The sequence below is a fragment of the Contarinia nasturtii genome, unplaced genomic scaffold, assembly GCF_009176525.2.
Source record: "Contarinia nasturtii isolate CC-2019 unplaced genomic scaffold, AAFC_CNas_1.1 Cnas_scaffold_1500, whole genome shotgun sequence".
In the NCBI taxonomy this organism is placed as follows: Eukaryota; Metazoa; Arthropoda; class Insecta; order Diptera; family Cecidomyiidae; genus Contarinia; species Contarinia nasturtii.
The window spans coordinates 1,173,780-1,317,958 of NW_022198836.1; the positions used below are offsets into that span (position 1 = coordinate 1,173,780).

General features: G+C 33.3%; 1 protein-coding gene across 8 annotated transcripts; it reads right to left on the bottom strand.

Annotated features, from left to right (window-relative positions):
• Nucleotides 1–34,093: 34,093 nt before the first annotated feature.
• Nucleotides 34,094–107,083, bottom strand: LOC116346382. Of its 8 annotated transcripts, none has more exons than XM_031776395.1 (6): nucleotides 106,945–107,083; nucleotides 105,560–106,029; nucleotides 61,573–61,730; nucleotides 37,904–38,797; nucleotides 36,323–37,373; nucleotides 34,094–36,124 (listed from the first exon to the last, which is right to left on the bottom strand). In XM_031776395.1, exons 4-6 carry the CDS (start codon nucleotides 38,651–38,653, stop codon nucleotides 36,102–36,104), a joined length of 1,824 nt encoding a protein of 607 aa, XP_031632255.1. In that variant the 5' UTR covers nucleotides 38,654–38,797; nucleotides 61,573–61,730; nucleotides 105,560–106,029; nucleotides 106,945–107,083; the 3' UTR covers nucleotides 34,094–36,101. The 8 variants fall into 8 exon arrangements, with proteins under 8 accessions (XP_031632255.1, XP_031632263.1, XP_031632258.1 ...); XM_031776403.1 differs by having other exon boundaries at nucleotides 34,094–36,129; XM_031776398.1 differs by having other exon boundaries at nucleotides 105,560–106,051.
• Between the last annotated feature and the right edge of the window lie 37,096 nt (nucleotides 107,084–144,179).

The window sequence follows — 144,179 nt, forward strand, 5'->3', positions numbered from 1 at the left end:
TGGGTCTATAGCGGTCTATTTTGTATTTCAATTTCATTTTGATTACTTGTTCTCTTTTTGCACACTCGTCGCGTACACACAAAGGTCAAAAGGCTAGACCATATTTTATAAATATGTATATTTTGAACGCTTTCGCATTTCACCAATGTGCTTTGAAATTTATTTATTTGTTCAACATCACACAAAACCATTCTGATATGTATTATTTGTATTTGCTGTGAAAATATATTTTTTTTTTTTCAATGTTGCCGACATTTTCTTTTCATTCAAACTCAATTCAAAATATTTCCAAATTAGACAATTAAATTATGTGTGTGTGTGTGTGTTCGTCGTGTTTTTCATCGCATTTTCAACAATCATTTCAAACGAAAAGAGAATCACTAAAATTGTTTGAGCCTCGAAATGGCATCAATAAAAGTAAACTCATGATAGTGTTTTATTTGTATCGTAATAATTAACCCAGAATTGAGTTTCCCAGAATTTTTCGCATTAGGTTTCACATATATTTCAATTAGGCAATGTGATACAAATCATAAGGATAATAATCAAACGTTTTCTAACTGTTAGTAAATAACCTGACGTAAATTCAAAAATCACATTGCGAAAATGGCGTTAAAAATGATTAAACAGTACATTTTTTACACTTTTTGATTTTACTCAATTCCATCCACAGTGGACCACCCAGTTAGATATCATGTCAACCTCAGGGCATAGCGGGTTAAATGTCTTGATAACATTGTTTCAAATTTGTTTTAAAAACGAACGCAATATGGAAGTCAAGAATAAAAGAAAGAAAGTTGCATATCTAGCGTGAGTGCCAACTCAACTAAAAAGATAGTGTGTTGATCTTATCGTGTGGTAGAATAAACACTTCAGAGAAATGATTGCACATTAACTGAACCGATCTATTCGTTACGTTTTAATGACAATCATTTATGAAATCTGTTTTAAAAATCTGAAAATTATTTGAAATGACTACACTGTCATATTTTTATTTCCATACTGTTCGACGGAAGACGCATAACAAATCCATTTGCTTGCGCAATAGAGAAATGTAAAACCGGAAACCAATAAAATAAATCGTAAATTTGCTTTTCATTTTAACAGCCAGTGAATCCATTTTAACTCAGCGCCATTAAAAGTTAATATTCGCCAACATTAAAGCACACACAGAATCAGAAACTAACTAACTACTGTCACTACTTCAGATGGCAAAATATTGATCCATTTTGAAATAAATACCTTCATAACAATTGAAACGAATGCTGTTGAACTGGTCAGTGAAAATCGTAATGGATCATGAAAACAAACTGTGCTATTATTATTCTTATGCGCTAACCACCCATAAATGTATGCTACATTGTTGGTGAGTGTGTGTGTGTGTGTATGCATAAAATGCTAAAAAGCCATGCACCTTCCAAATTGCATACTTTGCTTTCTGATTATAATCCATGTGATGTGGACTGCACAATGAATTTTAACGATAGAAAGTGTTGTTCTGTAAAACTATCGCATTTGTCGTTGAATTTATTAGAGCCACTGATTGATTTTCCAAGCTTAGGCGCTTCGAACCATTGCGAAAAACGAGTGTTACCGGATAACATTTTTTTTTATTCTTCGTTCAACGAAAGGTGAAGCCTCAGCCGTGTAATTAATCAAACACCTTTTAACAGTATAAAATTGTACACAAAATATAAGAGACGTTGTCGTAATCTCTCAGCAAATTATAATCATTCAGTTCTACGTGCAGTGAAACCTGAATACAAAAACAAGAGTGCCACAGCGATAGCTATTTGTGAAAACGAATAACGACAACGACACCACGCTTTCTGTGAAATAAGTCATTTTGTCAGTTTCATTACTCTTTTCAGAATTACCACACCATTGAGCATGTGAATTATTTGGCGTTGAACGAAAAGTGGCAGCAGCAACGACAGACAACAACATCAAGCATTTAACAATTTTCTTTCTCTTTGCTTAATAAAATAAACGGCAATATATAGGTAGACACATATGAAACAAATATAGTAGATTCCACCAAAAATAGAAAGAGAGGAAAACAATGAAAATGTTCGAAATATGCAGGGGGATTGGAAGACGAGAGAAAACTTACAAATACACAAATTAAACGAAACAAATTAAGCAATTGAGTCGACATTGTTTCCATGCTCAAGACCAACAACTGAATATCACGCATTTGCGCATATTCGATTCCAATTTTTCACTGGTTAGGCTCGTTCATTTTATTTTTTACCTTTTTCCTTTTTTACATCTTTTACAGCCAATTGCAGGAACCAAAAATACCACAAACTAAAGCTGAAATAAACCTATTTTTTTTGGACCATTTTTACTTTTTTGTATGGCGCCTTTACTCTCATCTAATTTAAACCATGGATGCTTAATTGAAACTTTTGAAAATAAACGTTGCAATATGGAAGAAATTATTCTTTTTCCGAGTTTCAATTCTCCACAAAAAAAACATCTAATTTTCTTAAAATTCATCATGAGTTTTTTTGGGAGGTCTCTACCACATCAATAATTTTTCGTAATCAAATTTGTTAATTTACACACTTGTAATGAATGATTTTGTCTACTTTTGATGGCGGTGATATTCTCTCATTTAAATTTCAAAATCATGATTCGTTTTTGAAACAATAACATTCACGAAATATGTTTTGATAATATTTGCAACCGGACTTCAAAGTTCCGAACGTCAAATAATGAACAAATTACATGGAGGTGAGTATAATGTGCCAGTGTGAAATCCAATCTACGGCATTACATACAAACAAATTCTCAATAAATGTGTCCATGTGTGCTAATGTTGAGTTCATTTTACGTTTTATACATTTGCATATATTTGATAATTGGTGTTTAACGCTTCATAATTGCTTTGCAACGATGGTTCGAACAACACCAAAACTATGCACGACGTTGACTATTACAAGCATATGGTTCGTGTGCACAAAAATTAAATTAAAAACTAAGTGAAATGCTTAGAGATCTTTTTCCGTTGTTGGTTTTCATGGTTAAAATCACATATTGAATACGAAGTGGTCTTGCTTTTTGGTTTTTTTAACATTTACATTTTCGTTTCACAAGAGAATGGCTTAAGCTTGATTTTCAACAATGCATTCTATACTACTGTAATAACAATAATGTACCAGTCTGCATTGAGTCGTATGAGTTTTCTCTCCATCTATCTCGATGAATTTCTTTGCATCGTGCATTACCATTTTTTTTTCATCCTTTCAAACTTGTTGTTTTTATGTAGCAATTCGTTAAGAATGTGTGAAAAATGGGCATCGTGCGGTGATACAATGCGATCCAGTTTTTGTTCGGAGTAAGAATTTATTTACATTGCAATGAGTAAATTCACAATTACATGCAAAAATAATATTTAATTATCAATGAGAAAATACGGATTTGTGTACATTTTCGACTGGTGAATAATAACAAATTCTTCTGAATATCCAACATGGCTTGTAGTGTGGCAAACTTTTGTTTATCACCATTTATGACTGATTGCGAGGTGAACATTTTGTATTTATACCATATATACAGAAAAATGTTATCACAAATAAGACTTGGCCACATGGAAATGGACTTTTCCATTTTCGTCATTTAATTTGGATTCCCTCATCTACCTAAAACCGGATTTTGGCGTAGAAAACTATTCAATGAAATGGAAAGAGGAAATGAAAGCAGCAAATTACTGTAACTTTATATCAATTATTTGGTTGAGTGGTCACGTGATCGTCCTCTTTATCAGTGCCATTTGATAAAGTCTAATGGTACGTACGACGTACGTATACGTATTGTAGATTTGCCATAATGTTGCATTTCTGAAAATAAGGGCGTTTTTTCTAGATAAAACTAGAATAGGAAATTAGATAAAGTCCGCGCACTAGTATTCTTCCATTTCTGTTTGGGCTGTGAATTAGCAAAGACACAATCAAAATTGCGTGCACGAACAAATTTTATGCGTGCCGATGATTTTTCCACATGATGCCAATTAACTGGTCACATGTCTATTGGTGAGATCTAAAAGAACGCAAGTGTGTTCGACTTTGTCGCAATAAAGGAATGTATGTTTTGCGCCAAGTAAATTTTGAAAAAAGAGAGTATGTATTACGGCTGAATCAGTTATTGGAAAAGGAATGCATGTTTCGCACCAGATAAATTTTGAAAAAAGAGAGTATGTATTTCGGCTGAATCAGTTGTTGGAAAAGGGATGCATGTTTCAGTTTTGTTGGTTTGGATAAAAGAACGTAAGTGTCTTTGTTCTGGAAGTGGGCTTTGGTGGATCCTCAGGATCATCAGAACCGCTCCCAGTTCTGGAAGTGGACCCTCAGGATGGGCCAGGGCATTGTCAAACCATAGTCTGGTCCATCCTGAGGATCCACCAAAACCCGCTTCCAGAACTGGGAGCGGTTCTGATGATCCTGAGGATCCATCGAAGCCCAGTTCCAGAAAAATCATCGTTAAACATGCATCCCTTTTTTAGCAACTGATTCAAAATCACTTACTTTCCTTTTGCAAAATTTATTTGGTGCGAAACATGCGTTCCTTTATCAGCAACTGATTAAGCCGGAAAACATACTTCCCTTTTACAAAATTTTTTTGGTGCAAAACATACTTTTCTTTTAGTAAGACAGAATTGGCAAAACACATACATTCCTTTTCCAAAATTTAAAGCGAAAAAAAAACATACGTTCTTTTAGATCTCACCCATAGATGTGTACTTTTAATTTTGACCAAACAATTTTCTAATTGGATAAACATTGCTATTGCCATTTTCATACGTATAATAAGAATAGTGCGTCAATATAAAGTGAATTTATATAGGTCAATATATACAATATATTATATAGTAAACATTACATCAGACTATGGACACTTCAAAAGAGGCATTTTTCACCTGTAATACGATATTATTGTTATTATTATTATTATTTAAGTTTCTTACAGTGCAGCAAAGAAAGAATTTCCGAGACGGAACACCAAATTAAAAAAGTTTTAACTAGACAAAATGGTTTAAATTAATTTGAACCTATGCCAATGGGAATGCCACAAGAACAACCCAAAGAATCTAAAAACTTTGAACAACAACCAAACTTTGTGCTCACATTTCGGAATCAAATCTGTAATCGAAATCGACAGTTCATTTGGAGTTCAAAATAATCGTGACACCGCCAACGTCTAGAGGAAGTGTAATCCTTCTATTCGTTGAACTTAAAACGAAAAGATGAACCACCACAAGCAATGCGTTCAATTTGACGAAAGTGAAACGTTGCACGTTCAGTTAAATGAGAACCGATATCTATAGACCTTTTTTGTGTTTCGGAAAGACAAAAATTTTCAATCAACTTAACCTTGTCCTAATGGATTTCGTTGTTGAATTGGTTTCAATTGAATTTGTCTCTTTTCACCGTCTCACCAGCAATTGCATTCAAAAGCACTCTGGACACATTTCCTGTTGTCGGAATTAACATCCAACGCAAAACCGAAATTCAATCCGAAATCTTTTGTAATCGCTTGAAAATAACCTGTTTTCATCTATATATTGTTCGCGACTGCAAAACTTTGCGATGTGTATACGTACGTGTGCATTTTTGTTGCTATTGTTGTTGTTGTTGTCAAGAAGAAGAAAGAAGTTTGTAATGGAAATAATAGCAAAATGATTGAATCTGAGGAAACAATCTACGACAGAATAACTTTTTTTGGCAAATGCGTACTTTTGGAGTCATTTGAATAAAAGGATTGAACTGAGGTAAATACGAATATCTATCTAATTGGTCGCATCGTTTGTTCGCTTTCTACAAGACATTACTCGTATTTCATTTCCAAATATGGCATTGAATAGACTGCTACCTTTGATTCAAGCTTCTATAATTCTTTGAAACTGTGCACCGATGTGATTTGCAACAATTGAAGAATGTCTACCTACAGTTGAATCAGACGAAGTCTTCTTCAAGAAAATGCACAATAATTGATTGTTTTCTATGATTGCAATGCATCTGATGTGAAAACGATTTGCTTTTTTCGGTGAAACATGGAAAATAAAAAAAATAAATCAATCTCATTATTTCGCTTCATTTGCTTACGCTCGATTTTTCTATCAATTTTTTTTCTGAATTGATTTGATGCATTTAAATTCCAAGTAAAAACCTTCTTCAATTTGTTACTAAATGGGTGACCATTGATGAGCATCTGAACTATTCTCTCGTCACTGCTAGCCAGACAAGGAAGACATATTGACAAGAAAAAATTCTAGCTATATAAACCTGTTTGTACAAAGTTAGATAAGATGCATACCAACTCTTGCAAATTTTTTTTTTTCATGAGAAAAAAGATCATTGTCCAGCCGTCTGCACATTTTTCTTTTAATTAAATCGAACCGCTATTTTATATGCATAGTTGTTTCATTTTTGTTGACATTTCACTTAATTTTTCAATAGTGATAATAATCGGTGTGATTATGATCAAAAAGCAATAGCACTATATTGAAACAAACCCTGATCATAAATTTTATTGGCATTGATCCTGTGAAAAAAGGTGTAAAGACGATTGTACTAGACTTAAATCACATCCAGACAACGCGTATGTGCTATTGCTGCGGTCAAAGAGTCCATCGTTTCTATCACAGCCAATAAATTATGATTGCTGTGCAATAGTAGATGATTACACAACATAATAACGAACAATAAATGTGGATTGTATAAAGTCAACACGTGAATTAATGCAACAATGTATACTCTGTTGAGCACGCTCACAAGCCGGACGTACTAAATAACTATATTTTATGTTGACGGTGGAAAAAAGATTTGAATTCCTGTTGTTGCGCAAAATGATTAAGCAATTCCCAAGTATAATATTTGTGAAAATATGCTAATTTCTAATAAAATCGTTGTTCGTTATTGGAAACGTGACAATATGAAAGAAAAACTTTAATTAAACACATTTTTTTTATCGTAAAATACTTTCTATTTTGAGAAAATTGATTTAGGTCATTACGGATAGTATTTCCAATATCATCTGTTTTTCATGGAAAAACATGAATTTAGCTAAATTAACACAGATTGTTTTGAGTTTTACTCTATATGTAACTCACTACAGTTACTTTAAATATAAATGTTGGCCGAGTAGAAGCACTCGACGGTAAAAACGGTATTGTTTTAAATTTAGATACAAATAAGTAGAACAGTGAGTTTTGATTGTGATCATTGGCGTAGGTAATGGTTTGAATGTTATAAAATAATAAACGTAGCCACAAAAAAGTCTTGAAGAAGATTTGAGAGGGAAATAATATTTATGCTCAACTAATGCAATCAATTTATCAAAACTCGTGCGTCGTTATTCGTCCGAATAACCATTAGCACCATTCATTGTTGAAGAGTGGAAAAAGAATCCATTTATTCAAATGATGCTGAAAAAATGCTTGCATTAAATTGCCCGTATCAATTTTCGTTTATGGCAGATGACACCTTTTCATCTATTAAATCGATCAATAGTCTGGCTCACTATATGGTGACGAAATGGTGATATGTGCATATATTTCATCGCATACAATCTAATTTGATTAAAAAATGAGCACCAGCTATTTTCAAGAAAACTTTCCATACGCGAACGTGTCATATTAAATTTATTTATCTTTTTTTCTTTTTTCTATTTGGGCACGCTCGCACGCTTCATTTTAACGGATAATTTGAGCCGCGCGCATCGCTCAGTCTTATTTATATTTCTCGCTAACATATTTCATCATCAAATTTTTATTGTTACGTCGAATTTTGTCGTCTATGATATTGTTTTCCGCACTTGTTTTGGTTGGCGTTTCATGGTTTAATATAGCACACTTTTGTCGGCATTTGACTGTGAATCAACTGAAATATTCGCTTCTGTGACGGTTTGTATCGCATAAAGTAATAAAACATAATGCGACACTCGAAGCTGTTGCTGTCGAAGGAAAACCCGCACCAACATGACAACGACATATTAGACGTAATAAAATACATTATCGATATTAAAGAGGTTTTTGTTTCGTTCATTTCATTTGCATTTTCATTTGGGGAAAGTGCTTCGGTGTTTCATCGTTTTGCGCTTTATACTTGGGCTATTATATTGCGTGCGAATGCAAATGTGATACGGTGGATCTAAAGGGGAGAAAAGCTTAAAACACTTTCGGAATGTCGGCACTCGCGTTAAAAAAACACGAATACGTACAAAGTACATTTGCACCCTTTTGTCAATGATATCGATGCCGTCAAAAGCATAAAAAAAATTATTATTTAAATAAATTGGATATTTACTCAATTTGAGACGCGTGCCGCACGGTTAACGCGTTGGAAGTAAAAAATTGTGGCGGAAAAACAAGAAAAAAGGGGTTGGCGAAAAAACAGACGACTGAATCGCCAGTAGTCGAGATAAAATTGCCAGAATACATTTCATTCCGTGTACTACCGATGGTTTCAAGATGGAAGGATAAACATATTAATAAAATATATTACAATAAATTATTATGTGCACTGCTGGTGGGCTTTTTTGAGGTAACGTTCATTCATTTCCGCCTGCCAGCATGCTGATTGTATTTATGGCAGCCAAAGATTGTCAAAATATGAATGAACGCGAACGAAAAAAAAGAATTTTACCAATCTTGTACCCTATATTCCAATCGTTATGGACTAAATAAATATATTACACACCGTTACGATCTGAACTACGGCTCGTTTGATGTTGTCTATATTTATGCAAAAGCGGAACACTCAATGCTTTTGATATGTTAAATGGAACATTTTCTTTTATTTGAAATCTTGCCTTAGTTAGTTTTTCGTCCAACATTTGTCTTTGTAAAATTTTGCACGCCATTTTGAGTACAATAGCTTATCTCTATTTGTGATGGATGATTTACGGCAAAAAAGTGAACAGAACTGCCTTAGATCGTGTTGATTCGTTGTTCACATAATATTTTATTTTTGATATAAATGTAATTTGATAGTAGAGAATAGAAATCGGCTTCTCTTTGCCACCAGAGCTCGAACAAATTGTATTTATTTTGTATCTTTTACCTAATTTATCAATATCTATTTGAATAAACTTTACAATTATGTATGCTATAACACATTGCGTCATTATTAAAATCAATTTAATGAAATTAATCACAGCGTTTTTCGTATAGTTATCATGACAAACGCAAATATACTTAAAACGAAAGATGCAGATGTAATCAATATCAGCAGTTACAGTTGCTATCAAAGCTACCATAATAAATATAGCATTCAATGTAGTGCCATGTTAGACGAAACGTATATGCAGGAATTATCAACAGATTCATCATATAACAGCGCCACTCTTGAACTCACAGACCTTACCATGTCTATGTACAAATTGCTTAAGTTTGAGTGAGCAAATGTATGGAATATGACAATAGTTTCAAAAAGAGTCGTCGTATATTAAAACAGATATTTTAAAATAATTTTTGGGTGGAAAGGGGGCCATTGCAATGACAGAGCACGCTATATAGACTAAATATATTTTATTTTGGCCAGTGAACAATACACACAATGTATTTTTTTACCACTTTTTTGTATGAATTGGCGCCGCTGTGATATCTTACACCTACTACTGAGTCATAGATCGATGCGGTAAAAAAATTTATCCAAATAATCTCAGCACCGATTCATATGAACCATGTATGTCTGTAGCGCCGCCACAAAACTTTGCACTAACTAACAATTTGAATAATTCCAGCCGGTGTATATTTGTATGTGATTGGAGACTTTTTTTTGCGAATCTCGCTAATGAGCGCCATCTGATTTTAGTGTGAATTAGATGCAAAAACTGAATTTAATTCTGTAGCATTGAAATGAAAAAGTGAAAAAACAACAACAATAGCACGGCCACACAGAGCTGTACATCTATGCGTGCTGATGCATACATACACATATACGCTTTCTTCATTCTTTCATTCCATTGCTATACGTATCTCACTGGTCAACAGATCTATGTAGCCATGTTACTGTTGTTGTTTTTTTTCTCTTTTTCGATTCAATTCATTGTAACTAAATTGAGTTCAACTATGGAATACAAGATGGCACAGATGAGGGGAATTCGCATTTTGTCTCTTCATAGGCTTAGCCGGTTGAATAATTCACAGTCAACAGAATATGCGTATATACGATACTATGATATCGTGCACTGCTTACGTACAACATTATAATGAAGATGATGTAAATTGTATATGTAGATAGAAAGGAGAATACATGGCCTGGAAATGCCTATGTAATTTACATATAAACGAGTGAGACTCAAACATGTTCTTCTTTTTCCATCAAATATACCAGTGGCGCCACCAATTTTACATATAAGCGCATACAAAATTTTCAATATGGCTGCGCCCATGAGAGAGAAAATTTCGTCTCATTCATTTCCGCCCCATGGGAGAATATGAAAATTTTCTTTTAGTATTTTCTGAACTCTTATCTTATGTCATAGTTCGTTTCATAGTTTTCTTTGAACACAAAGAGAAAACATTATCACGATATTAGTCGTGTTTGACGACTTCAAGCTTGAATCAGTTTCTAAGGAGATGGAAAATAATGAGATAGTGTTGAAAAATATCGCGGGTGCTTTAATTGTTGAGCTTTTTTTTATTTTGCAAATGCGACTTCAAAATGATTTTAAAAAAAAGTGTCATATCTGAAACGAACTAAAATGAACGAATAAGAAATTCGATATCGTTAAAAGTCAAAACATGACAAAGGATTTGACTTATCTTCAGACAGTTTTTGATGGCAAAGCAGAATGCAAAATAAGAAATGAAATTCAAAGTTTTTGAGTCTTTCTCTCCAATATAACATCCACGCTTCCAATGAATTGTAATTTTTCATGATATTTAATGGTGTATTAGCAATTCTCCGGCAAACAAATACTTTTTGTTCAGAATGTTTCTTCTCATTTAACTCATGATCGATTAGCTTGTTATTTATATGCTGCTTACTAAAGAATATATTTTAACTAAAGTGATAGTATCGATAAACATTTGTTTGCCATTTCGTAACTCATGTAATATCCATCCATTATTCCACATCCATTAACAGCACCTTTACTATGCAAGTCTTCTTTTTCATGTGCATTTTAATTCATGGACAAAGAATATAATATGATTTCGTCCAAAAGTCTACTTGAAACGAAAAAATAATAATAATACTGAAACAGAAAGGCAATTGTTTCGCGGTGGACGGATGAATTGCGCACAAAACTCATGTAAAAATTCCATAAAAAGCGGCAAAGAAAAAAGCCAAACAATTAACTATCGTGATAAATGTGCGCGTGAATGATCACAAATTTCCCTTTATACAAAAAAGTTAAGAAAAGAAAAGAATGTAATGCTCGCGTTGCGAATTCCATACAACAAGGAAACGGACGAACAAGTAATAACAAAATGAAAAAAGAGGTTTTAAGGGGCCTTGCGTTTATTTTTTTTTATTGCATTTATGAAGAATGCTTATCTCTGTTGCATCGCGCGTCGATCGAACTGAATGAGTGGAAACACTTTGGCATTGTTGTTCATCACACCATCATCTCAGTGCACAACATCATCTGTTGTTGTTCTTTTCATTGGCCAGCATTAATTTATATGCGCGTGCGAAAATAGAAATAAATGGAAAAGAATCAAAGGAGAAAAAAAAACATTAAAAATATACTATACCTTCTATTTTCTTGACTCTCTTTTTCTACGAGTCAATGCGCATATTTTGATGTTTTGTACGACTGCATCTCACACACATCAATTCTTATTCGGTGTGCGCGCATTAAATGTATAAAATATGTTTGAGCTTAAAAACGAAGCAACTACGATAAAGACTATAACGTTTGAATAAACAAAAAAAAACTGAAGCGAATCCAAGATTGAGCGAAAAAGTTTGTACTAAAATGAAACACAAATTATCAATAATCTTACATTTGGTTCTTTTAGTAATGTTGAACGGCAAATGGCGAATTGTTTGACTTGATTTTGTTTTAATTTTATTGCATTTTGTTATTTTGAGAAGAGTTTTTCTCTGATTCCGATTACATCTGTTTATTGGCCCCGCTTGAGAATGCGGGAAAAGAGAAAAAAGACCAATGTCAAAGAATTCAGATCAACTAGTGAATTGAACCAAGATCAAATGTTAAAAGTAAAACCAAAAAAATGCCAGTCGTAACCATAAAATCCAATAGGCATAAAATAGAGAGGAAAAATGACTGAACCATCTTATTGTGTCTTTTTTTTCTTTTTTTTTGCTCAGACTGATAACGTCTAGTAAACATTAAATGCTCAACAAAACAGAGAGAAAAAACTAGTCGCGCAACGATTTATTTCTCTCGATTTTTCAACGTGCAGGCAGATGCTGTGCTGCATACAAAATGTCTTTCATGCTACATCATTATACACTGTAATCGTACAACCTGATGTGGCCACATACTTTGGATGAACAAGCAAAACCACTATGGCAATGCCCGAACAGCAACGCACTACATCAATAGATACAAAGACTTTTCTATCCACCACAGATTAATAAGAATTTTGTATGACAAAGCGCAAAATTTTTGCTGCAAGCTGATAAAAAAGCTAAATGCCAACTCTAAATATTTACTTTTCGAAGCATGTAATAAAATAAATGCACTTACAAATAACTTCGAGTGGCTACGGAAGGCTTCCAAGAATACATTCCAACTTGAATCTCCGCTTCCATTTATCCTTGTAAGCAAAATTATTCAAGTCGGGTGCCGTTGGAACCTTATTAGGAGAAAATCGCTAATTCAACCTTTGCAGTTATTTTCCCTTCGTTGTGATTTATAATTACAAAGTGATTATCATGAATCGATTGAGCCGAACTTTCGAAAATTGGAGAATGACTATTGATATGAATATTCTTCGGCATTGAAAGAAAGAAATGCTCTAGACAAATTGAATGACAAAAAGAAGCAAGATACTCATAAACTTTTTAAAAGATGCAAAGATTGTGCTATGCAATTACATTTTATGCGAACACAAGAATCTGATGAGTAAATAAACAAAAATCACATTTCGTTGAAGTCTGATCCGAATCAGATGCGACAAGAAATAAAAAGGAATTCAGAATGAAATTCCAAACCTCGGTTTATTCTATTTAATTTTTCCGATTTCGTTTCTTATCGCTTCGAATGTTGAAAAAATGGCGATTTCATAACATGGTTCAATAATTAAATGAATAAAATAAAAATGCCCTTATCTTGAGGCTCCATTTCGTATTGGTTCGTCTATTTCGTACAATAAAATGCAAACTATATTTCTTTTTTATCAAAGACCCAAGCACAAAACCAAATTGAAAATGTGGATTGAAATTTTTTGTGCGGCTGGTTTACTACAGCGAAGATGAGTCTCAAGTAATGCAGAATAGTACCACTTAAATTGGATAACGACTGCCGCCAATTCAACTAGTAAATGAGATCTGATCGATTGATTTCAGATTTGTTGCTGTTGCTGTTGCTTGTTGCTTGGCCATACTCGAGTGTGTTTCTTTATTCCACAAGTATCTGTTCGTTGATGGCCGTACAAAAACCATTGCGAAATCATTAAACAGTGGCACAAACTTGAAAAGATAAAGAGAGTTACACGATGATGCACCCAACTAGATGTGCACATAAACGAACTATTTGCATACAATTACATTTCTTGAACATTTTATGCGGAGGAAAAGCATTTCGAGTGTTAAAATTGTAGTTTCACCAAATCGATAAAATTGTAAATTTTTGTTCCGTTTGTTTTTAAAAAGACTTTCATTTAATCTGATATTTTGTATACCACGAAATTGTCTCGAGTGCTGTAGCAAAGTTTCCAATTTAATAGCACCCCATAAGACATGCATAGATAGACAAGCAGCGTTGTCAATTTGAAAAAGATACCAAATTGGCGAGTAAGCAAAATTTAATATAGTTAAAAACAAAATGAAAGAAATGCTACTTAAAACATAAATTATCAATTATCAGCCATTTTCGAAAATTGCATTTCATTCAAAATATTCACCACGATCCAAAATGTGCAAATATTGTGAGCACGAATGTTGTTGAAGTTTCAAAATGGTAATAAATGCATTTTTTTTTGGATTTTATCCGTTTTGTTTGTTGGTTCAGTTCAATTCATTTTGATTATCTTGAAAATGAATTAATGATCAATATTCCAGATGTTTGTGTAGAAAACAATCACTGCATTACGTTTTGTTTTCGCTTTCTCTATTCGAATTCTGGGTACTCGAACGTAATACCATGTGCAACATGCAGTCGGGAGCACAGCTGTACACTTGCACAGCATCTCAAGCGAAATTGATATTTTGTGTGAGTATCAATTTTCACATTTTAATTTATGCAAAATTCATTGCAAATGTTACCAGGGTTCTTATTGTTTTTGAATAAGCACATAGTCAATTCAAATAAGCGAAAAATATTTGCACCAACCAACTACATATTTATACGACGAAACATGTCAAGTTAAATACTAATCGTGCACTCGACAAACGTGTATACAAAGTTCATAATTTAATTGCAATTCAGTCGTTGTTTTTTTTTTTTGTAATTTGAAATTGTGTGACTGCCATTCTGTTGGAATTGAAAGTAATTTTATTCGAATCACTTCCATGACTTTAGATAACCTTTATGTGCAACGCGTAATTAGTTTTCAAATGTGTTGATTCATACCATTATTCTCCCTGCCAATTCACGGACCAAATTAAATGAACCCACATTTGAAAAATTCACGTCAAAATTTACTCAATTAATCTAACGAAGTGAAGCGTTAGCACTTCGTATTCAGTCCAGCTCAATTCAATTCAATCGATTCATCAAGTCCATTCTACAAGATCAGTAAAAGGCTTTTACCTTAAATAGCCGCTTCATTGAACACAAGCACACAAACAAACATTTAATAGCTAATTTACTTGGTTTTAATGTCTCCATTTCGGACCCATTAAAGCGAAATTTCCATTTTCTTGTAATTTCGTTCGTCGAATGTGTGCATTTGTTGCTTCAGCAGCTTTGGCATTCCCCGGAAGGAGAAGAAATCCAATAAGTATGTAAGTCAATATATGCGCTGTGCTTATTCTCATTTCACTGAATTCAATAGCCATTTGGATAATAGCTTGAATGTCGTCACTACAAAGTACAGCTCATCCAAATCTATTATGTGCACTAATCAAATAATATCGAATGCAACAAATATAACAAGTGTTGGTGTTGGTGCTGGTGTTGGCGTTGAGCATTCGCTTGTCTTCTCTTTCTTCCATATGTGCGCTGTACAAACAATTCGTTGATGAATGGATACGACAGGAATCAGAGAAAACGCAAAAATGTTCAAATTGAGAAGATCGATCGATACATTAATGGTGCCGTCGTTGAAACTGAAATTCAATAAATGGAATTATGTGTGTGTATTTATATGGCAGCAGCAGGACCTATTACAACATATCGAACTAGATTCCATTTCATTATTAGTGCAATCGAATTGGCGCGTCTATTTGTGAAGAGAATAATAAATCACCCAGCGCTGATTCAGTGTGATTGTGTGTGAACGTGTTTGTGTACATACTTCTATACTTAATGCATATACATTATACATATACAGTGATGAGCGTGAAACATCTATTTTCATTGGTCTCTCGGTTCAAACTGGTGAGTTATTGAATTTTTTTTAAACACAAAATAGCTATAGAAATGTTTTCTTCTCGCCGCATACAAATACTATTCAAGCTCCCTGCTCAACAGATCATTGAACACTATATTTTGCAGTGGCCGATTTAATGAACAAATATCCAAATGCGCTTTATGCAGCAGTGAATGCATTCGAGAAGCAGAATGGAAAAGAACGACATCGAATAAGACAAGCGATCCAAAGAGAGCTAGGCACACAATCTATACATGCATTGATTGAAATACAGTAGCTGAATGTGTGTTTTTGTCTGATATTGATCGTCGTACGCTTGTATAAACAAACATATTGCGCTGCCACAATTAATTTTCGAGCACCAAAAAGGTGCTGAGATTCGTGTAGTTGCCACCGCATTTTCAGTTTTTCGTGCATGAGATGCAATAGAGCACCACTCCATTTACGGTCACATTAAACTACACATTTAAGTACAGTTTCGGTTTGGTTCTGTGATAGTGAGACGGCAACAATTACAACACATTCTTTTTCATGTAATCGTCTAAGATTTCGCTCCATTACACTCGCATCCATTTTGCAAGGTAAATATCAGACTCTTTGCATTTCGTGCGACGAAATTCGATTTCGCAAATGAAAATTGTGTTCGCCGAGACAAAACAAAACAAAAACGGAACACAGAGAAAAAAGTGTTCGGTTCCAACCACACGACAAGTATTTTGCTTTAACCTTTTCTGGTGAAATTTACAAATTATTTTGATAATTGTCAGGCGAAGAGTGTCTGCTATGCTTTTGCAATCGTACGGATTGTGCAGCGTGAAGTGTTTACTACCTTTGCTACCTACTAACTTGCATTCTGTCGATGCCGTCGATAGATTATAAGCACAAAAATAACAAAGTGTGTAAAACGAGAAGAAAAACGACGACCAGCTGAAATCGGAAATCATGATGGGAAATATTTGAAATTGATACCATACCGAAAATTGTGGTCATACACACAAAGTGTATTTGTAGAATGTAGTTTGCGCGTGTGATTTCTTATATTTGATTTGAGCGAGTGCAAAAAAAATATAATTTTTTCGACCGAACCTCTTGGGCACCGCGAAAGAAAATCCCTTTGCGTTTCTATAGCGTGATTGCGGTTCGGGATATGTGCATTTCATTAAAAGAACCGTTGATTTATTCGCTGTCTTGTGGTCTGAGTCGAGTATGTATTACTTCTTCTGCAGCGATACCACAGTTGTTTTCCACGCATATTATTATTACGAATTCTTGAATATAAAATCAGATATTTGGCACACATATTTTACGGTATATTCGTATTTTTTTTTGTTCCATCAGATAAAGATAGGTTTTCAAAGGGACGTGATTTGTATTTTCATTATGCATCCAAATGTCCTATTTAGTACTGGGCATTAATTGCAGCAAAATAATTAAGTTAACTCAATAAAGTCCAGGTTATTCCTGCTTGATATTACACCTTTCATTGGTTCAGTTTGAAAAATCCAATTAACTGTTACACACGCACAAACCAAAGTAAAAAGTTAACAGGGAATAATTATTAAATTTTACAATGTAAAGGCAGAAATTCGTTTCATTTTGATGTTGTCCCATGAAATGATAGTGTTGTCTATGGTGGTTAAATTCATGCCATTCGATTTTAGATCTTGCACATTCCATCAAAACAATTGAAAAGTGCTCATATTTTCTCTAATGTGCTATTGTTTGGGGCCAAAATTGACGTTGTCTCATATGCAGATGTTCGATCTCAAATTTAAGCATTCATACTAACTTAAAACGTATTGGCTTAATTTCACTCAATTGAACATGGAATTTAGTTGAATGCATAAAATGTACATGGAGTGTATGTCGAGTTATAAAGATTGTTGCTGGAACAATAATCGTGCTCCAATACTTTTGAATACAAAGGATTATTACCAATCTAAGTAGTTGTTGTTGCTCGATTAGTATAATGTCTTGTACTTAGAACTGTAATAATAGACCATGGAAAGAAGAATATGTAATCAGTGCACATCAATCTTTTGAAAGCAGAAACACATTTACCACCATTAAATGCGCTATGGTGTTGGCAAACAACTACACGTACTTATATCGACGCACAAAATTCAAATTGAAAACGGTGTAATATTCATAATTGTAAAATATACAGATTAAACCATGTCGTATATTTGGAACCATCATTGCACACACTCCGGCAGAAATATTTAAATATAATTGAAGGTTGTCAAATGGCAACGCAGCTTCGAACTCAATGAAACTAGAAAACAATCGGATAAAACGTGAAACCTCTAAATTACCCATAATAAACATAATATTTTATCATCGGAAATCATAAGTATATACGTAATGAAAGACGCTGGCAGTATATTTAATGTACCATGAAATTTCAAACTTGAAATGCGTCTACAGTCTTGGTGGTGAACAATAGTAATAAGCTGTTGCCGACATTCGGCAGAAGATGAAATGATTGTTGCAAATATTCATGTTGGTAAAATTGGCATGTGGCTTTCATAAATACAACAAACAATGTTTGAAATAAACACATATGTCCAATGATGATCAATATCAAAATTCAATCACCAAGTTTCAAATATGTATTTCATCTGTAAATTTTATTCAAAAATTACAACATTTCTGACATACAAACATTTTGAAAAATAAGTAAACGTGTTCAGTATGACAAAAAATCCAATCCAATAAAATAAATAGCATAATTTTTTCACACTGCGGCCCGACATGCGGTACGTAAATAAATGCCTTCTACCTAATGAAACAGGGCATGGCCATGATGTTCATGTAGCATCTCATATGACAATAAGGCCTTTTTTTACATGTAGTGTTGTAGTTGAGTCCAAAATATTTTTTATACTTGCAATTAAGTTTATTGCAATTTGTAAATTATATGTAAATTGACAATAATAAGACTGATAAGAAATCATCGTTGAAAAGGCAGGCAACCGAGTAACTTTTCTGTGGCTCACTCCATGTACGAACAAAAAACGACAATAAAACAAATAAGCAGACCTATAAATGCTTCACTTCGTAGTTTGTTCGAAAAGTTTTACGATAAATGCACGTTCGCCTGGCTCATGTTGTCGTATTCCAAGAGCTCAAGATGTAACTTTTCGTTACACTGTATGTAGTATTTTTGCATATGTTTGTGTGTTTCGTACTTTTTTCACTTCTTCTTTTCGTCTCCATTTTAAGCCGTCGTCATTTCGTTGCCTGAAATAAAGTTCATGGTAAAGGCGTGGACTTAATTTGAATTAAGTATGAAATATTTATTGTTGGCGCTCATTTTCCATTTCGTTTGTAAGTTTGTATTGTTTTTTGTTCGGTTGATTCGTATTTTTTTCCCTTGTATATTTAATGTCGACTGTTGCTGTTGGTGTTGTTGTTGTTATTGTCGTCATCGTTCGCTCACTTATGCTATCATTATTATTATTACATGAGAGATTATTTTTATTTTCTTCAAAGGATTTATGCACTTCACTTTCGGCCACATATTTACTATGATACAGACAAATGTAAATTCTACATATTCGCTTACAACAAACATACTTTCAACCACGAATAACACAATAAAACCATCGACTCATGGTATTTCTGAGGTTTTCTTTACGATTTTTATTCGCACAGAATATACCAGTTTGGAATGCAAGGAAAGAATGACATACACACATAAACATGTTGTGCAATGTGTGCAAATTTTAAATTTCATAATGTAAAATACAGTGGCAACTGCACGATATGCATTTGGAAATGTGTTGAAAGTATGCTTTGCATGAAAATTCATAAAAATAATAAAAATGCACCGAAATAAGTTGATATGCTTCAACTTTTGAAAATGTTATGCCATTTCTAGATGTATTTTTTTCAAGAAGACTGAAGTCGTTATAAGTAGGATATTGTATAGATTTGATCCATAAGCGAATCAAAAAAATAAATAAATAAATAACACTTTTCAAACTCTTACGAAAATTAAAGTTGAGAAAGAATTTTTCATTTTGGAAAACTTGAGTGAAACTGACATTTCAGCCTAACATAAGCAAGAATTCATAGCACTTACATGCATTAAATTAATTGAATTTATGTGATTTCATCGAATATCATGTTTTTTTCTCTTTCCTTGATTTTATATGCATCATAAAAGTCTTCAATTTAAATGGTCTATTGAAGATTCTATAAAATTAAAACTACTTTTAGAAGAAACTTCAAAAAAAATAAAGTCCATTTTATCATTGGTTTATCACTAATTTTCTGAAATAAAACTCTAATACCATTTTCTATCTGATGATGAATTGTCATTCCGTGGAGGATAAAAACTAATACACCAAGCATAGATCACAACTTTTTTTCCTTCTGAAAATAATTAATTATATATGTTTATTCACGAACGCGTGTGATTCTCAATTATTACATTTATCGCAAATCTCTGCATCATTAATAACTTTGTGTGGTGAAGAAAAAAACAAATAAATCTAATTATAGTATATCAAGAATCATGCATGTGAATGATGATAAGAGATTTCAGTTTGTATTCCATCGATTAAATATCCAAACAAAATCGAGAAACTCATTGTCCAATGGATGAGAGCAATGACATTGGTGTTTTCGTAATTGATGACTAATGAGTTTAGCTATCTACACTTTGAACGCATCGTTTACAACAGATTACATTCACGATGAAAGTGTCTCTGTCATAACATAAAACTATTTCATAGAGTGAACGTTGAACCTCTCTCTGCATTAGATAGAATTTATTTGCTGAAATGGTACGATGGACGATATATTTTATCTTAATTAATTAAAAAGTTTTTACTCAAAAATTAAACAAACCCTTTTTGAAACATGAATAGTATGCAAAACGCGACAACCATTGCATGCAATGCACTGCAACAATACTGACTTTAAACTGAAGTATTTCCGTGCAATTTTCTAATTTTAAAGTTTTCAACCATGGAAAATGTTCAAAATAAAACTACGAACTGGTAAATTAAATTCAATTTATTTTTCAATGATTGCAGTTATGTAGTCATACAAGTAAATTTACTTAAGATGCCCATAAAAACTTGGTTGAGAAGGAGGGACATACACAGAGAAAATGTGATACTATCGAAACAATAGATGAATGTTAATCGGACGTTAAACTGAACATTTTCGAAATTAATTATGTTATGATGGAGAAAGTTGTTTGAGAGAAATTTGGTTGAAATGCTTGTAAAACAATTTGAAAATTACTTCGTTGCCGTTTTATCAAAGGCCCTTCTCATAATTGGCTTGGTTGTTTGTATAAAACGGTGTTAATGTTAAAGTTACAAAGACATAGAGTTTACTATCCATGGATGGCATGGTTTACTAAGTCAATTTGAACCAAATTAAATCCGCATGCTTATTATCTAAACTGTGGAATCTAAATAAGATACAAAGTGAATCATGCAAAATGAAAAAAAAGGATAATTTTAATGATAGAATGAGGAAAAGGTCAACATTTGATGGAACGGTCTCCTTCTTAAGACAATGAATAAAGAGCGATACATTGAATTTCAGAGACTGAAAATTTGGTACGAACTATATACGTATAACAATGCGCAGACATGACAAAGTTTTCAGTTTCCTTCCTTCCTTCATTCAAACGGCCAATATCTCTATTTTGAGGTTAATCAAATGGAAAAGAGTTTTCTATTTTGGTGCTCGAAGCAAAAATAAGCATATGCTTACATATTTTTACTGCTAGCAGTTGATTTTCGTTTATTTTACTATTTTCATAAGATCTTTCAGCTTTGTATGCGATGAGGTCAAGATTATGTGCTTTGCTGCAGACCTCGACAAGTTGACAAGGAAAATGTTGAGAAAGAGCACAGCATAGTTTTAGAAATAGAGTTAAATAATTTTGTTTGATAAAAACACCTCATAGAGTAAAATAAGCTGGTTGGGTCGATAATATCGGTATGTATGTGCACATACTCATGAGTATCCAATGTTTAATGCTTAAATCAGTGAATCCACTGAACTATATATAATTTTATATCAGAATGCAATTATTCTATCCCTAAAGCATTATATACGACAAGTTTTGTTCAATAAATTCACCAAAGGTTTAATTAGATTTTGTGTAACAATCATAATTTTTATCAGCTTTGTTTTACATCGTTGACCATTTTTAAACATTTTGTTTTGCTTTCAGTCATACAATTCAACTTTAATATATGTAATTTTAGAAAATGTCAAGCAAAATTTCAATCTATAATCTGTTAAGTGACTGTGATTTGTTTCATTCACAACACAGAATTCATTCGTACTTTCAGTACCACATATGAAATGATATTAATTTCCTTTATGTCTTGAAAATTATTATATTTATATTTTGTGATAAATGTTACTTTGTTTCAAAGTTAAGCTAGAAAATGTATGACAATCATCGTTCTTTTTGTGATTGTAACAAGGCAAGCAATGAAGAACGCCACGCTGCTTCCAATTTCTATGTGTACTTCTGTTGCAATCCATTTCATTAATTTCCGATTCTTCTTGACGTGTTGGCACCAAAGCTGAAAGCGACATTTCAAAACGTTGGCAGTAGAAACGAGATCAAGAAAAGAAAGAGATAATTGTAGAAAAGCGTAAGTATGAAAAAGTGTTTACATTTACTGATGATGGTGAATCATAAACAATTTGTCACATTTCAAGTGTTCATTGTATATCATTAAACTGTTTAAATGAATAAGATTCACAGCATCGCATGAATACGTGCTTTTATTTAAATATTGTGGCGATGTTGGCATAAAAAATATTTCAAAGCATTCATTCTATACTTTTGAACGCTGTTGGATACATTGCATTACTATAAGAAATACTGATGTTGTTTTTATATTTAAATCTGATTTGTACAAGCATTCACAGTAAAATCACAGAAATGGAAATATTGTACTTGCACAGAGCATAGTATGCATCCAGTTATCAAAATGCATTGACTGGCATTCAAATCAATACACATCATTATGCCACATCAAGAATGTCAAGTGGTGACAATTTAATAGGAAAACACTTGATGTGATGACACGACTTAAATCCAATTATGGAAGCAAATGAATTTTCTCTCACATTTACACATAGAACGTTGTTGTCCACAACACGTACGAATTCATTTCGGTAAAATCTATTGGGTATGCATTTAGTTCATTTTTTTTTCGGAAATAAAAAATCTTCCTTCTGCAAGTGACAACAAAAAAGGGTTGAAATTTAATAAAATTCGAATTTAATTTCATATTGGGTAATCCGGTACAGATGGTCCCTTTTTGCTGGCACATTCACAAATTGTCAATTTTTCAAGTCATGTTAATTGTTATATCGCATATAGGCTCGTTAAAATGCCTTAGATATGTTCAGTATTCATTATAATTTATAACACATAAATATCATGGGCTACGCACTGCAGCTAACATTCGGACATTGGCCGATGTTGAATACAAACACACAAGAGGAAATTATCGAGAAATTAGCAATTATGGTCACGTGTTACTCTCACACACAAACGAATGGCAATGGTATAGTAAGTGGCATGAGTTGCACAGAGTGTACGAACATCATTTTCTACAGACAACTATAATTGCATCGATGCCGATAATGGTCAATAAAATGGTCAGAATCGTTTCAGTAACATCGGTTTGATTCAAGCGTATGTGGAAATAATGCTTTACTCTGTATCAACATATTTTATTGGGCTACTGAATAGTGATTGCTCCGTCTCTGCGGCACCATCGACGAATGAAAAAAAAACCAATTGATTTCGGCCTGAACGAAGGTCCTGATACGATAATAACGATACTAATTTTATGCGAATTAAATGCACAACGCACAGCTGAACCAAATGGGAATGTACAAGAGAACGAACGACACAGATTTACGTTCATCACAAATTTGATGGCGCAGCAACACCAACCAATGAAATTGGTGGAAGCGAATGAATTTTAATCCTTTTCCATTGGAATGATGCAGTACTTGTCCGCTACACACAGCTAGACTTTACCAGTGCATTTCACTAATGGGAACGTTTCATTGAATTTTCAAATTGTAAATTGACTTCAGTTTTGAATTGTAAAATGCTGAAAAATCAACTGTATTTCTATCAAAAGTCTGAAGCGATGTTACTGGACGTGACGTAAATTTAATTAGAACTGAAATGATCACCACTCAAGCGCAGACATTTTGACAATCTATGCAAAAATCGAAGTAAACATGCTGGATTTGAATATGAATTCCAAAAATATTCAGAAATATGTAGAAAAAGGTACAATCAACACTTTCAACCATTTAAATGGCAATTTTATTTAAACAACAAAGTTTATGGTCGATTGTTCGTCTTTTCTTTAAGTTCGCTTGTTTCAAATGAGTTTCATGCTAAAATGGCATCTGAATATGAGGGAAAAAAATGTTATTCTATAGCGAAAAGTCATTGCTATAAAACAAAAGATGTTAAATGAAACCAGCAGCTTTTGTTGCCAAATACATTATAATATGAAAAATCGTAAGTTCTAGGTAACAAGAGAATAAAGCATCATTTGAATGAACAATTGAAAAATGAGCAAATTCTCTCTTGGTCTTGACAGTTAGTGGTTACAAAACTAATCTATTATTATATTTCAACGAATTCATTTGTGTGACACACCTTTTGTATTCCGTATTTGTTTTTTAGCGGGTAAGTGATGCGGATTTGTCATTGTTCACATTAGCCCACAACATCATATTGGATGCTTTTGGTCACAGTTTTGTAGTACGACTGACGAAAACTAGACAAATGTTTGGCAATTTCGAGCGAAAATGTAAATTATTTCTGCTTTTGAAAATGTTAATGTGTTTTCTGGTGAGTGTTTGTACTTGAACTCTGTGCTGATATGTGACAACAAAGATTCATTTACCTCTAGACTGTGCTATGTTTTTCATTAAAGTATGTAGGAGTACTTTTTTCCAAGTATTCGGGCGAGAACAGGAAGACATTCTAACGATATTAATGTACATTTTTGACACATTTAAATTCGCCCGTAGAAACGATGCAATAGTTATTTCAATGTGAACCTTCTTCTTTCTCACTGACGGTTTAACATTTTTTTCTTCTCCCTTTTAAACTGTACCATGTATATGTTTGTTCAGTGAGCTGAAGAGTATAGTGTATTCGGGCCATCGCTTTTCTCCCATGAATATCTACATCTGCTCAACTTATGGTATGATAAATGAAAATGGCATTCCTTTTCGTTGAGTATCCAATGAATATACAGTACAAATATTATACTATCCTTTTCTTCTACAGAGAATGCGTTCAAATTCCAAACGGACAAAATGTGTTGGGTATTTGTCTTCTAGTTGAAATGAGAACAATTTTTCTGCTCATCCCAAAATTCGTTTCATCTACAGCAATTGAGGGAATGAAGTTTGTTTCATTTGAAGTTCACATTTTGAATGCAGGAAAATTCAAGAGTAAATCAAACAACCCATCTTTCTTTTAGCTCATTTTTGACAGTTTTGAGTATGAATCACCATTTTATAGTGCCGTTATTTGAACACCTGAATACTATTTCAGACACAACCAAAACCACAACCAAATGTTAAACGCACTTATATAAACCCTCATATTTCATGCAATAGTCATACTCTAGGACACATTTTACCCTTCTGATCTAACCAATCTCAATTGAATCTGAAAACAAACTTCAAACACAATCAAACACTTTCGAGAGATCCATTACGAATGGTAATTGTGTAACTTTCCGACCAGATTGAGTGTCATTAACCACTGCACATATACAATTTTTTCTCTCTCGAAAGTTTAAGTTATTTATGCAAATGAAATTCTAATGAACGCCTCAAAAGAATTTTGAATGACAAGCATAAACACATATAAATTAATTCCAATGAGCAATTGTCTCATTTTCATTTAATTGAGGTCATATTACGCTAAAAAAATATTTCAAGTTTTAAAAACAATGGGATGCAGATCTTATCTTCGGTTTCGTGCTAAGCGACGAAAAAAATGCTAATTGCCAAACGTAAGTTTGATATGTTATTAGAAATTGTAAGTCAGATGAACATAAGTTGTGTGTCGAAGTGAATCCGATGGATCAATAGGAAATACCTAATAACTGAGGAATGCTCACGTGGTAGTAATAATCACACAATAAAAACGATATGAACGCCTTGGATTTTGATGTTTAACGACACCAACTAAGCAATTAAAACGGTTTTAGAAAAACATTTCTGAACATTGAACAATAAACACCTGAAGTAATGAATGACACACATCTCACATTTTATTGAGATGAGTAAGCAAATTTTTGGTTCAGTAAAATTCATAATTTCATCTCTATAATAATGATATATATCATTCACGGCATAGCATATTTTGATCTTAGACTTATAAAAATTTACTGCGCTTAAATTTTGTGCTGAACATGATACTATCGCTTATTTTGATGAAAATATTTAAAAAAAAAACAAATTCAAAATGCTAGCTCGTGTTTACAATTCAAGAATCACCAACTCACGCTTTTCGTTCGTTACACCGTGAATATATTTTAATATTTTATTGTTTTAACACATTTTCTCCACGTTCCCAGATAATAATTAGCATTTTTAAAGTTTTGTTGAAAAAAAAGAGGTTCCATAAAAAAAGATTCTGAGATAGTGCTCAAACCATCGAAAAAAAGAAACTATACGAATAGATTAGAATCGAGAATAAAAAAAACTCAAAATTAACAGACAATTATGCTGATACAGAACTGGAATATATTAAAAAATAAAAAGGAAATATATATTGAGCTGAATTAGCCAATTGTATATCTCGTAATAGGTGATTCCCGTCATTCCGTTGAAATTTGAATGAAAAATATAAAACAAAGATAGATTTAGTGTTTGTTTCATTGTTCAAAAGGTATTGTCGTCGGTGTAATTTTCTCGCCCATTTCTTCATTTGATCGCCTTTTCTACGAATAATAATGAAATCAAGCAGTAGATTACGGCATAAGATTTTGTAGAGGCGACGTATCAAAGCGTGAAGTCAAGTGCTACATATATTTTTTTGTCTTTGAATTTTGTTTATTTCTATTTTCCATTAACTTCGTTCATGCTGTATGAATTTGAAGCGGAATTGTGTGACAAAATCAAGTTAAATAGAATATTGATTTCGACACATTTTCTTTAGTTCAGTTCTTACCTTGGTCTACTATCTTTATATTCTTCTTTGTTTATTTTTTCAGTTCACTTCCACTCCTTATGATAAATGAATGTTTTGTGATAAAGTTTTGGAGTGGCAATGTGGAGGTGGTATCTCTTGGGTCAGTTGTCATTAGTTGAATGATATTTTTCCCATTCGGTCTTTGAAAATTAATTTTAATTGGATTCAAGGTGAAAAAAGACCGATGACATGATTGATACAAATTACTATCGTGCAAAGATTTGATTAATTTTGTCCCAAAGGATTCAATCTACTGTACAAAATATCATTAACCTTTGCTTTGATAGGTAATTTATTTCACGCGTTTCACAATGTTACTGTTTCACTCTGATGGCATTTCGCTTCATGTATGCTCTTCATGTTCATAATTAATTCGTTAGATTATTTGTCAATTCAAAGCAAACGCAATTAATTTTGTGCCCGACAAATATTGATTCATCATTTTGAAGCTAAAAAAATGTTGAATAGAATACAAAAAATATACAATATATTCATTGGAATCGAAATACCAACTATTGATTTTCCTTTTTTTCGTATATCCGTTTAATACATTTAATACATACAACCAGTTGAAATAACGTTTTTCGAAAGAAAAAAAATGTAATAATGAAAATGCTGTGCGTTTGAACTTGATATAACGTATCGGTTTAATTGTTTTGGAAGTTTATTCAAATTTTTTAGCATGAAATTCATTATCGAATATGATTGAATATATCATTTTTTATAGCTAATGAGGCCTTTGAATAAAAAAGTTGAATCGTTTTGATCATCAATATTGATTGTGCTCATTGCAAATTAAATGGGGTAATTAAATTGAAATAATAATTATTGATACAATTTGAAAACGTTAATTCACCATATTATGTGTCCACATATAGCCAATGCCATATGGTCGTATGAAAAACTGTCCGTTCTTCTTCCAGAGAAAATGTTTGAATGTTGATTAAAAAAAAAAATGTGACAGAAAATCTCTGTTTTTAAATCGATACTATATCAATTTAATTTTAAACTTAAATGAAAATCAGAGTGTTGGGTAATAAGTTTTGGTTGACCCGTCAATCGGTTGAATTCACAGGCATATGAATAATTATGCGGTTACACATTGTGTGAAGTAGTGATTGGATGCGCACTGATAACCCGCCGATACAGTTTTTTACTTGTATCAACCTCAAAATATAGATTTTTCGAGTTGAATGAATAAATTGCTTTTGAATGCAATGGAAACCATACTCGAAATGAAAATAATATTCAACATACATTATACGTGTATATCGGTGAAAATAAATCCAAACAAAACGTGTACAGTACAATGGAAACTAGAGTTCAACTCAATAAAATCGAATATTACGCATTCAGGTGCAATGCGAGCATATTGCTATCATGTTTTTCCGACAGATGAATCAATATTTTCCCATAAAATATGGAAAATAATGGATCTCGGCTTTGTTATATAACCGAATTATGTGCAATTCGATCAAAACCGCATTAACTTACATATTCGATTTTTCATTGTCGCCATCGTGTATGTGTGTGTGTTCGTGCGTGTGTTTGTTCTTTTTTTATTGCAACAGGATTGGCGTTCTGAGCGGTTATCATAAAAAACGATCAGCGAAACCAGAGAAAAATATTTATCAATTGATTTTTGCTCACGGTATTCAAGGGTATTACAAATCCGTGTATCGTTTTTTTTTTTTTTTCGTGGTAAAAAGTATGTTTCTTTAATAAAATTCCATGGTTATTTACATTTTGTCATTCATTTAAATTTCAAATGAATCCTGTTATTAATTTCTCGCTTTGAACGTTATTTTCTTCGGAATATGATGCATTCTGTGTCATTTTTTATCGGTTTCCGAGTAAACGGAATTATTCTGGTAAAAATTAATCCGAATTATGTGTGATAATGACAAAAAATATATTTTTTAAGCGTACAATTCAGACAATTAATTAAATAGATATCATTTATTACATGACCAGTGTTATGTACAAAATACACATCCGATTGGAAAGTAGTAAAATGTTTTTGAATACTCAAATATTCGATTTTTCGCAAAGTTTAATTTAAATTATTTAGAATTTTCCTACTTGGTATTCAGTATGGTACAAGAATTGAGAATTGAAACGCAATGTCATAAAACATAACCCAGCCACATATATTTTTACATTAATACAGCATAGAGTGAATCAGTACATTTTTTAGATTCGAAGTCGAGAAATGCGATTTCTGGTTACACTTGATTATACCACGAAATTTTCGTATGTTCGTAGTACGAAGACATTGTCACACAAAATGTTTGCCATTTGGTTTTTTCAGCCTTTCGCTGCTGGATTTATAGTTCTTCTATCGATTATTTCTACGACATCGTTTAATAAGCCTTGTCTGTAAAAAAAAAATACATAGGATTTTATGGCACTTGAATGATAACAATGACAACAATACCGCAAAGTAGTACATGTCGTTTATTCTCTCTCCTGTCATCTATAGCAGTTTTTTCTATATTTTTATTTATGTTTTACTATGCTTTCTATGCTATGGTACTAGACATTCGTTCGTTATTTCAATACATTTTGCACGAGGTGATGCTATGAATTTGCTCCGTACAATCACATTGAATGCGCTTCGACCGAAGAACAGATATAAACAATAAAACTACATCGAGATTAGAAAGAACACGGATTCCAGTACATAGCGGCCACAAAAACGACTAAATGTTCCATATATGTGTACGCAATACGATATATAACGATCGGGTAAAAATTTATTGAAAAATAAAGACAACAATGGAGAGAGAGAAAGGAACATTTACTACGATTGGATGCATGTAGCGCGTATCGTTTCTTCTATTTTTCCTCAAGAATCCGCACATCAAGACAAAAACAAAATAAAAATCAACAAGATTTATAGTGCAATAATATCTATACAACTCGACAAGAGCCGGACCGACATAGAAAAAGGAAAAGACTTTACTGTATGAACGCTACTAAATTCTTTCCGATAAAAGACAATTTAAACATCTTGCTTACAACGAAAGCGCGCTCATTCAACACATAAAAAGAAACTCATAGAGATTTGGATGTGCGGATATGTGTATTGGGTTGCTTGGCTTTTCTTCGTTTTCACATTCCATGGGATAAATGTGCCATAAATTAACATATCATATTTGCCCGTTTAAGCCCATTGTATGTATTGCTCTTATTACCTTATTTTGGTCAAGTTTGAACGTCGCTTTGGCCAGAATCCGATTACGGGATTCGATCGAGCTATAAGTAAACTTATATAGACCCATTCTCAATTGCATACCCATGACATCTTTTGCACAAATTGATCAGAAACTGTCCGAGAGCCTAATGAATTTCCGGTCTTCGATCAGAAAAAGCCATTAAAAACTTATTACATCTTTGTTTATTTGTGAATTGACCATTTATTTACCAGATTTTGATTGCCATTGTTTCTAGTCTACTGAGAACTGATGTTCATCATGGTGAATATTTTCTGTAAACGTATAACTTAAGTGGTTGTAAGTACCGGAACGCAACAAACAAACAAATTGTTCCGAAATTATGAGACAACACCAAACAATGAGTTTTCTATCGAATCAAAAGATAGCCATTTTCAGACTTTCCGAATGGATATTCGGCCGAAAGCGAAAATAATATCACATACCAATGGATATAATGTTTATAATACCGTGCACCGAATGTATAAAACATGAAGCACTAGATTAACGACAATAATACAATCGCCGATAAATTCTTTGGATCAGCTGTGTTTGAAGAATATATTTCAGTTCGAATGCTTTTATTTCGGTTTTATGGTTATGGGTCACTAATGTAAATCTTCATTTCTTATATACGTAAAAACGATGACCTAGCATAAATCCCAAGCGGACAAAATTCGGCACACATTTTACATTCAAATAAAGCATTCAAGACCTTAAAAAATCCCAAAAATAAATATAAGCTTTGGATAAGCTATCAATTTCAATATTCAAAGTTTATCATAAGGCTTAAAAAATATTTTTTTAATTATTTTTGTTTAAATTAGTTATTTATTAGCTTCATGACTCATAATTGGAGAGAGTAAACTTTCGTTGATGTGTGAACATTTTTTTGGCTTGGAATCGGGGAAGAACTCGAGAATGTCAAAAAAATCATTCACTCTAGTTTTGAGGAGTTTTGGTCGATTTTGCTACTTCAACTTGAATAGGTATCATAATATTGTTGTTTCAAGAGTGAACGCTATCTATAGTTAAAAAATGAAAGCCTAGCCATTTATTTCAAAGTTCCAGATTTTGGAGAAAATTGGATCGATTTTCAAACTTCAATGTTTTCCAACGATACATCAATCGCAGCGGAAGGTCTTTCAGTGTGAGTTTTTTTGATTTCTATGCATAATTGCATATAGTGAACTTTTCACCACGCAAGGTTGGTTTCGTAACTCGCTTTAACTGCCGTCTAAAAATCCATATGATAAAATTGGGGACAATTGAAGATTTTCTAAGCCAAAACTCTCGAAATCAAAGTTGACTCTGAAGCAATGTAAATCGAAAAAATAATAAAAGGGCCTGTCCTAAAATAGACAGAACGTATAAAAATGTAAAATGAATTATACAAATTATCTGCTCAGTCAACAGATTTTCAATGTATATATACATTCGAATAAAGAATGAGAAACAAATTGAAATGAAAAAAAGCTATTGCATTTATTCAATTTACGTGCACAATTTGATTCGTGCGTTTGCATCTGTTACCATATAAATAAATATGTGGAAATATCTCCTAACGAGCGAATATATACTGACTCATGAATGTTTTTACATTTTGTCAACACAGTTCAGCATTAATAGTAATAATAATAACAAAATTTTACGCAAATAGAGAAACGTAAATCGTTGTAGGGTCAGTGGTCAAGAAAATTATATTCGCAAAATATTGCAGAAATCACACATCAGCACAAAAAAAAGATGGATACACGTAAATCCGTAAATCGCATTCCGAACAAAGTCTTTGAAAATGAAATCGGACAGCAAAGAAATAACCTAAACGATATGAAACTTTTGGATTGAAAGCATTCAGCTGGGATCGACGAAAATCAGCTATCGCAAATAAAATTGTCTGCTCGCATAACCAGCATTTGGTCGGGCTGTTCCATAAAAATAACCAACACCCATGATATTGAATATTACGAGTTGGTGATGGTGATGATTCTTTCCTTTTTCTCCACTCATTCATCGTCCCATATAGCAAGTATAATATTGAAGCGAATCTGTGATTATTGTGCTCCTGCAAAAATTTCATATCAAAATATTTGTGTATGCAATCTTTGCACATAGAACCATTTCATCCAGTTTGCTCTGCTCGATATACATATACATAGAGAAAATCTGTTGCACACAATTTAAGCGCTTATTGAACGTAATACGAACATTTTCTATGAATGGTTTCCAAGAGTGATGGTGACACGTTGCGACGATTTCGACCATTTAGCTAGATTGCAACGTAGAATGACTATGTAGTGACCGCTCACCCTATTCGTTTGCTATTGCTGACTGAGTAAGAAAAGCAAAAAAGATTATATCCGATTGAATGCACAACAAATTGCACAGTCCAGTCAATTTATTTATACATGATAATCGATGCATACATGCAGGCAATCACATCGTATCCACACCACCATGCAAATTCTTGAAACTGCATTTATTCCATAATGCATCGCCCAATTACTCACACAAACACAAATAAAATATCAACGTATGAGTATTTTTCATGTGAATTTTGCTATATTTTTGTAACAACCAAGAAAAACGATAACGAGAACATCACTGAAATACAAATTATCTTCAAGGACCAACTATGCTAATATAACTGCAGATTATATTGAATCTGCATTTCAATCAATTTTCGTATTTGATTGGGTAATTCAGATTTTTTTTTTGCTATTTGTTTTGAACATTAGCTTTGTCAGACAAAATGTTGATCCAGACCAGTTCAGTTCAGATTTCTCATTCCATATAAACATTTTGGAGTCTTGTTTCAATCTAAACTAAACTAAATTTTGTCTCCATCACTCAGATAGAAGCGTGCTTCAAAATTTTACATTGATAAATTGCTTGTATTAAATATAAAATTCACGCCAGATTGTGTTTGCTGTACTTACGTTTTGGTAACAAAATTTTATAAAAACAATTTTGGGATAAAACACTTGTATCGATTTGTAGTTTTAAATGTAACATTTGTGTGTGCCATCTATGTCTGTTGAGACAAATTCCGAACAAACATTTTGATACTTACATTTTAAATGCGGCAGCTAAAATCATTCGAATCTGATGTAAATCAAGTGAATTCAAGACAGGAAAAGTCGGTGCGAATATTTTAAATGTTGTAAGAACTCCAAACCTATAAAATTGTAAATCTTGAAACTGCAAGCACATTTGTAGCTGTTCTTTGTCTTTTTTGTGTGTGAGCATGTTCTGCTGCGCAATGTGTACACAATGATTGTATGCTTTTAGAATTTGGTTCAGTTTTTCTTCACAAATGACTTTCACTTCACATTCTACAAAAAAAAAAAAAACTTTGAATAGGAAAATGCTCAACGCAAAATGTGCTTAAAATCCAACCAAACCAAAGTCAACGAAATGTTGAAACATAGTAAATGTGTGTTCTTGTGTCAAGAAACTAAGAAAACTTTCATTAACAGCTGTATCTTTAATGAGGTTTTTCCACGCGTACGCGGTGCATTATCGCTGCACTAATTCGAAACTTGTACGTATAAAATATAACGCCAGTTACCCGGAATGGTTTTTACCAGCATCAGAACGATGTAATTGAATAGCATTGTGTAAATGAACTCAAACACCAGAAGTTTTCACTTAAAGTATTCACCAACCAGAAAGTAGGGAGATAACTTAGATTCGCGCTTTTAACCTAGAATAAAACTTTATCCTCAAAATTCATTTTGAAACTGAATGACTTACTGGGAAAGTGCAACGATGCGCATTTTCTAAGTGAATGTTAGAGTATTTATGTTCCACAAAATAAGAATAAAATTAAAAAATTACGATTAATTTGGTGATTTGAGATGGCATTTCAACATCACTGCAACCTTTTAAATTTAAAAAAATGTACACATAGACGTTTTTTTTTTTTAAATCAATTCATTTATTTTTGTTTATGATTTTAAATTTTTCTTTTCCATCGCATATTCTGGTGTTTACCTCTTAATGTTCGACCAAATATAATTATTATTCCATATTCATATATTATTCAAATAATTGTATTTTATATTTTTTTGTTTATAAACATTTAGATTTTATTATTATTGTTTACAGCATTGGTTGTGATGGAATTTTCTAAAAGAATGCATTTCATTCAATGTATTTCCCTAAAACGCTTCAATCACTAAACTATGAAAATATAAATGAAAAGTGAGTGTGTTTTCAATTGTATGAGGGGGTATGGTGTTTCAATTGGATGGAATGATGAAATGCCCCCACATTTTATCCACAGAAACGTCCACTTTAAAACGCCAGTTAGATGAAAAGTAGTCGCGTTTTTCATTGATACCAATTTGAATAACAACGCCACACAACAAATATCGTTGCAAAGAATGCTGCGGTGAATAAATTAAACTTCATTGGTCTCGAATTCAATTTTATTATTGAATAACGCAATTGCAAATGCAAAAGCAAAATACGTTTAGCTAAGCAAAATCAGTTGTTTATTTTAGTGAACGTGAACTATTGTTAATATTGTATATTAAAATGGCCTGAAATTCTATATTCCGCGGTGGTAAGCTATTTCATTGAACATTTGAATACACATTTTTCAGTGGCTTGATATTTGCGGTCAAAAATATTTTCATTGTCGTGTTTATTATAAACATTTAGTAACATGGCACGATTAGAGAAAATGTCCAATACAATAAAATATCAATTCTTTGCTTGAAAATCAAATATTGTTTAAAAATGTTTTACTTTTTATCTGTTATGTTGCATGTTTTTGGATGGTAAATTTGAAAAAAATTCCTTGTGGAAAACAAAGTGTGCAAATGTAACGGCGTGATCAAATGAAAATTGATGACATGTTTGATATTGATTTATAGCATATATATGAATGTTTTTGTGTGTGAGTGTGTAAAAGCCGACGGATTTTTATTTTATTTACAACGATAGAGAATAAATTTAATAAAAAGCACCGTATTGAAACTTAAAGAAAAACTGACACAACTGCATATAGATTATATCGGTAAGCTGATCCCATTGAAAAACAACATTTATGTCTAGACAAAGATTGTGCAATATACACATAGACTTCTTTAATAAAGAATCATTATGTGTGCTATTTTATTTATTAGAATACGAAAATTGTTGAATTTCGGTTCAACATAAGAACATGAGAAAAGAACCGATTTGATTGATTCAGAATACACACGGATCGACTTTAGGTTCGGACAATTTGTGTCATTTATCATTGATTGATGTATATTCATATATCTTTCTTATGCCACTGGCATGAGATACAGATAAATCGTTCACAGTTTATTTTACTGAATTTTCCAATGCACACGAAAAAAATGAATTGATAGAGAAATTCAATATGCGCTCATCATTGCATTATTCCATTTTGTTTTTCTTGGAGATTGACTTGAAATATTTCATTCAATATATTATATGTTATAACATTTATTTCATTCAGTATACGTTTTTCTGAAATTCAGTTCAAAGTGTTTGTTTCAATCGCTAAAAATTTTACAATTAGATGCGTTCTTTTCTTTTATTTACATTCAGATCGACTAAAAATAAAGACATGCATTTGCACACTGGCATTTTATTTGATTTTCAATTTTTATTTTCCATTTTAATATAGGTATCTACTTATATCTAGTGTTAGTGTTTAATTTTAATGTTTTCCATTTTGTAGCTATTACATTTTTGCGCTTCTAGGCTGTTAAAATATGTATTTTGAATGAACTCACATGCATCGCTGCGCAATCTGTCAATTAGCGCTTCAATAACTTATCTATACGAATTTTACGAATAGGCCATATCTATCATCACGTTAATCACACTCATAATGCGTATGTATCCTAATTATTCAGCGCGCCAATAATAAATAAATGACATGTTGCAATTTTGCTCGCTCTCTGCTCTCGTCGACTTTTTTTTAACCATTACAACTTTCTCATGTTCAGCTATAATTATTTTTCCGATCTAAACTGGGTAAAGGGGTGAAACAAAAACAAAATACAAAACATAAAACTTTAATACCTTTTTATGGATTTTTTTTGCGTGATTGCATTGCGTTCTACTGAATATGCAAATACATATGAAGCAGCGAATAAACTAAGGTTTTTTTTGTGTCTTGTTCACTTTATGTTTCTTCAAATGAGAACAGTTGATTGCACTTACCATTGTTCAAACCGGCTTTATTAACGCTATTGTTACTTGAAAATCCCGGCAATTTTCTCCAACTTTTTCTACTCCAAAAACCACCTCTACTTGCTGTCGCCACGCCATTCACAACTACTTTACCATCTTTATAAGTGGCATTTGGTCCAGGATCTTCAGCCGAACGAAATCGATTTGCTTTTGCAAGTGTATGGGCACCATGGGTACTACCATTTATAATGCCATTTCCATACAGTGGTGATGACCGTGTGGAAATCATTAGTATACCAGGGTCTTCGTTTGATCTTTGTGATGAACGACAACTACTTGCACTGCTGTGCCCATTTGGTGTTGACGATCGTATTGGCAAACCATTTTTATAACGTAAACTACCCAAATAGCTTGCACCTCCACTGCTAGAGCTACCACTAAAGCCACTATCAATATCACCCGTGTTATTATTGTTGGCTGCATTAATGCTGACCGGCGACAAAAGTTCGTCGGTTGGACCAACAACATTTAATAATTCATTTAAACGTGTCGTTGATGCGGTTGTTTCAGATTCTTGCGTTTCGGCCTGTGCTATGGGACTTTCACTCGGTGGAGTTGAAGGCATTAGCATCGCTTCAACTGATAAATTTAATTCACCTAAAATTCGACGATGTCGATTTTGAACACGACGAAACTCCTCTTCAACTGAGCTAGTTTGATGCAATGACATCATTGAATGTCCACCAGACAGCAATCGTAGTCTTTCTTCACTGGAAATTTCTTCATAAATATTTTCTTGAGTTCCGTACCGTGTCGTGTACATATGACGCATTGTTGGTGACATTTTGAAAGCATTTCGATTCGCCGTCATCATTAAAGCGCGCATTGAATTTGGTGGTGGTGGTTTTGATGGTCCAGCAGCGCCTAATGGATGATTCGTCTCAAAATCATATCGTGACCGGGGCGACTCATCAATCTGTTGATAAAGATGATCGGCAGTGGAATTATTGTGCTTTGATGTCGACGGGCTTGGATGAAATCGTTCCATTGTTGCTGAAATATTCGTTCGAACCCATTTCACCTAAATGATATGAAAATGAGCATTTAAAATTAATGGCATTTAATAAATTCAAATTTTAGTGCAGAGTGTCATCAACAATTTTCTAATTTGAATAAAAGGTTTCATTTTCAATTTACTTAAAACGAAAAGAAAAAAAATGACAAAAGAGATTTTCTCAAGACGGTTAATCATTCACAGAAATGGATACAAAAAAACGTCATAATCATTTTAAGAAAAAGCAAAAACATTTCAGTGAAGTCTGCATCTCACTCGATTTTCGTTGCATTTGCAAAGAATTTTACGCAAATGAGAATGGATTTAAATTAAAAGCAGTGAAAGATTAATGTAAGTGAGCAATGCGCTCGTTAAATGATAGAGTTTTTGTGCAGTGAATGTAAAGCAATGCGAGTGAACTGATGATCTTGTTCAATGGCAAAAACAAAATCAAATGAAAAACCCTTCTTTCTAATTTCAGTTGCGAAAAGATTTATGATTCTTTCTGAAATAGTTATGTATACATATACAAGTTTGAAAATCTTCATAAAACTCACCTGCGGTTCAGCGTTAGTATGGAGTTTCGCTTCTCGTGCAAAGCTGGCTGCACTACCACCGAATGGAATTAAATTTTGTTCGAATAACTCCACAACGTTAATGTTTTGGTTGCTGTTATCCGAACGAACGGCATCGCCACCGTGATTCATTTTATTTTTGCTACTTTTCGATAATGAAGTGAGCGTTTTATGTGAAAAGCATTTCTCCTGTTCCGTTGAAAAGATTTCAATGCTATCGAAATCGCTTGTGTTTGTTTGCAGCGGATATCGCATTTGGGACTGTGGCATTTTCATTTTATGCATGACTACGGAGCTATTACTAGAACTACTGGTGCTGCTGAAACTATTATTTGCACTGTGGCTGTTGCTTGTCGGATTCGAGCCATTGTGTCGGTATTGGCTGCAAATTTCATTTCCATCAGTTGTATAACCACAATCTCTATCTAAGCTTCCAACACGGCGCCGACTGCCGCTCATATCGGTTTTACCGTTTTCGTAATAGTAATAACGACTTCGTTGTGGAGTTTGTGTTCGTGCTGTTGGCGGTGGATAGTCGGGTGGCGGTGGAAAGTGTGGCATTGGTGAAAGATTCAGTGTAGCTGCTGTTGCGTCCATTTTTCTAGATTCATGCTCATCACAATCGTTTACATAGCTGTCGTCAGCATCGAAATCGTCCTCACAACCGCTGCTACTGTCACTGGTATTTTTGTTATTATCGCGATACTCATAATTGGGAATTTTTCGCAACATATTAAAACATTTAAAAAAAGACGTTATTCGATTCAATTATCAAGTTCCATTCACTTTGCGCAAGAATTCTCCTTCTTTGTTTGTTCAATGGCGTTTTTCAGTGTATAGTTTTTGTCGGACAAAATACGTCAACGTAAACTGATTCTGAAAAGAAAAAAAGATAAAAAGAAAAACATTAGAAAAAATGTTTATCGATTAAGAGAGAATTGCGTTTCATTTATTATATGCAAAAGAAACGAAGCAAAAAAAGGGGAGAAAATTTAAATGAATTTTATCTTCGTAAATCGATCAAACATTGAATCTATTTAATTTAAATGAGAAATGATTCCAATGAATGCCAATGAGTATTGAGGTCCATTTGAATCGAACCTCTTTAGTCGGCCATTGACAAAGAATTTGCCGCTACCACATTTTTCTTTGGAATTTTTTCATTTCTTTAGAAATTATTTCAAGTATGCATAAATAAATTGACGATACGTAGTGTTGCGGTTATTTTTTTTAATCAAATGACCTAAGATCAAGAAAAGATGCTTAAGATAATGCTCAACGCTCCATTATTCAATTGCTCTAGGAAGATAATAAAAATGGAAGGCCATGTTTTCAATTTTGTTCAAGCAATTACTATTTTTAAAATATGTTTGCCGAATGAAGGTGGAAATAAAGTCAATATTTTCTTTCATTTGTTGTAGTTATCAGCAATCGCAAAATCTATATCAATATCCACAAGAACAATATATTATACAATGTGCATGCAATTTATTTAATGTAATTCAACTACCGATTTGACAAATATAAGAAATATGTCTTGTCAATTCGCTTGAATTTATTCTATTCGCCGGAACGATTGTATGCAACTTGAACATGAGTTATATAAACGATAGACTGGAATGGATAGGTGAATTCTACGAAAACACATTGAACTAAATGAGTGAGAAAAATGCATTTATTTGGATTATGAGCTTGAATTTGTCGTATAAATGCCGGTCAAAATTGCTATTAATTTCGAAAAATGACAAGACATAAGAAAGAAAATTTATGGAAATTGTAACATTCTATTTTGACTATGGCATTAAATTAAATTGAATAAAATTAAATGAATAGCAATTCAGCGACTGCATGAAGTCAGAACTGGAAATGACAACAGATGTAAATTCGAATTGAATTTCGAGTTGATGAACAACAGTATCACAAATGTGACATTTCAGTTTTCTCTTTCAATCGTTCTCTTGTTGATTGCAAACGGTTGCATCTTTTCAGCCAATTTACTATTTATGACAAACAGTAAACTCAGTTTTACTGACACGAAACGCGCACGAGTGATGTGGCACTGCACACGACACATAAGTGAAGCAAATCTTCAACTGCATTGCAACTCAACGCGAGAAGATTTATATGTTCAGGCGAAATATTTTTAGAAATATTTTATCTTAATTTTCATGAGTGTGTGTCTCAACAGCAACTTTTGTGATTGTGTGAGCGTTCCAGTTTATTTGGGGAGAAAATGTGAGTAACGTGAATATAAGAAACACACGAAAAAATAAAAAAATGTTTATGTGCTGAAATATCGGTATCAAATCAAATAAGACTTGAATCGTTGGCGCAATCAAGTTGATTTAAGTGAAAAATACAATTTCGCTACTCTAATTTTCATTGCATTTTTCATTAGAATTTCTACACTAGCAATTTTCAGCACTTATCAAGGTTGTTATAGTATATCGTCAACGGTTCAGATTAATCTTCTGAATCAGTAAACTTGTCGTCAACACGTTCTACAAACACACTTATTTTCATTTACAGATAAAAAAATGTCATTCAAGCTCGTATTATGGGAGAAAAATCAAAGTTTTATCTAAATATGTTTCTTTCTCGGTCCATTTAATGTTCTCGAATGCTTTATTTATCACTAAAACTGTTATGAAAACACACGACTCACGTTGAGAGAATTTCAGTTCAGAACAAAATCGTAAATTTTTAGCGTCGGAAAATTAAAGGGTGATCATTATATTTTAAAAGTTTAGTATACGAAGAATCAAAACGATCATTAAAATTAAAACGATCTGTAAATTGACATTAATCACCTACGTTTAGCATTATGGTGTAACACATTCCATACGTATTTCATTGCATTAAGATAACTCCCATTTTTAATGGAACCATTTGCGAGGAGAATTTTTAAAATATTTTTCCACGCATTTGGCTCGATTGTGATTCATTTGGTCAAGTTTTGAAACTTCTGCTGTCATGAAAAATGCATTTAAAGCATGTTATTTGTTTATACAAGCGAACGGAGGAGGAGTATAAATCTACCAGTTTTAGTAAAAATAGATTCGAACGAAAAATCTTAGTTTGGGTATTTTTGCCGTTTGTAATTTTAATAACGTCCCAAAGTGTGAACTAATGGCCTAGAATAATAATTCAAATGCGCATAGAAGGCAAAATTCGGGCTTAAAATAAAAACTAAAACGAATGGCAAGGCAAAAGGGAGCAGGAATGTATACTTTGCCAAAGCAAGAAAAAAACTACGAATATCAAAAAGCAAATGGGTTAAAGTGACGAAAAGAATAAAATAAACAAGCAAATAATAAGAATATTCACCTTAATGGAAAGTTAAATGGATATTTTATATAGGAGATTTACATTAAGAACATTTTATGTGTAGAAAAAGAAAACGAGTAAAATAAATGTGTGTGACTTGAGAATTTGTATGTGTATGTAGATGAATGCACTTAGCACAGGTTTGAAAAATATAAATAAATAATAAAACTCTCGGCATATGAGAATAAAACTGCACATAAAAATCTGTCCGTGTATGATGACGCTGCATTATCGTTGCTTGATATTAGAGACGGAATTCGGGACTTTAATCAATAATAATAATGAGTATTTTATGTGTTTGGGTGTATATGGAAGAGAGAAGTAAGAAAAAAGACGTAAATGGACATGTCAAAGAAGAGAGAGAGCCGATTTTATTTTTGTTATGTGATTAATTGACGAAGATCAGCCGAAATGGAATTGAGTGCATTGAAAATATGACGGCAATTAAAAAATTTATTGTGCAATAAGTGCCTCAATGATATGCAAATGCATTGAAAGAAGAAACTAATTCAGAGAATACAAATCAATGTCAAATTACCAGAACGATAAGCATTTGTAACCAATTTTCAGACGAAGTTTTTAAATATTTCATACTTAATTCGTATTCTGCGTTAATCATTCTTCAGGCATTTGTATCTTTATTCGAAGTGCCTTATTTAAACTGATTTTTTAAGTTATACTATCGGTTTCATATTAAATTTTATTTGTCGATTAAACGCCATTATTTAAAAATGGACAATGCTTACTCATTAAATGAAAAAATATTTGTATGGGAAAATATGCATTCACTACGATTAAGCTGCGAATTGTGGATGATAACCGCATTTCGATCTCATAAAACTTGGGAAATGAGAAATGAAAATTAAGTGAAAATCATCGTTCAAATAGAACATTTTTCCATATGTCATAAAGCACATACTCAGGTTGCGTAATTTGTGTTTGTGCTATTTTGGTTTGAGTGTGCAGTTCGCGTTTCAATTTCGATGTTTGCTCTTCATCAATGACACGACTAATATGCGAACCCTGCATCAACGCTATAATTTAGAAGTTAAACATGCGGAAACAATTCTCCAATTCGTGTGTATGCATCAAATAGAATGATTTTTTTTCTATTTGTAGGACTGATGCGGTTGGCAGACATTAGCAATGACAACAACAAAAAATCTCATGACGAAGAAAGTTTTCTCAAACAGCGAACATCAGAACGTGAACTGCAGCTGTAATTTTTTGGTAAAATGCACATGTCGTCGCAAATTCTCCATTCGAATTCATACGCGAGGAAAATTCATAGTTATACGAATGAGTCAAGCTTCAGAGGGGCTCCCGCATTTGCAGCATACACTGTTGGGAGTAGGAGTGTGCAGTTTTGAGTAAATTGTGGATACATCTAACGAACCGTAAATACAGCGCTTTCATTTAACTACCGTATTTTCGGGACTCGACTATTTTTTTCTTCTCCTCTTCTTCTTCTTCTTCATTTTCTTTTCACTTGTATGTCGTTTTGTGTGTTTTTTTCTTCTTCATGGTTTATCCACTTTTCAATGCTAAGCTGCATATAAAGAGACACGCTGCTTCTTATAGTATTTTACCAAATAGATGCAGTAGCTTGTTATTTTGGCCACAAGCCGATTTTCACGATGCAGAGAAAAATCACACGTTCTTTTACATCTCGTCGCGAAAATAAACTCGAACGGTAAACAACGTACGTAAAATTTATTGTACAACCGCTGAATTGCCACGTGGCAGCAAAAAAGTCCAACTACTAAATATTTCTTTGGAAACGGTTTCATGGGAAATGCATAAACACTGAATAGAGCTGTTCACAGAATTTGGCGTGAGTTCTCTTTTTTTTCACCATTCTTGCTCAATCGAAAATGTGAGAAAGCGCATATGGGCTTGTTGAAAACATCCGTCGCTTGCAATTTCACCGAACGACACAGTGAACGATAAATACGATAAGTTGCTTTGAATTTTACGTGAAATGCACAATGCTCGCGCACATACATATATGAAAATCGTTACAAATTTTACATATTCAAATTTGTTGCACTCAAAAAGCCGAATTCAAAATGTGTACTTTATTTCATTCCTGCTCACAGTGCACTCGGTGTAATGCACAAAAAGGTAACAATGGTTTTTGTTGCAAGTCTCTCTATTCACCTCGATTGATACTACAAAGACGCATTTGGTTAACATGATTATTCAAATGATTCGCTCGAAAAGAAAAAGTAATCAAGCCTGAGTGCTGCATTACTAAAATGATGCAAGAATTATTTTTCGAGACGGATTCGACAGAACTTGCACATACATAACAAAAAAAATAATCATGTGGCCATTTGAGCTCCGGAGCAGAACAAGGAAATTGTTATGCTATATTGATATAAACATTGTCAGTGTGTGTCTCTTTCTCATGCTTGAAAGCAACCACAAAATGAAGGCAAGAATAAATGGAATAGAAAATGGTCATTCAACCGACAAAACATATGCACCAATTAAACAAATCATCATCATAAAAAACGACAACAACAACTGTTAATGTCATAGTAACCAATGAAAAGTGTGTAAATATGGTCTATGGTATCAGTTATTTCACACAGAGAGTTTGGACACAAAGAACCATTGAATGCACACTTAGAACACCTTTGTTAGAAAATAAACCGAAAATATTCCGATAAAAAGTAAAAAGGCATTGACTTTGTTATTCTCATGGTTCGCTTTTTTCCACTGCTATCGATTGAATGCAGCGCACAGAATGAAAACACGGTATAACGGTGGCACACAAAAATGCGAACCGCAGCCAAATTGAATAACAAAAGATCCATGTTTTTTCATTAGCTGTTGCAGTGGCATTTAAAGAGAGAAACTGCATTTTTATGATAGTTTCTCGTTGCTACCACATGGACATCGATCTACTTTAATTTAACTTTTGTGGTTTCCATTCAGATAGAATCTATAAACAAATTACCACAATCAACAATTACAAAAAAATCTACCTACAAAAATAGGATAGATCATTTAGTGCGCTGTATGTGCTGAATAAACATAGGCCATGGGTCACAGAACACACAAAAACAATATATCGCTTTCGTGTGCATTGCTACCAATTTAAACGTGTTGAAAACGTTATAGTAAAAAAAGAGAAACAAAGTAACGGAATTTCCATCCATTCGAACTTCCATCGAATTAGAATATTGACGGCTAATTTCTGTTCTTGCATTCATTTCAAAGCAACTGGAGCGATAATCGTTGAACATGCGGTTAACCACAACATAAATTGGGTCACAACAAGATTGTGGTTTCATGAAACTTACACGAAACACTCTGCTTTAACTTTACAGAAATCTTTTCAATTTTCATGTTGACCAAAAAAAAAAAAACGAAAACTAAAAAAGTTGAACACGAAAAATCTCTATGAAATCTCTTTCGTCCGTCCCAGTTTTGCTATTGTGCAATCTGTGAAAGCATTTGGTAAACGGAATACTTTTAAAAGAGTGATTTAAGATAAATGTACTGTTTTGAGATCAACAGTCATTAACAATATGCTGTTCCATCCTTCTGTTGAAAAAAAAATTAAAGAGTTATAAGGTTTGCTTGAAGAGGGAAAACATCAATGGCAATGGGGAAAAGATAGGTCGATGGCTGAGCTCATTTGCATTTTTAGAGCAAGCATTTCGTTTTATATTTTTTTTACTTTGACTGGCATCAAGTCATTTCTAAGAAATTTTACATCTTCATTTGAAATTTATTATATAATATGCCAACGTTGCGACCAAATACTTGATTTTGTTCACTTTTTATTTGTTTAATTTTAAATCGTATCGAAAACACGGTTTATTCGAAATAAAAGCCACAACATCTTGAAGACGGAAAGACCTTTTCCATGCCCAAGAGCATTTCTAACGTATTTGTCATAAAGTTGGTGTAATTTTTGTGTACTGAAAAAAAAAAATGGAATGAAAAAGCAACAATAAAATGAGATTCAACAACAAAACGTGATAAGAACAATCGTTTGATATAATAAAACGGTCAAAGCCTTACATCAGAAGTCTTCTTATTATTCGCAAAGTATTTTTCGATAAGCGTGCAAAATGAGTAAATGAACACAATAAAATGGTGACGTGATGCCGCGACACCATTATTATTTTCTATGATTTCATTGTGGAAGTTTGCTTTGCACATGAAATTGGCCAAGAAAATGGAAACGTAAACCATATCTTTAGTACAACAAACATCATTTTGTTATGTATGTGGCGCAACTTTCACTTAAAACCCTGCAATCTTCGTTTGATTATTATTGTTATCATCCGAAGGGAAAAAAACGTAGTATGAGTTTGTGTGTATGTGTGTGTGTGTGCATTTGTTGCAAGGCGATGAGGAAAATAGCAGGACAAAAATAAAAACGGAAAAAATAAAACAGATTACTTTTGTACGTTTCGGTTGGAATGGTGCGCGCGTGTGGGTCAATACAGGCGAACAAAACCATTTTCGTAGTCAAACTGATAAGTGATAACATTATTTATTGTCAAAGTTTTGTCTTTTTCTTTTTACAAAGAAACAAAAAAAATGCACAGAAAAAATGAGAAAAAAAGCAAATAAAATGCTATATTTTATGAGGATAGCGACGAGACGCAGGGCCATTCCATAAATGTGATAGAGTCTACCACTTTCTGCAATCTCTATCGATTCCCATCACATTGGACGATAGCAAGACAAAAGCAAAATAAAAACAGGAAGATTTTTCATGCGCTTTCAAGGAACAAAACTTTGCTTTGTGACGGCAAAACCTCACGCTCTCACAAACATAATTAAAGAAACGCAATAAACTCATGCTTATAAAGAGATTAATTTCTTTTAAAAAGCCATTTCCGCTCAACTTTTTCTTGTGTTGGCGCTGTCTCAGTCTAGATGTTTGTTATTTTTCTTTCTCTTTGTTTCCCTCATTTTCATTTCCTGTGCGTAATTGTGTCTTTCTTCTGATTTTGCATTATGAACGTAATCAGAGCTGTAGAATTTTCTTCTGTCGGCATCTTGTTCAGTCGAAATTTATTCGATGTGATTGAGACAATTGCTTGGAAAAAGTTTTGTCGCCTTCGTATGCATATATATCATTCTTTCGTTCAAACAATCGCATAATGGCTCTTAAACTGAATTTCTTCTACTTGGATTTATCATTCTCATTTCGTCAGCCATGCAGTTGGCAACGAAATTCAAATAAATTAAAATGTTGACAAATTCCAAAAATAAGACCATTTTTATCTTTTTTTTTTGTATCGCACGTGAATGTTCTACGAAGCTAATTAAATGTCGAGACGATGAGTCATACAGCAGCAACATCAACAATAAAAAACCATAACAATGAATCGAAAAGAGGTGATTTTTCGCTGCAATCGCTTAATGTTCAAAGCATTACCTACAAAGTTTTGGGGTAATTTTCTGATTTTCGGTTGAAACTTTTGGAATGACAAAGAAAACCAATGCGGAATGCAAACGTAAATGCAAAAAAATAAAAAAAACAATGGTAACGACTTTATATAAACGCTTGATTATGATGCGATTGTGAATTTGAGTGACACGTGCGTGAGATCTTATTTTCCATCTTCATCGTACGGCTCTTTGCCATGTACGATTTATGTATATGGTATGTTTTGTGAATGTTTTTATAGTGTTTTGTGAATGTTTTGTTTATCACATAGACCCACAACATAATTAATGATCGATGCTTAGTCATTGCAAGGCGCAGAGAGAATAATCATTGTTCGTCATTTGAAGGTGGGGCGGAGCTGACACAATAAATCGAATCGCCTAGAATCAAACAAAGGGATTGAATTAGCAACGCCAATCCGAAAAATGGAAGGTGAACACAGGGAGAGAAAGAGAAATACTTGAATAAAATCCACTTTTGGCACGAAACGATAATTATCTCAAAAATGATAAATGATTGCATACTGTGTGTGAATGTGTACGATTTACTTCATCCACTAGAGATTGAAACAATAATTTGCCGTCGCTCCAAACAAATACATGTACAAAATCGACGCTATTTCTCTATTTAATTGGAGACGCCGCCATTGTGTAATTGTTATCGTCAAAAGAGGACGAAAAAATCGTTACACCGAAGCCAAGCACGTGCGTCTAAGTGTGTCGCCATTGACTATAGTCACATGCTTTTTATGCCTGAATATTTTTCTGGCCCGGGGAATTCATATTTGCTGTTTTTCAATTCACATTTGAAAAATCACAGGAGGTCGTTTTTCTAATATTGTGTAAATTCATCACTTGCAGAGTAAATCATCACACATTTTATGTACAGTGTTGTGATGGGCTTGAATCTTTCAGAGAGATGCGATGTATTAACGGGAATCAAAATGGATAAAATACAAGGTAAAATATCTTGAAAAAAGTCTACATAATACCATATGTAGAATAATTTATTCGTTTTTGCAATTTGAAAAAGCATTCAGCAATGTTCGTCGTTAGTGCAAAACGGTTATCTGAGCGAGTCAACTAAAGATTTTGAATTGAAATGGCAAAAGTCAATAAAACAAGAAAAAAATAAAAATAAAATGAAATAAAAAATCACAACGGCCTAAGCAGTTTGGTGTGAAATTAAGAGAAACGAGTCATGTAGATTCTGAAAACTGATAACATAATTTCGCCAATATCTTTCCATAAGAAAATGTATTCAACGCCTTTTCTGAATGAAACCATGTCGTTGCATATTTAAATTAAGCGTTTGTGTCTTGAATATTGCTGAGTGCGCGCCTGAGTTTTGTTTGTTATTCGATTCGCCATCGTGAAGTGATGACACAGTTAATCCACGCGTGTGATTGTTTGTTGCGAAAAAAAGAAGCATCTGTGTATATCGATATCACATTAAAATTTATTTTCACGACTTATGAACCTATCCCCAAAAAAATTAACACTCACGAAGTCATTGGAAATTTCTGTATCGACTCTCCAAATAAATTAAACATTTGACTATAAAGAATGAACTCGAAAGAAGATGTTTCAAACCAACTAAACCTGACTTGCACATTATCTCTCATTTTCGAAACATTGTCTATCTGTACAGTTCGTTTTCTTTATGTTGTTACGCTGATCATCTCCTTATTTAGCGCATTTTGATTTCGATAGTCTTTTAACGATGCACAGAGCTCGAATTCTTCCATTTCAACTTAATTGAATACACATACTATAAAACTTTTTTGATTCGATTGTAAGCAGAGTTGAGCAAACAAAAAGTGCAACAATTCAATCAGATAATGATTTCGATGGTATTTATAAAAAGGAAAGGAAGTAAGAAAAAACTGTAATATAATTTTATTGCTCGAATCACAAAATTCTTGAAACGTTTAAGACTGACCAATTATTGAAAATGTTCTTATTTTGGTTTCCAAATATTACTGATCCATTGAAAAAATCAGTTCATGAAGTGAACTCCAATACTGGATTTCGACCAAATTTCTGCAACGTTTGTGGTAAAAATCAAGGAAATAATAATATAAAAAGTTTAATTTGAAAGGATTCATCTTCAACAATCAATTTAATACATTTTTCGTGTTGAAATCACTTTAGAAATTCCACTTAATGCGATAAGAAACTCTATCCACTTTTATTTTCGGTTTCGTTCATTTTGGTTTTAATCCACTTAGTTTTTCATCTTGCTTGAATTTCCGCTTTAAAAATGAAGTGGAAACAAGTGGCTTATTAAAAATAAAACGAACCAGAGCTGAAGTTGATAAAGTCTGCAAATATTAGTGGTTGGCAAGAAGAAGGAGAGAAAAACCACTTTTTTCACAGAGCAAAATAGCTGTTGTTACAGTACCAATAACAAATTTGTTTGCAATCAAACATTAGATTATTTCAACTTTGAAAGATGTTTGTACACAATATGACCAAAAACTTTACAGAATTAAGAAAAAAATTAAAGCCATTCTTATTTACTTTATTGTGCTCCAAGACGGAAATGATAACTTGAACAAAGAAATTTACAGGGATTCTGAAATGATTACGCCAAAGGAATAAATTGCTAAAAATAATCCAGAAGATATTAAATTTTATTCCATTTTCCTATCTTTTTGCGCACAATATTGAAATCGTTCCCTTCTTTTTCATTCTTCTTAGATGGAGAATTTATCAAACAAGTTTCTACCTTATGAATCTATGTACTCGACACATGACTCATTTCTGATAAGGTGAACATACATACTCTAATCGAAACATCTTCAAATCAAGTTTAATGAAACGGAATTGCAATGATGCGAAAATGTAATATAAAATTTATGAAGTAGATCATTTATTTAACTTCTCTGAACACATATTCTATAGAGAAGCTTCTTTCATACATAACATGTTGTCGCATGTTTTCGCATAAGCACGTGTATTTTGCATATTCAATAACTTCAATTGGAAAGAACGAGAGAGAAGTGCAAAAGTTTCAGGCAAACAATAAGAAATTCTCTATTTGTCCAATTCAAAGAGGCGAAGTGAAATTTATTTGAACAAAACTTTTATAATAAATAGAAAATAGAAGAATCACTTGCTACACATTGTTTAGATTTAGATTGATGTAGTTTGTCAAATGAATGGACTTTTTTTATTCAAATTTTGTAAATTATGTATTGTACATGTACAGTCAATATACAGCCATTGTTTGAATTTGTAATAATATAGAGTTCATTTGAGTTGGAATTTCCACTTGAATATAGCTACTTGAAAAGACCAAATTTCCAGGAAATATGAAATTATAAACATGGATATTTGAAAAGACCAATGTGGTTTTAGGCATGGTATCAACAAATGCTCGAAACTTCTAGAAGAAAATATGCAAGCATTACATCATGTATGTACAACGTGATGGAACAGTTATGAATAGTATGGATCTTTTAATTGTTTAAAAGTTCACCTTTTTCCAAAAACAGTTTTCTTTGTTATGTTCAAGAAATATCCAAAGATAAGAATAAGATTTTCATTGAACTAAATTTCAAACTTGAAAATGTATGATACACTAGAGAATCATTATTATTATTACACACGTAGTCATTTTAAGGTGTTTATTGTAATGTACAAACACAAAATCATAGCTTGGGTTTCAAACGCATTCTATTCAGCTAAAAGAATCTCTTATCGAAATTTAGACGAAGCATCAACGGTGAACATTTTTCCCCTAAAAGGTAAGCGTATTCAACGGTCTTATCGTATGCTGCGGCATTAAACATTAACACCGGCATTAACATCGCATGAGTTTCATGTTGAAAATTCTTCAGTTTATTGGTATTGCCGCCATTGCACGGATGTTGTCAGTTGTCAACACTGAAACAATAAAATGCAATAAAACATCAATACTCTTAAAATTTTATGTGGATTGAGTGATATGTATTGCAAATTCCACGAGTGTCTATTTCGCGATGTGTGTTCATTCTCCCCTTTTTCTCTTCATATCTACACTTCAAATGACATTCACATGTTCAGTTTGCATTTTTTTGTTTGTGGTGCTCCCTCATACGGTTCGGTTGTGCATGCTTTTGTTTTAGATCATTAATTTTTACTGCAATTTTATCTCTTTGTTGTGTTTTGTCATGTGTTATCAATGGATTTTGAAGGGAAATAGCAGCATATAAATGACATACGCATAACCAATAACACAATGTAAATAACAAACTTTTATCGATATTATCTCGTTTCTACACGAATCCTTGAAAATAATGGTTAAAAAATTCATATTAAATGGTTTTTCATTGCTTTACCAAAGATATTACCTCTTGCTCATGTAAAAATCAAAGAAAGATTAGGTGTTCTGAATGTACCAGCTTATTTGCTTATACTATACTAATAACGATAAAAAAAAGTCATCTCAAACTATGCTTTATGACATTCGAGACTATTTATAATATTTGAAACTTTGCAGACTTTATGCCAATGTAAAGGTCAGAAAGCAGTTCGTCCGGAGGGGTAAATTACATGAATATCTCGAGAGAATGTATGCCTTAGCATAGTTTTTGGATCATGTGACGGCAGTTATATAGTTGAATTTGAAATCTGTAGAAAAACTTATACCAATTTTCCAGCAGAGCCAACGCTATTCCAAAAAAATTAGTTACTGTGTTTATGGAAATACATCCATTTCAGGATCGTCTTAGACTAATTAACTCTATTACTCGCCAAACATTTATCGTAGAATATACATAAAGTGCAATTTAAATATTGCATGAGTAGATTGATGATATATTAACCAACTCTATTTCACTCGCTTAATATACCATCAAATTGTAATGAGTTGTTTGCATGGATTATTCACATATTTATTCATATAAAGCGGACAAATAGTCATTCATCAAATTTTCAGAACATCAAATGATTGTGTTTCATTGGCAGCTGTGATTTCTTTACTCTATTTTGGTTTCAACTCGAATCAAAAAAAAAAATCCACAGAAAAAAGATTTTTTTTTTTTTGAATTTTGAGTAGTTGCGATTTGCTAGCATTAGCTGATATCAAATGTCTTTGTTTATTTATTATTTGTATTTTTAAAGTATGTCAAGTATTTGAATAATTCAAACACAAGAGTGAGCCGTTGCTAAAGTGATGGTATCCTCATATAGGCAATGGCCGATGCTCTAAACCAATTGAAAACTGTAATTGGTCAAAGTGAGTGCATACCTATATTATCTAATAAATGAATCATGTGAATCATTGACAGTATATTCGGAATGTTTTCCATAGCTCCTATAGAATATGAATTTTCAATCATTGAAATTGATTTTTAGCTTGAAGTTGGTTTGAGGAATTTCCACATATACATAACTGTACTCACATATAAATGTCATTGTATATGTATATGCATCATAACTGTCTGAATTGATATTTGTAATCCGAATGGAATCCCTGGTGAGATCAAACGTTCATTCGTTGGCGGCATCACATTGCTTTTCAATTTATTATCCATGTTTTGGGGGAATCGTGTACGAAATGATTATTATGAAACGGTTATGGCATACCTAATAACTACACAAAAGCTTATATTTTACAACAGTGAAACGTTCTGATTTTAATTCAATAGTGACATCAGTCTAATGCAATTTAAACAATTGGTGTCAACTCAATAAAAACGAACATAGAAAAATAATGTACTTATTTACCATCTTACACTCGAACTGATCGATAATCGTAATATAATTATAAAGAACTCGTTCGTTGTCTGCGATTATTAGTGTTTTTCCAACTTTATCACTATTACAAAGTCAGCTCGTGCACAAAGCCAATGTGCAATATGAGTTAAGTTAAATGTCTAGTCGACCACGATCAATATTTCTTCCACATTTATGAGGCTGTTTGTATTTCGTATCGACTTCATATTTTCCACCACATTTTTCGTTCTCTTTTTTTTCGCTCTTTTTATTCCCTTTCTTTCAAACGCATTCGCTGATTTCGACTCGTTATTCTTTTTTTCTTTCTAATTGTCGCCTTTTTCTTGAAGCATTTACTATTAACATTCTTAGCAGTCTCTCCATATACCATATATAGTGAAATTGTTTTTTCTTTGCCCCCCACATTATTATGTTTGCGCTATTTTTTAATGGTTTTTCGCGTTTCTTTTATTGGTATTGTATTCGAATTGTATGGTGAAATGCCATTATGCCATCGTCGTTGAATGCAAATCCTTTTAATTAGCTAATGCAACTCTGTACTCAACAAACAAGTATATTAATATGAATATTGCATATTGCACTTTCCGACTCATTTATAGTGTATAGTTCACTCTATAATTTTTTTCATTCTTTTTGGTTTTTTGTTTTATTTCTTTCAGTCACTCGTTATGTGCAATTGTTATGGTAGATTTTTTTAACTTAAAAAAACACAAAGTTCTTTCAACTCAGTGATTGTCAACTGTATGCATATGTAGGTAATATACATTTTGAACACACTTTTTGCATTTTTTCCGCGGTGTTTGTGTGTAAAGTGTGCATGCTTTTTTTTACACATTCAAGTATACGAACAATGATGTACATAAAAAAAATTGTATGGGTGAGAGCGACAGGATTGTTAGTTAAATATGAACATGAATGAATAAAACAATGATAATTTGAACATAAACAAATGTACCGCTCAAAATGTAAATAGAGGAAACTCTCTCGTACTACAAATCAAAAGAAAAATACAACGATTTTAATCGCGAATCATATATAAACGAGCAGATTATCAGTAGATTCTATTAAATAATGAATATATGACATGAAATAGTGGCAAAATGGATGCAAGAAGCGAGTACATAACATTTTATAGTAAACCGCAGAACGTTATTTTGTATCACTCTAAGCTGACATAAAATAATACGGATTCGCACATCGATAAGTCGATGATGTATGACTCTTTACATTAGGAGTATCAGCTTAATTTACTTTGTAGACAAGTTTGAGGACAGAAAACTGTTCCGCTTCAAATTTATATACATAAGAGTATTATGTGAGTGGGCATAATTCTAAAATAATTTCAAAATATATAACTGATAAATAAAGATTTATAATAATGGACGGTGTTGGATAGAATATACGAAGTCATTCATTATCTATCATTAGGACCATGTTTCATTATATACCATCAAATCAAGGACTTAAATCAATAGGTTGAATTAATTACAAACATTTAATTCGATAAATACGCCTTTTAAATTAATTAGGCGAAATGACAGACACAGTATTAAATAGAAAGATGATAAAAAATTACACCCGGAACGTCAAACCAATCAAGTTGATGTCTTGCTACTTTTTGCATTCATTGAATTTTTGCCCCTTTTTATAGCCACTGATTAAGTGCTCACGGTTTTCTTGTGATTTGGCCGTTTTATATACAGTTCAATTCACTAAATACACTTAAGCTTCGAAATGACGTCGGTTATTTTGGCTTTTGTGTAATGCCATTGAAAAAAAAAGAGAATACGATAACTTTGGACGTACATTTCAATAAAAGTGGAACGCTAGGAGCATGTTTTTGGATATGGTGGTACTCGAATGCGTCGCTAAATAAACATTAGAACCGTTTACCAAATTGAAAGACAAGCATTATCGTCAGCACATAATGCATTACATATGATTAAAGTGAGTGAAAGTCGCAATAAAATTAGGGTCGTTGCGTTGCGATGACATTGGCCGCCCATTACACAGCAACAAAGTGCTATTGCAAACAGAAAATCATCCAAAAAGTCGTCATTGAAATGAAGTTGAAAATCGTATATAATCGTCCCATCATATGTTCCAAATGAGCATTTTCAAAATGATAAAAATGAAAGAACGACGACAACAAAAGCAGATCATTCGGCCTCTATTGAATTTGTTCATTTTGTTGATTAAAGTTATTCGAGACTTTGAATCGCAACCAAATTGAAGCGCAAATACCGAGTAATTCCTTTCTTTGTGTAATCATTGCAATGTGCCAATTTAGAAACTATTCGATTATGCGAAACGCATCATTTAAAGGAAATGGGTATACAAAGATGAAATTAGCCGGCGGCACACGCTGCACAACACTACATCAAAAGAATCAACTAATCTGGTAAGAAGAAAAAACGAAACTATATTTTTGTCAGCACAGTTTGCATACGACCACGCATTGATTCATCATTCCGTTCTCAAATAAATTCAGTGCATTAGGCAAACAGAAAAAAAAATAATTTTTCATTGAATCGAAACATTTGGCATAGGTCGTACTTCCTCACGCAGAGCGCACACAAATAAACCATTGATTATTTTCTACACATCATGTCAATAAAAACCAATTGAGCCAGGATAAAAAAAAAATAGGGAAGAAACTACGATGGGAAGCCCAATCGTACATATATACATGGTATTGGTGAATGCATTCATCGGATGGGTACATTTTTACAGCGATTTTCGGTCATAAATTTTCGTAATCCGCAACTGATAATCATAAATTCCGTTCTACTGATGCAAATTACATTCCTGTCTATTTTTTTTCGAGCATATTGGAAAATGGTAGGCGTCGAATAAAAAACACGGAGTTTCGGTTAAGCATTGCATTTTAATTTAAATAAATTGTTGCTTTTTTATTATTATTACGCTTCTGTGCGTTCGATTGGAATCTGTACGGATAGCATTGAACACATTTAATATGATAGTATACACTGTGTATGCTAGTGAATATGTATTTTCATCCTCATGAGTGCAACCGCCAAAGGCTATTTCGATGAAGCCAAAACTGATGATGACTAATGCAATTCAGATAAAATACCATTAAAATGTGAAACAGTGGTTAAAATCGGTTACTGAAGCGAGGGCGCGCCGGCTATAATGTCGATCTTTTTGTTATAACTGAAAACTACACACTCACACACTGTTTGGATGCCACGAGAGACCAAAAGTTTAATGTATTACATATTGTTTGCGTTTGGCTTATACGCACTGAAACAAATTCTATGAAACAAAAAAAAAATATATGGAGTCCTCTCAATGTAAAACCACCGAAAACTATGAGCTCAGCAATCAGGTTCTTTTTTCCATTAAGGGAAGGCACAATCTACACATTAAAAAAATCCTTGCAATATAAAATAACGCCGAGAGTATATTTTAAAAACATAATACGTATTCGGCTTCCATATAGTTAATGAATTTACACATCGATATGCACAGGGCGTTGCGTTAACTGCAAGGGAGAAAAGTGTGTATTTTTCTTCATTCGCCGACAATTATGACGCTATATATATCCAATGTGTTTTGCTTTTTTTTTTTAAATCGGGATGTTCATCATGGTTCAAGAATATGATTCAAGTTGAAAACAGAAACTCCGTTGCTCCTCCAATTCCGAACGGGGGGTTTTTCGTATAATAAATTCGATATTTATGTTTGTTCAAGCATTGAAATACGTACACAATACTTATACAATGTATAGGGCTATGTTTTCGAAGGGTTTTTTTTTTTGTTTTTTTGGTTTCATGTCTGCTGAACTCGATACAAAAACAGAAAACATTTCCAGATAATGATCTAAGTTTATGGGTTTTTGTGGATTCGCTACTTATGTTTATCAATTTCATATCAAAACATTCACATTATTTCATTCCTCTGGAAAAACCACACATGCATCTGCATTCAACCAACTCATTCTATTAAATCATTTAATAAATGTATACAATAAATTCACCCTCCTCTTTACTCACTCGCTCGCTTGCTCACTCGCGCACGCATTTACGAGAAGTACTCCAGCCGATCTAGTACATGAGCTTGGACTATTGCGTTGCTTATTACTTCGTATTCGAATTGGGATTGGAGAGCAACGTACATTGAAGAAATGGCGAAATCATCACAAAACATGAACATTGTTGTATGAATTATGCAAACAGGAAACCAAACTAGCAAATGGCCCGAAGCGCTATTACAACGAAATTATAAACTCCGTACAAGAGAGAGAAAAAACCGAAACTGTTTAAAATTGACTTCTATGTTTAACGACAAAATCGCATAATCAAAACTAATTGAAGTTTTTGGCTTATGTTGAAATAGAATTCGTCTCCTCGAAACTCCCTTATTGAGTCCATTTCACAAGGTTTTTTTATACAACGAAATATCTAACCCTGTTCGAACGGATGCACAATTTGGCTCGCAGGAAAATGTTGGCTTATTAAATAGTAAGCCATGTCAATGTTTATGTTTTATTTGAGAAATGGAATCAGAGAAAAAGAGAAGAAAGAATTCGCAATGACTTATTCAAGGCCGTAATGTATTCAGTTGAAAGTGAAGCTGCAATGGTAAGATACACAATAACCGAGTAGCCAAATATTTTCCATGCTCCGAACCTATATCTTTTCTCAAATTCACGCTTAAGTGAATTCCGGATCAATTTATTTATTGATAACTTTAGTTCATTTCATCTCTCTAATAACATTTCTTCCTTTTTTTGCGATATATCGTTCGGATCAGTCTACCCCAATGTTTGTTCTGCTTTCTCGATTTAGCTGCACTTTTGGTTTTCCAATGTTTGCCATGATATTGATATTCGAGTGGATTTTTATCGTAGAATTGCCGCATTATGTATTCTGGCTCCAAATTTCTGTGTTCAACTATGCAAAAACTGGCATCGTCTTACCGAATTTTCATCTAGTTTCTTTCGATGGCAGAGAAATGATTAAGTAGATAGAGCTTGTAGAAGTATCACATTCATTTTTCGATATTGAGAAAACTGTGATACCGATTGTTATGCATGAAAAGACATGCTGAACCCAGCCAGAGATTACGATGTACGCGTTCAGACAAGGAAGGGTGATACTACATTATGGAAAATTAAAAAATATTGAAAAATTATGCATGTAATCGAAATTTCTCGTTTGCCGCAATCTGAATAAAACCGTATTACATAGTGGAATAACTCTCAGTCGTCTCCCACATCGTTAGCATTATCTTTCACTCTTTCTTTGTGTTTTGGCATCGATATCACATTTAATTCGCGAAAATACTTTGAAGCGCAATTTATGATAGCGCTTCGCTATGCTTCTGCTTTTGCTTCGATTCTTTCGGTTTAATTCGGGTGGTTTTTCCGCATTTGGAAATAAAATTTCCGGTAATACGTCGAGTGGATGGATCGGATCGACAGAGCACACAAAACACCATTCGATGTAACGATGATGTACGTTGTGTCAGACAAAAAAAGAGATGAAGGAACAAACAGTATACAGATGATAAGTATTTTATGTGCATTTTTATGAGCATGTCAAACGATGTCAGAAAAACAAACGAAAGCATCGAATATCCTGGAGAATAATCGCTTGCCAGAAATTAATCCATTGTGTGCGTGTATGTGTGTGTTGTTTTATTGCTTCTGTTTCTGTTGCTATTCTATTATGAGACATTTGTGTACGTTGCCAAACTCGTGTGTTACACGTTTGTAAAGAGTAAAAAAGCCGAAATGCTGTCACGAACAACACGTTGTTCTGCAAACAATTTGACAGTTGAAAATCGTTTTCAATTTCATGTATCGAATTTTTCTTCCTCGCCACCGAATTTGGCAAATTTGAACCGGATCTACATTAATAAATCCATTAGAGATTCATTTGTTTTGGTGTTGTTGCTTGTTATTACCTCTGCATACTCTTTTTTCACTATGTGAGGTTGACGCATTGTTACATTTTTGTCTATCGTCTTCACAAACAATGAAACGGAACGTGTGCGTCTGTTTTTGATATTTCATGTTTTCCGGTGAAATTTGTTCATTTTTTTTTGTTTTTTCCAGTTATGTTACAAATGTTACGGAACGCACAGTGTCTTTCAATTTCCATTGCAATATATGCCAATGCGTGAAATAACAAATAAAACTAAAATACAAGCGTGTTATAGGGAACATGTATTGTACAGGTAAATTAGTCGGATATGGCTGCTACATCTACATCGTTTCTGCAACAATGCAATCCGCATCGGGCCAACGGCAGACAATAAAATAAACATATCCATTCGAATAAACAAAAGTACAAAAAAGTAAGACCGCGAGCATAACTTGAAGTTTTTGTCTGTCAACAACTTCGACGTTAAAATCCACGCGCACCATCAGTGCAGCCATTCAATTTAAACCAGACAAATAAATTTCAACTAAATTAAAGTGGAACCAAACCATTAACGAGACGCTCGAATTGAGCGTTCTTCAATGTAATTCTTTCAGGCATGCTAAAACGTTGGCACCACAAGTGTGTGCCGCTGTTCCTGTCTCACCATTTAACCATTCACGATTAAAATGCAAAACTTTTCAAATTGGAAATAGCAATAAAATGATTAACATATTGTTTTTGCGCGTTACGTGTTTCCATCTCATTCCTTGCTCTTATTCATTCTATTTTAAGTTTGTATATTTAAGCGAAATCAGTCTGTCCGCCGGTGGCGGCATTCTCGCATACAAATTGTCAAGTTCCGTTGCAACGATGACTTGCAAACCGATAAAAACCGCTAAACTTCCTGTTTTTGAAACGATTGCAATGCCAAGCCTTGTAATTGCTTGAGCACCGTTTCAACTCATGATATGACAGTGTAACGTCGCGCACTCGAACATTGAAAATAAATAACTTTGTTTGTTATCAAGACTTCGTTTTCTATTGTTCAATAGCCTTCGTTTCTCATTCACCAAGGCATGGGTCGGCTATCTACTGGCTCATATTCTTTTTTCTTATTCACATTTTAAAAGATAATTTACGTTCGCGCGATAGCGGTTCTTCATTTCACTGAATTTTCCTTTTGATTTTTTTCCATTTCCCCCGTTCTTTTCCGCTATTTCTTTGTTTTATTTTTCAAAGTTTCAACATCACCCGCAGAAAAAGTGAAGAGTGAAGGGTACGCAAATGGAAAACTTTTTATCAGTGTGCAAATAGTTTTTGTTTTTAGCAGAATTTTTTCTCTCTCCAAAGGATATATATTCTTATATCCTTTCCATACATATTAAACTGAATTCGGTTTCCTTGCTCTTTTTTTCATGAAATTATGAGAAGTTAGTTACGAGCATTTGGATAGAAAATTCACCGGGGAAGAGATTTAAGCAATTATTCCAGTTAATGTCGAACTGAAACCATCAACTAAGCTCTGAATCATCAAATACGTTACCAGAAAAATTAATTTTGTGAAAAGTTATCACGAATAAACATCATGAGCAAAAATTAACAAAGAGTATTCCAACATTCTAAAAAGAAACTTTTACAATTATACCCTCTAAATTCGTTTCTTTCTTTGTTACTTTTAAAATTCTTTATTCGTCTTGTTATATTTGTATACATTATAAATTGTTGAATTTAATATAAAAAATTATTGACCAGAGCAGGATTTCGATGTTTTTTCTTATTCAAAACGACGCTATGAAAGTCATAGTGTTGTACATCACAGTAATGAAAACTGACAGGGGTTGTTGTACTGATGATTAGTTATTGCGAGCAAACAATTGCTTTTATGTTTTGACATGGAGCTGTATTCTATTTTATATTAGTTCAAATGAAATGTACACCATTCAATGCTTTCGGTATTCCAGATATATCTAATTCGTCGATGCGTAATCTAGCTACGTAACCTAGCAGCGATATACTTGTTTTGAAATATCTTTCGAACGAATGGATCTATCCTGATTATTAAGGGTCACAGCTTTTCCAAAGAAAGCAATCGAATATTTTTAGTCGTTTATGAGATAGAGTTGATCTAATAAAATACCCAAAAATGTCATCAGTTTGGGGGAAACATTTTGATTCCATATGTGTTATTTTGGACCCCTCTATCACATCCAATGAGAATTTTGAAAAAAAAAAAAAAAAATCGTGTGACACACTGGTCTACTATTTGCACTACACTCAATTTAATATTTCTATAAAGGTGCATTTACGTACGTATACTTGATATTTAAGATAGATACATTTTCTAAATGCTTATACATCAGATAGATAGAGCTCAGAAAATCCGATCGGTAAGCATCTTGCCAATGATAGAAAATCCGATGAATAAATTCGTTGTGCATTTGAAGCCGAACATTTTTCTTCAGCTTCTTAATGGAATTAGTTTTATTCAAGTTAGGCGTTGAATACTTAAGATTTGTAGACAAAAAGCAAACGGTTTGAGATGCATTGGCTCGAAAAGGAAATTCCCAACTAAATTTATATAGTTGCATACATTTGAATTCGATTCTCAAGTAATTTTCAATACGTAGCTTCAATGGATTTATTCTTGTGCGAGTCGTAATCGGCTCTGCATTTCATCACATTGTAAGTATGTAATGTACGCCTCTGAGTCGAATATCGTTTGAAGTTCAATAAAGTCGATGTATATTCGTAAAATCAATTTTCACATTAACCAAAATGCCAATAAAATATCCATTCAAAACGAATCGATTGACTGCCTCGCTCTTAACAGGCAATGCATTGAAGGATGAGCTGGAGCACATTTTACTAACTGAAATATACACAGGTGTACCATATAAAATCAATATTTCAGGCTGCGAAGCGAGTACAATAAAGCGAACATTCTGAATTTATTACGTTTACACATTTAGGATTGGTTTCCATCGTGCGCTCATACATCGACCAGAATTGAGAGACTTTGCTATCAGATCCATGTCTTGATATACATTTTTCTTAAGAATTTGCTTAAATGAAACATACCATAATGAATAGAACTCTCTCTCTCTCTCTGCATAATATTTAGCATGTGTGTCTGACAAAAAAGAATCAATCTTCGATTTTGTATTCGTATGGCAAAAAAAGTTTAGGCATGCTCATCTTGGCATTTTCAAACTTATAAGCCAAAAAGTTGAATTTCCAAATTGAATTCAAAATTGATTTCGTTAATAGAATTTATTTTTAATTTACCTTTTTCAATGCAATCATTCACAGATTTTGTCCATTGAATTGATTTTGCTAAACACACACTTTTGGAACCATATAATGTTTTTTCGTTATTTCAATTCAATTATTTTGAATCATGTACGCAAATGTAGATCACTAGATGATGACTCGTAGAAAAAGACCTGAAAGAGAAATATCGAAAAAATACGTTATAAATAGTATATTATTTTTTTACAAATTAAGTCTATTTTGCAAACAGCACATACACAAAGGTTGTTGATAACATTTCAAAGGAAGAGACAGTTCATTTGGGTTGATTTTTTATATGTATAAACGTTTAGTTCAGTACAAGGAATCAATATTTAAATACTTTGTCTAAGGTTGCAGATAGACTTCATATTTTTGGAATTCTATTCTGTTGAATAGTAGCCATACGCAATATAAAAAACATAAAAAACCGATGTTCAATGCTATAAAAATAGTACTTTGAATTGTATTCATATTACTCTATATAATTAGCTTATATCCATTTCAATTACAATTCATCAATGTAATAGAAAACGTATTTCCGTTCTTTCGGAAGCGTTCGCAAAACATCAAAAGTATAACTTTTGTAAAATCAAGTTAAATGAGTGCATATATATACGGTTTGCATTGATATTGGTGATGCCAGTTGTTTCCTTGCCAACCTGAAAGTGTGTGCCAATGATAAAATGCCGACAAATGTTTTATCTTGAGCGATTTCGGTTGTTACACGAAACTCAAACAATTCTTTTTTTCATTTCACGAATTGAAAAGATAAAATAAAAAAGAGAGGAATATAAAGAAACGGTGGTAGAATATGATAACTGAAGTTGAAAAAAGGTAATAACCAATAGATTCAATCGATTGAATGGAATAAGGGGCAAAAGAACATTGAAAACGAGAAAACAAGCGGCAAAATGATACGAAAATAGAAAATGAGCAGTACAGTCATATGCGCAATGAATGATTGAACTCTTAATTTAAATGAGTAAACACTCGAAACGAGAGCATCCAAATATATTGTAATGTTCATCACATTACCAAATTTCTCTTTATAAAAACAACATCTGATTCTATTTCACGAATAGTTCACTTTTTTCGAATTGAAATCTCCGAATGAAAACAAGATATAACAAAACATTTCGAATTGAATGATTTAAAACAACCTTTCTTCTTCTTCTAGTAAGGTGAAGCTAGATAATAATAAAAACGTGCCGCCGTATTCATAAGATCCGGTAGCAATTGACAGCGCAATTCTTTTATTATTTACTTGTCGGTAAAATGACAAAAACAGAAAGGATCCAGCATCGTTTGCTCAACACTCTTTATTCGCTACCTTTACATGTATTGTTTATGGTAGCGAGTGTTTTTTTCAAAGTAAGAAATGAATTCGTATCTATTTGTTCTATACTGATGGACACTTCACAGCTTGTAAAAATCGAATAAAATCTGATGTGTTTCGATTTCAAATAAAACTGTGATCAAATAAAATGGCAGTGTCACTTCAAAGCGTGGTTTTCAATAAAATTTCATGTGGACTTTTGTTTAATAAATATTCAGTATTTATGGAACGCAATTTTAATTCCAAAACGAAATTAAATTTAGAAAAAATACAAAACCGTTCAATTTCAAATTATTTTCGAAAATTTGAAGAAAGGTGTACAATGGAATGGACAAAATGAGATGTTTTTTTTTAGACGAAAAATGTTTGCACTCCATGGATAAAAAGTAATGCGACAATAATAAGAACATCTAAATAGGATTTTGTTGACAGGATTGTCACATTGTAAGCGCTGCTCATTTAATATTTAAAGACTGTAATAATGCCAAATGCACGCAACCATGTGTTGCTTTCGTTTGAATAGCCACTATTTAATGCATTTGATCTCCTTTTCTACAAAGAACGCCTCCTGCTTTTTCCCAATACACAATTTCGTAATACATAAACCATTTTCGATGAATCTGAATAAACCAAAACTGTTATTTTTATCGCATAATTTGATATTATGTAGCAACGAAACCATTGTATTCGATTCAAGCAGCTTGGTTTCTTTTCATTCCTTCTTTCGTGACACCGAATGCACGTATAAATATTGACAACGACCGAAAACGACATGCCAAACTAAATGCTGCAAAGAAAGAGAAACAGAAAATCTGATAATCGTTTAAATAAGTTCATTTCATATGCAAAACAATGGATGAATTCAAAGGAGATGAGAAATGGTTTCAATTTTGTTTTGCCTTTTTTTCGTGCGTTTTGTTTCACTTTTCGCAGCAGACGTTTATCATTACGACCAAATCGCATGCTCTTTTGATTCTTTTATCTTTTTCGCAGATTTAGTTTTTCAAACTTTAAATTGGAACTACATTGTAAGAGCAGATTAAGTGCGAAATTATACTTTGTTGTCGTTTTTCATTTTCATCGAACTTAAAAAATATTCCATGCTGATCGGATTGTTAGGTTGTATGAGTTACTGTGATTTTTATCTACTTTCGGTCAAGTTCAAAATCAATCTAATATCGTGCATGTGAATCTAAAAAATTGTTTCTGTTTCGCTTACATTTTTCACGATATAAACGTGCACGTATGCTATTTTCTACCATTTTCATGTGTTTCTTTTGCGCGAGCACCATCAACCGAAGTTTATCGGTAGGAAACTTGATTTGGATCGCGAATCGATTGACCATCAAAGCGAATGGGTATGCGCAAGCGAGCCAGTGAAAATTCTCGTTCTCTTCGAATTTATTTCATTTTTCAGTTCAGTGAATTTTCGCTCATGTTACAACTCTTGAACAAGTTTTTTTTCGGCTTTCTCATGTTTGCCGTCGCTTGTGAAATATCGATATCGTTCTGAAACAGTCGGTCTGTGGCTATTTCTCTCTCTGTCTTCAAGTGCATTTTTCTCTCCTTCATTTTACCATATTTGCTTATCTCGGTTACCATAAACTCTTAAATAAAATGAGCTCTACGTTTTTTGTAGCATTGCTTCGATCTTCAACTTTTACCAATAAAAATATATGAAATGTGAGAAATCGAACGAAGATAAAATTGCTTTTACAGCAAATGAACGCAAAAACTGTAAAAGAATATATAAAATGAAAATTACGAAAGACTTTGGAATATTGCATGCTGACATTTCAATAGATTATTTTAGTTCATTTCTACGGTGACAACATAAGCGTGACAATCTAGAGATGAGATTAGAATCCTGCTGATGATTCTTTGCTCTTTGTTAGCCGCCACTTTATAAAATGACAGAGTGTATTCACATGGTACATGGACTACAATGGTATTATTCCATCCATTGAGAATTCGGATAAAAATAGTGAAATATAATTCGGCGTTGGCAGTTAATCCCAGCATTTTTAGTTGGGCAAAGAAAAACATTCACTGGAAACATCGGCCGTCACAGCTTGTGGCATTCAAACCTCAAACGAAATGTTGTTGGAAAGTAGACAATTTTTTTCTAGTAATATGGACTAGCAACGAAAATAAAATGATTCTTACGGTACATACAATGGTTTTTACATTTCCATACTGCTGTTATATGTTCTATTACTCTCTGTGATACATGCTGAATAGTAAAAGTCTGTTTATTTTTTTTTCAAGTCAAACTTTTTGCCTCTGGCAGTTGAATTATTAATTGAAATCCCGTTTATTTCGCATGATTATCACTTTTATAGACGTCCATTTTATTATTTGATGAGTTTGAAGAAGAATAAAGTTCTAAGAATTGAACATAATAAAAAGATGAGTACTTTTTAACAATGTAAACATAGATCGGTTTAAAACCTTTATGGCTAGTCAGTATCTACACACAAAACACATAAGCGAAATCTACAAAGTGAGCACGCAACTAAATTATGTTAACTATGTATGCAAGTGAGATCATTCCGTTAATATATATTGAGAACTAGCCATCAATTGACGTGGGAAATTCATGAAGTAAAAACAATTAAAGAACAGTGCATATTATCGAAACTGATAATCTTGGCGGAAAATTATGGAATTTATTAGTTTTTGGTCTTATAACATTCTGATATGATTATTCTATGGACTTTAATGTAAATTGCAAACAATGTGTATTTTGAAAATGAGTCCATTCAAATAGAAATGCATTTCTTTCAAATAAACTGTTTTTTGAACAAATCATCAGTTTCCTCTTAATACAAAATACACTGTTGGAACAAAAATATTTCAAGAATCATTTGAACACTAAATTCTTGTTAATTCGAAGTATAGCGAAATAAATTCCTTTTAAAGTGTTTAATTTTTCAACGTTTTCAACTGCAAAGACTAAAGCAAGAATATTTCAAATCATTGGTCTGTTTGTTGACCGTTAATCGTCGTTTCGATAACATCGCAAAATAGCAATTTCTCTTGAAATTCACATTGATTGAAAATTGGAAACGACCATGAACGAGAACAAGGCATGTAATATTTTTACTTCAAATTGTTGTCACGCTCCCTGTCATCGTAATCGTGCTAGTTTAGTGAATGTTTTGTTGCTTTTGCTGCTGACATACGGAATAAAGTAATACCGTTAGCAGGTGCACTTGCAACATTTGCTCATTGCTCAACTAAAAAAATCAATTGAATGAAAGCAAAATAACTAAGAAGAAAGAGTGGAAAACGCCAAAGATTATTTATCGTTTTGCATCTTTCGGTACAATGGATTTTCGTGCCAAACGAATATTCCATTTAAGAGACACATTGCATGACACCAAACAAACATTGGCACCGATTTTATTAATGCGCCAGCATATTAAAATACAATCTCACTGACAACGATTTTCAAGCGCACAAAAACCAAAACGATATTTATTTTATGTCGGTAAAACTGTGATATCGGAAACATATGAGAAAGAACCAAGGCACTCAACAATCGAAGCGAAGAGCTTCATCATCGTCGAACATCACAATGTCGTGATTCACTCTCGTTTGTTTATGCAAAAATGTCTGAACATTGAAAAAAAAAACAACATGATTTTTCGATTTTGGCATGACACACAATGGTACGTGGCATTCGTATGGATCGCAAATGTGGGGCGCACAGCAAATCAATCCAACGAAGAAACAAAAAACCGATGTAAGAGAGTAAGAATGGTATCGGCACGGAAATTCGAAAATTCTGATAAAAATGTAGGTATAAATATAAATGAACATGCGTGAAGTAGAATTCATGCTCAGTGAAAATGCTTGAACTGTAGCAATAAGATGCGTGATTATGTGTCTTCAGTCAAGAGCCACCATTTATGCGTGGAGCAACCATCATTTTATACCGAATGAATATGAATATGAACAAAAACATGAGCAGTCGCGAACAAAGGCGCATTAAGAACGAAACAAATTAATAATTTTCAATATATCACTTGGCGTTAACATAAATTAAATCAAAGCGATGCAAATATTCACAACATGAATAAAATAAATAATAAATGCGATGTGAATGCGCGCGAACGAACAAATGTTTATGTCTGTTTGTGTGTTTATGCCATGGATGCGTGTACAGTGTACACTGAACACTGAATTCAGACGTTTTACTCAGAAATTAAGAGAGTTGAATGAACAAATAACAATGCAATACACATTGAGAAGAGTATGGTGTGAACCGAAGAGCAAATGACAATAACAATAAAAACATCCTCTTAACGAAACAAAGCGAAATGTATAGAAAAGTGGAAAGCATTCAGGATGTAGAGCAAAGTGCGAAAAGCATACAAATGTGTTGTCTTCTGCTTGCCGATGATAAATTTCATTAAAAATGAAAATCGTAAAAAAGTACAACACAATTCGTGCACGATTCGTATAACGAATGATGAAAGTTTATTGAAGTTGCTGTTCAACGTGGGCTGTTTTCAGCATTCTTCGACAATGAAAAAAAAGTCGGTTTTCCATTTCATTCAGCAAATGAATGAGAGAATACACGAGAGACAATTCAAAAGAGAGCAGTTCAACCGTTGAAATCATTAGAATGTCGCGAATATGATTTCCGCTGTTGCGGTTGTGCATAAATCGTTTTCCTATTCGAAGAAACGTTCCGCCAACTTGTTGGTGTGGTGAAAAGCTTTTTCATTATTTAATGATATCCGATGGCATTCCATGCACATTCTGAAACAAAATCTTGTCTGTCTCCCACCAAAATACGGCAAAGATATTAAGTGCATTAATCACATTTATCGTTGACAATGTGACACAAATGCGATGAAAATACCATAAATAGAATTTTCAAATAAACCAACCAACAGAATTTCTAAGATCATTAAAAATATATTTCGTTGTGATTGTTCTCGTTAAATTGAAGATCAAATCAATAAATGATATTCGCCTTTTGGTGCCCACCATCTCATATTTAGCTCAGACTTAACTATGGCTGACGAACCGGTATGAAAACCACCAACACCGCTGTCACATAATCATAATAATCGTAAACTATATAAATACGTACGTATATATTACTCAAAAATTGTATGCAACAGAAAATCGCTATACTGCGATTATAACAATTCAAATGCATGGTGTTTCGGGCAATTCATTTATTATCTGCATTTCTGGGCAATAATTTAAAAGTTTGTGTGGGGGGTTTTATGACTTTTACCTCGTTGGTGAAACGCATTTTATTATAATCCAGATCGATGCGAAAGGAATTTATGGGCACGCAAAATTATTATTCAATAACAAGAGATGAAAAGAACAATGAAATGACGATAAACTAATTATGAGTACCGTTCAATTCGTTGGAACAATTTCAACTAATTCTGATGTCTCAATAAATTTTTCAATAGAAACAGTAAAAATAATGGGATTTTTGTTGCTCATGCTTTGCATGAGTATGCGAGTAGCGTTATATATTCTTTTTAAGGTTTGAAAGCGGCCACGAATTGTAATTTAAAATTGATGAAGGCATACAAGGCATTCTTTGTCCCCATGAGGTTTTTGCATGCAATTTTCAACATCAGCCAACGAGGTAATAAACTGCAATATGAACCCGTCACACAAAATATGCATGTTATGGGCAATATTATTCAATTTCCCAAATGTTCACCTCGTTTCTCCGCTGCTATCCTTGTAACCATGACGGATATTTTATTCATAAATAAATAAGCACTTTAACATATACATATTTTTATTATTTATGATTTTTGAATAATTTAATGTAATATTCCTTTATGCTTTCTTCTTTTTTTTCTCTGCCATTCTCCGGCGGTACAAACAATCAAAATATGTAATAATAGTTTGACTTGTAGTTCACATAACAAGAATTCATTTCTGTTGAAGGTAGATTTTTTCACTTATACCACCAAAGTATGGAACACCACAAAATGAAAAGCATAAGATGGGTTCCTTTTTTGTCAGACAAATTATGTATAAATTATGTATATTAGGTACGTATAATTTTGCTGAGATTTTTTTTTCGCCAAACAAAAATGCAAGCGTACTCGATGAATTTTCTTACCAAAAATACATTGTGGATTGTAGCAGGTCATTGATTTTAACAATGCAATCACAATAATTTCACAACATGCCATCAAAAATTTAAATTAGCGTTGATGCAACTTTCCTCCGCTATTTAAAATCAATGTGTTTGGTATTTTTTTATGGGAGCGCGCTAAATATATTCTTGATTACACTTTTCATTTTTATTGAAAATTAATTCCGTCCGTACAAGAACGATCTTTGTTGAACATTCAATGGTCAGCGCCAATGTTGAATAAATGCATAAATCAAAGTTAAACTGTAGTTTAGTGTGTTTTGTTTATTTATATCAATTTATTGGGTTAATTGCTTATAAATTGAACATGAAAGATGTTCTGGCATCTCTAATACATCAGTGATGTATTTAAGAGATGACAGATTTTATTGAATGCAAAACGTTTAAAGTCCAATTAATTCAAAAAATAAAACGAAAGATGTGAATGCTTGATTATACGAAAGTATTTTGAGATATATGTATGATGTCTTTGGTGTTGATAATTAGACGTTGCTTGAGTGCCGTGACAAAAGAGAGAGAAAATTACGTCAATTTGATAACGGTTTACATTGAAGGTCAACTATTTAAATCACTAAAAAATCATGTTGTGCACAAACAATCACGATATGTGCATATGTCAAACTTATTATTCACTGGCATAATTCCTCAATGATCGATTTTTATGAATTTATGATTATAGCTTTGGATGATAATACCGAAATGATCAAAGATAAGAAGAAAAAGAAGAACCTTTGATTGAAATAAAATATCTCATGAACATGCAATTTAAATCATACAAGACCTGTTCAAACGAATAAAAAATGTAAATGCATGTATCTGGAATTACACTGTCTCAACCAGTTTTTTAAAAACTAGTTTTTTTTAGTCGTGATTCCATTAGAGATGCCATAATATGTTTCCGTAGCTATTTAAAATCCATTGAATTTATTGGCGATTACCTAATGTGCTATCAAAATAGAGAAATTCATCTAAAAAAAAATGAGCACGTTTGTGTGTCTCGAAAATAAAGAATACATCAATAAATGTTGTCAATAGCAAAGTTATGACATTTGAGAGGCAAACATTTTGATGGGACATTGTCTTACTGAATGTCGTTCATTGACTCAATGAACCTTTCCACAGATTCCATTTTAAATTGTAAAGGTGAAAGTTTGCTCTTTTTTGGAACTCCCTGGGAAAATCAATCGTCAATTTATATGTTAATAGATGTAATCGCTGTCGACAAACAATGTCATTACTTGGTTGTCTTATGCACCTGTTTTATGTGTGTATTGTACAATATTGCTTCGTTAGACGTGTTGCCACTTTTTCAACATTTCAGATTCAATATACTGCCCTTTCACCGGTTTAATCAATTTATAGCAGAACAGTGTGTTAAATGCGAATGATGAAGTGGCGATATGAGAATACTGTGGTTAGAATGACCGTACAATTGGAAGTAGAATGAAAATCATTTCCCCAGCAAACGTTTGGTAGATAAAAACGTGGAATCCAATTTTGAGCATTTCTATTAAATTCCCCAGTGATAGTTCCTAGTTCCTACTTCATTCATTGTTGGTTGCCTTTGCGTGCAAACACATTGCCTAATTTTGTGTCTATTGTATTTCATGCTAGATTTCGTTTTGTGAATTCATACTTTTCAATTTTTCTTCTTGTTTGTCTGGACATGAGCAAAGTTTTTGCAAACAGATTGATCCATTTTTCTCATGCACACAAAAAAGGCAATAAACTTTTACGTACTGCCAGATCCTTTGATAAAAACTTAAAACTAATAATAATGGAACGAATGAAACAAATATTAATCAACAATTCACGATGATTCATGTTGGAAATGAACTTAGCTCGTAATTCATGGGGGACTTTTTCTTGTTACTTATTGGCCTACAATCGAATACCATATATTCTTCGATATGTGATTAAAGTTTCTTCACATTCGACCTGCCAAATAAGGATATTTAATAGGATTTTCTTTTTATTTTATTTTTACAAGTAAACCGCTTCATATAGATTCTTTTGTGGCGGCAATAGAATGTGGAAGTAACATTAAAAATATGAATCAAAATTGGAAATTGCGAATGTGATGTAAATCTAATGTATCATTCATCATTCATACATTCAATTATTTCCTGCGAAAGGGAGAGTGTCAGACGTCGAACAACAAAAATGGAATTATAAATCATATTCGGTGTGAAAATAGAAAAGTTTCAACAAGATGAACGAGCAGTCAATATATGAAAGAAAAGCTACTTTACACACAATGAAGCGAACGGGATTGTGTTTTTGTATAGAATAAAGGGAAAATTCAATGCCGTGAATAATGCTGTTTTCATTTAATCCTTCATTATCCTTCTACTGTACACGAATTTCCGTTTTGTCGACACATCTTTTGATACATTTGCTCATCAAATGCGCTGACTGAACGGTTTTTTTTATCTTCTACCGTTTATAAATTCTCATTTCGTTTGAAATTCTCTGATGCTGTTGCGTTCATTTTTATGAAGTTTTAGTTTAGCTAATGCAATAACATACACTTGTCACCACCACTTGTCGTTTATGAAATGTACTGCGTTTACGCCGTTTTGAAATACATATCAAGAGCCAGCGTCTGCACCCAAGCACAAGAACAAGCAAATGACAAAAGACACATCATCTTCATGTATTATTATTACATGTGCGACATCTTTTATTATTTATCATTTGACTTTTGCATTATTTATTTTATTTCGTATTTTCTTTTCACTTTTTTTTGCTAAGGTCGGCAATACGCTTAATGCACGTACGTTTTGGATTTTTTCATACCATTATTATAGTCAAAAGGAATGGTGCTTAAGCACATCAGGCAAACGGTGACTTGTACATACTACACAATATTGGCTCGGACCAGACGAAAAATGGGGATTCGCTCATCATATTCATATTGATGAGTAACAAACAAGCATTTTCTATGAATTTCGCATTCGAATTGCAAAATTATGCTTCGCCGTTACATCCATCAAAACAGATCGCAACGGTACCAGACATTCGGAATTGACAGAGTGAAAAGAGACATGGAAAAATTGAAAATTCAGCACAAAACACTCAAAAAGCAAATGATTACGAAGTCTCTGTAATTTATGCGTTGAAATAAAATTTTAATACGCTCATAACCTGTCATATCTATCACATGCACGTTATCAATTTCGTTACTTTTTCCGTCTCTCTGCCATCGAAGAGGCGAACAACTCATGGATAATTCATTGATGCTCATTTTATTTCATACGAACACTTGCTATCCGTACAATATTCGATGAGTAATAAAATCTTGATTGGAATGTTTTGGTTATAAAAAGGAAATTAAATGTTGATTGCTTGCAACTTTGTGCCAGCTTAACAAAAATATACCATCAATCACCTTCGATGTGTATTTGGAAGTGTTCGCGATGACAAGATTTTACTACGTTATATAGTAAGGATGTTGGATGGCAACTGCACTATGTGCGGTTTAGTTTATCATTTTTCAGCTTTTACACGTGTAACATTCCACCCTCCGATTTGTACATACCCTTATTTTGAATGACATATGCTTTTCAGGAGAGTGCGTTTGATCGATGCACTCACATTATTGTCAAACTTTCGAAAGACTAATTTTCACATAAAATACACATGTAACTGTGAACTTTAACACTTTCTGGTTTTGGCGATTATTAAGAAGAGCCCGCATGCTATATATTATTTGCTGTTTTTGTTGTTGTATTTTATTTAAACACGCTTATTCTTGTCACATGTTTAAACCGTGCTGTGAATTTAATTCCGAATTTGGGATTCAGTTAAAATGAAATCATAGCGGTGTGTTTGCGATGCGAACAGAGCACGAATAAATTTTAGGTAGACGTGCATCAGAGCGTCCATGAAGGAAGGGGGTGCATTTATAAAGCATGTATCTGGCAATTTCACATAAATTATTTACAATAATTATAATTGATGGTTCATTTGCAGGAAGCGATGGTGTAGTCTTCTGCTTTGTCTGCATTTCCAATGAATTCATGCTCTGGCTATATTTTGTATTTCTTCTATTCATAAAACCGTCATCACATTCCCCATTTTCCATTTGTGCAAATCAAATGGCAAAGAGCAAACTCAACTGCAGTATACAATGTATTTGCTGGTAAAATCTACTAATTTAACCAAAAAACCGCACCTCAAAATTGTTTATTAGTTATAATTACGATTTGATTTCTTTTTGCCCACTCACTCACAGACACTCTAACATTGTTAACACATAAATAGACACACCAAATTGGTTTTAGTCAAAATAGTACCACATTCGAAATGAAATGCATTTGGTTTTTGTTCGCTTCGGACGCTTAATTGTGTGGTATTTATACACACACCATTGCTAATGCCGAGATCGATCTATATATCTATATATACAACACCATAGAGAAAATACAATAACTCACATGATTGCATTTACAATTACAATTAACTACCCAAATATAGTTAGAGTAGAGTTGAGCGCAAGAGTGTGTAGTATAAATGAGCTAGTAAATTCATTGAAATCGCGCACACAATCCAATGAAACATATTGTCGCCAGTCATAGAGGAATGTTATGAAATAATAGACAGTTCACAATAAGGGTGGTCGTTTACATAATGCGACGACGACACAATGTTGTTCGTGTACATTTCGAATGGGCACCTTTTTTCTGCGCACCGCCGATGGATCGTAACACGATCGCCATTAACATACAATTGCAACACACCATAATATACTCATGTTCCATTCTTGTTATTATTGTTGTTGGATTTTGCACACGCTAATGACACTGACGACTACTAATTCCATATTTAGTATCGCGCCATAGTGTTGCATTGTATACAGTCGGCTGTTTGGTTTTTTGTTCCTTTTCTTTTTGTTATCGTCAATATGAAGTGGATAGTCCATTACTGTATACGCGATACCATCACATAAATCGCAATCGTGGAACATGGGAATTAAACATATTTTTGTCAGTCGATGTTACATGCGGCGCATTGATTCGGTCAAATGAACACATGTATTTTTAATGAAATGACAACTTTTTCCAATGCAGCTAAACGAGAGACCAACTATTTTGCATAGACATGGCTTTGAAGAGATGTCGTCGAAAATCCATGAGTTTTATGTACCCATGAAAATCATGTTGTCGTCAGTCATTTGCATTAAATGTGCGTTTTAAATAATAAAGTGCCCATATTCGTATCTCTATCTATATTTACTAGTTTTCGCGATTTTTCCGTTTTTCCGTTTGTTGCAAACACTGATTCTGAATGCATAATTTCCATCCAAAATATGCTGCGAAATGCGAAGGTGGCGTTCAAAAACAGCACAGGGAACATAATTAATATCATTATGATGAAGCAAAAATACATGCAATTATTGTAAATCCATCAACTCCGTCCCTATAAATTGCCCATATTAATTTTTCATTTTTTCCATGTGATCTCTCTCTCTTTCTCACACTCTCGACCTTTTTCAGCAGAATAAAACTAATATTTATAATATATATTTCTTCCGTTTTTTCCCTCTTGGGGCGAGAGAAAGCACTCTCATTTTGCGTTCCTTTTGAATGTTTATTATCGGAGCGCCAATCTGCAGTCGAATAAAGGATATTTAACATTAAAGGAAAATTTTCAGCTTTTGAGCGGCGCAAGCAAAGTAGCCAACTAGGTGAAAAGTAACAATGCAAATATTTTGTATTAAATTAGGCTCTTTTCGAAGGACGAAGAAAAATCAAATGCTGAATATGAATATACCTTTTTGGGTTGGACGCACGCATACACATTTTACCGTTTAGGGCAAAAATGAAATGCTTTTTAATATTGTATGAAAATGTTTTTGTGTCGCTCTTCTACTGCTCCTAATTCTCAGAGGGTCTTTCTGAATATTCCATTATTTTTGATGAATTCATACGAATTCGGAAAATGAAATGCGATAAGCCACGTGCGCTATAGCAAACGGCGACACAATTACAAATTCACCGAAAAAAAACCAAGTCATTTGATCATCGTTATAAACCATTTTTTATGAATATATATTTTTGGTTCATTCCACATTTTTTTATTGTGTTTCGATTTCGCGGTATTTCATTTGCTTTTTTGTGGTCCTCATTTTTCATTTGTTGACTTCCTTTTCTTTCATTTTTTTATTTGCATGTATTGTTTTACCTCTATTTGAATATGGTAAAGGGAAGAAAAAAGAATAAATACTAATTATACAATGAAATTGAATCATTGTATAAATAACGACAATGATTCACCAAAGCTGAAAGCTTACCGCTGGGCAAGAAATTCATTAAGGAAACATTCGCTTCGGAATCCAACCAAAGTATAAAAAAAGCATGACAAATGGATCGGTTTTCTAGTCCTTGTGGAAAGAAAATTTGCGACAATCGTAACTAAATAAGCCAGTCTAGTGAAATACGGCATTATTGAAAAATAAAGTGCCGATGGGAGAACTGCTTCTAATTTACTCATTAATTGCAATTCGTCTGGACATTTCCGACATATTCGAAACTCATGTAATTAAAATTTTCATCTTCTGTATAATGTAACGGCAGAATGAAACAAGATAAGCACAACGAATGGCTCCATTATGAAAACGCAACTGTGGATACAAATGAAAATATGAAGAGAAAAAACAAAATAAAATTATTCAATTTGCGAAATAATATGGCGAAATGAAATCACAATCTTCAAAGTAGTAGTACTTTGCAGGCGGTCATCACTAGTGCTGATTTTCTAATGAATGTATTCATGCCGCTTATTTTGACTATAGTATCTGCATTGGGTGCAATCTCTTTTTCTCTCTCTCTCTCTCGGCATAAATCACATCTATGAAGATATTATATTTTGTAGACAACATTTACACGATAAACTACTCATTGTAATAAACAATCTACAAGCTATTTTCACGTTGGGATTCAATGTGGATTGCAGACTGTGCTATTGATTGCAAGAGAAAAAGGAATAAGATTTTCAACGTACGAATGGAACAGTAGACAAATTTTAATTCGTTTTTCCTATTGTTTGGCGAATAAATTTTGGGCTTGACGCTCTTATACAAGTACATGTTTATTTAGATTTATGGACAAACTTGTAAGTCCTGTAAGTGCATAATTCGAATGTTCAAAAGGCAACAACAGAATTCGATAGACACAAGCAGGTCATCAACAACATCAACCACAGCAAAGTGAGCAGCCACATTTCGCAGAAGCAGGCAATGCATTTCATACATTACAGTACAGTGTTGTTCCATACGTATAGAATATATTGTATTGCACATGCACATTGTGCACACAACACAGCACAAGCAGTGATTTAGTGTGTCGAGTAATAATCTCATTTCATGTGCGCTCTTGTGCACGGATGCATCGAGATTGCCCAAACGAGATAAGAGGGAGACCAAGACACTGATGATTATACGAACATCTAATGCCGCCCAAAGTCGGATAACACACAATCTGGAAGCATGTTTTCTGATCATTGTTGCTGCTTCATTTTGGTGTCGTTCGTTATTGTTCTGTTCTCATCATCATCATAATCATCATTGTTCAATCGCATTACTTGCGTTGCGGTGGCAATTGTTATACTTTATACTTCGCTTACCAACGCCATTCGAAGTTGTCTTCGCTTACCATAAAAGAGCATTAGCTGCTCATTGTTCTTTCATAAATTTCAATTTCATAAAAATGTGACCAAACTAAGAACGGTGCGGCGAACCAGAAAAAGAGAGAAAAAAATTAAATCCAGAAAAATTGCTAAATTAAGAAATACATAAAGAAAACAAGCTTAACGCCAATAAAGGGAAAATATATATTTTTCTATGGCAAAATCGTTATCAGTGCCGTGACCATACAATGTTTTCTTTCTCTCATCATGGTGATTTGAACTGGCATTCTCTGGGTAGCTCTTAATAATGAAAACGTATGACTCTGCATTGTTTATGAACCTTTGTTTTATGAATCATTTTTTTTTGTTGATTCGGTTGTTGGAATATCTTGTCGTTGACGCTTTACTGCATTCTCTGATGGGCTGAAAGTATACTTTATTAAGCGCATGTGTAGAAAAATGCCAACATTTTCATTCGGTATTTTTGTTACATGCACAAACATGGCAACTTAATCTAAGTGCAAATCCGCTGTTAAAAATTCAAATACTTGATTACATGGGAGTTTTTTTTTATGTCTTTTAATCGTAGCGTAAAGCATCACTCAACAACTTCATTTGGTCATTTCTATAGTACGATGAGGCTTGTGCAAACAAGCCACAAAATAAAAATTTGCTTTCGGCTTTCGAGATAGTAGATTAAAAGGTTTCCGCGTTACCTCAGATGGATCCAATATGAATTATGCAAAATTGGACTATTTTCAAACCATTTCCTAGAAACTAAATTATACCACTACTTAGTTGTAGAGGCTTGTGTAGGCTTTTAAACTTAACTAACATAAAAATATTTCAAAGTTAAATCCTCGAAAGGAAATTAAGATTCATTTTGAGAGCATGGTTGGTTAGTGTAACCGTAAAGCCATAATGTTTGCTCCTAATTTTGTTTCTGTCACAGTTTCAACAATGAATATAATCCGTTGCGAGCAAATTTAGTGGGAAATGAAGCCCAGTATTGTTGTGAAACAAAATCAAGCCGATGATGGTGGCTACCGATTCTAAATCCAAAACAAATTAAAATTCCACAACACAATAATAATCTACCTTGACAAGTTAGGAACGTTAAAAACCATCAGCTTTGAGTTTGTTTACTGTGTTACTGAGAATGAGAATGAATTCGGACGCTTGTTCACCATGCATTTACAATGAGTATGGTTCGGAGAGCGGTTATTGGTATTGAATATGTGTCCCATGTGGAAGGTATGCGTATTGTTGTACATACCTCTACTCGTAGATCCTTCTTTATTATTTTGTTAATTGTCTGCCGTTTAAATGGTTTTTTTTCCTAACATTTTTATTTGATAGCTTGTATTGTTCCGTCCATCCAACCTTTTCACGTTTGGAGCGGCGACACTTATAGGCGACAATGAATAAATTAAAGTGAATTTGATTTGACCAAAAACCATTGAAGCAGCTCACAAATGTGAGGAATGGAAATAAAACGAATGTGAATGGATTGTATGCCGATAGCAACATTCTGTAATGGTTCAAAAAAAAAATGCAGAAAAAAAGAAATTAAAGCTACCAACCACTCAGTGGAGTTATCGTTAAATATTGTATAAAGTTTGCACACACCCCTTGAATGGACAGGAAAAACTGTGCACAATGATTGAATCGAGGTGGAGTGTACTTCTTATGCCTAGAACAATGGATGTCGCTCGCTTTTCCCAACAATGCACAGCGCAATTTACAATCCATAGACCTGTAAAAATAAATGTGATTGTGGCCCACCATTCCATCAATCTTTCTATTTTTCACAACTCATGTGCCTTGTCCATTCTGTTTTGTGTGTGATATTGAAATGTCCCTCGGTCGAAGAATGAAGAGAATCGTTTTTATTTACAAAAGCTCAATACTCCGAATGGAAGAAAAATGTTCAAACATTGTTTTTTTGCATCAAGCACCAGCCCATTCTTCAGATAGAAGGGAGAAAAGAATCAAAGAAAATTCGCAATTTATATCAAGTTTGATGTAATGAGTCGTTGGATCTGTTCCGAAAGAACTATGGCGACACATTCCAATGATTTGTTCAGAAAAAAAAGAATAGAAAAAATTTATGGCTGATAATACAGGCAAATGATGGATTGGAGTTTTTGTTCAGTGGCGCAACGACCACATCTATGTTCTAACATATCGGAGGTTTGATCGAATTTTACCGTCATTTTTTATGGCCGAGATGTTCGCCATTTGATTGTCACTGGACAATGGACATTGAAAATTCATGTAATATTCGAGATCACACACATACATTGTTGGTTGGTCGTTCCGCCACCCAATGCACTATCGCCTCAAATTTTAATTCACCGACGATGTTTCGAAATAAAGGCATAAAAACACACACACATATATCCAAAAGCAAATGTTGTTCGCCTATTTATCGACGTATATCGGAATCCGTTTCACAAAATAAATGGCATTTTGAAATGTGAAAATGCATAACGAATTCCAATAAATATTATCGTAATATTTTATGCTTTATGCGATTGTATACTTTTGAATGGTCGCTTAGTCTATGCAAACATGGGTGATCGATTTTCGCTTATGCTGGTTTCCATGTTGCGCATCATTGAACATTTGTATCCGATATCAGAAGATCTATCACTCGATGAACTATTTCACCGAAGTGAACGATGGGAAAATGAAAACAAAATGCCCATTGAAATTCAGTCTGGCAGTATAATCTTCAAATATCCACTGTAAAACGATAGAAATGACTCAAAAAAAATAAAGAGAAAAAACATAGAAATCATACACAGTATGGCAATATAAGCGAATACAAGCGAAGCAAAGCAGGTTAAGCTGAACTGAATCAACAAATACCGACCATTGAACCGATTAATTCGGTTGATGTAATTCATAGTGAGTTCTTTATGGACCATATTTTCGCTTATTTTAAGATTATTCTCATTTGTGGTAAAGTATTTCGTTATTTCTACAACATTTTTCACTCAACCGCAACTTCATCATATTTCGGTACTTGAATCTTCCAAAGAAGACAAGTCAATGTTCAATCAACAGATTTCACTGAATGGGAAAGGAAATCTCCTTGATTTTTTTTATCGCTTATGAAAATCTAACTGACGAGAACGACGATGACTGGACTGGCCATTAAAACAACAAATAGAATGAAGTTTTCCATGTGAAACAAACAAAATGTAAACATAAAAACCATCAAAATTGTGCGTACAATATTTGGAATCTGAAAAAAAAAACGCACGGATGGATGGTTAGACGGACGGACGGATGGACAAGCGAACGAGTGAACGAGATATGTATGCATTCAACCGTAAGCTGCTCTGAGGGTATTAAGAAGATGGATGATTATTTTTATTAATAGAGGGTGCCAACACATTCAATAAATCATCAAAATGACCAACAAGAGAAAGAAAAAAACCCAACGGCAGCGAAACAGCTCTCACATCAACATCAGCATCACAAACGCACCACCACGACCACCACCACCACTACTACTACTAAGAGCAACACCAATATAAATAGAGAAAAATAAAAATGAATTAAAATGACATTGACCGCATATCAAAATGTAATTCATTGAAATGCCCAAAAGCGTTTCATTCAGGCTTGCACGCGCTCCTTATCGCTTCTACTTTTATGTTGGCTGTCAATGTTTTTGGTCGCTTCATCTCTGTCAAACTTTATCTTTGTTCCGCTGGCACGGCGGCGATTTTAGGCTTAAGCTTGGTTTTCCTTTTAGTCAGCGGAAAAACTGAATATGCCAAAGGGATCACAAGGAGAAAAAAAAATAGAAAACACATATTTATGAAATATTAAATCGACATCACATATGTGACGCGACGTGTCCTTAGGCCCAAGCACACACTTCATCTAATAACATCAAATGCACTAGATTTTGAATTATTTCTGTGAGGTATTTCCTCTGAGTGCCATTAACCAAGTCCATTACATACACTTCGATAAGCAGTTTCCTTTTCAATCGCATTAAATTCCATGTTTATTTGCTTTTTTTTCTCTTTTGATCGCCATTCGTCGCCCACTTCTAATTATAAAAGTAAAGACTGTTCCAAAAAAATTGTCTCATTTTGTTGAGAAAGCTGTTGCTACTTGAAAGAGATTCATACATTTGTATAAATGGGAGACACAAGTGCAACATTTGATAAAGTTTATTGAAGTAACATGCTTGCTTCCTGCAATTTTCGTTTATCTGACTTTTGGCCATCTGTCGATGACCTCTGTTGAGCTGATGAGGATGATGTGTTACGCATACCGAATTGTATGTATTAAAATTCGGTAAGTGGTCACGATGATGATGGGTGCTGAAGTCATAACTTAGACCTGTTAAATGAAAAAAGGTACTTCAATACTATGCAGTGAACATACTGAAAGCACCTGTCCATTCACAGTATCTGCTATGACAAGATATGCTTTGCCCTATATAACTTGAAGTGAAATGACCACAGCCGAGTGAAAGATTAGCTTATTGGTCAATTTACGATATTCTGTTGGACGCCCTTATAAAGATTATTAACAGAGTTTAAACGTATGTTGTAGCAGTTGTTCGGTTGCTTTGTTTCATCCATAACAACAAATAATGAAAAACACTTTTTTGTAAATGAAAAAAAAAAAGGTGTTCATTGAAAATTATATTGGAGGAGTTTAAAAGGCCAACACTAATGATCGGTAATATATTTTACTCGAATTAACTACTTATTATCTGGTTCAGGATTATTTGTAACAAAACAAGCGCAGAGAAACGAATCCAATTTATAACAAGAGCAAAGCATAAAATACGATATTATTGCCGCTTGTAATTGGTTTCTTATCAATTGTCTTTTTCTTATATTTCGTGTTCATGTAGAGAGGATGGCAAAGAGAAAGGAACCGAGATAAATAAAAAACGATAAAATTGAATTTTCTCATTGTCGAAACCATTCGAAATAACCAATTCAATTTGGCTAAATGTTAAAAACATTTGTCTTCCATTTCTCTGAATGAGCATTAATGTACATGACATTTCTTCGATTTTGCAACGGTTCGATTCATCTGTGTCGATGTAATTACATATGATGACGATGAAGACGATGCAATTTAACGGCTCACGAATTAAATTAAATGAATTTCATTGAATAACAAAGCATAGAAAATCTCAAGAAGTGGCCATTTTGCGAAAATGCGTTGCGTGAAGTTATTTCAATATCGGTATTCATCTTCGAAAAATTTCATGAAACTGCCGCTGCTTCATTATTTATAGCCCAAGTAGTTCATCAAGATGCAGGAATGGCCATACACACGTATTCATCAATTGTTATCATCATCATCATCATTGCGTTTCTCAGTCGTTATTACATCAGTTGGAAACGTGCTTCCTTACAGCCTCATCGCAGCTACTTAAAATTTTATTACAAACATATGTCTATTTTACAACAAACGATCCCTGCTCACACTCATGTCTCCATAACAAAATCGGCACTCTTTTTTTATTTTCATTCACTTCGTCTACCGTGGGCAAATGCCGAAAGATGTGAGAAGTATTTGTGGAAAAACAGCAACGTCACACAAAAAAGACCGTCCGCTATAATGATATTATACGTTAAGCCAAATCTTGAAATTGCACATATTTCTTGTTATTCTTTTCGCTTTCTCGTCGACATTTTTTTCATCTTGTTTCGCCACATTAAATGTTATCGACGACATAACATTTTCATAAAATACTTATCACATGTTATACGGTTATTCTTTTTTTTTCTCCTGTCCGCCTGACATGTACAGGCCTCGTACGAGTGTGAAAATGAATGTGGCATTTTAAATTTGGTTTGGCCATCGTGTATCCGATGCAACTAATTGCCTTACAACATGGTTTAATGCAAAGATCAGCCTCATGTCATATATCTATACCTATATAATATATACTCCACAAAAAATGTCAGAGATCTTTTTTTTGTATGTACGTATTTGTGTGTTCCCGAAAAAAAAACTACAACAATATTCATGGCAGATTCGAAAGCGTGAAGATTGCAATGAATTTGTGGGTCGGTTTGTGTTGTTAGTGCAGTTCAACATGCCGAAGATACTTATTAAATGTTTTACAACACTCCTGGGACACTGGTTGTTTGAGCGTCAACTCAAATGCACAGTATATGACAGCACAATTTACGCGTACAAAATGCCTCGCGCTCGCAACCGTACAGAACGCACCGCAAATTCATTGACTCGATGTGCTCATTAAATTTATTCAACCATCGAATGAATGAGAATAAGCGTGACAGAGACGGCTGTATAAAGTTGGAAAAAGTCTTTTCGAACTGGCAACATCGTGTTGTTTGTTGTTGGTGCTGCCACTTGTACGTTTATGGCATGATTCATGAACTGCTAGAAGCGATAGAAAACGATTTTGCATTTTACCATGTGATTTTCATTGCATCTCAAACACGAATCGTATAATCGACATCGGCAATGACCGAAAGAATGGTTAATAATAAGCAAATACCAACGAGAATAACAACGACCATTACATAAGAATTTTCCAAAATTAAGACACATCTGTTGCAAGGGTAAGAATAAAACGGGATAAGAAACTTGACTACAGAGAAGAAAAAAAATCAATTATTGCTCGTCTGGTTTAGGTCTTAACGCCATTCAGTGGCTCGTTTTTTCGAGTTGCGTTTAAACTATTGCTATCCACTTGTGAGGACTTTTTGATGCGTGTGAAGAGATACTCAGCCTCGTCAATAATGGCGTTAGTTCAAACCAACGATTTTTATCGTTTCCGATGAAATTTACCTCGAAAATCACTGTAATTTAAATCAATTTTCATTTTCGTGTAGATGGACGCTTTTTGTGTGGCTTGCCTCATGCTTTTTTTGCGCAGCAGTATGCTATACCACGCATACTTGCCATGCATACTTTCAGTCATTTTTTTCGCTAATCATCATATGTACACGTAAATTAATGTTCAATATATTCATATTATTTCATTTGTAAAATTGGAATAAAGAGAAATTTGCCGTCTCATAAGCTGCTTGACCGTCAAACCATTCTTTCAAATCATGAGCAGGATTTTTGGCAACATTGATGTGTGGGGAGAAAGAAAGAAAAAAATCGAGCTCTTGTTGTTTAATGACTGAAAAAGTCAAGAGAGAGCGAGAAAAACAATTGATGAGGCATCTTTGATACTTTATTTTAATTTCCTGTTCTTTTCCAAATTTTCGAAATGCAGGAAAGTACTTGCACTGATTCAAAAATAAAAATAAAAAATAAATAATAATAAATGATTTTTGTGTTGCGGTTTCTTTTTTATATAACTAAGGTATCATTTGTAATGGGTGGATCTGAGAAATGCGCTGTATAATATCAATAACAGCCTGTTTGTTGCCTTCTTTAACGGTAATTTGATTGTATTTGGTGAGAGGCGAAAAAAATGAAATTCATGGAATTCAAAAGGCCACATTGAATGCGCGAACCAAATAAATAATATTGCCAAAGTGAAAAAAGGCATGGAAACAACGTAATGCAGGCATGCAACACCTTGGAATCTGTCAAAATGTTTTGGCACGTTTAACAGATGTAATTTTTGTTCGGAAAACATTCATTATGATCATTTATTTATTAAATTTATCTTGTTTTGATTTTGATAGTTGTTTTTTTTTCTCGATTAGCAGAAAAACAGTGATTAATTAATAATTTGTGATGTTTTTGACGGGTCGCCTTGTTTTGATTGTGGTCAATCGGAGCAATATATTTTGGGCATTGTGATAAATGATTTCTGCGTTATAAATCATATTCAAATGAACTCAAACCCCCCACAAGAAAGCAGCATGTAGCGCAAAAATCGCAACTGGGCCCAATGGAAATTTTTTACATTTTGTTTACCATTCGATTATTGCGTTTTATTGCTTTATGACATAATTCAACTTTTTTTTCCTCAGTTATTTCGTTTGACAGCTTGATTTTTCTGTAGAATTTCTTTTTAGTGCTTTCGACTTTAATTAATATAACTCTTTAAATAAATTCGAACATACGTAACACTTATTAACCTAACGCATTCATCACTCTAGAATTCATCATAAGAACATCGTTTCGTCATTAATTTAATAGAAGTTATGCATTTATTCGAATGGGTTATTGGTTGGAATGTACGTTTGTATTAAAAACATATTTAAAAACTGTTAAGTGCATTTACAATTTACATCCATCGCTTTAAATGTCTAAAAATAGAGGGAATTGACGAGAAATGCGCTGGGGAAATAGTTGAAGTGTTGAAGATTTGATGATTAGAATTTAAAAAAAATGAGAATTATATGTAGTATATGAAGAACGTATTGCAACAAATGTGGATGTACAATCTATGCAATACAATGGCAGATACAACAACAGATAGAAGAGCGCCCAGAGCAGTGCAGATGGTATTTTTAATTATATGATCGATGGGATACGATTTGTAACGCCTACAATTAACTCATTCTATGCACTCGGTCTTCCGTTGTGCATCAGTTTGTCTTTCTTCGTTCTTCGTCTTCATAGTACAATCGATATGACTATACAATTTTGAATTCTTTTTTTTTACGTGCCTTGACGAGACAGTATTAAAATCATTGGTAAATTGAATATTATACAAATAGTCAATTTAATTCACACACTCGGCTTGTGCGCCAAGGCTATAAAATGCCCATGTTCGTATTCTCTTTTTTTCACATTTTGAAATCTCATTGTTTCCTTTTTTCCGTTTCGTTTCGTTCTAGTTTTTATTTTGACTCATTATGGTTGTTATTATTGCCGTGTTTCTATACGAGTTTATATTTGTTTGTGATCGAATCGGTTTGTTGAAGTGCTGCTTGTTGTTATATTATAATAACAGGTGTTTGTGTGAACGAAAGTCGTATTTTGTCTTTCATTTCTTTATGTCTTTTTGTTCCTGCCCTTCACTTTGTATCAAATAACAAACGAAAATTGAAATTAGAAATAACCCTAAACACCAAATTATATAAAGCCAAACAAGTTTGGTTCTAACACACTCTCAAAGACTTGAAGGATGATTTCAGCAAAAAAAAAAAACGAATAAAAAAGGAACAACAACAGCAACAACCACCATAAATAATATTGCCTGAAACAGCATAATAATAAACAATAAATTATAAATAAAGTTTAACGCACTCATACATTCTCCATCAAAAGTCGTTTGAGTCGAATGACGGTCGACAATTATCAGAATCATTGTTCGCTTGTGAAAGGAATAATGATGATTCTTTTGACATTTTTTCCCTTTCCATTCATTCCAAAGGAACGCAACTTATGTGTATATCTTTCTATTTTTCATTATAGTACAATTGATTGTGGTGGCGTGTTGAAATTGATTTAATTTACTTTTTTGTTCAGTCATATATATCGAATTCATTTTGCGCCAACCAATCAATCTATTATTCATTGGCCATTGAGTGTATTTTCAACGCCTATGCTTGATAGCACATTTGGTGATAATAAATGTCGGCTTTGATTCTACATTTCGTTGGCCGCCGTGTCATTAGTCAATATTTTCAATGCGTGTTTACTGTGAATTAATAAACTTGATAGTTTTAATAACAATAATCGAAAAATATAGGATTTATTGGATCGATGATGTATGAAAACAAAACAAAAACAAAAGTCGGCCTCAAGAGCAAAGGAACCGAATGCACAATTTACGCATTGTGTGAAACATAGAATAGATGAAAGAATGCCGCTGTTTTTGAAATGCCTCATTGTTTCATCGCACTTTGGATATTTCGGTTAGTGGTTTCAATTTCATTGGTTCTCCGTAAATATTTTTTAATTAATTGAATTTAAGCAGATAATATTAGGTGAGCTGAAGCGCTTATTCTTCATAATTTATAATCTTTATACCTAACAAACTGTTACAATGAATAAAGTATTAAATGTTATTGTTGGGAACCATCGGTCACTGTAAGTCGTTCTCACGGTTGTATGCGTAAGCTCTGTGCTCTGCTCATTCAATACACCGAAACAAACAAACAAAATAATAAAATGAAGTTAATTAAAAGGTAAAGAAAGTTATAACCGGAGCATTTTTGAGACTCGAGCGAAGTCATTCGAGCAAAACATGCGAATGAACATTTAATAATACTCTCCAAAACATCCTCATAACTTGTGATTAGTCTTTTTTTTTTTCATTAAAGATGAATTTGCATATCGATTATTATTAATGTGATGAAACGATTTTGAATATCATTACCATCAATTAGAGTCTTTCGTCAATAAAATGTGGAAATTAAAGTTCGAAAAAAAAAAAAAATCAAAAGAAATGGAAAGAGAATGAGTATTTCATTTGTTTTACACTTTTTTATCGTCCAAATAATTTTCTGGGTTCGAAATATTCGCTCGGGTGCAATTAATCGCTTAATGAATGTACGCTGCGTAATGGGAACAGAGTTCGATTTGTATTTAGTTGCGTGTCGTGCGACTCGTGATAAAGTGATAAATCTTTAGCACCTTTTTTCCTCTCACGTGATTTCGAATGCGGAGCAAGCTCTGTAGAGTATATCGTAGTATAACAAATGCGTCACGGTTTGATTTCGATTGCTTTTCAGTTAATTCGTTTCCTTTTACTGTGTGGCGGTGCGTAGCTCATTGAAAATCAATTTCGTTGCCCTGAAAGAAGCGGAGGGAGTAAAAACAAAAGCAATCCATTCATCGAAACACATGTAGCGCTCGATTATCTCTGTATTTCGCCATGGATTATTAGCTCCCCTGGAAAAATATTTTTCTTATAGAAACGCAAGTCAAATGGCTATTGCCTTTAAAGAAACATTTTGATGACGTTTTTTTCTCTTCATATACACTCTTTTTTTGTGGTTGATTTCAAAGGGAAAAAAATCATAGCTTCTGAGATCAATGCAGTCATGTCTGAATATATGAATGGATAAAGAGAAATAATGTAACGTCCATAAATATACCGGCAGAACAAGATGGGCACGAAAACTCTATCGATACCTAATGAGAATGATACGGTTAATGAATGAGCTATGGAATAGGTACGTGTGTGTGCGGTATTTTCGATTGATCTTGTTGTAAGCGTGTTTCCCATATTTCGTCTCACTCAATGTAGTCACACTCAGACCACCGAGCTGTTGTTTTGTGTGCTACGGGCTCTTCGATTTCAATTCAAAAAACGGAAACGCATTGAAAGTTGATGCAAGAGCTGTATGCATGCGCACCACTTTGATCACCATCAAGTGTTTTGTGTTTTTCAGACCTTTTCAACTGTTCAAACAACAGGAAAAAAAGAGAGTGAAAAGCCGTTGCGGAGACGAGAATGCAAAAGTGTTGTCAACGTCAGAATATGTGTGCAGAAGTTCAAGTACATCCATTAGCCGTCTTTGCTGCCTGATTGCAAACGACATAGATTTTCTCTTCAAACATTTTGACAGCGAGAGAAATCAATTTTTTTCTTTTGTTGACGCGTTGTTTTTATTATTGCTGCCGCTGCCGCTCCCACCAAAGCCTTTGTAAGTTCAAAGAACTCAATGTTGGAAAAGAATAATGATTCATTCGCACATTCATACATAAGTACGAAATTACCCCTTTGAAATCACAATCAATCTCTGGCTTTTATTCGTTGTGCAGCGGGAGGTTCCAAGGTGAAAACATATTTTTTTCATGTCTCCTCAAAATGGGTAATTTTGCTAACAGAGCTAATCTGCGCACAGCAATTTTTAAAGATTTAGAGACAAAAACGAAACGGAATTACAAGAAAATCCAATCGCATCCATCATGTTTATCGTTTTCTGCTTGTGAGTTTTATATATGAGATATAAAATCTATGGAGCAGGCAAGACACGGAAGCAGAGTAAAAGCCGTTTTGAACATTTTTTGTCAAGTGATAATCATGGCGATGTATAGCTAACGGCCTAAAAGTCAAAGCGAAGATTTCAAAATTAAATTATGAAATGGAAGGAAACAACAGCAGCTACTTTAATCAACTACGTAGCACTGAAGCCAAACCGAGAGATTGGAAGTGTTCATATTTTGGTATCGCTTTTGTCTACATTCAGTCCTAACTTTTTGTTTTTCTTTTTTCCCCGGATTTCTTTTTTTACATCTCAACATTGTTTCTCGGTCGACTTTTTTGTTTTTTGGTTCATTTTAACCAATATTGATGTTTATGTTGTTGTTGCCATTGCCAGCAGATGGTTGAATATCTGTTAAATGGATGATGGTCGCTTTAAATGCTTTGATGCAAGGGTTATACATTCATTGCCTAATGATATTGAATTAATCAGCTAAATCCATTATCATATAACGGTAGCTGTTGCCACTGAAAAGCGCTCATCACAAGTATTGCCTTTGTCATTATCCAAACAATACTTGCTGTTTGAAATTAAGTGATGGAAAGTGGATTAAATTGAATAAAGAGATTGAAAAAAATTTAGATCCAGCGTTCTAATCCAGTGAAATGACGCTTGGTGATGAATGAAATTGAAAAAAAAACATTCGCATACAAATTCATTAACAGACAAAGAAAAATTATTTGATCCGATTTTATAAATTAAACCACATTAAAATTGTTCCTAGGTTCATTGAATTTCTTTAAACTATGTTCTTGTAAATATTTGAAAAATTAAAATCAGAGCTGATGGCGTAGAAATTAAATTGTTATTGCAATTTAAATCAATTGGCATTTAAAATGTGATTGAAATGATCTTTTGGGCTTTCGGATTTAATACATTTTCTTCACGATCTCAACATTTTTTATTTCTATTTGTCAACTTTCTATTGACTACAGGAAATAGCAGCATTTGATTGATTATGTTCTTTAAGAGCTAATTTTTGTTTCATTTCAAACAACATATTCGAATGAACCGGACGAGGTACTCCTTCTAAAATATGCCTTTGTGTTTTTTTTTACTTCGATGTGGTCGACAGACCAGATCTACATGGATCGTTAACGATTCATTTAAACGTTGCAACATTATAAATGCGTATCGATTCATTTGAATAAAATTTCAATCGAGAACTACGGCAACACACGACTTAGAATGGCTGAAGTCCAATATTCCGTTTTGTTGATTCTTCCGTCTCGGCGACAATATTAAGAAACGAAAACGAAAAGGGGACCTACATGAAATTTCGAAGAAAGGCCATAAGAAAAAAATCTAACCGAGAAAAAAATGTAATAACCAAACTAGAAATATTTGTATTTAATAAGCAAACGAAAAATAAGATGCTGGTCTTTTTTAGTTAAATGAAAATTAATTGTAGAACACATATTTACCGACGTATTCAACAAATTAAAGAACCATAAAAATTCAAATTTATTGAGTTCACTATCCGTGTGTTCTCTCTGTTCACGCTGAATGACTTTTTGGTTTTTCTGCTCCGTTCTCCGAACACAATGAAGTTGAAGTTCAAAGTACGCATTTCGATGCAATTGAATCTCAAATATACCTCATCTGGTTCACGAACAATGGTTTGCTTGAAGTTAGACATTCCCGATACTACATTGATTCAAGATTTTTATCTCATGCGTTATTGTTGTTTCGGAAGAGATTGCTTCGGAAATGAAGAAGACCATTTTTAGATATTTACTAATATCAGCATAAATGTATATGCGTGTGTGTCAAATCAGATTAGACACAATAAAATAAAAATTATGAATAAATGTTGAATTTTCCAATGAAATAGAATTCCACATTTGAGATAAGCGATGCACGCTCATCTCCTATATTCGAATTTCTGGCGCTAGATTGTCATTTGTCTGAGTTCATGTGGTGTTTTAATCGATAAATGGAAATCTATCGCAGGGAAATGTCCAAGTTATCGATTCAATCGATTACACCGCGTGTATGAAGACACACGTAGGCTTACACAAATCGCGCGCCCAACTGAAAAAAAGCTGACACGACAATTATGCATTCATTTTGATTTATTCATGTATTCCAGAACGTGACCATCTGACGCTATTTTGAATGGCTCTCTAATTCTATCATTCTCTTACTTATCGCTGTAATAATGCCCTATTCTGTTCTCCCATTTGAGCATTTTTTCTCGCATCATTATATCCACTGGTGACACTTTCCACTCTTTGTCGTTTTCATCGTGGTCGTTATGGACTTTAACGGAGGTTTATATCTAATGTGGGGTCATTTTTAATAAACCAAAAATATGCGATAACAATAAAAGTATTCGGATTCGTGATTGCTGACATTAGTACGTGCATGGTGTTAGACTTTTTATATGGATTTCTGTACATTTATGCCTGTAAGAACTTCGTTGAAAACTTTCAACAAAGAGAATATTATATGCTTTACAAAAATCTCAATATTATTTTTGTTATCGTCGGCCACTGAAACACCACACAACGTACCAACATGTTTTTTTGGAATGTTCACAAATTTCAAAGTGAAATTCTTTGACTGCTCAAAAAAACGAAATACACATTAAACCTTACACACTATCCAACCCCGCAAATATGGGCTCCCAAAATTGTATTGTAACGTGTATATGGACTCCTCAATTGATATCGTGTTTTGCATGTCGTACGTTTTTCAATCGTAAATTTTATCATTCAAAACCGAAATTATTCCAATATGATCCGAACGATTCCACTCGGAATTCAATTCATTCTGAGAGAAAAGACTTGGCTGATTCATGTTTTGTGACATCATTTTATGAACAAATCACGTTGACGGTGGTATGAAGTCACCGTACGCTGGCATGTGTCTCATGCTCACAACAAATCTCAATCAGATTGACATTGACGAAAAATTTCATTTGAAAATCAATCTCAACTAATCTATTTTCAGCGTTTTCCCATATAAAGCTATGCTTACTTTTCAAAAATTCAGTTGTTTTCAATTGTTTAGGTATGCCCTTCTATTCTTGTAATGATGCAACAGCGGATTTAGTCGGCTGAATCATTGGTTTTCAAGAGATGAAAGCTAAAAATGGCACATGGCATTCATCAGTGAAATTTTAGTGACTTTATCGATTTGATTTTGCAAATCCCATTGGAATTTCCATTGTTTAGCACGACACGAGTAATAAATTCAAGGGATTAGTACTTGAAATGGATATACACATTGCGAAAAGAAGAAGAGATGCGCTTTGGCTCTCGCCTACATAAATCCGAAACGCTCTCTCTCTCTCTACCTCACTCCCCATCGTAATTATTTTCATTTCAGCGTGAAGCCTTTTACATGGATGGAATAGACTTTTTTCGTTGTTAAATTCATTTTATCTCAAATGAAAGTTCTCCTCGAATACCTCCAGTAATGTTGTACAGTTAGCGATGATAATGACCAGTTTTGTTTTAGACAGGGCATGATTTAAACGGGATCAACTTGAACTCCAGAGTCGAATGAATTTCGTTACCATAACAAATGAAGATTATAATTTGAAGTGAAATGCGCAAATGAAAAATTTATACTTAGCAAATAGATTTGTTGTTTAATCCATGATTATATGGATGCAAGCGAACGAATCGGGTTAGCATGTTACTGAGATTCGTTGTTATGGTGAATTCGTTATCGTCACCAAAGATCGACGAGTGTGCTTGGCAAGCCAAAAGCCAAAAGCCAAACTATATTCCATCTTTTATCCTATTTATGCGTTGAATTTGCTTGTATTCTACTGAAGATGATTGGAGGGAGGAGTGTAAGCGATTTCAACGTTTTAACAATAAAAAAATATGGTCCGTTCATGGTTGTGTGCTGACGTGCAAAGTTATTGGACACATTTTTCAATAACAATAACCCATTTGTTCCATTCTCATCCCTGTTGTGTCAATGCACTTTTCGGCATCAGATGATGTTGCTGTGCTTTTCCAGCTCTTTTCCATCTATTTAATTTATATTTTTATTCAGCGAAAACCTACTTGATATTCTGTGCAAGTAAGCTTTCGCAACGAAAACGTCAGCTTTTTGCATTACGATGCAAACAAGCACATCCAAAACAAACACATTTCGTCTGAAATTCATCCACTTGCCAAAGATATATGTATGTTTGAACACAATATTTACTATTCGCCTTCGCTAGGCGGAATATTCTTCGTTCAGTGTGTTTTAGTTATTGCGTTTAATATTCCATTGCTGTTGCACTGAATTCATATTTCACTTACAAAAATGTTCGCTTATGAGGCTATGTGTATGTATACTTCGGTACCCAACGTGCGCGAATTCTATACGCGTTGAAGTACAAATGCCATCGGCGCTGCCATCACATTATCACATCTATGGCATTGTTTCTCTCTTTTTGAACAACTCGAAACAACACTCCGAATAGACGCTCGTAGCATTGACGTTCCATTCACATTTATATTCACTTCTACGCTCTTTACGTACACCCAAACTCATTTTGACTCCGCAGTCCGCACCATATTTAATTAAAAAAAACGTCGTTCAACGGAAAAGAGAAAAGAGTGGAATCAGGGACGTTCAAAATGATTATTATGATGTGGCAATGATGATCACGACGATTTAGAATATATTAAAATTGTGTGAACATACGGTGAAAATGAATGGGTGAAATGCAAATGCGAGCTAAATTAAAATGCATTTAAGCGAAATGAAAAATGAAATAAAACAAGAACAAAAAAAAATGTCACTCCTCGTCATCAACATCATTCAAATTATATCAATATAAAAGCTCGTGATAAATCCAAAAATACGATTGTCGACAGAGGTTTCTAATAAAAATCTCAACCAATGTAAAAATAGATATATCTCTTTATGAATATTGGATCAGAAACATAAGAAGATCGTTGGAATTTCTCAATATCGACAATCGAATTATAAATGATTCGTATCCGAAAATAAAATAACCAGCACACTTTACCAAAACAGATAATTGGCAATCAACAAAAACGTGATATAATTTCCTATGCGGTGCAAATACAAATACATTAAAGCGTACGGGTCTTATCATGAATTGGATCGCATGAATGGAAAAGAAATATAAAAACTCGATTGTGAATCCGTGTTATGTATGCTCGAATGAATAACAACGACAGCAACGCCATCAAGCAGAGGAAATAAATAAATAAAGCATTAACAAAATCGATGTGTAAATGAGTGTGTGTCTTTGTTCTGAATGGTGAGGAGAGAGCTTGTATAGAAATCGACAGAACCAAAGAGAAAAAATGCGTTGGTGAGCGCGGATTGTATGTCCCGGCAAGAAGCATGGTGCATGGTGAAGGAAATAAAAGGTATTTTGGCATGTGTGTTTATTTATTCATCAGTCATTGTTGCCGATGCCGTCAACTGATATTCGAAGACCATTGTTCCCATAGCCATTGTAAAGAATAGATCACGAATCTGCCATTTCGAGAATTTTTCCAAACACGTTTTTCACCACTGAAAATCGCAAGCAAAAAAACTGCTATATTTCTGCTTGGTCCTTTCGGGATGAGTTGAATTTTAAATGGGCTCTATGTTTGAATAAATGTGACAAAAGCAAACGGTTATTAATTTGGTGTTCGGTCTGATTTAATAACGCATCATTTTCACATTGTCTCGACTATAGTCGCAAACCGTGTGGATGGAGGCATTTAATTTCGCAAACACTTCCAATGAAGAGCACTCTTTGGCTATTGTCACACCAGCAGGCAAACTTGACTTGGCGTGCACGAAATAATTTTGATTTAGATAGACGATTTGAAACGTGAGAAAAAACACCTTTCGAGTGAAAATGTGGCACCAATTCATGAAATCATTAATAAAGTCACAGCAACCAGTTCGTAAGTAACAGCGACAAGTAGAAACGGAAAAAAATAAACATGTCGTCTGGTTGACACAATAGAATAATAATATAATAAACGTTCGTAACGTAAACATAATTACAAATTGGGACATTTACATAATTAACACTTTCGGAGCGAAACAAAGTTTCCAGTATGTTTTGCTGAATGCCAAGAGGACGAAAGCCAGAGGTGCGAGTCGAAGCGTATGAGCGTGCCTAATTGAAATGAAACAACGTTCAGGTAATTTTTGTGCAGTTGTGCGTACAATAAGCCCCAAACACGCACCATTCCGATCGAATTTCGACTAGGGTTTGTTTGTTCTGTGTATGGCGTCTATTCATAGTTTCATAACGAAAATTAACGAAATTATACAAGAAATTTATTCCAGCCAGAAAAACAAAATACAAATAAAATACATGGGGTATTTAAGTAGACAAATAACCTCGCGTTGAGTACTCTTTCAATACATCATTAATTGTGACTAGAAGAGTCAATAAATAAACTAAATCCAAACTGATTCTACTCGGACATTAATTTTTCAAACACTTGCATACAGTCAACCTACATGGAATTTTGAAAGTCTCTTAATATCATAATAAATTCTTTAATCTGATTGGATTGAGTGTTCAAAAGTAGATTAAAGTGCCCGAACTTCGATAAAAAATAATAATAAATGAAATATTCATAAAAGTGTATGCATATGGAGATGCAATGAATACATATCGAACCAGAATCAAATTTCATTTCTTAATAGAACCAAAATAATTTTCTATGTGGAAAATAATTTTATAGTGGCTTTATAAATAGTCTGAATGAAAATTATTTTCTATTCATATGCTTTTTTCAATGAAATATTTATCATAAAAAATAATAAATTCATTTATTGGGTAATTATTATAAACCAATGAATAAATGTGTAACAAGTAAAAGTTGAAATTGATGATGAAATAATGACTTATTAGTTCAATTGTGTAAAATTAAGTACGTAAATTAATATCATTACTTTATGACATATATTACAATAATATATGGAATAATTAAATTCCATTCAACGGTAAATATTGTGCGCACTTGATATTAAATACAATATCAATCAGAGATGCGAAAAAATTGCTTTGTGAATATTTTATGGTGCCAGTCAATAGAGGACGATCCTTTGCAGTGACAAAAGAATACATAACAATCGGAAAACATTACATAGGAACAACGCTTGGTGATGGAAGAGACTCTGAATATGACAATTGTGAACGGTTTTGTTGTCAATTCAATGCAAAAATAAAGACAAGAAAAAAACAAATGTACTGTTTTGTCATGTCTTATATACACTTTATACTTTTAGTCTCATTCAAAAAGCCTTACATATGCAATCACAATCAATTTGCGATAAATATGGTTATTTTCAATAAATAAATGCATACAAAATTTTGTTCATATTTAAATAAAATGTAAGAGTGACAAGAATGAATATTAGGATGGATCGATTTACTATACATTGTATAATTGGATTCTGAGAATTGACTGTCCAACATTTCTGTAATTATCGCGACTGATTTTCTCTCGAAAAAAAATCTTCTCTCGAAATTACATAAATTTTGCAATGTGATCATTTCTCGTCTCAGGTCTGCTGTAGATGAATGTCTACCCTAATGGATGTACATTGTACACATTGTAAGAAATTCATGATGGAAATGATGGTATGTTTAAAATGCGCGTGGTACTGTAAATAATCATTGTTTGAATTTAATTGCATACAACAAATAGCATCGGAAATATAAAGCCATAGCACAATCTAAATGTGTCGTTTCATGCAATTATTATTGATTAAAACAAAACAATCAATTGTATGCAAAATGGTACAAATGAATTCAAAACAATCATGTATTTATTTAATGCATTCAAGATTTTTTTTTATTTGCTTTTACATTCAACATGCTTGATTGAAATGCAAAGGTTTTTCGCAGTAAGAAATTTTGAGTTAAATGAAAATGACAGGTCTGGAATGAAGCGCAGCAATTCAAGTTTCTTCGCTGGTTTATATTTAAACTGGAATTGAAATTGTCATTTGAGATTCAATTCGCCAGAACATGAGTTTGCAATTAACTTTATTGAAAACCTAACCTTTGATGATTTTAAATTATTCATTGAAGTGTTCAGCAAACTAAACAGTTGCCTCAATCACTGCGTTCTGCTCTGTTGTATGGAATTCATTGAACTCTGATTTGTAAGATGTTCTTATTGATTCCAATTAAATGTTCATTCGATTCGTTTACTAATATTGATTTAATGGGAACAACGTTTACCAACATCAACGCACTGCGCCATAAACTGAAACGTTTGATAAATGGTTTTCGGTTTACACGATCGACCGAGAGACGTTTGATTCGAAATCACATGAAATTAATAATAATCAGTGGTCAAGGAACAAAACCAGAAATTGAAGCGCAAACAGAAGGGATTAGGCTATATAATGGAAAAACAAGACACTGACAAGTTCTTGGCTCTTGATTTCACCTCTTATGGACTTAAGCATCGCTGATTGACACATGTCTTTGTCATTTCTTTTATTTGTTAATTTAAGTTTTCCTTACGTTCTGCTCACAAGATTCAAAGTTGCATTCACGCATCCCGCTACAGACTATAGCAGTATACATTTATCGTTTTGAATCAAAGAGCCATTTATTTCCAATTGAATTCAACTTAAAATTCCATCTGATTAAATCGTTATTATATATTATATTTAAATTTCAGTCTAGTATTTTTTCCGCTTTTTTAAATGTTAAATGTGGGCCCAATTGCACCAAATCCACGTCGGCTATGTTCTTATACGATGTTTCTTTTTCCGCACTTTGTGTAAGGCACTGTAAGCCCACAGATCGTACAGAGGAAGACGGAATGTGAGGGATTTGTACATTTCATTAAATGCATTTAAACACAGTGTCATTGTCTCTTGGTGACAGCAAAAAACAGATTAAACAATTTAATGGAAAAGAAGTACAATTTAAAGTGTGTAAATTCGTCATTTCGGTTGTGTATTATTTTTTGGTACGGATGGTGCGAGGCGTTTACTTGTGACATATTCAACAAAAGGGGACGAAAATAAATCAAATATACAAAATATGGTTGAATGCACCAGAGAATTATGTTCAACGGGAATAATATCATTATAATTTACATTGTGTACGGTTGCTTGGTGTCGAAAACAAAGACATCATCTTTGGCGTTGTCATTTTTTGTTGCGTTGTTGTTATTGCTATTTCGCTGTTTTGCCGATGACAAAGTCCACGGAAATTGGTTTTCTTTCCTGAGTTGCTCTGGGTGACGTTGACGAAAATCGGCGGAATTAGGAGCATGCACGCAAACACATGGCAAATAATCCATTTTAAGTGTTAGTTTTGCCGACGGCACGTTCATGTACCCTCATCAGAGTTTCGATTTTATTCGGTAATGAAGCGATTCATCGTTTGAATTTTGCAATGCAGGCGCACCGAAAAATGCTTTTTCCTTGTAGTATCGACGTGACCTGAGCATGGTGGCGATGACGGCGGTGGGGCAACACGCATACAATGACTCTTACTTTTCCGTGCAATATCTTTTTTTGAACGGCTTATGGGCGAAGACATTCAACCAAATGGATTGGTAAGAGAATCTCGAGCTCTTTTAAGACGCATGAGAGGACAAAATATTGTTTTTGGTATTGGTGTTTCTGTCGCAATGGCCTTAAAATGCATTAGAAAGGTATTAAACCATATCAAAATATTCAGACACAAAGGCCAGTTAATGTCTTTTCACACAAAAGTTTTCGATGGCAAGAAGAACCAAACATTGGCAGATTTTTCATTCTTTTTATTTGGTTTCAAGATGCGGGCAATCTAATATTTTGAACCGGATGGAAAAAGAACATACCAAGATAAAATGAGGGGAGAACGGAAAGTGTACTAAATAGATAAGCAAATATAGACAATATGATTTTCACGCGACGAAAAGAATTTCAGAGACCAGATCCCAAAGCAAATATGTAGTGCAGTACTTAATGTTCTGCATCTATCCCTCTAATCAAATGTCAACGAAATTGAGTATACACAAATTCAAGTATTTGTGGATTCGGGGCAGCAATTCGACAACTAAGGACCGGCTAATATTCCAAATCAAATTTCCTCCCAAAGCGTAGAGAGCACATAAACCATTTCCACACGGTTTGAAATTGCACTTGGTATTTCATTTTAAGAAAGTGCATGAAATCGACACATTGATAGGCAAAGACATTATGACTCTTCAAGTAAACGCCCAATCACACATGCCACGAACAATGAAGGGTCTTTTTTAGTGTTTTCGCCGGAAAACGACCAAGAAATACGAATCACTATCGCACGATTCCCTAACAAACCGAAATTGATTGGATTGTGTTCGAGATTTTTTCCATTTTGAATCGTTAGCAGAAAAAAAGTACCGCATTTTATTGCACCTCTTTAAGATTACATATTGCAGTAGAATATTGATGTTTCCCTCTTTTCAGCTGTCCAATTTTCGATGTGCTGCTGTCGCTTCATTGTTTTTATTTCATTTTTATTCGGTTATCTTTCGACACTCAAAAACCTCTTCATCGTATGTTCATTCTGTTGGTGTTCATCGTGTGACGATATAGCATTCGACGAGATTCTTCCTCGATTGATCATGAATTGCAATTTTTGTACGCTCGATTCGATTTTGCTGGATGCGATGCTAGAACTAGAGAGCAATGCAAGCTGTGAAAACCGAATTACTGTGCTCACTCGAGCATGTTTGTGCCGAGGTAGATTGCACACAAAACAGCACACCCGAACACAATCGTGTGTGCATCGAAGGATTATAAATTATGTTTAAAGCTTTTCATTTGTTTCTCCACTGTAAAGACGCAACAGCAACCAAACCATTTTTGTTGCCGACTATAGTTGGTTGATGCCTAAGTGTGTGTCATCACCAAACAACGATCCGGTTACACACAAAACGATGGTGATTTGTTTGTTCATTTTCTGTATGTCTTTGGCTGTGCTTTTGTGCGCTACATCGATTTATGGAATAGAAGAGCGATTCCTGCGGCACATTACGCGCACACACACATACAAGCACGGCCACAATGAATGATATGTGCTACATATGTGCGATGTGCGATTTTCTCGGCTTTTGGTTGTGGCAGAATAAATTGTTATCTGGTAAATTGATTGGTGCTTACATTGCAATAAATAAATACATAAACAAACATACAGAGATACGCTAAAACGTAAAGCCGCATCAAAACTTCCATGTCGAGCAAGGAACACGAAAAAAAAGCAATCACAAATTTAGTGATAGGTTTTGCCTCACTTGATGACGCTCCATTGCGAAGAAGTTGCAAACTTTGAGTTCAGTTTGAACACACTGACAATGGCAGGTGTTTGCCATTTTATTATTTATTTTGCGCATATAAAACGATCGTTTTGTACAATGTCTGCCAAACATTTGCTTGTGAAGTCTCTGTTTATACATCGCTCAAAAATCCATTTATATTGTTTCTGTTCAGCTTTTCATTTGGTTATAGAATTGAACATAAAAAAAAACTGTATCTAAATCGCTTTTTACCCATCGATTTTCAACAAACATATTTCATGTTGATTCGCGAATGAATCGCAACTATCAATTGTTGCGATGTTCAACACGCTCAACAGAGCATTAATCAATTAGGATATGGTGCTGTGTGCTTGTAAACCTTCAGAGTCAATGCATTTTTCTTCCATCCATTTACAAATGCAATTCATGCAGAGAATCTCGCAGTCTCGCAACAGCATTATTTATCAATGGCATCGAAATACTGCTCGAAATGACTGATTGTCTTTTTTGTGTCAGTGTCTGTGTTCTAGTCCAATGCAAATCTATCAGGAACTTGTCGTTTAATCAAAAAACATCAGTCTGACTATAGCTTTCAAAATCTATGGTGTGCGATACCATTCATTGGAACATATTTTGCTGAGATATAGAAATAAGTTCGTTTGCGATTTCGTGGAATATTTGAACAATAATAACCCAAATAGAATGAAAAAAAATGCCCTCAACGTAATAATAAGAATAACAATAACAGAACCATATTTTATCAATTGTAGCACACGTTCCTGGGGATAGGACAAAAGTGGTCTAGTACTCACTTTGCCTTGTTTTGTTTATTAAATTACGAGGCAAAAAGAGGAGAAAACGAAATGAAATAAAAAGCAATAAATACAATTTTGAGCATGCATGCGTTCATCGGTTGTCTGTTTTTGTTAAGCAAACACATTCAATTGATGATCCGCCCTTCGGTTAAGCCATAGTAAAATCTGTATCGACTTTCTGGCACTCGGAACGAATCGTGTGTACAGTTTAACGGTTCAGTGCGGCCAGAACAGAGATGTTGGTGAGTTGAGTTGCAAATTGTTAAAAATAATTATACGAATGTGGCAATTTTGATAAATTGTACAAAATTTACCATCACCAACAGAACATCGGGTGAAAAAATATGGTTTTGATATTTGTGAACAAAATTTGAGCACTTGGTAACTCCAAGAAGATTCACTTTCTCAAACCTTCATATCATGCTCATTCTGTTCGTCTTTCGTCTGCTATAGACGACGGTATAATTTGATCGGAGGGTGGTTTTTGTATGCATCTCATTTATAGTATGGTATTGTCTATCCTAGGAAAAATAAACACGAATAAGCAAGCGCACACATATGTATTTATCTCTATTATTTATTTTATTTCATTTTAATATTGCAATTGATGTCATCGCTGTGGTAAAATTTGTCTGTTGCTTGTATCATTTTCACCCCTCTGAATTCATGCGCAACTGATGTGATGAGCAAGTGTCCGAGACGTAAAAATGATGCAAAACAAAAGTTTCAATGTTTTTATCATCCCGTATACAACATCTGCGTTCGAAACTACGACTATTTGATACGTTGGGAATGACGATGGCGACGATACGCCGAATTGTGTGTAAAGTGATACAAATCTGGATTTTTGTTTTCAACATACGAACTCAATCGACGACGAGAAATTATGCAAAAATACATTTTAAGCCCGAATATGTAATCCAAATCAAATTGGATACCGAACCTGAATCCATTTTCGATGGCAGATATTTTGATTTCAGTTGGTAGAATGCGCGCGCTTTCGTGTGAAACCTTATTCGATCTGCATGCAAATGAATGAACCCATAAAAAACACATCGATTGGTATCCATAATAAAATCCATTTTAAATAAGATTTTTATTGTTATTCAATAAAGGGCGAGAAACACTTGCCATAGAGGCGCATATTTATTATTTATCGGTGTACACTGTACATCTTATCGATGCTTGCCTAGAGTCCCAGTTTTTGACTCTAGTAAAGTCGGAACGGTAAAGAAAGGCCACAATACAAGAGAGGAGAACAAACAATGGAAAGCGATAGCAGACATGACAAATATAGTAAAATGAGAACCACATAGGAGTCACCCATCGGCCTATGTGAGTGTGATATTCTCTTCTCCTCTTCCGGATTTGTATTTTTATTCATAATTTTCCTTTCGATTTTTTTTTTGTCAAGCTCTCGCTTTCATTTTTTTTTCTCTATAAAATGTTCTGTGCTACTGGAGCCGAAGAACTGTCGAATGCTCTACTGCCGCAGAATGACGAAAACAAATATGGTAAATTATTCATATAATATTTATTGTAATAGGGCGCGTTTGTTCCACTTCTGTTCGGATCTTCTCGCCTGGAAAGTTGTTTTTCGCTTCAATGCGACTCTCTCATTGAAATTCAACATCTTTTGCCAATTTCTTACGTCAGATTGTTGTTGTTTGTTAATATTGTACATTTTTTTTCCTTTTTACTTTTTTGTCGTCCGTTATCGAGCACACTTGCATTGCATTGACTTCCCAATTCTATCCTTTTCGATTCTATTATTTTCGGTAGAATGTATGCGGTATTTGTTGCTGGTATTGTATTTGTCATCATCATCATCATTTTTCGACTACAACAGCCAAAATTGAGACAACCGACCCGAAATTTCGGAAGACAAAATGCATATTTCAATGAGTCGCTTTTTTTGTCCGTATTTTCTCGTTTTGGTTTTTGGGATCCATTATTGTTATTGTTATTATTATTTAGTGACGTATTGTGTGCAGAAATTTACATTTCAATAACGCCAAAAGATAATGCGGAATTTCGCTGATGATGCTAGATGGATTCCGATACGGACAAACAACATGGTATATAGCTACGGCCACAAACCAATGATGATGCTCGACTGTCATTTTGATTTTTATGTCGCTTTTTACTCAACTAAACACCAAACAAATCGCCTTTTTTGCACGTAATTGAAGCTCATTGTCCGCCTTTAAGCGGTAACAACAATGTTGCGTTTGCTCGGAAAAAAAAGTTGCGTTCACTTTGATATTAGTTCAATATCAGTTGAGAAATAAATAAAATATTATTATCTTTGTTATAGCTCGCAATAATATTTTTGGGGCTTTTTTCGCTTGCTAAAAGCATTCCATAAAAAAAAGAAATAACGAGAACGATGCTGTTCATTTGAAATTTAATGTTGGGGTGCTTCACATTCATGCATTGCAAAGACTGTGGCTTTTTTCCGAAACCAAAAAATGGCGTTCCACAGAAAAAATCGTTCTATTTTTGACTCTCTTTGTGAACAACAGCAATGGGAAATCAATAAAAAAAGGCTTGGGGGCACATCCCAAATTGGTTTCCAGCATATTCTTTCGACTTTCGAATGATACAAACTGAAATTTAAAATATCTCAGCAATAAACAAACTGGAGTGCTTGAAATTCAAAGCAAACGAACAGTTTAGTCACCGGCATCAACATGTAATTGATTCAAAATGACTTCTTGCTGTTGGCTCCGTTCAATCTACTGTAATACATTTATAAATGAATATGATTAAATTGAAACCAATTTATCGTGGCTATACATCTTGTTTTGATGGCCGACGTTATGAGTGTAAACATTAAAAATCGATATAAAAATTTAGAATTGAACGCCCCATGTGCCAAGAAATCCGTGCCTCGAACAAGCGCCGAGAGCGTAAGATCAAAATTATACAAAATGAATAGACAAAACATGATAAATAACACATTTTGAGCGATTTTTAAATGGATCCAATGGTGGGGGAGAATTTATAGGAATATAATAACGTGAATTATCGTCATTTTGGGTGTCCACCCACGTTTTTATCAATCTATTTTTTCAACAGCGTTTCGTCTTTTTTTATTTTATTTTACTTTTAGAATTTCCATACAATATCTTCCGTTTCCATCTTGAAATGATTTAAACGATTTTGTCGGGTAACGAAGCGCAATTCATCGAACGAATTTACACAGTATAGAATAAATTTTGATTTGGCTCATGATTATGAAAAACGTGGCTATGAAATGTATAATGCTGTGTGCCATTAAACGATACATACGCGATGGAGAAAAACAATGTAGACAATATAAACAAGCTTACAACCATACGCTGAACATTGAAAGCATTGAAGACAAATGTGAAGAGAAAAATACGAAAAAAGTGCTCAAATCAAAACATTAACAATTTATTAATTTGTAAATATCGCTTGCGAGATGAGCAACGAGAGAGGAAATTTCGAATTATATTTTTTGTTTTTCTTTTAACGAATTTTGATTATTGGTTCTTATTCTGTGCGCGTGCATTGTACTCGGTTCAGCTGCTCCGTTTGTTTTGTTTGTTGGAAAATAAATATTTATTCAACATGTTCAACGAGAGCATCTCGCCACAGTGCGTTCGATGACATCCATTCGGATGCATAATTGAGTAAGAGCATGTCATGCTCACGTATTTCACATTTTTTGTTCTGCTTAAAATAATAATAACTTTTCCCTTCAATGTTATGATTTTTGATGCTATGGGCGTTTGGTTGCCTATCGCCTTTTATTAAATTTCATTTATTTTTGTCAATTTCATTTTTCGTTCACAGTCAATAGAGGCGTTTCATCGAACAAATAACCACAACATTAAAACGATTTCGAACAAAAAACCTATAAATCGAATAACGAATTTTTGGTTCGTTTTTCGGTCGTTCGTCTGGACATGGAAATAAAATTAAATATTGATTATGTGTAATTTGATACAGCAAACCGTCTATCCAATTCTAGACTGCAACATCAATATAATGAAGAAAAAAATCACATTGATTATACATATAACGGTTTTTAAATGTCTTTGATAAAGTTACAAATAATATCGACATCGATATCCAAATTTTCAATTCAAATTAAAACAGATAATCGTAAAATGTTGGTTAAGTTTCAGGCTTAAAGCCGTCTCCCGAAATAGAATGATGTGTTGGGCATGTTTTCAATTTGTAAATCGCAATAAAATAAAACTTTATGGGCAAGCAAATGGACAAAATCGCCAAAATCATCGACAAAATTCATGCGAAAGAAGTGAGAATGACTCACAATTTTTAATATTTTTTCGTTCTTTCTTCTCTACCTTCTAATATGATTTAAATTAACGATTGAAACCGGTTTAGCTTTAATAGTGAGTAGTATATAAATACGAGTATATAAACCAAATTTCTTAATGTTTGTCTGGAAAAAGCGAATTCAATTGCCTAGAATCGATTTGCACTTTCATTCGTTATTTTGTGGTGCCGATGGAAATAGCAGAAAAATTGTAACGAATTTTAATATTGGGAGTTTTTTCTTATGAAAGCATAAAATGCATCATTTTTGCATTGGAACATTACAGTAATGTTGAATTAGATTTACGAGACGAAACGTAAAACTGATTTGAATGTATTTTATGATAAAAGTCTTCCTTCGTCCAAAGCATGCTACGGCTGAGATGCACGTTGATAGAACATACCGTGCAGGTATATGAATATCGTGATGAAACATTCAAGTATGATGCATTTCTTGTTCTTTTCATCGTTCACTTCGTTCATCGTTCACTAGCCGTGAATGTGTATCTCTCTTTCTTCCTCCTCCTCTCTTCAATTCACCTCATGGCATGCGTATATGCTGTTTTTTTTATCGATAGACTCGTTTTGCGATTTTTATTCACATTTTCTTTGTGTTCAAAAAGCAAATCACTTACCCATGTGCCATGTTCTTGTGCCGTTCACTCTTGGGTTTTGTTGAACCGTATTTGTCCTTTTTCACAACACACCACTTTGTTTTTGCAGTTCTTGTTGGTGCACAAAATGCATACACGATTTACATTAAACGTTGTTATTGTTGTGCTTTTGTTGCACTCTTCGCATTCTTTCGTACATTTATTATTTTATGTCTGCTCGAATGTGATCAATGTTCATAGAAAATAAATACTCGTTTTTTTCTCAAATTGTAAACGTGACTTTTATTTAACTTCTTTGTCGCACGCGTAACTTCAATGTGCCTTTTCTATTTATAAACGTCGAAAAATGATTTCGTTTTTTTCTATTTCGATGTTTTTTTTTCTACTTTGATGGTTCAGTTGTTACACAATGTACTTTCAACTTTTTAGACACTTGTTTCTCTGATTCCACATAAAATATCAATTGGCCTAAAACAACGCAAAGTTTATACCTGCGGAAAAAAAATCGTAGTCCTGTAAATCCAATTTTCATCTGGTGCTCACAAATTTTGAAAAATAAAATCACAACAACTCAATACCACCAATAACCATGTATTCTAACAAAATTCACTTGTGCAGCTAAAATGAAAACGGGCAATTTTTTTTCTCAATTATTATTATAATTAAGTTGATCTCCAATAAAACCTTTGATTTTATTTGGTTGTTCGATTTAAATACCAATTAAATTCAGGTTTAAGTTAATTAATTTCATTTCATTTTTTCATTTGAATTTTGGAAAACATGGTCGACATTTTAATGAGTAGGGACTGAAGCCGATACACGTTGAAGAAAATACCACACAGATTATTACAAGAAAAAGAGAAAGATTTTTTTTTATTTGATTCAAAAGATACGAAGTAAATGATAGATTTTGACCAAATCCCGATAACAAACACAACTAAACAAAAAAAACCGGCCTCAACGATAATTTCAACTTCGACACATATGCAAAACAATACGTCGTACAATCATTTCTTTTGTGATAAAAAAAACTTTATGCAGCACTTCAGATTCCCGAATGAAAGAAATATATCGAAAAAAAAATTCCTTGTATATGTATATATAAATACGTATGTATGTGTATGTGTATGTATTATATACATAAAAAAATATGCACCAAGAATATTCAACCGCGAAGAGTTCGCATACACAAAAGGTGGCTTAACACTTTTTTTCCCTTGATTTTATTCTCTTTGTTTTGCCATTCGAATGTAAAGAATAGTGAAACAAGACGAACGAACGAACGAACGCGATGTAAACACATGAAACTGAAGAAAACTAAGAGAAGGCAAAAAAAAAATACCACAACGAAATGAAGAATAAATCAACACACGAATAAAACTGTTCGAAGCGAAGAAATTACACACCACACAGCTGCACCAGCTTCAACAGTACAGATAAAACCAGACTCGAAACGAATAGCAGTAAGTGAATACGTGAATAAAGAGATGATAAGAGAAACCAAGAGCTGAACGACGACGACGATGAAAGTGTTCCCTTCTTCGTCGGATGTTTAGCCAAAACTGAGTCTAATTTAGAAAATAGTAACTTTTGTATTTGTGTGCTCTGTATTTCGTCGATTTCGTTTCGCATGTTGGGTGCTGCTTGCGTGATTTTCCCTAAACGCGTCTATAGCTATAGCTGTGTTTGTATATATATTCGACATGAAATTCATTCCACCGTATCCGTTTCCATCGTTTTATACACATTTTCGGCATTTGCACTGAATACGAAAGTTACAAAAGTGAACGCGCGCGCGACAACAAGTCGATGTAAACGCGCAACGCGAACCAATACATACTGGTTATGCGGATGGATTCAGATGTATTGGTTCCGCAGGTCGCTACTTAATTCGGTGTTCGCTGTTCGTACAGCGTGCAGTGCTCACGCTCACCATTCATATAATACATGTCTGTGTATTTCTCCTTCAATATATACTCAACGTCGTTGTAAAGCAAATAATCATTGTTATTTTCTTGCTATCGCATTTGTCGATAGAGCAAAACTCGATTGGGTTTTCCAAAAAAAAAACGTTCGTGGATGCGATGTCAGTGGACGGAGTCGTGATAAAATCAATGGAATGCCTCTATTTGATACAGAATAATATCGAATAAACGATTTTATGGTACTAGATTACAAACATGAGCAGAAGCTTCTATCATCTTTTCTCCTTTGTTCATTTCTCCTCTGTTCATCCAACGGACATGCTGTGACCATTCGATTTCATTTTATTCTATTTCATTCATTCTGTTTCGAGTTTCGTTGTTCAGTAAAATGTCTCAAGAAAAAAGCACCGATATTTATTATGCAATTATATTTCGTCTGATGAAGTGATATCGTCCGATTTCCCAAGTGAAAAGTAACATACCAACGAACTCTGAAAAATTACTTGACAATTTAAAAAGAAAATATAGAGAAACAAAGTTAACGTAGCAACAAGTGAATATGACAAGATTGTAAAATTTTAAAGAACTCGAGAGGGACAAAAAATTTGTTAATCTTAACGATAGATTAAAAATTAAGATTTCCATTGAACCATCTTCACAACATGTTCCTTTTTTTTTCAGCGTAACATCGCCGAACGAACGTAAGAAAATTAATTATGAAGTTGATAAAATATTCAGGTTAATGTTGAATCCTGAAAGTAACTGAAAATCCTTTCAAAAATGAAGCTTATACTGATGCAAAAAAGCAGTCAAGATTCAATTGATGAAACTGATGAAGATACCGTACATGATGTACTCCTAACCACGCACTCGGTTTGTACGTAATTTTATGAGCACTCTTGCTCAACCGTTCACTCGAAACATCTCAAGGTTGTAACACCCAGTTCATAAAATTTGAGAAGATATCCGCAAAATAACAAAAACAGCGCAGCTGGCGAAGAGCAAGGGTGAGTGATGAACGTTAAGATTGAATAAGAGGTGCAGAGATGAGCACCAAATGGCATTAAATCAGTAGAAGTTTGTGTTGATAATTGACACCGTTAGAAAAATTACTTTCATCTCCATTTTACGCTGAAGGGAAAATGTTAGAAGTTATTTGTAGCATAAATGCCTCCAACGTAATTGATTGTTTTACGTAATATCACTTGCCACTCTTGATTATTTCGAGATTGCATTTTGTCGACAGGAAAATTGAAAACACGTTGCAGATACATTGATATTCTCTTATTTTATTAACAACAGCTAATATTACATAACAAAAACAACAACAACAACCTACCTAATTGAAGATTTTTCCATTTTTGCACTATTAAAACGATGTATATAATTATAGAGAGCCACTTTTTGTCGATGATCCCTTTAATTATTGCTCCATAGATGGCAAAGTAATTCAAGATATGTTCCTTTCTGAACTCCATCCAACGGTATTGATTGAAAATGAATCTCTTTTGCTGGGTGCACAACAAATTCTTATGTAATAATTCGACGACTCTGTCAATTAGGGAGAGGAATGGAAAATCTATTTTTTGAACACAGAAAGGTATTGAAGTCAACATAGGTCAATTCTCAATGGCCCAGCTTCCCAATCAATTAACAAAGTATTTTGTAGTGAGTTAAAATTTACCTGCTCTGTGTTGTGTCGGTGAAGGCAAAGATCTATTGGAACACCTACGTTTCAGTCTATCTATATATATTTATTGGCACAAAAGACGGTTCGACCTATCTTTACTTTATCACAGACACTGTACGTCATGCTGCTTCATTCGCGTCAATTAATTTTTATTTTAACTTTGTTTTGACACCCAACATTGACGTCACATTTTTACCAACTAAAAATATTTGCTCACAACACAACAACACTACAGATGTGTTCTGTACATTAATCTGGTTAATAGAAACGAACGGACAAAAAACAATAGCATCACACATGAAGGACAACAAAAAGACCTCACATGATAAACATTCTATCGATTACTCACAAAAAAATATCTGCACTATTTCAATGAAAGGGACATCCAATGTGGAAACAATAACCGACATTGACTAACTATATGACTCATTTAATGCCAAACAATGGAAGTCAAGGCATTGGCGAATGGATGCATGTATATTCCATTTTGCCGAAAGACAAAAATGAATAGAGAACCTTTTAAGAATTATCAAAAGTGTCTGCAGGCTGATGTCGTATAAACTCTATTTCAGATGACATTGTTCCAACCCCAAGAAAATGATGTCTTCAGAAGATAATTTTCCATGTAATTGATTCTTATAACGAAATATTTTCACTGTTTTGCCATTTGTATTTGTTTTGCAGACAACAACAGCCTTTCATCTAACCGCTTCGAACTGCTTGCTGGAATTGAACTTATTATTGACACAGAACGCGCTGAAACCGACCATAATGTACACACCATACATAACCGAAATGTTCAAAAAAATAACACGCATCCGATGAAAGACCACACGCACTTCAACTGATGGCAATCGAATTGTTAATGATGAACACACTCTCGAAATGACAATATACGGAATTAGTTGAGCGCATATTTGCGCATTGAAAACATAATGTTTGTTCACAGCTTGCTACCGCATTCGAAGAAATGTGGAAACAATAAAAACAACACACATCGTCTTTTAAATGGCATAAGAAAATGAAGAAAAAACTACAAACAAAAGTAAACAAATAAAAAATGATAATTATAGACTAAAAAGTGATACTGTTAACACAACAAATTAACAAAAATGACAATGCAAAAGGCCAACAGCAAGAAGAATAAAATAAATGCTCATGGAACAGTGGAATGGAATTCAATGTGGAAGCAGACAAACCGTTGCAATATCAACCATACATTAAATCAACAAATTGCATGCACATCGAGTCGTGTTCAGTTTACTATAATTATATTTTATAAATATTTTAAAAAAAGAACCAGAGAGAACGAGAGAAAACGTATGTATTTGATTGAATTTAAACGAGCGCCATCGCTTTATCAAATCAGCTCAGCAGTCTCAATGCAATTACCCATATCGTGTTGTTGTTGGTCGGTAAGTTGTTACGATTTAACAATGTTTTTTCTCCTCGATTTAATTTAACGAATCTTGTTAAGTGATAGCATTTGCATTTGAATTCCTTTTTATCATTCTTTCAGAGAGAATAAATATACTGGCGAATAAATATAAGTGATTTCAAAAAAGAATGCAACTGTCATCGCTTATTTTATATGCATTTTTACAGAGAGTGTTTCTCAGAGCAATATATCTAAGGAGGAGCGCGAGTTGAACTCCTTCAAGGAGGGCCTTTCTCAGTTAGGAGCAAATTATTAAAAGTTAAAAAGGACGGTTTGCCTTTAATTTGAAGTTTCATTCGTAATTGTTTAATTTCAAATTAATGCATTTGCAAATGCGCGCATTGGCATCACATCGGGCAAAATATTTCTGTGTTTTTTTCTGAAACTCCCATCTGTGCCATATTAATCTTGTTTTCGTATTTTTTATTTCATCGAAAGCACTTACGAAGTGCAAAATATAAATTGGAAAGTGGCGGTATCCATTGTTTTCTTACTTCGTTCGTTATGCGCTGAAGTTAACATTTTAAACATGCTTCGAATAGAAGTTTATGTTAGATTGACACTGAGTGTTCTACCATTTGAAATTTTCATTTTGAACAGAATATTTATTCCAACAAATACTTCAATTAGTATTTGTATAGTTCTTTTGCGCTACATTAAATTCAACATTTTGCCGACAATTTATTTATACAATTTTAAAAATAGCCATGCTTAGGCGACAATAACTCCAATTAACTAAATTTTTGATAAATTTTATTCGTAATGAATCCACCCAATGACTCACATTTCACAAATAAACTGTTTATTAAATTAAAAATAATAAAATATTTTTCAGAGGCCACTTTACGAGATTCTTTCAAAAACGCAAATCGACGAATGAATCGAGCTTCATTGTTATATTTATATAGGCAATCTGAAGTCACAATGAAATTATTTGTTGATTAATTTGGTCAAATTGATTTATAGTGGCAATGTAGACGACAATACGAATATTATTATAGGAAGGAGGCACCATGCACGAAAGCGAACAAGAGATACAATTTTTGAATTGAGGAAAGAATCTCAATAAAATTTTATATGCTCAAGTGCAATTTAGCAAAGATAACGCATCTCGCATTATTTTTGTACCTGCCATGTTATTTCATATATTCTTAAGCAACTGATACATAGCACTTGTTATTGATGTGAAGATATAATGAAATCCTAATGGTTTCTACTCGTAAGCTGACAATCATTAATGACATCTACGTTGTTGAGAGGAAACAATTCTACTGTTGTTTCTTATATTTGTTTATATTGTCATGCCACTTCTAGGGGCAAAGCAGAACATTTTGAATTTTGAATTGATCGAATATTCAAAACATTCTATAAGATAAGAATATTCAAAATTCGTTCGGATTCATAAGAATTGGCAAACATTTGAGAATATTTAAAAGAATTAAATATTTTTTTGGTAGATATTGATTTATAGCAGTTCAAGTCGAATTTCGTGATTCTTGTATACACATGTTTTGTGACACCCCCTAGTGCTTCTCTATGTCGTACAAAAATATATGTATCGAAATCATTAATTGTTAATTGCACCATTATGAAACTTGTATAGCAAAGGGAATGTATAAAAAACGTTCGAATATAAATTAAAATAAAATAAAATAAATATTTATGGTTTTGCTATTATCATTGGTATTTATGGTACAAAATTATGGTGGCTTAAGGAATTCATCTGAATGGTTGGTTCTCTTGGGTCACTCAGTGACGTGTCGGTCGGTTTTTTTTTGCACGTTATTAATTCTCAGTAATGTTTCATTGCATTACTCGGATTGTTGATATATAATTAAATGTAAGTGCTTTTGTTGCAGACGCACTATGAGGCTGTTCCTATGGCAAGTGTTGAGTACAATTTTAACGTGAAACTCAATCAAATGGGCGACAGTACCGCGCTTGTAAATTATTATCAATTTTTAATGGACTCATTATAGAGTTAATTTAATGTTATAAAAATTGTTTTCGTTGGAAGTGCCGTTGAATGTTGAAAAACAAAACATGTTTTTCACACTGTATATAGATTTGCACACTAATGTAATGTACATATTTTCGAATGACATAGTTTGGAAAAAATTGTTTGGATTTAAATAGATAGACCAAATTGCATTTTTTACACTTTCTCATTTTAATTTCGTTTAATATGGTAAGGTTTTTTTTTGCTTATGGTTTAATGAATAAAAACCGCATCGAAAATGGAAATGACCATATTTAATTTGTGACATGAAAGTAATAGCCACATTTTTTCACATTGTTTTTTTTCAACACTTTTTCTTTGTCATATTCACTTTGATTTAACCGTACCAATAAACTTCAGTACACTATTTATCGAACCGTGACCAATGGGAAATAATAACAAATTCCACATTTTTCTATCATATACAATTTGAAATACAGTCACCATTTCAAAGGGGCAAAAAAACATTTCTCTTGAGAGAGATTCAAAGAACACCATATTTCTATATAAGTGTGTAAATAAATCGGTTTACAAAGAGCTGCATCAATTTAAACAATGTCAAAAAGAAACCAAAAGTTGTCGAATGATTTTGAAATCAAAATCAATCTCAATATATGAACTGATTTGAATACCTTTCTTTTAGCCTCGAAACATGAATGTTATTTCATCCCAAACACACGATACTCGAATTTCTCAATCGATCAATTTGGAAAGGGACAAATTTGTTCAACCTGAGAATGATGTGTGCATTCGATATTTGCATTTGTTTGGATTGGAAACGTCTCTGCATCATTTAACAGTTTAATGAGTTTATTTTTATGCCATTGTTACTGTAATGGAGAGAAGCCACTCGTCTGGCAAAGTTTTATTCACAGACCGAGCAAATGTAATCATTCATATTGACTCAATAAATTAACTGATAGGAGTGAATGGTTTTATATTGATTTTTCTATTGCCATCCAAAAACGCTAAAACACTGCAAGTGTTTGCATCCGCATCCACAACCATATCCACTCTCTCTGAATTTAAATATGATGTCAGCCGATAACATTCAATGACCTATTGCTAGTGCAACTTACGGCAGTACAAACTCATTTTATACATTTTGTGTGTACATTGTGAAGTGGCCAAACACATTCATTTGAACATGTACTAAAAGGATTAGAATCGTATATGCAAACGAGACAAATAGAATTCGAAATAAAAACGCACACACGCCAACCAAACATATAAACAAATGGTCGCAGTGTCAAACTTGCTCAATGCATAGTATGGAAAAATGGGGGGGCTTTGAATAAAAAATAACGAAAACAAACTGAAATAAAATGGTAAAAATAGAAGAAAATTTTGCATATTACACACAGTTAAACATTGCTTCTGTCGCCACATAAATATTTTCTCACTGTTTCCTTTTTCTGTTTCGTTCAATGATAAAGCATTGCGTTTTTGACCCAATACTCAGAACGGAGTATTTATGTTTTTCGTACAGTTCATATGAACTCACCGTGTAGACAGTTATTACGGTTCAACTATTCCACACTTTTTATAGATTTCAATCTATCCACACAAATATTCATTAATGCATAAAAAATATTCATATTTTTCAATTGATTTAGTAAAAAAAACACGAAAAATCGGGTACTATTCTGAATTGTATATTTTCTAACAAACCATGGATCACTCTGTGTCCCTTCCGATGATTTTCATTCAACAAATATGAACTCAGCATTTATTTTGACTCTTTTTTCGATTCGTTTGTATCTCGGGTGATATTGTATCGATAGACTTATTCAGTATTCCATTGTGCAATGAGATAGACAAGACACAAAAATTCCAAATCATTCTCATGCAAAAATGCTCATTTTTTGCATTCCTTTTTCGCCATAATTCAGAAAAATTGTTCATTTTTCGCGTACATAAATAAACCAATAAGGCAGCACATTGAATTGGATGCAAAATGCTAACGCTGGTGTATTCAGTAGGGGTGTACTGGTAATAATATCGGGAATCAATAAAAAAATATGAACAGAAGATTGCAAAAAATGGGAGCAAATTTTTGTTCGAGTCATCAATTTTTATTATTGGCATTTCTTTTCTCTCTGCCAATAACGTGGAAATACACATTCTCATTCTCAGTCGATTTGATGTGGATCGATAGTGTTACATATAAATGTGTCAGTAGTGTGTGTGCAGAACAATGATTGCCTATCATAAAAATACACAGATATCATTTACATATGAAACTTTCTATAGAATATATCATGTAATTAGCATTCCAACGAATTCAATGGACTCCTATACTTATTTAGAATAATCTTTTGGAACTAATCGAATGCAACATGTGAGAGGGGAACTTTCAAAAGAAAAAATGCATTTCAATGGCACCCAATTTTCGGCGTATTGAATGATAATTTCCAAAGTCGCCAATGTATCCAACATTTAAAAAACAAAATTTACAAAAATATATTGATGACGAACAACGAACAAAGACAGTATCTGTCAGATATGTTCGTTTGATGTTCATTCGAACTATCCATTAACAAGTGTATTGCAACAACAATGTTGTCTTCAAAAATGTGCAAATGTTAGCGCCATTGAGTCAGTTATTCGTTTCTACAGATTTGATATACATGGCAAATCACAGAATCTCCCGTTCAGATTTTATTTTTGTGTTTTAATTAAAATATTTCATTAAAAGCATTTTAAAGCATTTTAGATCCACTTCTACAACTTACATTGTATTTGAGTGCATTAAATATGAATTTGATTATAATGAATCGATGTGATATCATATTCAATACCAAGACAAAATGACTTCGTAAAATCGAACGCCCCATTTTATCGGCACACAATAATCTATATTTAATTTGCTTTTATTAAAATGTATGTGAATTTGCTCGTTCTTTTAAAAAGCAGTAAGTTTGAATTTCTGCATGAATGGGATGATGACTGAATACTGAATTTATTATTAAGTGTATTGTTGTCGGGATTTGATGTACAAAATACAATGAGCAACGGCAATGTTATGCAATATTTATGGGATCATAGGTTTTTTTTTCATCCAAAAGGGTCGCACACGAAACGAACGAACGCGCACAACGCACGCATATTTCTATCCATTGCATATTTACACCGAATGATTCTGCATGTTTCTATTCTGTTTTTGTTGGTTCGTTTTCAAGAGTGCATTTTCAACATATTTCATGTACTACACAGTTGAGCTGAGTCACAGTTACAGTTCAATGAAACTTTTTTTTTTGTTCATTCCCTCGTTCAAACAAAGTTTGAGATTATGAATTTGCTTGGTTGGTTCGTTATTTGGTTGCAACTCAGTTTAAAACACGATGAGCAAAATATTGTGATTTATGTTTCAAAGATTTTTATCAGAAATTGCGGTCAACAGTGATTGCATAATTTCTGTGTTGTTTTTCATTTAGTTGAACATGCGTTGCGTGCATCGCCTTTAAAATCTGCCCCAATCCATGCAAAATTGTATACCTGATAAAAAAATATACAATTATTTGGCTTAACACGAATTTTGTGTTGTTGTTTTTTTTTTCCTCTCGTTGTTTTTGCTGTCGACGTTGAGACATTTAAAAATGTGGTCTATTTCCGATGATTTTGACATTTAATGTATCACCAAGCTGTTTCGCGCGGTACACATTCATTCAAAGTTACTGCAAAATAAACAGGTTACATAAAACTAGTATTTATGTTAATGTTGAATGGTATACTGTGCATACACTGTATGGTCAATGTTCTTGCAATCTTTTCGCAAAAAGTAAATATTTTGCTCACAGTTGGATACTTTACGAAGCAGTGAGTGCCGTAAAAATTATATGGAATTTCTGTTTGGATAGAGTAAAGCGAGCGATATAAAATAAGTTGTATTTTAAAATTTTATCAAACCTTTCAATGGAATTTCCCATTTGGCAATGAAAAAAATAGGATTCGAGTTCGTAAATAATGAACCACTTTGCATTTGCTATAGCAAAAGCGTATTTACTTTTCTGCTTTGCTCACCGACGCGTTATGCTCGAAATGTTTCGACAAAAAAGCGGAGAAAATAGTTCCTTCGCGTGATTGAGTTCAATCATAAAAGTTCATATATGTGCTTTTAAACCTCGTCGGCCAAATCATTCGTTCCAACTAAAACACTTTATTCTCCAAAAACTGAACGCGCTCGCGACTTGCGCTCACACTCTTGCTCTCGAAGCTACTACGAAAGTAAAAAAAAAACGAAAAAAAAAAAATAAAAAGAAACAACAAGAACGAGGAAAATTTGCACAATGTGTATGCCCGTGGCAGAGTTTCCATTGTAAACGTTTAAATTTTCTTGATTTACTTTTTCATTTTCATTATTATTGTTATTGAAGTAGTCAACTGAAATAAAATTTATGCATAAGAAAAAGTTGAGTGGAAAGACTGCAGGCGCAGACGAACTATGAATAAAGTAGTTGGCATGGAATCACTTTCTTTAATTTGCAGTATGGCACAAGTCTGGAACTAATAGCAGCAATTCCACAATAATGGGTAAGGTGGAATCAACCAAAAGGAACTATCGTTTAAGCAACACACATAATAATAGCAATAACATTGAGTTGGCTCAACTAGTCCAACGCCTCTAAATTAATTCCAACAATTACTCGAATGAAACACCTCGATTGGAATTGTCGCTACTTTGAATTGTCTGCCCTTTGAAACTTTTACTCGAATTTTTAATTGTTTTATTCAAGTTTTAAGTGTTTTCATTCTTTTGGGGTGGAAAGTCTTGTCGGTTGATTTCCTCTTTCTTTTTATAGGCATATATTTATGTCCGTTAGTTCTAACTAACTGTTTAAAGCGCTGATGACTCACTTAATGGCAGATGGAATTCATTCGATTACACTTATGCCATTCAGGTTGATTGCATCATTTTCGAGGATTAACTAATTTGAGCAACGGAATTCAATTCACACATGCAACATAATTTTTGCGTTATCAATTCTCGATTATGTCAGGCTTTCACTAATGACATTAATACAGTCAACGAATGCGATGCTTTGCGCCACCCGTCATTTTGATGTGAATTGTTTTTTATTTCCTTTTTTTTTCTTCTATCAGTTCCATTTGCACGTTTGACTGCCACTTTTAACTTCGTGTTGGCAAACCATCAGTGTGTGTTTATAGTTCGTTACCATTAATGAGAGAAATGGAACAGCAATCAGTAAGAGCGAAAAAAGAGCCAGTAATTTGCATAATTTTTCCATTAATGAGATTAGAAATAGTTCCATAAATATGAATCAAATGGAACGAAATGAAATGGCAAACAATATTCAACGAAAAAAAAAATCAAAAGTAAACAAATATAGTTTCATTTTGTTCCGTTTTTTCCTTTTACTCTCACCAGAGTTCTCTGTTGCCATTTGTAATGTTCAGTGCGCACATTTAAATGTCTCAACACATTTTCTAATGGGCAATCATTATGATAAGCAATGCTGCAAATGGACGGTGCAGGTACACGCTAAAAGCCCTGACCATTTGACTTCAATTAACATGTGAGCGTTGAGTGCTGGTTGCTTTAATACATTTGAATTTACTTTTGTGAGTTTTAGTTTACTCACTCACGTTGATCCCATCCAAATGGATATTGAATTAATCATTGGCACATAATGAAGAAAAAAAAAGTTAAAATACAGCACATATGCAACGCGTCCTTCGTGCGCGAATCAGTATACTTACCTATTCATCGACCTGCAAATGCCAAAACAATCAGTAGTAATGCGAAATGTACTTCAAAAGTACAATGATTTCAAAAAAAAAAAGGTAGTAAGCGACGATAAAGTTTTTAAGGGAAACGGTTGAATTTTTTCCGTCAAATGCGAATTTTGATTCATGGCTTTAAGATAAGCAGCAACAAACCAAATACCCATTAAATCGACAATATACATGCGAATAACTTATGCATTTATTAACCAGCTTATGGCATGTCGTTTTCATTTAATGTCTGCAATCAAGTTCGCTTTTTTAAATTTGTTATCTCGTGAAGATCACTGTCGCGTTATGACAGGAATGTAATTCAATTCTTATCGCATCTCATTTGATCTCTCTCTCTCACTCTCTCTCTCACTCTTTCTCTTCATCTCTTATTCGAAGTTTAAATTCTCATCACAATTATATTTTCATAATGCATTCATCTTTGTACTACAGAAAAAAATTACAAAAATTCGGAGTGCATAAAAAATCCGTTTGTTTTTTTTTAAGTTCAGATTGATGGTGAAATATCCGATGAGTGTAGAATACATGTAATGCATATTGACAAAATATTTGAATCCAAGTGTAAAAAGATTATAGACGCTCAACTAATCGAGTAAATGTCACTATGTCAGCAGCACAATGTACAATAGGATGAGAAAGAGATGTGGAAGACTAAATAATAAAGTTGAAAATTTGATTGCATTTCTCCATTAGCTGATGAACATTCATATTTGAATATTCATATTTCAATGCAGTTTTAGTACGATTGGCGTATGACTATTCAAGTTGTCGATTTGATTAAGATTGCATTCCGTTTAGTTTTTTCTTCTTCATTATTTATTGCGTTTGCCTTATGTAGCATGAATACAGAACGATGAAGAGCAATGGAAAACGATAAATGCGAATTATCCGTTGGTCATTTCAGACGAATACAATGTAACGTGTAATGTTTAGCGTTGATGATGCAAATCTTTTTGGCCGCAAAAAAGAAAAATATGGCAAAAATGTGGAAAATACTATAAAAATGACTGATAAGCTGTTTAAGTGTTATTCCTTGAGTGGTTCACTTTTTGTGGCTCATCAACGCTTCAAACATGTTTGTTTTAATACCACGTCAAACTAACCAAAAATGTGAAACACATTAACGCATGAAGAATGATGAGCATATGAAAGAATGAAAGAAAGAATACGATAAAACGACCAACGAGAATATATATAAGTTGGTAAAAACAAGAAATGCTAATCTCTTGCACATTTTATTTTGGAATTCTATACACACATTTGCGCCAACAGAATAAATGGAAATGGCAACAGCCTCCGCATTTGACTCGTTTCTTCAATGCGCAAATACACAGACAAAAATATCGTTTTGAAATGTAAAGGCATGGACCGAATGAAAGATGCAAATCTTATATTCACACATTCAATATGCACAGAACGAAACAGGACATCAAGCAAAAAGGTCGACCTAAACATTGAAAAAGTAACCATTAAGTGATGAATAAATAACACGCATCATGCAAGGATTAATTCTGACCAAACGACAAAAATTGCATGCAACATGCTTCATAACATTTGTATTCATGCTTATATATGGGATTTTTTAATTAAATTTACACCAAAACGCATCTTTCATTTTCTTCATACCATAGTGTATTGGCCAAATTTCTTTTTTTTAACTCATTTTCGAGTGTCCGTTAACTGACACTATGTTGATTATGTTTACGCGTAACGGCACGTTGATTGAAATTTAAATGCATCGCATAATATAGTATCATTTCTCATTTAAAAAAACAACAACAACAACAAAAACAACGTTCTTATATATTGCGACTAAATTTGTTCAGTTTGTAATTTATGCAAAGTACGTTTTCATTTCTGAAGTTCAGCTGTACTTGGTTGATGCGGCGATATAAATCGATGTAACGTTAAACGCTCATTCCGTTGTATGCAAATCGGGTATGGCGAAAAAATATGAAGGAGAGAAAAAAATGGCGTATGCCGCATCTTTTCGTTGCACAAGAGAAATTTCACGATTTCTTAAGCATTATGTAAATAACGAGTGGCTTCGTCTATAGACGGTATACCGAGTGATTTGGTCCAGTTTTGTGTGGACTTAACAATCACATATTTATTTTCTCAAAGATTTATAGCAGGTCAATTTTACTAATTTGAATGAAATGTAGATTCTTCAGTAGTTGAAAGAAGAAGACAAGCGAGAGAAAAATCTATAAATACACATTAAATATCTAAATTCAAGTTTGTAGATTGATTGGTGTTGCATGCAAATCAAGACGCAGATACTCGTTTGCATTTGATTCCTCATTATGGACTGAAAACTAAAATTATGTGCTGTATCGACCATTCGTTTTCTCTGAGGTTTGTGCCAATCTTCCAAGCACATCAACCATTTTGCTTGCATACAATGTTGATATTGTACAGAAAACTACAGTATTCACTACGTTCGTTGGCATTCTTTTTTTCTTTTCTCCGTTGAGTGCATTTGGTTCTGTGTCTTATGTTGGGTTCTTTTCATTCACTTGAACTTCGCGCTGTCGTGCATTTTAAATAATATCCAAAGAGTTTTTTGTAGATGGAAAAAAGTAAATCTCTTCTTGCGCAAATTCATTTTCGATGAATAGTTTCGTTTCTTTTCGTTGGTCGATTCCATTCTCGACGTCGTTTTCGTCGTCGATGGTGAGTATGTTTTGCATATTGAAATTTGATTGTGTTCGGCGACAAATTTATGGATCGAAACTCTCGGCACGATCATGTTCGTTGAAAGAAAGGGAACAATATGCCAATAAGTTGCCAATGCTACGGATATTTCCATAGGACGTGAAAAAAGGACGAAAAGTATAATACAAAAGAACGAATAGAACGTTGAAGACGGCCAACCAATACCAACGCATGTACGCAAGATAAACATAAGAAAAATCGCGGTTTCCATCACGGTACCGGAGAAGTTCGCGAGAACAATTGTGTATAATAAATTGAAATTGAATAATGCAATTACAAGCATTTACATTTTGTGCTGATTTTCTCTTTTTCTTATTGTGCCTTCTATTCATTCAAAGCAACGTTTTTCTCTGTGGCGAATTTACTTTTTTTTTCACCATCTTCTTAACGTAATTTCAATTGATTGTTCGCTCTTTTATGCGGAAGCGACAGCAATCGATATTGGTTTTTTCACTTTGCCGAAACAATTGGTTTTTGTGTGTTTTGTGCCCCATACCATTCAGTCAATATTCTACTTATTTGGTGGCTACCTGTAATCGCTTCCACACAATTATCATATATGAAAGAAAAATCTGGGAAAGATTTTGTGTGTGTGCCGCTGCGTAGATATCTTGACGAGATCTAACAACCCATCGTAAGCCATATAAATAAATACAGTTCTAACTGACAGTTTAACATCAATTAGAATTCAAATTGGATGCAGTTTTTGTAGCAGTTTAGAATAGTCAATTCGTACGGGCAGGTAGCCTGGCGCATACTATAAACTTTCATTATCTCATCGATGCGCGAAATTAATGTGATACATTTTGTTGTGAATCGGCAATTATTTCATGATGATTGTGGGCAATTCTCGTTCCAACTATTCTCTCTATTCAAATGTTATGCGAATTAAACAGATTGCTCCATGGCGATTTTTTAACCGTCTTTTTTTATTTTATAAAATATAATCTGCATATGCTTTGGCAACCGGCCGTCGTAATCAAGCATAGTCTCGGTAAATGTGTGTTGGGAACGTATAAAGCTGAGAACCCGTTGTACAATACCAAAGAATGAACTTGATTGATTGGCATAGAATTGTGTTTTTATTTTACTTTCATCCATTAAACTATAATACCATTTTTGCTCGACGTTTTTTTTGGTTCCCGTTGGTCCTCTCGTTGCATTTATTCGTTCGTTTCATTAGACAATAATAAATATTCTTTGGGACCTTTGTTTGCACTGTGTTGATTTTATATGTTTTAGCATTTTATCATTGCTGCTTTTTTATTGCATTCGATGTTGTCGTAGCTTGACGATGAGTTTTTCATGTTTATTTTATTTTTGTAAGCACGATTCACAATGCAAAGTGCCGATGCTGCCGATGTAAAGAAAATAATGAAAAATAATAACGTGAACCAGTAACTAAGTTTAACCATAGAAGAACCAACTGAGTTGTGAGCCTGTGTGACTAACTGAGTGAGTATAGTGTGGAAGAACAATAGCGCACGTTGAAACAATGCCGAAAAACGTGCTCACATCACCGTGCAAATAAACCATAATGTCATGACAATGGCACACACATAATGTACCAGTGCAGCATGCACATCGTTAGACACCAGGAGCAGTGAATACACAAAAGAGACGAGTGCGCCGTGCTCACACAATTACATCACAAAGTAGGCAAAAACCATTCAAACATCGTCATATTACCCCTATTTTTCAATTATGTTTGCGTTTTTTTAAAACATTTTTATTCTTTTTCCGTCTTTCGTCTCTTTTATATAATATTTTGAAGTTCTGCTTTTGTTTTTAATAAACATTTTTTTTTTAATTATTTGCTTATTCTCTGCTTTAGCCGTCTTTTTTTTTTTAATTGATTGTTCGTATGCAAAATGCAGAAGAGAAAAAGCAAGCTGAACTGGAGATAAAACACAAATGAGCTATTTCAGTCACTTTTCAGAGAAATAAGTTTAAATTCAATCTGAGTTTTGCGACCATCACGACAATGAAACATGGGAAACATTGCTTATTTGTCAAGATGCGACAAAAACTGAAATCTTTTAAAGACCTTCAATGACGTTCTATTTTGTGAATTTTGAGATAGCATCGAACTTCACCCTCTCCGTACTCACAAAAGTTCCAACAACTTTTATTAGAGTGAAAAATTACAACGTTTCGAAATAAAAAAAAGGAAAAAGATTGAAATACGTGCTAAAACAAATAAAAAACTTTATGAAATGTCAAGTATCAAATAGAACCGCAACTCTGTTCCGATGCGGAAGAACAACACAAAAAGTAAGAAAATTGACCTACGGTATACTCCATTCATACATTCGTAATTATTTTGTAATTTTATTTTTGCATATTACCTTTTCGTTTCTTTGGTGCTTTGCAGAAACCGCATCCAAGTATTTGTCGAATATTTATTTTTCATAGAAAAAATAGAAAGCACACTTCATTCACCAATTTCAATGAGCAATGACGCTGTGTTTCATCTTTTCTTCTGTGGTTGACTCTTTGACCTCATTCAAAGTGATGTTGCCTTCAGCTTACTAGCCAAACTTTTTGAATTTCTACGTTAAGTGCTGACAATGCAAACGACATAAATGGTAAATTACAGAGTAACAAACATCAAAAGAATCTGGAAATATTTAAATTGCATCAGAAACATGCACTGACGCTTGTTATGGTTCATTATCACAGTGACTACCAATTTTGCATCAAAATATAGCGCGAATTTGCAGCAAAGTCAGCAAAAGAATAGTTTTAAAAAATAACATTAAAATGTACCATTGATTTATGTCAAGCAGAAATAGTTCACTCAAATAAACTGCGAACTACTCAGTGCGGCCTAGAAAATTCATTTTTGAATGGAGTTGAACGGAATTTACAAAAAAAAAAAAACGAAATTAAAAGTTACAAAGCCAACGTGTCAACGCCCTCAAACAAAGTTACTGCAATTTCAAATCATAATAACAATAATACTCAAAATTGAAATAATAAACATTGAATTGCAAAATTCAACCGACAATAAACTCGACAGATGCAAAATGCAACGACTAGAGTGAAAAACAAAAGCGAAGAACGAGTCATGACGATGCTCGTGATGTATTTTGAGTCATTGTGTTGTTTGTCTATTCGGCCGTAATTGTTATGATTGTAATAAAGCTATTCCTTGCAATACCAAACAAAGTCAATGAACCGAGAACAAACGTAACATGCTCTACGATGACTCACGATTGCTTGCATTTATTTTAATTCGTTGATTATGTTTTTTTTATAAAGCGCATGAAAATTGGCTTCATCTTTAGATTAAAGATCAAAGTCAAATTGAAAATTCATCCATAATGGATGAAATCCGATCAAATGAGCCCGCATGCATTTTTAGTTGGATAATGTTGGAACTTATTTCCATTGTGGGTTTTAACAAAATACCGAAAAAAGAGAAATACAGTCATCACGAACTGCTTTACGATGACAGACAATCATCGGAGAAATGTTGACATCACAAAAGCCTCTACGTTAACCATATTCTTTTCAATGAGCATTTGAAGAGCTCGTTTGAAGTCGATGGACCGTATTTGGAAAATGACATTTAAAACCCGTTTCGAGTTTGTCTGTGGTTTTCATAAAAATAAAATTTCACTTCAAATGAAAACAGAACTTTGGAATTTTCAGATGAGAAAAATGTGTACATCATTCGGATGGACCTTCTTAAGGCCCAGATTCAAAGTGCAATTAAAATGGAAGAAAAACTGAAAAAAAATTTCAATTCTGAATTCATATCAAGTACCTTGTTAACCATTCAATAGATGAAAAAAAATTGCATAGCTTCATTTGATTGTTGTACCTACGAGGTTTTCACATTCTATTCGAAAAACGTCGTTGCTTATCAGTGACATCAACTCACTTGAATGAAATCACAAACTGTTTGGATAAGCGATATGTTCAACTACATATGATCGAATGTGCTGTTGCAATAGTACGTATCACTTTTTAAGTATTTACATAGCATGGACCTGATTTCATTTCTCATGTGATTGAGGAACAACGCAATTAAATATGCTAAGCATGCAATTGTTTGTGATGAATCAACGATTTCTTATCAGAAAACGATTTCTGTTGACCGTGTAACCCAAATTACGGTTGCATCGCTTCAATATCTGATTACAAAAATGGCAAGTCATCAGCAAATCCAAGCACAAACATAGACATTGGGCACCAAATGAAACAAATACGATGTGATTCCTTATTTCTGATCGTATTTTCTGATAATGTTACAAAGAATAGTTTCGTAGCCGTTTCGCCCATGGACCTGATTCACTTGTTCCACTGACCAAGATTATTGCAACTGAACGTGCACCAATTTGTAAGGATGCTGCAGCTATCTATTTTCCTCTTTCTGAACATATTTTTCCCTCCATCTCTTTCCTCCACTACTCAATGTGCAACCATGCGATTACAATTTTTCCAGGATTCGTTGTAAGGCTGCTAGGGATTCTGTGCTCCTGTTTCTTTTTTTTTTATCTTGCATGCGGCTACATGTTTCTTTTATTTGTGAACGTACGGTTCATGAATGCGAATATGAAATTGCAGTTTGCTTACCGTCATCAATTGAATGTTATATGCTTTCCTTTCGGATTAATTCCATTTCGATTTTTGGGAAAATAGTTTTTCATTATTTTTGGTTAATTTCTAAAACAGATTAGAATTAATGTTAAAAAATATCCGAGAAAATTTTACCAGGATATAATTACATTGAAACTAATACCATATCTAAATTGAATGTTGTTCTTAAATGACCTGTACCACAATGTATATCCATGCCACAAAAAGCCATCTTTGATTTTGGCATTTACGAATTGAAAACGGTAATTTGATTCCGTGATTAAACTGCAAAACACGTTCAATGCATTGCCGTTGCAGTTTGTTTTATCTTTTTTCTAGTTCAACGATTACCGTTAGTGCTTCTTTTATGAAAGAAATGGTTTTGTCATTACATTCTGAATGAATAGACATTTTTTCCATGTGTTTTTTCTCTTTTCATTTTTAATTTTCATCGAGTTTTGTTATAGAGTGCCACCCACCGATATAAACCATTCGATATGGAACCGTTCGGTTGACTTTTACAATGAATTTATTTTGAAAAAAGGGACTGTTTTTTACTTCCACTAGCTTAGCCATAATATGACTCAAATGCACTTCGCATTTATAAAATTAAATACTTTTTTTTCGAGCCAATCGATTTGGTTGCAAGAAGGTTGCAAGGAATACATGCACTTTATGTATAGGCAGTTTTTTCACCTTTTAAATGAAAATTCATTTTGCTCTTAATGAGCGCAACGAAAAACAAATCAACATTTTTATCGCCCGCTGTTTTTTGCTTGATTTGCTTGATGACGCTCCACGGGATACTCGGTTAGTACATACAAACCAATTGCCACTGTATTTTGTGGGGGAAAGATTCGAGTCGCTTTTATATTATTGCATTTTAATTCTAATTTAAAAACAAAGCGCGTTTCAAATTTTCAATTCGGTTTCCAGTCATTGTATGTTTGAAATCTAAAACATATGCGTTAGTTGGTTAGAATTCAAAAAACTGCTTTACATAAAATTCAATAAAAAAATACACTAAACAGAGTGAATCATTGGAATTGTCATGCCAATGGTATGCTATTTTATATAAAATCCACAATACGAATATTTATCAGCAAAATTTGTGAAACAAAACTAATAAAGGTTGGCGAGAATTTGATTTGAAAAAAAGGTTGGGTTAATTTTATCTAAATTAATTTTGTATTTTCGTAAACTCAATTTGAAATAAATACAATCAATTCCGAATATAATGGAATTTTCGAACGGTGTTCATCGATATACTCATTCCGTTCTCAAAATAACGAACCTATTTCAAATAAAACTTTGTTAAAGAAACGTTGTAAAATAAGTTCGAATGGAGCACATTGTAATCGGAAAACCGGATGCTTTTTTAATATGAAATAAAACGTTTGTTATATCCTTGCTTAAGTTATGAAATAATGCATTGAAACGGCAACGATGAAAATTCAGTGATGTAAAAAGTAACACTTTTGTAATTTTATCGTGCTTCTGAATCGATCCATTGTTTCACTCAAAACATCATAAATTATTTATTATTATTTATTACTTTGCTGCATGTTCCATTATGTATATAACGGCATCAAGTTTATTCTTAGGTTATGATTTTCCGCGAAGAAAGAAAAACAATATTTCACAATCGACGTTTCGATTTGTTTACATTACGCGATGATACGCAATTTGAGCTTCTCTCGATTTACATTGAGTAACGTATTTTACAAAATATTGCACGCTTAATATCAGTATATATAGAGAGAGTTTACAATGTTGATACTATTGTGGTTACTTTTTCTGACATCTACTCAATTTTCAAGACATTTCACTGAACTATTTGATATGTATTTCAAATTCCAACCTATTTACGTATTTCTATCTACATTGTTTATGCAATATAGTTCACACTAATTTTTCTGTCTGACTATCGTGAGTCATCGATGCACAATACAATTTGTCAAACATTACTGTCTTTCGTTTTATTGAATTATAGGGAAAGTGTCAATTAAAGTAATATGTCCAAGGCAGTATCTTTAATAAATATTGCATTAGCAAGCAAAGTTATGATTTGGTTTACAATTTTCTGGGATCAATTTCCTCGACACTGAATAAATTGCCGATAGTAGCTGATTTTATCGGGAATTTGAACCAACGAACATATTTTTCATGTTGAAATATTCGCTCGATAAATTTCTACGATAACAATTCACTAATTAACCAGATTTACTGCACAAACATAGAAAATGAAGTGTCGTTTCTGTTGCTCTTACAATATAGACCGAATAGATATTCAAAACTTCCGCTCTCCATCTTTTGACTAATGTGTTTGCATGTTGTGATAATGGCCTAAAATGAACTTTTTACTGTACACATGAATATAATTTACTACGATACGCATATTTATGCTCTTAAATTTATTACCAGCTAGACCGCATCGTTCTGGCAAGAAGATCAACAAAAAGCAATAACAACAACAACAAAAGAAAAATAACCGCCGAACAGACTCGATATGGATAGTGAAGCGCTTTGAATAAAATAATAATAGAATGCATGCAAGACTTAAAGCGGCAATAAGTGAGTTTATTTGTCATTATTATGGTTTTATTAATCTTTTTAATAATGTTTGTGTGAAAGTGTGCATATTGAATGCATTGCATATATAACACCGTACGATTTGATGCCAAAATCCATAAATCTTAATCAGCCGCCCAAACCGACGAGAGCTCCATTAATATTATCATTATCTCATCGTTTCTATATCGACTTTTGGACTTTTATTCAAATTGACTATGTCCGTTTCATGGTTTACAGTAAAAGATTGGCACAAAGTTATTCGGTTCGAGTGTAATTTTAATCACGTATTGTCCAATCTGCATGTGATTAAGATTCATGTGTTTCATATATTGTCTTTTTATTTCAACATGGAAAGAAAATTATGGTAATGCATTCTTTTGAAATGCCTTTGGTTTAGCCAAAGTTTGATCGTATTTTATGAATAAGTCATTAGCTGATAAATCGTTTATGTTACTTCTTGATGCTAATATTCACAGGGTGAAACTATAATTCTGATTTCTAAAATCAATCGAGGTACCCGTTGGTATAGTTATATATTCTATCCATTAAAGCGTGTAATTATTTGGATTTTTTATTCAAGAAGTCGGATAGGAAATGATAATGACAAATAGCAAATATCGCACCACAAAAGGAATTATAGATGAAAGAGAAATTTGAACTCATCAAGATTGTGTGGTAATTTTATGGAAGTGAACCGATTGCAAAATTTATAGTTGCGATTGGTTTAGATTGACAGCAATGAAATTCATTTTTCAACTTGCATTCATTTTTAATAGAACACTCAATTGATTACTCGGCAAAATAGCGATAAAATCTCAATATTGGCCCTAGCTCTTTAGATGTTTAATTCAAGTACAATCGATTCTATTTATCTTTAATTGAGTTTCAACTTAAATTTCATATACCATAGCGATGTGTGTACATCAGTGATTCGACTTATTATTTATGGATAACGCTGAGAAAATATTCGAATTCTTGAGTTGAACTCATGAAAATAATTTATATATTTCGCAGTTGAAATCTGTCCGCATAATTTTTTTTCATACACTCATTCGTATATTCCTGATGTTCAATAATTGGAATAAAGCAATTTTCCGTGTGAATAGCAACAGTTGGAAAATTCTAAACATGCGGTAAAACGAAATGAAAATTGCTATGACATTTGTTGATTAAAGATTTAAATCAAACTGTTTTTATAACAAAAATCGTTCACACTAGAGAATTTACAAAAGAAATTCCAAGTTCTCTTACGGAACCAATTATAATCTTTATTATTTAGAAATCGTTGACAAACTAGGTTGTATATACATTATACATATTAAATAATGTCAAACATAAATATCCCCTAGGATTAGACCTATTTATCTATTTTTTATTAGTTGATTGAATGTGAAAACAGCATCGGTATTGTTAAATAAATTGGTTGTATTTTTTTCTAGCTCCTTTTTGTGAAAAAGCATTTAAGGCGATGATGAATCATACTGTTGACGTGTGCTGGTGGCCGGCATATTGGATAAAGCATTTCTGCACGCATATTTCCACACGCGATAGACGCATTTGTGTTCATTTCCATTAAATGAATATGATTTATTCATTCATTGAGACTTGAGAGAATGTGAATTTATTCCAAGTTTAACATTCAACAACGCACCGAACATATTGCAAAGTTTATGCAGCAAACAACATCTGATCTGTATTCTTGAATGTCACTCTAAAAGCAAAACAATTTTTTTCAACTCAAGAATACGAAATTTGAACGTGTATAAATTTAATGACAATTTTTGGTGTTTCATGTAAGAAAATGAGTCATAACTCATCTTTCAATTGGTAAATGCGAATTTTGTAATAAATAATAGGACTAATCGGAGCATAATTTTGTCTATTCCAAGTTTTTCAGGTGTCAATGTAAATAAAACTTTATTCTAAGTATAACGAAGATTCAGATTCTCCTCGCACTGACAAATTTTTTATAAGTAGCACATGGAATATTATTATCTTAAAAACATGCAAATTGAACAATTTTGGGCTACTATCATACATAAGCACGGTCACAAATTGAGGAGGAGTCCATCCTAGCAAATCCAAAGAATTTTTCGCTCAAAAAATCCTAGCAAAAACAGGTTTTCCATTCCACTCGAAAAAAATTGATTACGCGATGGAGAGAATTTAGCTCAAACAGCCCTATCTCGTCCAAAGAACTGTAGCAAATCGAAAGAATTCTACCCATCTCACACAAAATTGAAGAGCTAAAAAAGGTCTTCACTTTTTTGCGGAAAACTCCAGCAAATTGAAGAAACACTCGTCTGCCGAATAACACTTGTCTGGGAGGTAACTAAGTAGGGGGGTAGCTCGGACGATGTGAGGGGGGTTACATCCCCTCATTGTGCTCATGTATGGCTACTATACAGTTTTTTTTTTCTAACTTCAGTTGATTGAATATTGAATTGAATAATTCCTATTACACGGTCCCGCCTGTCAAAAATTTCACACTTCCACATTTGTGCGCGGAATGAAAATGAAGCGCAAGCCCTCCACTACGCGCAGATATGTTTTTAAATTTATGCATTCATTTATTTACATCAGTTCGGTTATTGGATTCCACACTTTAAAGGAAAAATATGCATCGCGTATCACAGCAATGTTGATGAATTAATATACTGAATCCTATTCATTTCATTCATGAATTGCGCGACACACAATGAACTCAATAGGAAACGTGAATTTAATATTGATTAATGCCGGTGTAAATTCAACGAGTGGAACTGGCTGTCGCCTATCAAACACAATGCATATATTTTATGATATTATTCATAAACACCATTTGTCTATCCATCGACTATGTGAACTACCTACCGCATGTACACATTTGCTCCCGCTCTCTCTCTCTCTCTCTCTCTCTCTCTCTCTCTCTCTCTCTCTTATTCTATCTCTTGGGCGCACACGTACACACGTTGTCTCCTGTCTGTTAACAATGTCGTAGCTCGTATGGATTTTGTACATTTGCCCGGTTGCAATTCAATTACCAAACAAAGGAAAACCACTTTTCGGATGCTCGCTGTCGCTGGTTGCATGATTTTGTTGGCGACAAACTAGAAACGATGAAGTGATAGAGCACAAAAAGTTGACTGCATATTAAAATGGTTTTGTGTGTCGATCGAATACATGCATGGATTTCAGTGCGGTCACGAGTTACTGGCATTGAGCATGCAATTTAATTTTTAATCCCTATTTAGTATTCCAAAAGTCATTTGTCAATAAATTGATAATTAAACTGTAGGATTTTCCGGCTGCGTCAATTTTTTCGTGTGTTTTTTACATTTCAATTATACATTTTTTGGGCTTTCTGATGTTTAACGTAATGACTTTCATGGATGTCACAAATATACAATGCGATGGACAAGTGACTGGTTTTGGTTGTGCCATCAAATATATTTGACATTTTTAATATATAAAAACAAACTGGAAAGAATGATCTGAACGTCACTTTCATCCTAATTTATATGCATAACATATGGACGTGTTTGTATTTTCAGTATCACTTCTTTGTGTTGCACTTTATTTTTTAAATGAATTGGAGTCAATCCGAAAAAAGTGGAAAAAGCATTTTCATTAAAATGCAACAAAAAGAATTCGCTGCAAGTGAAATTGGCAATTTTGTCGAAAAGCACCAAAATTGCCAAATGAGGCAAAAAAATTTAATTAAATAAAAAACATAATTGGAATTTTCATTATTATTCATCGAAGAAAGGGTATTTGTGTATGCTTTTACACTTTTTTATTTCGAGTGTAAAAAATTATCTGTTTTGATTTCATGTTATTCAAACATTTATTCTGAAATGTTGACTTTTTTATTTCATAAAAGGTGACACATTATTTTATAGTTTAACACAAATACAGAAACAATTAATGGGGTTATAGGCACTCATCTTATTCAGAACAAGTGTTCATGTTTCGTATTTTCGTACATGATAAATAAATCGAATTACAATGCAGTTAGGTAAGGGGATTGTCCATCGAAGTCATTTCATCATTTTCTTTAAATTCGTTGAACAATTGTTACTGGAATTTACAAAATAGCTAAACCACTGAAAATGTTAACAGCCCCTGGGAAATATGAATGTGATTAGTCATGGAAAAGGTGCCCGTAGAAAGCAGCTCGATTCATTTGTTCTAATTGATAACAGCGATAAGATCGCCACGCGAATAGAAAGAGTGGGTCGCATGTATTGCAATGCAAAGTTCATTTCAAATAACCCGGTCAAGGGAACGGTGTACAGTATAAATAAAAAACACGTAAGTAGTAAGAAATACGTACATAAAACACACACTCACTCACCGACACGTATTCAATACCAACTATATTCAAATATAGAAAATTATGGCGACCAAAACAACAAATGAAATTAATTGTGATTAAATTAGTAAGAGCAGCAGGGAATCTGCACGTACCGAGAGTCGTTGCACTAAGCAGTCGACGTCGTAATTTGTTGTTGGAAATTTATGCGTTTTCGTATTGAGCCACACATCTCTGACTTGGCGATGCAGAGTTCGCACACCTTGGCACAGTATTTTGTGTGGAAAGAGGCAAGAAACATGAACCAGCAATATTGAATAATAATCCTTCTTCATTTGTATTGATGCAAACATGTTGTGTAATTTGTGCGTCGTTTTTGTGCATTGAAATAATTCTAATCGGCATGGTTTTTGCTTTGGAAATTATGTCTGCAATATTCAGCGTTAAACCTGAATCATTGAACTATTCAATGCACAACATTCGCTAGTCTATTCGTTGATGAGGATTTTCGTTTATTTTTTTTTTTCTCGTGAACCGAACATCGTGCCAACCGATGTGTACTGAATGAAAAAAAAAGTTAAGCTCTCGCAATGAATTTATTGCTTTCTATTTATTTTCTTTGAGTATTTCTTGTTCGCTTTGCAAAAAAGAAAAAAAAAATGTGTGCTCGTGTTGGTGTTGCGTTGCTGCCCGTCATCATTCTTGATGCTGTTATTTCATTCCGTTTTCACCAAATATGCATTCAATCTGCAGTACAATGCAGCCACTAAGCATCGGCATCCAACGAACAGATGAGCGTTCAAAAAAGAGAGAACGCATGCCGACATTGTGTACGATGCACACAAATAATATTAATATTGCTAATAAATTGTATAAACATTGAGCTAAATTAATTACAATAATATTAAGTATATCGAGTTACTGCAAACATAAAAGCACACACAGTTAATTTAAAGTGTGCTTACGAAAAGTTGCAGAAAGAGAAAGCAACGCAAAAGACAGAAAGAAAGGAAGAGAAAGAGAAGGAACGAATAAAAATCAAAGCGAACCCAACATAGCCTAGGCCAATGTCGCGCATTAAACTGAATTCGCATGGCAAAATGGACTGCTTTTTTCGTACTTCATGCAATACAAAATATGGAGAAAGGGCGAGACGCGAAAGAAACTTATAAATCGGCAGAAAAACAAAATTAAATTATTGAGTTGAGGCACGCAAAGCGTACATTTTATTTATTGTTTTTTTTTTCTCAACACTACATTTTTTTGTTCGAGCTTCATTTTTGCCTTGCTGCAAGTCAGTCCAAGTTTTCAAGTAATCGTTGAGACTCATATCGCTTGCAAGCTAACCTTAAGTTTTGTCCGACAGTCATTCTGTGCACTTTTTCTTTAAAAAAAATTTCAACCATCCATTCGAAACAAATGCTTCAACGCTCAACAAAAACTAATAAAGTGGAAAAAGGAATTTTAGAATTAAAAAAAAAGGTCCAGAGTGCAAAGTTTGAGAAGAAGTGCGACGAAAGGGCAAAACTACTGCCGAGCGCAACATGTGCAAGAGCATTCATTGTCCGTTGGTTCATTGAATGCTTTGGCCATAATCGTATGTAATTTTCCGTAGCATTTTTTCCAGTATGCGGTTCAAATGATTTTTTTTTTGCTCTTCATTTTCTCTTTATTTTTTGCTCGCTCTTTCTTTCCACCATTTTCCGATTCTAGTTGGAAAATAATTATTTTTCAGTGATGAATTTTGCCTTTACATATGAAAATCTTGTGCATTGTTCCATTCGAATGTCCTTCACCATTTTTCAATTGTTGCTTAGAAGTGGTGGCGATCACATTGTTGTGATCGGAGTGCTTTTGATTTTATTTTTTATTTTTTTGTAATGGGCGTGTGTGTGAAAATGGACGATGGTGCACGCTTTTGTAAAATATGCATGCAATTAAATAAAACTGTTCGATGCATAATAAAGATTACAGAATTTACCATTACTCCTTCTCGTTTGCTATGTAGAGTTGCATGCGTTGCTGTCGTGTAAAACTGATTGTGTGCGCGCTACTGTGAACCACAAAATTGAAGCGGATATTTTTTTTCTTTTTGTTCATTGAAATCTCGATTTTGTTTCGCCATTTTTCCAATGCTCGCTTCCAGACAGCTTTCGTTCTACATTCAGTTTGGTTCCCAATGTACCGTTGTATCGTTGGATATGTTTGTTTTTTTTTGTGCCCATTTGTTTGTATTATTTATTTTCGATGTCGATGGCAAAGCATTTTTGCACTTGTGCACAAACACACACACACAAAATGCAAATAAAGTTAGCAATCAGTTTTCAACACCGTATAAAACTTCATATGCTCACGAATGGCACTCTCGCTCTCTTCGTGTGTATGTGTATGTGTTTTTGCATTGGTGCGACTTTAATTTGAATTCATTTCTGTGATAGGATCAAAGCACGAATAATTTTTGCACCATGTATTCTACTATTTACTGTTGGGAACCACAAACAATCTCAAGAATACGACATTTTTTCACGCGTTCGAATATCCATTTATGAAATGCAATCGAATATAATGAGAACTAAATGCTTTTGAACGGTTTTTAATTGTTCTTGCGGCCGATGATTCGTGATTGCATAATACATAAATGATTATTTATTCGAATCGAAGTTATCTCGATGGTATTTCACTGTTTGTATGCAGAATTCGTGAGCGTATTATTAGAATTTGCTTACAAAAATGGCAAGAGGTTGCTTGTGTTTGTAACATTTGATATTATGGCATAGGATGTATTTGTTGGTACTAGTGACATTTACTTCAACACACTATATTTAGTTTGAAATAAACGTGTTCGACTCTGGCGAAACATTTATTAGTTCGAGAGAACGGATTATATTGCTATCACGATTGAGATATGCTAATGCGCTTGAATTGAATTTTAACGAGATTTTTTGAAAGTGTGTCATTGTAGCTATAATTGTGTTATTATCTCCAGTGGAAATGTAGTATGTCCTACTAATTTTGTTGAAGAATGAATTAAATAAATATTCAATATTTAACTCTATTTGGTTTTTTAGCTTCAGCACTTTTAAAACAGTTTTTACAAATGAAAAATAGCAAAATATAGCACCATATATGCCGGTTTTTGTAATCAAATCGCATATATTTCTTAAAATATATTCCAATAATCCCACGATAGATACAAAAGTTGTTAGATCCATAATGCAAAATAAAAAAAATGAATCATATAACAGACATTCAACTCTCACAACCAGACCAAAAGACTCATGCAATCAAATTAATTCTTGTTTAACTTGTATTTCCATTTGCAACTTCTTTTCTTATTTCTTTGTACTTTTTATGAATATGCGTTGCACGCACAGAAAAAGATTAATTGAAATGATTGGAAATGCCAAAAGCGAACGCAGAAGAGAACAGGAATCTAAAAAAACGCATTTAGTGATGTTAGTTAGCTAACTTTAGTTAATGAAAATAAATAACACAAAAAGAATAACTAAAAGTTCCAAAAGACAAAGCAATCAATCTAATCATAGAACTTCATTTTTAATATAACTGAATAAAATAAACAAAGAATCTCATGGGACCATTTGTAATTATTCTCAATTGAACTTAAAGGAAAAATGTATCATCTACACATCTGTTTTCATGAATTTTCGAACAAACTTTTGTACGAAATAACGAAATATTTCATTTATTGAAATTAAGCTGAAAAATAAAATTACATCCAGTTGATGTACTCGCTGAGGATAATACATTGTCGAAATGCATCCGAACCATTGTTTCCATTAATTTTATTTATTTTAATAGCATTTTAAATTAATTGGCAAAGTCAATAAAGTGCAATATACTTAAAACACATTTGTGTTTTATTTCAAAATCTTTGATATTTGATGGACTTTGCGGATAAAGAAGTTCTGTCGTTTTTTTAAAAACAAATTTAAAGTGATTTGAGATTATTTTATTAAATATTTGTCAATAATAATTATTATTAGTAAAACCAAATCGTGTCATATCTTTAAAAACGTGCGGAATCTGCCTCTTTTTTAACGTTTTCGATCTGATTTATTTTATATGTTAAAATTATATTTGTTTCGGCTTAAGATATTTTCAAATGCTCACAATTCACCAAAACTTAAATTTGAACTACTTTCAGTAAATGTTTAACGGAAAATATTACTATTACGAAGTGCGAACAGACATGATTTGAACTCCTTTTCTTTTGTACATCACATCATTTTATCTTCTTCGTTGAGTTGAGATTCTTAAAATGTCAAAATCTATGCACAAAACGCAAAGAAGAAACTGTAACATAAAAGTGTATGTGCAAAGTGAATTGTGCATGAAATCTCTCTTTGTAATAGTGTTACTATTTAAATAACAAAAGAAACGTTCTACAAAGAGAAATGCGGCAAAAAAGGGATATTTCGATAAAGAGAATACGGAGCAAAAAAAACGGTCTTTTGTGATTCAAAGCGAAAAAAATATAAAACAAAACATTGGAGCCACATTGAATTTCATATTCGAAAAATCATGTAATTGTTGTTGGTGTGAATCAGTTTTGGTGCGAAATTTTTGCAATAATTCTCGCAGTACGTTTACATTTTTCTCTGTATTTCGTATTGCCTTTGTTTCATTTGCCTTGACTGTGCTTTGTTTTGTCAGTGTTTTCTTCTTTCATCTGCAAGCAGCAACTGAGATTTTTCAAGCCATGGCTAAACGGTCTTTTTTTCTACATGCGGCTGCAAAAAAAATTGATTGAACTCAAGCATTTATTTCGCTTTTGCATTTCTGAGCTGAACTTATCTTGAAGGAACGTTTTTTGTATTTTTACTCTTTTCATTCATACATATTACATATGTGTGTGTTACTGCTTAAATCCCATAATATTTTATAAATTATTATAATCTGCTTTTATATAGTAATCACGTCACATGTCAAAATATAAGTATTTTAACAAGCGTTGCTTGTTAATAATAATAAGACAGCACAAGTTTGGTAACGAAATGTGCCACTTTTTATAGTTGCTTCATCGATGTTTGCCTTCTTTCTCTACTCGAAGTGCAGAGTGCATTTCTTATACAGATGACTAAATTCGATGAAGTAAGAAGAAATATTTAATGCATTTTTGCTTTACTTTGGCAATAGCAGCACTACAGGTCTTTTTTGGAAAAAAATTGAAGCCGCTTAGCAAAAATTATTTTTGTCAGAGCACATATTGTGTATGCATATTTTATTCGTTAAAACTAAACCTTTCGCTCGCTTGCAGTTCGACTTATTGCTACCAAAAATACTATTTTATTGTCTCACTTTTTCAACAAAATTCCAACTGCTGCTGCTTTCAATCACTTCTTCGCCGTCCACAAGAAGAAAAAAGTTATTGAACTCATAAAAATCTGTATCTCATTTCCCTACAAATGAAATGCATAACTTTTATGCGCTTAACCCGTAAAGACTGTTTAATCCGTTCGCCATGCATAAACGTTTCCACATTGTGTCGCATTTTTTTTACAATATCAAAAGCATTCATATGCATTTAAATATCGGAGCCTCATAAAAAACGAAACGCTTAGTAAAAGTGCGAAGCAAACATAAAGTTATTATTATTGGAATTGAAATTAACGGATTATTTTATTTCATTCGCTCTTCAATTTGTTGACCCGCTGAAAACGATGACCAATTCGGAACGAATCCATTTCAAATTTCATTTGACAGGCTATAAGTTATAATTTTTGTTCATTTAAAAATTGTAACGCATTTACTACGCTAGCGATGGTTTTGCCAACAACTGTATTTTTCCAGGTAACATTTATACTTGTTTCGGTTGAAGGTAGTGCGATGGACATTTTAATTGTATCAATTTATCCGAATCCGGAATTTTTACATATAATTAAAATTTGAAAACGTGCGGAATTGATGTACACTGATGAATAGTGAGGCATGGAAGAAATATTTGAATAACAACGGCAGTTCTCTACCTCAAAATTGAAAAATTTGACAAAAAACCCAGAATAGAAATACATCTGTTTCTTTATTGCCTTTTGTGTCAACATCAGTGTAGATAGTGTTTTTCGCACATTTGATTAAATCAAACGTTTCAAATGATGGTGCTAAAATTGGTTCTCGTTTATCTATTCCGTTTTTAGTCGTCTTCAAAATGTATATCAAGATTTAAAATTCCGTCGGTGAATCATGAAAACAAAATCGAATAACTCTTTATAAATTATTTATGTGTGTATTTTGTGGTATGGAATGATGAGAAAGAAAACAGAGAATAAAAAGAAACGAATGGCGCGGAACAAAAATGAAATATTAAAAGAAATTATAACTTGAATTCGATCTGATTTGAACGCATTAACAGCTGAAGTCATGCTGAAGGCGAAAACAAAAGAACAGCAGACGCAACAAAAAAACGTTGAGCTCCAACAATAGTGGCGGCAATGAAATATTTGATGTTAAGTGGAAAGTAACCAAAAAAGTATATTCTGTATGTCCAAAATACAATCGGGTGAGACTGAGCTTTAGTCGATGCGGCTACTTAATTCAATTTACGACTTTTACACTGTAAAACAACAAAAACCTGGCCCGTCAACAGCAAAAACGACGAACACAACGGCAAGAGGAGCAACAATAACCTCGGCGAAAACAACATAGTTGAGACAAAAAAAAACTGGTGATCTTTGTAAAAGAAGCAAAAAAAAATTATATCGCTGGTGAGTAGTTGAATATCGTCCATAATTGGGTATTTTGGATAATAAACATAAAGACGTATAAATACTCAATGTAACAATACAATATAATCGAATATTGGCCTGGTGAAAGAAAACAATCTGCACGCCTTCAAGAGATTCTTCTACATTGGTCCAAAATATCACAAAACGTGCGTCCTTCCACACAGATAACATTTTCTTCATTCAAAAAACAAAACATTTATCGAAGGGAAAAAAGTACATTGCAAATATATTTTGTGCTTTGTTGAATATTTCGTTTTGACGGGTGAAATGCTGTAAGAATAAAAAACCCACAGAGATACTGGAATCATCATTGCGAGTAGTACTACTACTCGAGAATTTAAGATCAAGAAGGCACATGAAGCAGAAGAAAATAACAATAATGCGATATCCAATAAAACATAACTGTTTCAAAGTGAGGAGAAAGACAGTGGAAAAGCGTAATTGAAAAAAAGAACGATTATTTTAAATGTACGGTGTACATTCTGAGGCGATTGCAAATATTCAGTTCGAACAAAAGAATACAGAGACCACAAATGACAAAGACGATGCGCCGCCATGCAACTCAACCAAATAAATGCCGCTGAAAAAATGTTCCACTGAACAAAAGATCGGTTTATTTATTTTGTGGCATTCACACATTCAACAACAATGAAGACACTCTCTTTAATGCACCTTATGAATAGCTGATACAATCGCTATTGCACTCAATAATTTTATCACATCGAAATGACGTTGCTTCCACATCCAAAATATAGCGTATATTCTTTTAAATCGCTAAAACAATGCTTATGAATCAACACTTTTCTCCTACCAGCAAACGCACTTGAAATCGAATTGATCAAAAAATCTTTAGTTTACAAAAGATTAATGCTAAATAGTCACAATTTTTATTTTTTTTTCTCCAAAACCTTCGTTTGCGTTTCTGTGTACTCATTTGAAATTCATCTGGACAGCTACATTTTTTGTCTTCTTCATTTGTTTTATTTGTTGCTTCTCTGAATTCACTTAGATTGGTAACGCATCCTCGCAAAAAATAACACCTGAAATCGTCTGGTTTAGTTTGACAATAGCCCGGTTTGCCGTTTTTTCTATGCAGTCAGAAAATGCTCAAGACAATGAATAATTTTTTTTGATAAAATACTCAAACAAATAAAACGCTGGAACCATTGTGAAATGCATTTTGATGTTATAAATTGCATGCTTAATACTAAGTGTGGTCGGTGTCTGATCATGTAAAAAACAACAAACGAACGTAATAACACACAAAAAATATCAAAATTGATTTAAATTATAGTTATTCTCGGGTTGGAATTTTTTTTAGCGGAAATAATAAATTTAAAATCCATTTGTATCGAGCGTATGTGTTTGACGTTGTTGCGCCCTTTTGCTTTACCGTGTTTTCATCACGCGTCTCTCTTTTTAGTGATGATGCGATTTGTCTGTCTGACTTATCGAAGAGCCTGATAGAAGTGTTATATATACGCTCGAAATGTCGGTGTTATGATATACATACACACAGGTTCTTTCGTCTCTCTTTCCATACACGATTTTCAAATCAATTCTTTTGCTAGACGGTGCTGTTTCGAAAAGACCACATTTTCGAGATGTGAAATGATGTTCCTTTGTTTTTGTCGAAGGTATTATTCGATATTTCAAAAAAAAAATGTAACCCACTGTAAATGCATCAAAAGTAGATGTGACAGATATAAAGAGTTGAAAATATAAAAAGAAGGGAATTGATTCAATTTACCAGTCTTGTTTTTCTCTCATTTCGATGCGAATCTCGTTATGGTTTTACGTTTGAAATGATCCACATTCTGTATAATCAATAAGTGATGCAGGTAGAAATTTAATGTAATTTAAAAGACCTGACAAAGCAATACACATCGTCTATACCATCGCACAGGTCAAGATAAATTGGAAAACGAAATATGTGGTAAACATCAGTATCAAATGGATGCGACGGGTGTTTCTGATTAACATAATGCCTCAAAAACGCTTTCAAGATATTTTGTGGCGCTGTTTTGCCCAAATTATCAATTGCCGCTTTCGGTGAGTTCTTGTAGAATATTGTAGAATGAAAAATGAAGCGAAACACCAACAGAGCGTAATTGAAATTATATAATTGGCCCAATTTGAACGCGTTTCACAAATCAACCGAAATTATGTTTATTGCTGTTGTAACCAGTTTTCGAACAGCCATCCATTATACATATGCCCGAGCTGATGCATTGTTGGCGGTGGTAAAACTTCGACGAAAACATTATTTAAATACGAACATAAAAATATAAAAAACTGATCTTTTTTCCAGCGGCAAGCAGAAGTTAGTTCTATTTCTAAGACCATTTTGGTAAAGATCGTGTTTTTTCTCTCGTTTGATGGGATGCATGCGATAATGTTTATCTGAAATTATACACATTTTACAATGCATCTATTCCATTCTCTTAACTCGTTTCCTGATCGAACATAGTGTGTTGTTAACCTAATCGGTTTTTGGTTCTACTTGATATCCCTTCATAAATTTCTCGTCGACAACTGTGTATGTCCGGCTACTTATGAGATTCAACTCGTATCATTTCATTAAACAGAGTGAAAAAAAAACGTCTATAAGTGATTCAATACACATTGAATGATACCACATAGTGGCAGCGATTATAGATAAGACGGATGCAAAGTTTTACTTAACGAAGTTTACTTTTTTTCCGAGTAATACTTATTCAAAGTTTAACATTTTATGTATTTATTGATTACAAGCATCGGGATTTTGTCTTTTTTATTATTTCTTTCAATTCTTTGCATTCAGAAGCCAAAGCCAATAAAATGGAATCGCAATTGCATTAATGGAATTCATTTAACTTGAAGAGTTTAAACGTTAAAGTTATTAAAACTGAAACTGTCAGCATTTGCTTGCTTATCATTCAAAAGAATTGCACCAATAAAACGTAATCATGCAAAATATTATATTGGAAGACGGAAAAATCCCTTCTTTTTTGCCCAAAATCTTCGTTTCGTTTGCAGTTGTTGGCGACCATGAGATGCGAAAGTTGGCACAAAAGTGAGATCTAAATGTAAGTTGAATGAGAGTTAATATTTGATTTTATTGCAAGTCCTTTATCTCTTTTAATTATTCTTGATAGGTTTTTTGCTCTTAGTCTACTTGAGCTGTTCACGAAACGAAAGACTCCATAGTTTGTGCTATGGTGAAAGGAGCCAATGCAATAATCGACGGCAAGTGATTTGAAAGAATCGAGACATCGTCCAAAGATAAAAGATATAAAACAAAGAGCCAACGTCAGAATCATTATACATAAATATGAAGTTTACGACGCCAATAAAAATTCGTGAATTGCCATTACGCTCTCTAAATATAACTTATGTGCGACTCTTTCACACACTCGTTCGCTGGGCAGTGAGCAATGGAAGAGTATTTTCAAATGTGTTCATCGTTCATTCGATTTTTGAAGATATTACGATGGAGACAAGTGGATGCATGGATACGTGATTGTTTGCACTTAAAACCAAATTTGTACTCCGGGCTATAGCTGTCATCATCATCAACCTCAACAACCAACGATGAAAATGAACAAAGTTCAACGTAAACGAAGAGATCAGTCCCACAATTTATGACCACTCATTTCACTTTTATCTTTTGAATTTAATTGCCACTGACAGAATTTGTTTTGTGCACCGCAATCTCTACAGCTTTGTTCGCGAGCAAATTGATTTTTGTGCTATGGCAACTATAGTCAACAAAAGTATCCAATCATTTTAATTCGAATTCACCGCGACACGCTCACTCCCTAATCGTCTTTTCAAAACATAATTTATCAAAGTGATTTTCGAGTGAAAAGTTTTGATTTGATTGTTCTTACAAGCCTGTAAGAGGTTGCATTTCTACAGAATCATCAAGAATCGATAATAACTTTTAACTGATCAAACAACATATTTGAACGTCAATATAAAGGCTTCATGTGATTTAAAAGAAGTTTCATTTAATCTAATTAGGTAAAAATTCAGCGAAATCGTGAATACCGTTTTGATTCAATATTCCGTTTTTTTGGTATTTATTACATTAAACAATTTAAATATTGGCAGCGATTCGAAAATTTATTGTTTGAAAAATAAAAGCCTTCAGTGCACGTGTACTCATTTTCCTTTTAATTTATGAGTATGAGTGTTGCGACTTTGCCAATGTGCGTGTTCAATAAATTTATGTTTTCAATTTTTCAGCGTGTTTCCGTCTAGAGAAGGGATGACATATATGTTTGCTTCTGTTATTTCAATAAAAACCGAATAGAAAATAATTCACCGAAAGATTTGGTTTGTGTTTGCTAATAGCATGTCATGTTTCTTCCCCCATACCAGACAGACGCCAAAAACATATCGCCGAAATATCAAATTAAATATATTCCATTAAGAGTGTAATAATTTCAATAAATAAATAGCAAAAAGCTACAACACGAGAAATTGATATGACTTGATAGGACTTATACTAGGAAATGCGTGATCCATGGGCTTAAATAATATAAAAACAGGTAAATTGGATTCTAAACCAAATCAATTCGATCAAATTGAAGTGAATAAATAAATGTGAGAGAATGAGTTTATATCTATCAATCGTTGCCAAAGATATTTATGTGTGTCGATTGAACGGTTTCTCTTCAATGTAAATAACGAATTTAAATAGGATATTATGGATAAATTTGATTCGAAAACGTAGAGGTAAAAAAGTACCCAAAATGTTTCGACCGAAAACGACTTGCTTTTCGTTCTTGTTCCCGTTTGCTATCAAAATAGTACATGCGGACGATGAAGAATCATGGCAAAAAGAATGAACGAATGAGTTTGATTAAATTGACCTACTTTGCTTGATGGCTTATTGCATTTTTCAGTATAGCTTACGCGCTATCCCAACA

Bases quoted from the DNA above. Each gene is read 5' to 3' on its own strand.
- LOC116346382 (XM_031776395.1), bottom strand. From the start codon at position 38,653: ATGTTGCGAAAAATTCCCAATTATGAGTATCGCGATAATAACAAAAAT. The intron at 37,374-37,903 runs GTGAGTTTTATG...CATATCATTTAG, and splicing joins ATACTAACGCTGAACCGCAG to GTGAAATGGGTTCGAACGAA. The intron at 36,125-36,322 runs GTAAGTGCAATC...TACCCAGTTTAG, and splicing joins TAAAGCCGGTTTGAACAATG to ATCGGAAAAATAATTATAGC.